This window comes from Gossypium arboreum, chromosome 7 (assembly GCF_025698485.1).
Source record: "Gossypium arboreum isolate Shixiya-1 chromosome 7, ASM2569848v2, whole genome shotgun sequence".
Classification (NCBI taxonomy): domain Eukaryota; kingdom Viridiplantae; phylum Streptophyta; class Magnoliopsida; order Malvales; family Malvaceae; genus Gossypium; species Gossypium arboreum.
Window position 1 is genome coordinate 1,957,836 of NC_069076.1, and position 144,179 is coordinate 2,102,014.

At 30.7% G+C, this 144,179-nt stretch overlaps 11 protein-coding genes and 4 long non-coding RNA genes across 21 annotated transcripts; 5 read left to right on the forward strand and 10 right to left on the reverse strand.

Moving 5' to 3' along the window:
* Positions 1 to 17,313: 17,313 nt before the first annotated feature.
* Positions 17,314 to 19,709, reverse strand: LOC128295499 (uncharacterized). Of its 2 annotated transcripts, none has more exons than XR_008285953.1 (5): positions 19,536 to 19,709; positions 18,523 to 18,589; positions 18,410 to 18,425; positions 17,712 to 17,893; positions 17,314 to 17,548 (listed from the first exon to the last, which is right to left on the reverse strand). It is a non-coding gene; the product is annotated as an uncharacterized LOC128295499 (long non-coding RNA). The 2 variants fall into 2 exon arrangements; XR_008285954.1 differs by lacking the exon at positions 19,536 to 19,709 and adding an exon at positions 19,355 to 19,375.
* Positions 19,710 to 20,195: 486 nt separating this feature from the next.
* On the reverse strand, positions 20,196 to 21,907 carry LOC108470618 (UDP-glycosyltransferase 88F3-like). Its single transcript, XM_017771982.2, has one exon. It carries the CDS (start codon positions 21,729 to 21,731, stop codon positions 20,313 to 20,315), a length of 1,419 nt encoding a protein of 472 aa, XP_017627471.1. The 5' UTR covers positions 21,732 to 21,907; the 3' UTR covers positions 20,196 to 20,312.
* Positions 21,908 to 29,435: 7,528 nt separating this feature from the next.
* LOC128295560 (uncharacterized) lies at positions 29,436 to 30,369 on the reverse strand. Its single transcript, XR_008286061.1, has 2 exons — positions 30,257 to 30,369; positions 29,436 to 29,759 (listed from the first exon to the last, which is right to left on the reverse strand). It is a non-coding gene; the product is annotated as an uncharacterized LOC128295560 (long non-coding RNA).
* A 2,139-nt stretch (positions 30,370 to 32,508) lies between these two features.
* On the reverse strand, positions 32,509 to 35,178 carry LOC108466846 (UDP-glycosyltransferase 88F5-like). Its single transcript, XM_017767209.2, has 2 exons — positions 32,876 to 35,178; positions 32,509 to 32,804 (listed from the first exon to the last, which is right to left on the reverse strand). The coding sequence occupies exon 1, from the start codon at positions 34,839 to 34,841 to the stop codon at positions 33,423 to 33,425; it is 1,419 nt and encodes a 472-aa protein (XP_017622698.1). The 5' UTR covers positions 34,842 to 35,178; the 3' UTR covers positions 32,509 to 32,804; positions 32,876 to 33,422.
* Positions 35,179 to 44,741: 9,563 nt separating this feature from the next.
* On the forward strand, positions 44,742 to 46,792 carry LOC108475250 (2-methylene-furan-3-one reductase-like). 3 transcript variants are annotated; one of them, XM_053031125.1, is made up of 4 exons: positions 44,742 to 44,973; positions 45,057 to 45,380; positions 45,453 to 45,612; positions 46,568 to 46,792. In XM_053031125.1, the coding sequence occupies exons 1-4, from the start codon at positions 44,770 to 44,772 to the stop codon at positions 46,717 to 46,719; spliced, it is 840 nt and encodes a 279-aa protein (XP_052887085.1). In that variant the 5' UTR covers positions 44,742 to 44,769; the 3' UTR covers positions 46,720 to 46,792. The 3 variants fall into 3 exon arrangements, with proteins under 3 accessions (XP_052887085.1, XP_017632717.1, XP_052887084.1); XM_017777228.2 differs by lacking the exon at positions 46,568 to 46,792 and adding an exon at positions 45,836 to 46,244; XM_053031124.1 differs by lacking the exon at positions 46,568 to 46,792 and adding an exon at positions 45,836 to 46,244 and having other exon boundaries at positions 44,742 to 44,895.
* A 637-nt stretch (positions 46,793 to 47,429) lies between these two features.
* LOC108467221 (CASP-like protein 4A1) lies at positions 47,430 to 50,680 on the reverse strand. Of its 3 annotated transcripts, none has more exons than XM_053031169.1 (4): positions 49,989 to 50,563; positions 49,799 to 49,856; positions 49,563 to 49,698; positions 47,430 to 47,840 (listed from the first exon to the last, which is right to left on the reverse strand). In XM_053031169.1, the coding sequence occupies exons 1-4, from the start codon at positions 50,404 to 50,406 to the stop codon at positions 47,646 to 47,648; spliced, it is 807 nt and encodes a 268-aa protein (XP_052887129.1). In that variant the 5' UTR covers positions 50,407 to 50,563; the 3' UTR covers positions 47,430 to 47,645. The 3 variants fall into 3 exon arrangements, with proteins under 3 accessions (XP_052887129.1, XP_017623404.1, XP_017623324.1); XM_017767915.2 differs by having other exon boundaries at positions 49,983 to 50,563; XM_017767835.2 differs by having other exon boundaries at positions 49,799 to 50,680.
* A 7,409-nt stretch (positions 50,681 to 58,089) lies between these two features.
* LOC128295263 (uncharacterized) lies at positions 58,090 to 60,368 on the forward strand. Its single transcript, XR_008285610.1, has 3 exons — positions 58,090 to 58,224; positions 59,819 to 59,876; positions 59,994 to 60,368. It is a non-coding gene; the product is annotated as an uncharacterized LOC128295263 (long non-coding RNA).
* Positions 60,369 to 65,257: 4,889 nt separating this feature from the next.
* On the forward strand, positions 65,258 to 68,160 carry LOC108458079 (formate dehydrogenase, mitochondrial). Its single transcript, XM_017757323.2, has 6 exons — positions 65,258 to 65,528; positions 66,274 to 66,445; positions 66,519 to 67,059; positions 67,151 to 67,275; positions 67,583 to 67,695; positions 67,771 to 68,160. The coding sequence occupies exons 1-6, from the start codon at positions 65,445 to 65,447 to the stop codon at positions 67,882 to 67,884; spliced, it is 1,149 nt and encodes a 382-aa protein (XP_017612812.1). The 5' UTR covers positions 65,258 to 65,444; the 3' UTR covers positions 67,885 to 68,160.
* Positions 68,161 to 84,904: 16,744 nt separating this feature from the next.
* LOC128295251 (uncharacterized) lies at positions 84,905 to 85,702 on the reverse strand. Its single transcript, XR_008285596.1, has 2 exons — positions 85,567 to 85,702; positions 84,905 to 85,139 (listed from the first exon to the last, which is right to left on the reverse strand). It is a non-coding gene; the product is annotated as an uncharacterized LOC128295251 (long non-coding RNA).
* Positions 85,703 to 87,205: 1,503 nt separating this feature from the next.
* Positions 87,206 to 90,872, forward strand: LOC108458165 (serine/threonine-protein kinase STY13-like). Its single transcript, XM_017757838.2, has 6 exons — positions 87,206 to 87,973; positions 89,223 to 89,344; positions 89,500 to 89,696; positions 89,809 to 89,983; positions 90,225 to 90,359; positions 90,445 to 90,872. The coding sequence occupies exons 1-6, from the start codon at positions 87,664 to 87,666 to the stop codon at positions 90,649 to 90,651; spliced, it is 1,146 nt and encodes a 381-aa protein (XP_017613327.1). The 5' UTR covers positions 87,206 to 87,663; the 3' UTR covers positions 90,652 to 90,872.
* A 940-nt stretch (positions 90,873 to 91,812) lies between these two features.
* Positions 91,813 to 95,050, reverse strand: LOC108468120 (peptidyl-prolyl cis-trans isomerase CYP38, chloroplastic-like). Of its 2 annotated transcripts, none has more exons than XM_017768990.2 (7): positions 94,709 to 95,050; positions 94,125 to 94,415; positions 93,851 to 94,050; positions 92,831 to 93,066; positions 92,482 to 92,624; positions 92,294 to 92,365; positions 91,813 to 92,209 (listed from the first exon to the last, which is right to left on the reverse strand). In XM_017768990.2, the coding sequence occupies exons 1-7, from the start codon at positions 94,892 to 94,894 to the stop codon at positions 91,982 to 91,984; spliced, it is 1,356 nt and encodes a 451-aa protein (XP_017624479.1). In that variant the 5' UTR covers positions 94,895 to 95,050; the 3' UTR covers positions 91,813 to 91,981. The 2 variants fall into 2 exon arrangements, with proteins under 2 accessions (XP_017624479.1, XP_017624471.1); XM_017768982.2 differs by having other exon boundaries at positions 94,125 to 94,418.
* Positions 95,051 to 99,130: 4,080 nt separating this feature from the next.
* On the reverse strand, positions 99,131 to 103,187 carry LOC108454985 (benzaldehyde dehydrogenase, mitochondrial-like). Its single transcript, XM_017753621.2, has 11 exons — positions 102,867 to 103,187; positions 102,135 to 102,275; positions 101,915 to 102,057; positions 101,687 to 101,840; positions 101,368 to 101,597; positions 101,156 to 101,245; positions 100,891 to 101,064; positions 100,673 to 100,810; positions 100,364 to 100,501; positions 100,177 to 100,238; positions 99,131 to 99,593 (listed from the first exon to the last, which is right to left on the reverse strand). The coding sequence occupies exons 1-11, from the start codon at positions 102,916 to 102,918 to the stop codon at positions 99,320 to 99,322; spliced, it is 1,596 nt and encodes a 531-aa protein (XP_017609110.1). The 5' UTR covers positions 102,919 to 103,187; the 3' UTR covers positions 99,131 to 99,319.
* A 4,085-nt stretch (positions 103,188 to 107,272) lies between these two features.
* Positions 107,273 to 108,510, reverse strand: LOC108468294 (aquaporin SIP1-1-like). The gene has a single exon (XM_017769187.2). It carries the CDS (start codon positions 108,062 to 108,064, stop codon positions 107,339 to 107,341), a length of 726 nt encoding a protein of 241 aa, XP_017624676.1. The 5' UTR covers positions 108,065 to 108,510; the 3' UTR covers positions 107,273 to 107,338.
* Positions 108,511 to 112,635: 4,125 nt separating this feature from the next.
* LOC108467674 (uncharacterized) lies at positions 112,636 to 116,225 on the forward strand. Its single transcript, XM_017768404.2, has 7 exons — positions 112,636 to 113,013; positions 113,101 to 113,181; positions 113,281 to 113,457; positions 114,409 to 114,579; positions 114,663 to 114,878; positions 114,962 to 115,050; positions 115,203 to 116,225. The coding sequence occupies exons 1-7, from the start codon at positions 112,929 to 112,931 to the stop codon at positions 115,926 to 115,928; spliced, it is 1,545 nt and encodes a 514-aa protein (XP_017623893.1). The 5' UTR covers positions 112,636 to 112,928; the 3' UTR covers positions 115,929 to 116,225.
* A 20,996-nt stretch (positions 116,226 to 137,221) lies between these two features.
* LOC108476626 (RING-H2 finger protein ATL46) lies at positions 137,222 to 139,712 on the reverse strand. Its single transcript, XM_017778927.2, has one exon. The coding sequence runs from the start codon at positions 139,040 to 139,042 to the stop codon at positions 137,873 to 137,875; it is 1,170 nt and encodes a 389-aa protein (XP_017634416.1). The 5' UTR covers positions 139,043 to 139,712; the 3' UTR covers positions 137,222 to 137,872.
* Between the last annotated feature and the right edge of the window lie 4,467 nt (positions 139,713 to 144,179).

The following is a 144,179-nucleotide window of genomic DNA, read 5'->3' on the forward strand; positions in this document are numbered from 1 at the left end:
AGTTCTAGTCACCTCAAAATCACAATTCTAACATGGGTCATCTAAAATTTCAAGGATTCATATGAATTTCTCACCTTATTTATGGCTTAGAAACCAAATGGTTGCTCTCTTTTTTTCTCCCTTAGAATCGGCCAAGAAGAATCAAGAACAAAGACTTGTTTCTTTCACCTATTTCTAATTATTCCTTAAATCATAAAGGCAACAACCATTTCCCCTAAACATCTTCCATGGCCGAACACTTGTATTACTACCACCTTCAAAATTTTTGACATGGGCAAGTAAAGGACTTAGTAACTAGCTTCATATATGCAAAGATTTCAAAGACTAACATGGATTCCATACCTTAGTTCAAGCTCAAGTGACCGAATGCTAAGTCTCCCCTTTTCTTCTTGAAGGATCGGCTAAGCTAGGAGGAAGATGAACCAAACTTCTTTTTTTTTTTTCTTTGCTCAATACACGGCAATGGGGAGGGGGCAACCACACATACCCATTTTTGTTTTTCTTTTCTTCCTACTAACACCAATATAATAACCATTCTAACATCAACCATTAGCAAAACATGTTGGAAACATGTTCCCTTTGCCCATAATTTGTCATGGCCAGCCACTAACCTTAGAAAATGGGATAATTGACATGCAACTCCATTTATTTCACTTCATGCATTATTAGGCCACTTAAAAATTCACCTATCACATTTTCAAGTCCTAACACATGGGTCATTTCTTATAAATTAGCACCTAATTAATAAAAATCAAGACACGAAATATTTACGCATACAAATTCCACATACAATAAGCACAGAATATAACACCTAATTATTCTTGTGACTCGGTTTCGTGGTCCCGAAACCACTCTCCGACTAGGGTCACATTAGGGGTGTCACAGATTTCTAGGCCATTCTTCTCATAATTTCGGCCAGACAGCCATGAGAGAGAGCTTTTAAGCTGGTTTTGCACAATTTCACTGCATGTGAGTTTATTTCTTGCCCTTTTTCTTATATTTTTTGTATTTTTAAGACTTTTTCAATTAGGTCCAATCATCTAATTCATTAGTTTTTGATTTGGTGGGTGAAATTGGAAGTTACCCTGGCTGGGTAAGGGCAGTATTTGATGAATTATTATGAAATTGAAGTTCTAATTTCATATTAAGGTTGTTTTATTAAGTCATTTTGATAGAAAATGGTATTTAGGACCTAATTGTGAAAAAGTTGTGAATTAAATGTTAGTGTTGAAATTCAGAATATAAAAGGTTGTGAAATAATTTATAATGATAAAATAAAATGTTAATTGAGAAAAAAAAATTAGTTCAATTGATGGGTGAAATGAGCAGGGACTAAATTGTAAAAACTGTAAATTTTGGGGTAAAAGTGCAATTTCGAAATTTGAACAGCATAAATTGTGAAGTGAAATAGAAGTCAAATAAATGCTAATGAGTAGAAATACTTTATATTATAGATCAAGAATCCAAAGAAGAACGAGAAAAAGAAAAAGTTGTGGAATAGTCCCTAAATTTCAATATCTTCTACAAATCAGCCAGGTAAGTTCATATGTAAATGTTGGTAACATAGTTATTATTTTAAATATTTTCATGTTATTTAAATGATATGATAATTGTTTGATAATATGTCAAATTATGTGATATACTTGGAAAATGTGAAATACTACCGAGTATCGGTATCAGCATTCCGTAGGAGATGGTTGAGACACATGATTGGGAAAAAGGTTCCGTTGAACCTTAGGAATGGATTAGGATACAAGTGACATGTCACTAGGATATTTGGGCATTCGAACTCGTTGAGTTGAGTCCGAGTTCAAGAGATGTAACTAGGCATCCGAGCTCGTTGAGTTGAGTCCGAGTTCACTTATGGATGCGAACGCCCGAGCTCGTTGAGTTGAGTCCGAGTTCGCTTATGGGCAGGTTACATGGTAGCTTGGCTACATATGTGACACTTATGTGCAAACTTTCTATGTATCTGAATTATATTCCGATGTGTTCAACGGGTAAAATTCTACTCAAATGGAGGAATACTAGAGATGAAAGGGACGTATTGGTAAGTGTCGTGAAATGAATACTTTGAACAGGTTTGTACTTAACCCTCAGGTTGAAAACTCGACATAACAACAATATGGTAAGATTGTAAATGAAAATGTGATATGAATGTCTCGGTGATGATTATGAAAATGATGTTTTATGTTTGCTTATATAGTTGTGTTACTTGCTATTTGCATGTGAACTTACTAAGCATTTATGCTTACTCCCTCCTTTTCATTCCTTATAGTTTTGAAAAGCCATTTCGAAATCGAGAGCGGTCGGAGGCTCGCTCACACTATCCGTGTATCATCTTGGTATAACGGTTTGTATATTTTGAGCATGGCATGTATAGCATTATAATCATTTTGTGTATATAGTCTTATGATATGGTTATTGAGTGGTATGGAAATGCTTGATAATGATTAGCAGTTGGAATGGCTAATCAAGGACATATTTGGTGTTATGTATGCTTAAATGCTAGTTATTCCATGGAAATCATGAAATAGGTAAAATTTACCATAAAATAGATTAAGATAGCAGCAGTGACGTGAGTTTGAAAAATCATTAAAAATAGTAGAGATATAATTAGATGATGAATAAAATATGGAATTAAATAATTATGAGTCGATTTTCATATGAATGGAACAAAACAGGTATATGAGTTATATTTTATGAGATGTTTAAATTTTTGTGAAATAGGGCCAGAGCGATTTCTGGATCCCCTGTTCTTACTTTGGAAATTCACGATAAATTTTAAAAATATAATTAGAAGTCATGTTTTATATGTACAGATTCCTTATTGAGTCTAGTTTTATTAGAAACAAACGGCATAGTCATTGAAACTCTGTAAAGGGAGATATCTGATTCATAATACACAGAGGTCAGAGCAGTCAAACCCTGAAACAGGGGATACTTTAACTAATAAACTGTAACAATTGGCTTGACCAAAAATTCTAGAAAAAAATTAGTAAATAGATATATGAGTCTAGTTTAAGTAAAAATTTACGGAATTGGATTTTGAGTTTCAGAACTCGAGATATGAATTTTTAAGTAACTGTGATGCAGTTGGACAGCTTGTCCGAATTTGTTTAAGTGCTCAAATAAGTTTAATAATGCCTCGTGCTCAACTCCGGCGACGGTCTCGGGTAAGGGGGCGTTACATGGAATCACTCCACAAAAATAGAACATGGGACCTTGTGAAACTTCTTAAAGGTAAAAAGGTTGTTCATTGTAAATGGATGTTTAAAAAGAAAGAAGAGACTCCAGGAGTTGAAGAACCCAGATATAAAGTAAGGCTTGTTGCAAAGGGTTACAGTCAAATTCCAGGAGTGGACTTCACAGATGTGTTCTCTCCAGTTGTTAAGCATAGTTCGATTCGAGCTTTACTTGGTATTGTGGCCATGCATGATTTGGAGCTTGAGCAGTTAGATGTAAAAACTGCATTTCTGTATGGAGAATTTGAGGAGGATATTTACATGCAACAACTAGAGGGTTTTATAGTCTCAGAAAAAGAGGACTATGTTTGCTTGCTGAAAAAGTCCCTTTACGGTTTGAAACAGTTACTAAGACAGTGGTACAAGAGGTTTGATTCCTTTATGACTTCTCATGATTTCAAAAGAAATAGTTTTGACAGTTGTGTTTACTTTAAGAAAAACAGTGACGGTTCTTTTGTGTATCTACTTCTTTATGTTGATGACATGTTGATAGCAGCAAAAGATAAAGGAGAGATAAGAAATGTCAAAACCCAACTAAGTGAAGAATTTGATATGAAAGATTTAGGACCAGCAAAGAAAATACTTGGAATGGAGATTCTCAGAGATAGAAAAACAAATAAATTGTACCTAAGTCAGAAGGGGACATTGAGAAAGTTCTTTGCAGGTTCAATATGCAGAGTGCTAAGCCTGTTAGTACTCCTTTAGCAGCCCATTTCAGACTTTCATCAGTTTTGTCTCCACAATCAGATGATAAGATTGAGTACATGTCACATGTTCCATACTCTAGTGCAGTGGGATCTCTCATGTATGCTATGGTTTGTTCACGTCGAGATTTATCATATCTGATCGATGCAGATTAGCGATACATGGCGAATCCTGGTAAAGAACACTGGAAAGTAGTTCAGTAGATTCTAAGATACTTACGAGGTACTACTAATGTTTGCTTACAGTTTGGAAGAACTAGAGATGGAGTCATAGGGTATGTTGATGCTGATTTTGCTAGAGACCTTGATAAAAGAAGATCTCTCACAGGTTATGTCTTTACAATCGGAGGTTGTGCAATCAGTTGGAAAGCCACTTTGCGATCTCTGATCGCTTTGTCTACCACTGAAGCTGAGTACATGGCGATTACTGAGGCTTGTAAAGAAGCTATTTGGTTGAAGGGACTCTTTAGTGAACTCAATGAAGGCCTTCAAATCAGCACAGTATTTTGTGACAGTTAGAGTGCCATCTTTCTTATAAAAGATGAAATGATTCATGAGAGAACAAAACACATTGATGTTCGGTATCATTTTGTTCGTGATATTATTGCTCGTGGTGATATTGTTGTGAGCAAAATTAGTACTCATGAAAATCCTGCAGATATGATGACTAAGTCATTTCCTATAACCAAGTTTGAGCATTGCTTAGACTTGGTTGGTGTTTATTGTTGAAGTTAAATCCTTAAGGGGTTTTATGGAAGAGGTGGAGAACTTGTTTATTGAAAGTTCGAGATGAAGAACTTGTTCATTGAGAATTTGTGTCAAGGTGGAGATTGTTAGAATTAAGTGACCCAAATTCTTATTTAAATAAAATACGATGGAAAATAAAATAAAAGTAAAATCCATATAGAACTAGACTTCTTTTATTTTATTTTAGAATAAGGTTTTAAACCTTATTAAACTTCATTTATTTTATATTGATTAGGATAAGGTGTTTCAATCCTACTAGAATATGGCTTTACAAGCCTATAAATAGACATAGTCTATTCCTCTTGTATTGAATTCAATTTTTCGACATAGTGAATTTTCTTCTCCTCTGCCCGTGGTTTTTTCCCAAAAGGGTTTCCGCGTAAAATTTGTGTGTTCTTTATTATAATTATTTTTTTATTTTATTTTATTTTATTTTTTCACAGTTTCATATATTACTCGCACACAAAATGTTAATAGATTTAACGATTGTCGTTGATTAAAATTTTGAAATTCAAAAAAGATAATTACTAAGAATGATCCAATTAATGAATGTAGACTAAATCTATAACTTTACGCATAATACAAGAATAAAAACATAATTTAACCAAACAAATTTAACTATTATCATTGGGTTGGGATTAAAATTTGAAAATTCTAAAAGTACAAAAATTAAAATTGATCAAATTAAAATAGAGGTACTAAATCCACAATTCACACAAAGTAAAAGATCTAATAGCATAATTTGACTAAAAATCATCACCCTTAAATAAAATAATTTTGATTATTTAAAATTTATTTTGATTATTTAAAAATAAAGTTGAAGATTATGTATGGCCAATACTTCATTAACAATAATTATATTTATATTTATTTTATATTATTGGTTTGAGACAATGACAAAAAAAATTCATGAATCGGTTGAGTTCAGATCAAGTCTCAATAAAATTTTAGACATTTTTTTTTCAGATCGGGTTCGAATTTATTGACAAATAATAATTCAACAAATAAATTAATAAAATTCAATTTTAACGAAAACATAGAAATCATTTGTTGTTGAATTTCTTAGACGCTAGTAGTTTCATATAATGCGATTTCCCAACCAATCAATGACGAACGCCTCAACTTCTAATTTTATTTGAATGTTGAGTTTAGTCACTACAATTCAAATTTTCATAAATTAGTCCCTAATTTTCGAACCATTAAAATTTCACATTTTATTTTCAGAATCTTAAATTCTCAAATCATATAAATAAGTCCTAAAACTCATGTTTTGAATTTTTATAGTTTAATTCCTATAGTTTCAGACTTTACTATTTTATGCTCAACTTTCCAAAATTTCATATCTCTAATCATATAATTTAGTTGGGATAAATACCAAAACTATACATGAACTATTGTTTAATGTGCAATTGTATACATGAATTTTGATTTTGTGCAATTTTATACAAGAAGTTTTGATTTGATCCAATTCTTTTAAATTATTAACACAATTATTGACATAACATTATTTTATGTTTATATATTGCATACATAAATAATTATATTTATCCAATGTAAAAATAAATTGATGTATTTATTTCTTTAAATGTGCATGATTAAATCAAAATTAAAATTTTAAGTATACATTTAAACCACAATTAGAGTTTCATGTGTATAATTGTACCAAATTAAAGTTCATATATACAATTGCATATTAAATCAAAGTTCATATATAATTTTGAGATTTATCTCAATTTAGTTGTTACATCAATTTTTTAAAATTTTTTCGGTCACTGAGGGTTTAATAAGGTGAAGTTTTTTTAAGGGTTTAATTGATTTTTTTTTTTTTACTAAGAGCCTTTTTGACCCTTCAAGCTAAAAATTATAATGTTTTGTATTGGAATTCTATCATATATATATATATATATATATATGAAATTTTCTAGATTTTATATGAAAAGGTAAAATTGCTCTCAAAATAATATCTATTATTTTCTTAAGGGGCTTTTAGTAATTTTAGAATTGAGTCGAGATTCAGCTGATGGGTGCCATCAACTCAGACAAAATCTTAAATATAGTATAGATACCTAAACTTGGGTTTTTGGGTTAGCACAAAGAAAGGGTGGGCTGGTAATAGGGGTGAGCAAAACTCAACTCAATTTGAAAAATTTTAAAAAAAATTGAATTTCGAGTTAATTGAATTGAGTTATTAGATTTTTTCAAGTTGAGTTAAATTTTACAATTCAAATAACAAATTAGTGTAAATACTCTTTTGGTCCCTGTCAATTTTAAAAATAAGCAAATTGGTTTCTCAACTAAAATTACAAAAAAAATCAATTTGATTTCAAAATTCAAAATAATTTTAAAATTAAAAATATTTCTAAAAATTCCAAAATTTATATTTTTAAAAATTATAAAAATTCTAAAGAATATATAGAGAAAATTAAAAAAATAATTTTAGGAGATTAACAAGTTAATTAATTATTCAAGTTTATCATATTAAAAGTATCTTCTTTTTTATTTTGCTTTGAAAAAGTTTTCAAATATATATGATTTAAATTTATATGTTCCAACATGGAATTAGTTATATTGTACTAGGATTTTGATTTGACAAGTTTAATTTTTTAATTTAACTCGAACAATTTCACTCGATTCGACTATATTCGAATTACATTTCACTCGACTCGATTCGAAAAAATTTCAAATCAGTTTAGGATGATAAAATAAGACTTGTCAACTCGATTAATTCAAACGTTTTTTCATCCGTCAACTTGATTTGATTGAACGCTCAACCCTAACTGATAGGGGCCTCAGCCCCCACCGATTTTTTAAAATTTTATTTAACCTCTTATAATAAATAGAAAAAATAAAAGAGAATTTATGTTTGACCCTTAAGGTATTTTTTAATAATGTACAATTAAAGAGTTAATACTCACACACACGGTAGGATATACTCACACTACACACATCATCTAAAAAGAGCTGTCCAAATAAAACTTACCACTTGTTCTTGCAAAAACTCAAATCTAAGTGGGTTCTATGAATGAACATCCCTTGACCATCAAACTAAACATAGATTAGTTCCTTCTTGGTTTTAAAATTTTTAATTCAATTTGTGATAAATTTGGTAATTTTATTAGTTTAAATCTCATTAACTTTATTAACTAAATACTTTTTAAATCAATTAGATAAAAATATAAATATTTATAAAAATGAAAAAGAAGAATAAATTTGTGAAATAATGAAATTGAGAGAATTAATTTAGAAGATTGGTTGAGAATGATAAGATGAATGGTTTTACAGATTTGTGTGTAAAATATTGAAGGATGGTTTTAAATATACAGGGGTGGGGGCAAGGGTAAGATTTTTAACCCTTTTTTATTTTTATTTATTTATTTATTTTGTTAAGGGCCAATAGTAATATTTGGTGGACTAGATTATTACCATGATAAAAGTGCAGGGAAAATTAGGTAAAAATGTCAAAATAAAAAAATTAAGGAATTAAGTTGAAATTTTTCAAATGGAGAGAAACAAGATAATTTTGAAGACCGCTCCTTACAAAACGCGTTTTCTTTTAACATTTTAACTTATTTAGTTAGATAATTAAATGTTAATGATTTTGTTTTTGAATCTCAAGTTTAATTGCCCTTCTACTCACATTTGTATTTTTTTATATCATATTGTTTAAGTTTTTTAATTTATCTTTATAATTAATAACTCTTTTATTTATATAAATAAAATAATAAATATGTAATTATATAATAAAAATATATTTTTATATTTATGATTATGTAAAATATATTTTATTTTAACTAATTTGTTTGATATTTTTTATATATAATTTTATATATTAAACATTTATTTTCTCCACCTATATTGTGGGTATGATGATTTGTAATATTATAAAATAAAATAATTGTTTCAAATATCATTATTATTTTTATATGTAAATATGTAACACCCAAACAATAGGCCGGACAACCGACATGCCGAGATCACCACTCGAAACCATGCAAAATAATCTTTATTTATTTATTTTTCTTTGTTCGACAAATTTATAGAGAATGTTTGCGGTAAATTTTCAATATTTAAATATATATATCAAACTTCTAGTAATACAAAACTTCAAATTTGTCACTCTAACCTTATATGTATAATTACATTTAGAACTATGTTCAAAAGAGCTATTCTCAATATATATAACAAGAGTTTAACTCCTCAGGTTGCTCAGGTTTATATATATACATGTTACAAACAAAAGGTGATATGCTCACATAAAAGCTTGAAGACTTGGGCTTAGTTCCTACGTTGAACAATTAAGATTACCTGAAAAAAAAAAGAGAGAAAATATAGTAAGTTCGTGAGAAACTTAATGAGTTCATCAATAAAGTTGCCTCCCCATTCTATTTATTAAATTTATGAACTTTATTTACATTTAGTTTGAACAAAACTTGAACATTTATATGTTCCTAGAAACAAAACACGAAAGATTGAGATTCCATAACTTATGTTTGCGCTTGATAATTTAGTAGCGCGGTATATATTTTCCCGCGAATAACAATAACACATATTGTCTCTTCGCATAGACTTGTTACATATAAATTAATAATTGACCCACCGTGTAGAGAGAGACATTTCAAATTGACTGGGCGAACAAACCTGCGGACTCTTATATGCAAATTCTTACATGCGAACTTTTACAAACAAATTCGTAGAAGAAGATGTTGGAAAATTAGGTTTGAAAAATGCAACAGAAAATAAGTTTAAAGGAAAATTCATAGTTTTAATTTTTTTTTCAAAACTAGAACTTGGTTGTGATATCTAAAGTAATAAACACTTAATCAAAAGTATACATTTTTTATTTGTCTAAGGTGAATGGTCCGACCAAGTAGTCTTCTCTACTATCCTCAAACTTACGTCTATCGAGTGTGGGCTTGCTTCGAATTAAAATTTTTTTCCATAAAATTACCAATGGGGTAATTTCTCAATTTCTCTAAACTTTTGGGTCAAGTTGTAAATAAAAATATCTTTAGAAATTTTCTGAAATAATTTATTCAAAGAATTTTCTATTTATAACTGTCTCTTTATATAGGAGAGTTTAGATAGTTCAACTACGATTAAACTTAATCACTTTAATATTAAATTAATATAATACTTATCAAGATAAATATTAACTTAAATTTAATATTAAATCTTATTAAATTGAGAGAATATTTGTAGATAAATAATAATTTAATATTAAGATAATCACTTTAATATTAAATTAATAAAATACTATCAAGATAAGCATTAAATTAAATTTAATATTAAATTTATTAAAATAATATTATTTTGGAATAGTTAATCTAGAATCAAATTATCCGACAAAGTCCCAATAGGAGTGTGGTTCCTCCACCGCTCAACCGCCAAAGGATAACCCGTCAACCACCAGAATGTCGCCGTCGTAAGGACCATTGTGTCCAGTGGTGCCATCGCAAGTGCGACATCCTCATAGTACCTCGAGCCGATTTGGCTATTGCAAATTTGATCCGGGCTAGTGATAGTTGACCAGTTTGGTCCTGAAACTGGTTGGACCGTCGGCCCAATTTCACATACCAGGCCGGGGTCGACCAGTTTTTGGGTCTCAATCTTGGTTTTGGGTTCTTGAGCTCAATTTTCGATCTCAGTTCCAATTTTCAATTTCAATTACCCATTGGGCCAATTGTCTGACTTGAAAATTAATTTAAAAATTATCATATTAATTTAATTAACTTAATTTTACTTGATTAAAACTAATTTTCCCAAAAATCACTTATATTTTCCAAATTAATATTTCCTACAATTTTTTTTTTTCTTTTTGAAATGGTATTAAAGCCTCTCCCTTAACATATCAAATGGTGTTGGTTGTTTTGATAGGTCGGCTGACAAAATGAAAGTGTCTGGCAACTTCCTAGAAGAAGGTATAATTGTAGCTGGTGTTTGTTTGCATATATGCTTACTTAATATTTATTATCTATTTTTTCTTAATAATATGATTATAGATTTTGGTCATATTTTTTTTTAATACAATGCTTAAAATGATTTATAATTCATTTTCAACCCATAAATATGAGGATAATACACTTCAACACACTCAAATCTATTGTGTCAATGCCTATGCCAATCGAATTAAGATTCAATCGGATATTATGTATTTTTTAAATATGTATATTTTTTTATAAAAAATTGATATAAATAAAAATGAATATTTAAAATGGTCACTAAACTATTGCATTCGTTCTATTTTGGTCACTGAACTATTAATTTTTAATTTGTCATTAAACTTTTCAAAATTAAATATTTTAGTCACTTTCCTTTTAGTTGTCATTAGATTAATGACAAAAAGCTAAGGTGAGCTTTTTTATTAGTCTAATAATAAATTTAGCCCTCAATGTTTGCAAAATTTTTCATTTTAGTTCGAATACTAAAAATTGAATAAATTTAGCCCTCAACATTACAAAATTTGTCAACTTAGTTCTAATTCTAAAATTTAAAAAATATGTTAAAATTTGTCAACATAATAAATTAGTTTGAAATTGTAATTAATTTTTATTTTTAAAAATAAAGTTATTTATATTTATTTTAAACCCTTCAATATTTTTGTTTTACATAAGTAACGATGTACTATCTTATTATTAACTAGTGGTGCATGAGACTAATGCACTAACAGTGAATCAAATATTCTTAAATTTCTTGAATAGTACCTAACTTATGTGTCCATTTTATAGGGTAAGAAGTTTGTGGTTTGCATTTTTACAATTATTTTAAAATTACAAATTGTAAATATTTTATTTTAATTCATATTGTATAAATTATCATTATATTATATTTTTATTACTTATTTCAATAAGGCTTAAAGCATCATTTGACCCTTAAAGTATACTATTTTTCTCACTTTAATATCTAATTTTTTCTCAAACTTCTACCTAAAGTTACATTCTATTATGAATTCGCTCCATTATCATTAAAAAAAAAACCGGTTGAAATGTGGCTCAATTAAAATATGCCATGTGGTACTTCAATCCAATTAGAAAGTTCCATGTGGCATCTATATATATATATTAACAATAAAAATAGATTAAAAATTTTAAAATAAAAATATCAAAAACTATTAGGTCAACCACTGTTCAACATTGGTCAATGTAAGTCAATGATTGGTCAACACGGTAAAAGTCAAAGGGTGTTAGAGTCTAAAGGAGGAACTCTATTAGGCTATTAGTCTGTTATACGTATTGTTATGCAGTTACTAAATTGTTAACAATAGTTACTTTTAAACACCTATATAAATACTATTGATTGAATAGATTCAAGAAGTAGAGTAATACCAATTCAATTTTTGAGTATACTTTCATTCTTATTAGAGATCTTAACATGGTATCAGTCGCCTAGCTTCTAGAGACCTGTTGTATTGTGTTTCTATGGCTACCTTTGCTTCCACTGACTCTACAACTGCTACTCATAATTATTCAACGTTCATTAGCTCTTAGCTGGTTCAGTCCTTCCCTCGCCATGATACTGTTAAGCTGGATGACAGTAATTTCGTTCAATGGCAGCAACACATCTGTTTGATTATTGAAGGCTATAATTTGACTGGTTTCTTAGAAGGCATGTTACCTACTCTGCCGAGATTTATGCAATCGCCGAACGATTCTCTGGTTTTAAATCCAAAAGCCTCGTCATATTTTCAACAGGATAAGTTACTTGCTTCTTAGCTTCTTTCTACTATTAGCTCATATCTTTTGTCTTGTTTCATAGATGCTAAGACGGCGTGTGACGTATGGACAACTGCTACTTGTCTCTTTGCCGCCATCACCAGAGCGAAGCTCTCCTGCATTCGTCATGATCTACACTCGATTAAGAAAGGTGTTCTATCGGTCAAGGAATACATAGCGAAGATCCAGAACACATTTGCCTTGATTGATATGGCTGGATCTCAAATTTTAAAGACGAAGAAGGTGGAGATTATGCTTGCGAGCTTGCCGTTATAGTTTGGCACTGTGCTCATCTTTACGTCTTTTACGTCAAAACCTTTGCCATTACAATGAATCATTGATATTTTGTTGGAGTTTGAGAGTTGGTAGACTTGTGCGGCATAGGAGGTACCACTTCATGCTCATCTGGTCGAGGAGACTCCGTCGCAGATGGTAGTGGATTCTGTGCGTAGAGGTCGCCCCCTAATAGTCGTGGGAGGGGTTTTCGATCTGCATTCAATGTTAAATATGTGGCCGGTTTAGGCACTTGGATCAACGATGTTATTACCGCTTCAATTGTGACTATAGTGGTCTGGCGTCGGTTGTAAGAGCTTCGCCATCGCCTAATTTTTTTTATCACAGTTCGAGTGCTGCAGGGTATTGTGTTATTAGTGGTTCTTCCGGTGTGTCGTATACTAGCTTTTCAATTCTGACACCGGTCTCCAGTCAGAGTGCTGGTCTCTCTTCGACGACGTAGCAAAAGTCTCTCCCTAATGACTGGTGGGACAAACCTATGACAAATGCGACTCATCCTCATATCTTGTAGCCTAGGGTTGTTTCTCACCCTTTTATTATGAATAGTGATGGGGCAAGCTATAATTTTAGGCCGTCAGTTAAGCCTGGTGTTGGGCCAAATGCACCTGGTCCTTCATTTGGACCGTCTGTTCATGCTGAGCAATCTACTGCAAGCCATAATTTTGGGGGCACTTTTCATCATAGTGGGCCATCCAACAATTTAACTTTTAATGAGTCAGTTTTAAATTGTGTTCGGTTTGAGGGTTCTCTTAATCGTGGTCCGAGTTTTATGCCTACAAGTGGTAGTGATTCTGGGCCGAATTATGGGTCATGCGCTCCCTGAATGACAAAACCACGTGCTCATATTTTTCTTGCATTGGCACCATTTTACGTTGGGTTGCCCCATATTCCTAACTTTCATACGTCTGATTCTCGAATTCTACTAGGTCCAATATTAATGCAACTAATTTTGGGTCTAATTTTGATGATGATAATTCATATATTCCTATGTTTGTAGGGACGTCATCTTGGTATCCAGATTCAGAGGCTATGCATCTCGTCTGTCAAAAGGCTTCTGCCTTGAATGAGTCCACACCATACTCAAGTATATCTCCTCTCCTCATAAATGATGGGAATCCTACCAAAATTTCGAGTGTTGGTAACTCTATTTTTCCCACAAAGATTAAATTACTTTATTTGTCTAATGTTTTATGTGTACAGACTATACGGAAGAATCTCTTGTCTGTTTCTAGTTTACTACTGAAAATAACGTGTTTTTTTAATTTCATCCGTCTTATTGTGTTATTAAGGACATCAAGACTCAGGAGATTTTACTACGAGGCCACATTTGTGATAGACTCTATCAATTTTCTCTCGGATTGCTTCTGTTCACTCTACCGTGGCTCCTTCTGCTTCTGAAACTGGACCTCCGTCTTTTCTTGACAACTATGATACTTTTACTTTGTAGTATCGAAGACTTGGTCACCCGTCTTCTCCTGTGGTTAAATCTGTCTTAGATAAATGTTAGATTGTATTGAATAAATCTTTTCTTACTAATGTTTGTATTGTTTTCTAGAAAGGGAAGTTCTAAAAATTACCTTTCCCTCACTTTACTACTGAATATAATGAACTTTTTGCTTTGGTTATCTCTGATTTGTATGGACCTGCGTCTGTTGCTTATGGCAATCATTGGTATTATGTTTCATTTATTGACATATGCACTCACTATACTTGGATCTATCTTATTCAGCATAAGTCTCAGGCTGTGGATTGCTTTATTCAGTTTCAGCAGTTGGTCAAAACTCAATTTGAGCGAAACATTAAATGGTTTCAGAGTGATTGGGGTGATGAGTTTCGTACATTCAAATCCATATTGGAAGAACATGGAATCATTTATCAGCTATCCTGTCTGCATACGTCCAAACAGAATGGTATGGCTGAATGTAAACATCGACACATTGTTGACATAGGCCTTACCCTGTTATCTTAGGCAAATCTTTCTATGAGTTTTTGGGCAATGAGATTTGCTGTGACGTTCATCTTATTAATTATTTCCCTACCTCCGTTCTGAAATGGCAGTCTCCTTTTAAAGTTCTTCATGGCCAAGATCCCATGTATGATTATTTACGTGTGTTTGGGTGCTGTTGTTTTCAATATCTGCGTCCTTTTCGTTCCTATAAGTTGGATTTTCACTATCAGATATGCACTTTTTTTGAGGGTGTAGTTCTCAACATAAAGGTTATCAATGTCTTACACCAGATGGAAAGGTTGTTTTATCTCACCATGTCGTGTTTAATGAGAATCGTTTTTTGTCTCTTAAGGCTGTTGTTGAATCCTCTTCATAAAGACCATGTGTTTCTACTTATGTTCCTATTCTTGCTAGTAGATGCACTAAGTCTTTGCCCCTACGACCCGATTTGGCCTCACCTCCTACCGTTGGTCTATCTTCCACTCCGTCTATTTCGGTTCCTTTTCCAGATGACTCAGATTCCTTGCCTACGAGCACCACTCCTATCAGGCCACCCTCTATCTCTTCTGATCCTCCGCCTGCTTCTCCGTACATGGGCAACACACATTCCATGGTTACTCGCTCGAAAGCTGATATTTTTGAACCAAAGGCTCTCTCTGTTGAAGCTATTACATATGAACCCCGTACAATTGATGAGGCGTTTGCTAGTGAGGAATGGTGTCTGACTGCTCAAACTGAGTACGATACTTTTATTAACAACTTTATCTAGGATCTTGTTCCCTTACTACATGGTTGAAAAGTTATTAGGTGTAAGTGGTTATTTAAAGTTAAGAAAAATCCTGATGGGACTATTGCTCGTCATAAGGCACGGTTAGTGGCAAAAGGTTGTTCTCAGGTTTTTAGATGTAACTTCAAGGAAACGTTTAGTCCTGTGGTTAAACCTACTACTATTCAAACAATACTATCCGTTGTTGTCTCCAAAAGCTGGCCACTTCGTCAAGTCGATGTTAATAATGCTATTTTAAATAGAGATCTCACTGACGAGGTGTTTATGTAGCAGCCTCCAAGATATGTTCAGTCTAGTTCAAATGGTGAACCCTTGGTATGTCGTCTGACCAAAGCATTATATGGACTACGTCAGGCTCTACATGCTTAGTTTGATAAGCTAAAACATTTTCTTCTCTCTACTAGTTTTCTTTTGTCAAAGTTTGATGTGTCCTTGTTTGTTCGTGTTACGCCTACCTCTACTTGTATGTTTTAGTTTATGTGGATGATATTATTGTTACTGGGAATCTGCTGGATAGCATTAATAATTTTGTTCAACAATTACATAATGAGTTTTTGCTTAAAGACATGGGCAACCTTCTTTACTTCCTCGGTATTGAAGTTACACGATCCTCCACTAGGTGCCTACATCTTTGTCAACGCAAGTACATTCGAGAACTTCTTGACAGATGTGTATTGACTAATGCAAAAGGTGTTCACACACCGACAATAAGTTCTTCCATTTTATCAAAGGATGAAGGAGATCGTCTCAGTGATCCCATTGAATATAAGAGTCTTGCCGGTGCTTTACAATATGTGGTTCTAACTCGCCTAGATATTGCCTACGCCGTAAATCGTGTTTGTCAATTCATGCATGCGTCAACTAGAGATCTTAACAAAGGGTAAATTCTATTTATTATATTTTTATATTTTTTAATTAATTTTTTTAAAACTTTTATTTATTTTTAGAATTTTTAATCTAATTGTATATTTATTACATATGGATGCCATGTGGCACATTGCAATTGGGCCATATTTTAATGAATTTTTAAAATGGTAATGAATTTTTTTTTTAGCAGTATTGGAGTGAATTGGTAACGAAATGTAACTTTAGGTACCAATCTAAGAAAAAAGAAAAGGTACCAAAGTGAGAAAAATAGTATACTTTAGAGGTAAATAAAGAAAATACCAATTAGGTAAATGTCAAAATAACCCTATTCCAATTTTGTCCTTAATTTAAGTTAATGCACCTATTTTGCCCTTATTTATTTCATAAATCTCCTTTAGGTGTTGATTTTATATAATATTAGGAATACTCTCGCGATGTGGGAGTCGATTTTAAAATAATTATGAATTTATTTTATATTTTAAATTAATATTTTCACTATTATATTTATATTTATATTTTATTATACAATTAATTAAAAGATAAGGTAATTAATTAGACAAAATGAGTTTTTTGACATTAAATAATGAATAATTAAAATTAAATAATAAAATTTAAAATCATAAAAAATTTAATTAACTTTTAAAAACATTTTTGTCAAAATATTTAAATTAGCTTTATTAAATCATAATACTAAATTATACCTATTAATTTTTATAATACCTACTTTACCCCTATTAACTCCAAATGACTCTTTAAGAGTTGGTTTTATATTTAATGTTGTAACACCCCAAACCCAGCCTGGACGTTATTGCCGAGTCTGGAAATGTCACAAGGAATGGGTTTTGAAAACTGAGTTGTTTCGATAAACCATTTAACTTTTATAACTCATATTTATTCATGATTATTACTGAAAATGTTATTTAATTAGTTCATTTGCCAAGACACATATTACAGTGGAGGTTTAATGAAATCGATACATTTTGGAAATTCAGTTTGTATTTTTAGAAAAACCTTTATTTGCGTAAAACCATCATTTTCATAAAACATTTTATCGAAGCATGCAAATTATCAACAAACCAAAAATCAACAGTTAAAAACCATACAGTTTAGAGAGTCCCAAAAATTACAAACTCTCAAATAAATCCAGAATTTTAAATAAACCATAAATTACTAAGTTTAAACAATTTACGGTTGAGTGGTCACCGCTGAGTCTTAGCCGCACCGATCTGCCTAAGTCTATGGATTACCTGAACAGAACAAACAAACAGATGTGGGTTTTCGTAAACTCAGTATGTAACCCAACAGAAATAGACATACAATTTATACAGAAGTCATATATACATTCAGATTTAGATCAGACTTAAGTCCTTTACAAAAACAAATAACAGAATCAGATATGCAGAATCCTACCTCCATCCTCTACATACCATCTCCGACCATCCCAACACATCATACGGGGTTAAAAACACCCACCCAACCCTATACACTGTGTTATGTCATTACGACACATATCAGATAATATGCAGCCAAGCTGCCAGAATATAGGCGAGGGTCGCCTTCCAGAACACTTCCTCCATATATACAGTCCCACCCTAAAAATAGATACAAAATACAGATTCAAACACAAATATAACATGCTTATCATACTTGTGTACAAATATCAGATATACATATATCAGAATAGTCAGACATGCATAAAAGCATCCTACTCACAGCATACTATCAGAATATCAAATCACATAATCTAGGGTTTGGTTAGCCCTTATCGACCTTATGGTAGGTCTACAGTCGATCGAAACGACCCGTGCTACCCTAAGAAAAATTTTAGAAATTTTGGCTCACATCCCCGTGTGGATTGCCCATGTGGCCACACGCCCAAATTGGCCTTACCCGTGTGGCTCAAACGGCCACATTCACACCGCCACACGGCTGTGTCTTGGGCATGGCCATGCCCTCGTCAATCACACGACCGTGTCTCGCAGAAGGCCAACCACATGGGCGACCACACGCCTATGTAGTGTCAACGGAACACTTTTTCGGCTTTTGCTGAAGTTTGATTTTCTGCGTTTTGGGTACACACACGTCTTAGTTTTGATACAAAAACACACCTGAAGTCACCAGAACCTAAAATCAACAAACCAACTCCAAAATCAGTCTTAATTCACAATTAATCGGAAACCACGAAACCAACAAAAGTTTGATTCAAACGCTCATCACTTACCCCAAGACCCCAAATGATTTCGACTACAAATCCACAAGAGGAGAGCCCCGCACTTCACGATTCACCGCTGCCAACACAGAAAAATAAGGCTCCAACCGGCAATTTGGAAAACAAAACTACAGAAGTGTTAGAACCCCACTTACCGAACAATCGAAAGAAAACATAACAGCAAAATACCAAGATTCGTTGACGGATTGAAGCAAAATAGAGGAAGTATCAGAAAAGGTGAGGAATAAAAGAACAGAGGAAAGTAAAAGAAAATTTGGCGTCAGCTTTCCTGGGAAGAGAGAGGAATTTTAAAAAAAGAAAATTTTATGTAAGTCCACTCAACAAGGGTAAGACTCAGATCAAAAATAACAAAAATTGCCAAAAGTTGAAATTGAACTCGAGACCTCTCACACACACCCAAAACAATAACCACAGAAGCAGATACTCACTTGTGTTAGTTTTTTACAGAAATAGAAATAAATTATTCAGGCGTTATAAATGTGATGCATGATTGATTTAAAAATTAATGTAAATTTTATATTATATTATATTATTAATTTAATTTAATTTAATAATTTTAGTGTTATATTTATATTTTTAATTATAATTAAATTAATTATATATATGATTAACAATAAAAATAAAATGTTAATTAATTAAATGAAGTAAAGTGCATTGCAATTATTCAACAATTAGTGATGATATTATATAAAAATTGTAGGCCCAATTTTTATTGAATAATATCAAAGACATATTTTGTTATATATTAAAGATTTTTATTTGTCATCTAACTTTTAGAAGAAATACGTAAAGAGAAAGAAACCAAATAGCGTATGAAATATACCCTTTCTTATTTTTTTAAGTTGCTTTAGACTTGGTCAAAAGAAATCCAAGGCAAAAGAGTGAAAAATGTGAAACACCCATTTCTATATAACCTTCAATGAACTGAAAAATACAAGAAAATTGTGTAAATTGAAGCAAACAATGAGGTAAAAGAAATTGAGAGGAAAAACAAAAGAACTTACATGCAGAGGGGAGAGAGGAGGAGGAATTGAGAGACGCTGGCCCAAGGAGGAGTTTGAGGATAAAGAAAGAGCAGTCTTTGAGCTTTGCCACGCAGCAATGGTTGCCATTGTTTTTGCTTTCTTCAACTGTTCTAATGAACACTTTACCATGTTTTATTTAACTGTCTTGCTCCGACAGACAAAAGCCAGAAAATTCTTGTTAGGTGGGCAAATAAAATTTTAATTTTAATAGTTTATATTTTTATAATTTATAAAGAATTAAATTAATTTTTATAATTTTAAAAGTGAAAGTATAATTTTATTTTTATTAATTTTAAATTTTAAATTTTTTAAAATATCAAAGCAACAATTAGCCCTAGATTTCCTCTTATTATTATTATTTATTTTAGTATTGTTGAATTATAAATTATTATATTACATAATATGGGATGATATTACTGTTTGATTTATGGAATAATTTTTATTTTGAATTTGTTTGATGAAAGATTGTATTTGTGGAGTTTATTAAAGAATACTTTATATAATTGATAAATTTATCTTAAAATTTATATACGGGAGATTTAAATTCATGCTACAATTTTAAAATATTGTTTATCACTTTAACCAAATTTTTATTTCATTATTATTTTATATAAAAATTTAAAAAAAGCTAGATACGGATACCTATACATACTAATACTAATATAGAAACAGTAGATCTGTTAGTGACTGCCTTAGGCCTCACACCATACCTAATGACCTTGTAAGAGACCAATAGAAGAAACACCGGCGGCAACCTTACTTCCATAACTCAACCAGCTTCGTAAGTGCTTTAGTAGAAGACCCTGATGGACCCATGGCAGCCAAGGCCTTCTCTTTCATCTTCCTGCTCTTTTCTCTAAGCTCCTCACCCTTCTCCGATTCCATCAACTCTCTCACTCGTTTCTCCAACTCAGTTCCACTCACAAACCCATCCCCCTCCATTTGCTCCACCCGTATAGCCATCTTCATATCCTCAACCAAAATGTTCCGGTTCAAGTGTTGCTCTGCATATAAAGGCCATGCAATCATAGGCACCCCAGCCACCACCGCTTCCAATACCGAGTTCCACCCACAGTGAGTCACAAAGCCACCAATTGAGTCCTTGTTTAACACTACTACTTGTGGCGCAAATGACTTCACAACCAAACCCCTATCTCTGGTTCTCTCCATAAATCCTTCTGGTAAAAGCCTGTCTAAATCCACATCAGGGTTATCTTCAGCTTGCTTAGTCTTTTCATGATTGGGTGGATCTTTTACAACCCATAAGAACCTTTGCCCACTATTTTCCAACCCTTTGGCTATTTCCTTAACTTGGGGAGGATAGAACGTCCCACGGCTTCCAAAACACAAGAACACTACGCTTTGACTCGGTTGCTTCTCTAGCCATGATAAACAATAGTCATTTTCAGCTTCATGTTTACTTGGTGCAATCAAAGGTCCAATGTAGACCGTTGGTGGAGTACTTGGAGCATCAGGAAGGCATAAACCCTTAGCAATAGCCTTAATGGAAATGGGTTCAAGATTTTCAAAGGTGTTGACTATGATTCCATCTGATTGTTGAAGACTTGACATGAAGTACATACAATCATGATAAGCTGGATCATCTCTATCAAGTAAAGGTTCAGGCATGTGTACAGCTCTCAACGATGGCACACCCTCAAAATGGAAGACCGTGTTGGGCAGATCTTTGAAGCTTCTTCCAAAGGTTTGTTTATCAAGCTTTGGGATTTGAAGGAAAGCAGCAAGGGTAGAAGCACCAGAGGTAAAGAAGTAAAAAGTAGGGATGTTAAGATCTTTTCCCATAGATAAAGCCGAAGTGCAGAAAAGATCAATGATAAAAGCGGAGATTTTGTGAGATTTGGAGATTTGTTGAAGAGAATGGAGGACGTTGGGTGCATGAAGGCGGATGAAGTGGAAGGCAATGGCGGCACCGCTGCAGTTTTGAGATAGGTCAATGGAGATGGAAGGGAAGCGAAAGAAGGAGATAGATGGGAAGGCTTGGGAGACGGAATTGATGTAAGAGATGATGGTTGGGGTGTCCCAAAAGCCAGTGGTAAGGAGGATGGTGATGGAGTATCGGTTGTTGTAGTGGTGAAGGATGAGTTTGCCAAGCTCCACCATTGACACCACATGGCCCAATCCGGGCGATGGGTAGAGGACGATCGTCTCTTTCATTGTTTATTTTCTTTCTTTTTTTCTTTCCTTGAGGAGAAGTGTTTTGGAACAATGATGAAACAATAAATTTCTTGTGTATTTGTTGAAACAGACTTTCGTTGGTCTTTCATTTCCACCGACTCATGTTTTTATCATTATGACATGTTTCTCTTTTTTGATAGGAAAAGGACAACTTAAATTTACGAAATATCTAGTTGAAGACAACCTAGCTTTTCTTCATTCACACAAATTCACGAGTATCATTCATATAAATTTTGTGTTAATTTATGCTATTAGACCCTATATTTTGTGTAAGCTGTAAACCTGTTAAAAAATTTTTTTATACTTCTTTTATTTTTAGAATTTGAAAATTTTAATCCTAACTAAATGATAATTATTAAATCAATTAAGACAATTTTTTAAATTGACGTGTGAAATATATTATCACATGTTTAATATTATGCTATTTGTTATTTTCACATATTACTCGTCAAAAAAGATATAGATTTAACGATTGACTAAAATTTTGAAATTCAAAAATATAATTACTAAGAATGACCCAATTAATGAATGTGGACTAAATCTATAACTTTACACATAATACATGACTAATAACATAATCTAACCAAACAAATTTAACTATTACCATTAAGTCAAGATTAAAATTGAAAATTCCAAAAATACAAAAATTAAAATTAATCAAATTAAAATAAAGATACTAAATCCACAATTTACACAAAGTCCAAGGTCTAATAGCATTATTTCACTAAAAATCCATCACCCTTAAATAAAATAATTTATAATATTTAAAATTTATTTTGATTATTTTAAAAATAACGTTGAAGATTATGTACGGCCAATACTTAATTAACAATAATTAATTTGTATTTATTTTAAATTATTGGTTTGAGACAATTACAAATAAAGATGATCATGGGTCAAGTCGAGTTCAGATCGAGTTTTAATAGAATTTTACACATGTTTTTTTAGACCCCAGGTCGGATTCAGGTTTCATGACAAATAATAATTAAACAGATAAATTAATAAAATTCAATTTTAATGAAAACATAGAAATCATTTGTTGTTGAGGGCTAGTTTAGCACTGTTTTTGAAAAGTACTTTTGAAAAGTACTATAGAAAATTAATTTTTAGAAGTGTTTTTGAAAAGTTTAGTTTAAAATTTGAGTATTTAGCATTGCTATCAAAAATATTTTTAAGAAATAATATGTCCATTCTAGACATGTTATTATCAAGTAACAAATATGGATTTAAATAATATTTAAGTTAGTTAATATTATTATATTTTAGTAAAAATATAAAAATTTTATTATAACTTGTTGTTAGTATTTTAATATATGATATATAAATTTTAAATATTTTTAAGCAATAAATATTAATTATTTATAAAATTTAATTAGAATATATAAACTATATTTTAAATATTTAAATATAACCATTAAATATTTTTAATTAGTATTTTAAAAAATTTATTTTATTTTCAATTAATGATTTTAATATATTTGTAATTAAACACCAAGAAAAAAAATAGAAAATACTATGTTATTAGAGAGGTGAAAAAGTAATTAAGCACTAAAAGTGCTTTTAGAAGAGGAAAAGCTAAAAATTTTAGCTTCTTATTTTCAAAAGAGCTTTTAAAAAGTACTTCTGAAAAGCTAAAAATTTCAGCTAAAAGCAGCTTGTTTAACACAACTTTTTTTCTAAAAATACTTTTGGAGTCAGAAGTGCTTTTTTTAAGCATTGCAGAACAGGCCCTGAATTTCTTAAACGCTAGTGATTTCATATGATATGATTTCCCAACCAATCAATGACAAACGCCTCAACTTCTAATTTTATTTGAATGTTGAGCTTAGTCCTTACAATTTAAATTTTCATAAATTAGTCCTTGATTTTCTAACTATTAAAATTTCACATTCTATTTTCAGAATCTTAAATTCTCAAATCATATAATCAATCCTAAAACTCATGTTTTGAAATTTTTATAATTTAGTCCCTATAGTTTGATTTTACTATTTTATGCTCAACTTTCCAAAATTCCATATCATTAATCATATAGTTTAGTTGGGATAAATACCAAAACTATACATGAACTATTGTTTAATGTGCAATTGTATACATGAATTTTGATTTTGTGCAATTTTATACAAAAATTTTGATTTGATCCAATTCTTGTAAATTATTAACATAATTATTGGTATAACATCATTTTATATTTATATGTTGCATACATAAATAATTATATTTATCCAATATAAAAAAAATGATGTATTTATTTCTTTAAATGTGCATGATTAAAACAAAATTAAAATTTTAAATATACATTTGAACCACAATTAAAGTTTCATGTGTATAAGCTGTACCAAATTAAAGTTCATGTATACAATTGTACATTAAATCAAAGTTCATGTATAATTTTGAGATTTATCCCAATTTAGTTGTTATATCAACTTTCTAGATTTTTTTTGTCATTGAGGGCTTAATAAGGTGAAGTTCTTTTAAGGGTTTAATTGAGTTTTTATTTTTTTTTACTAAGAGCCTTTTTGACCCTTCAAGCTAAAAATTATAATGTTTTGAATTCGAATCTTATCATATACATGAAATTTTTTTAGATTTTTTATGAAAAGATAAAATTGCTCTCAAAATAATATCTATTGTTTTGTTAATGGGCTTTTAGTAACTTTAGGATTAAGTCGAGATTCAGTTGATGGGTGACATCAACTCAAACAAAATTTTAAATATAATATAAATACCTAAACTTGGGTTTTAGGGTTAGGACGAAGAGAGGGTGGGCTGACAGTACGGGTGAGCAAAACTCGACTCAATTTGAAAAACTCGAAAAAAAAATTGAATTTTAAGTTAATCGAATTGAGTTATTTGATTTTTTTGAGTCGGCTCGAATAAGTAATTCGAGTTTCGAGTTTGAGTCAAGTTGCATTTTACAATTCGAATAATTCAAATAGCAAATTAGTGTAAACACCCCTTTCATCCTTGTCAATTTTGAAAATATGTAAATTGGTCTCTCAACTAAAATTGCAAAAAAAAATTGATTTTCAAAATTCAAAATAATTTTAAAATTAAAAATATTTATAAAAATTTCAAAATTTATATTTTCAAAAAATTCTAAAGAATATATTAACAAAATTAAAAATTTTCTAAAATAATAATTTTGGGACCTAAACAAGTTAATTAATTATTCAAGTTTATCATATTAAAAATATCTTCTTTTTTATTTTGCTTTGAAAAGTTTTCAAATATATATGGTTTAAATTTGTATGCTCTAATATGGAATTAGTTATACTATACAAAGATTTTAATTTGATAGGTTTAATTTTTTAATTTAACTCGAAAGATTTCACTCGATTCAACTAAACTCGAATTACATTTCACTCAACTCGATTCGAAAAAATTTCAAATTGATTTAAGATAATAAAATAGGACTTGTTAACTCGATTAATTTTTTTTTTCATCCGTCAACTTGATTTGTTAAACGCTCACCACTAGCTGGTAGGGGCCTCAACCCCCTCCAATTTTTTAAAATTTCATTTAACCTCCTATAATAAATAGAAAAAATATATTAGAATTTATGTTTGACCCCTTAAGGTTCTTTTTAATAATGTACAATTAAAGAGTTAATACTCACACAAACGATAAGATATACCCACACTACACACACATCATCTAAAAGGAGCTGTCCAAACCACTTATTCTCGTAAAAGTTCAAACCTAAATGGGTTCTATGAAAAAACATCCCTTGAACACCAAGTCAAACATGATTTTTTTTTTCTTTAATTCCTTCAATACCAAGTCAAACATGATTTTTTTTTTCTTTAATTCCTTCAATGTTTGGTTTTAAAACTTTTAATTCAATTTATGATAAATTTAGTAATTTTATTAGTTTAAATCTCATTAACTTTATTAACTAAATACTTTTTCAACCAATTAGATAAAAATATGTGTTTATAAAAATGAAAAAGAAAAATAATTTTGTGAAATAATAAAATTGAGAGAATTAATTTAGAAGATTGGTTGAGAATGATCAGATGAATGGTTTCAAAGATTTGTGTGTAAAATATTGAAGGATGGTTTTAAATATACAGGGCTGGGGGCAAGGGTAAGATTTTTAACCTTTTTTTTTATTTTTATTTTTATTTTTATTGTTGAGGCTCAATAATTATATTTGGTGGAGTATATCATTACCGTGATTAAAGTGCGGGAAAATTAGGTAAAATGTCGAAATAAAAAAAATTAAGGATTTTGGCCGAAATTTTTGAAATTGAGGAAAATAAATCGATTTTGAAGACCCTTTTTAACAAAGCGCGTTTTTTAACATTTTAACTCATTTATTTAGATAGTTAAATGTTAGTGGTTTTGTAATTGTTCTTTTACTCACATTTGTATTTTATTATTATTTCATATTGTTTTAATTTTTTAATTTTTAATTAATAAATATATTGCTTTTAAGTTTTAAATTTATCTTTTTAATTAATAACTCTTTTATTTATATAAATAAAATAATAAATATGTAATTATATAATAAAAATATATTTTTATATTTATGATTATGTAAAATATATTTTATTTTTAACTAATTTGTTTGATATTTTTATATATAATTTTTATATATTAAACATTTATTTTCTCCATCTATATTGTGGGTATGGTGATTTACAATATTAAAAATAAAATAGTTATTTCAAATATCATTATTATTTTATGTGTAAATATGTAACACTCAAACAATAGGCAAGACGACCGATACGCCGAGACTACGACTCGAAACCATGCAAAATAATCTATATTTATTTATTTTTCTTTGTTCGACAAATTTATAGAGAATGTTTGCTGTAAATTTTCAATATTTAAATATATATATATATCAAACTTCTAGTAATACAAAACTTCGATTTTGTCACTCTAACCTCATACGTATAATTACAATTAGAACTATGTTTAAAAGAGTTATTCTCGATATACAAAACAAGAGTTTAACTCTACAGGTTGCCCAGGTATATATATACATGTTACAAACAAAAGGTGATATGCTCACGTAAGGCTTGAAGACTCTGGCTTAGTTCCAACGTTGAACAATTAAGATTACTTGAAAATAAAAGAGAGAAAATATAGTAAGTTTGTGAGAAACTTAGTGAGTTCATCAATAAAGTTGCCTCCCCATTTTATTTGTTAAATTTAAGAACTTGATTTACATTAAGTTTGAACAAAACTTGCATATTTATATGTTCCTGGAAATAAAACAAGAAAGATTGAGATTCCACCATTTATGTTTGAGCTTGATAATTTAGTGGCGCGGTATATATCTTCCCCGAATAACCATAACACATATTGTCTCTTCGCACAGACTTGTTGCATGTAAATTAATAGTTGACCCACCATGTAGAAAGACATTTCAAATTGACTTGGCGAACAAACCTACGGACTTACATGTGAACTTATACATACAGATTCATAGAAGAAGATGTTGGAAAATTAGGTTTAGAAAACGCAGCAGAAAATAAGTTTGAAGGAAAAACCATAGTTTTAAATTTTTTTTCAAAACTAGAACTTGATTGTGATATCTAAAGTAATAAACACTTAATCAAAATTGTATATTTTTTATTCATCTAGGGTGAATGCTCCGACTAAATAGTCTTCTCTACTATCCTTAAGCTTACGTCTGCCGAGTGTGGCTTGCCTCGAATTAGAAAATTTTTCGTAAAATTACCAATGGGGTAATTTTGCAATTTCTCTAAATTTTTGGGTTAAGTTGTAAATAAAAAATATCTTTAAAAATTTTCTGAAATAATTTATTCAAAGAATTTTACATCTATAACTTTCTCCTTATATAGAGAGAGTTTAGATAGTTCAACTACGATTAAACTTAATCACTTTAATATTAAATTAATATAATACTTATCAAGATAAATATTAAATTTAATTTAATATTAAATCTTATTAAATTAAGAGAATATTTGTAGATAAATATTAATTTAATATTAATTTAATATTAAGATAATCACTTTAATATTAAATTAATAAAATACTATCAAGATAAGCATTAAATTAAATTTAATATTAATTTTATTAAAATAATATTATTTTAGAATAGTTAATCTAGAATCAAATTATCCGACAAAGTCCCAATAGGAGTGTGATTCCTCCACTGCTCAACCGATGAAGGACAAACCGTCGACCACTAGAATGTCGCCGTCGTTGGCACCATTTCCAGTGGTGCCATCACAGGTGCGACATCCTCACGGCACCTCGAGCCGATTTGGCTATTGCCAATTCGATTCGGGCCTAGTGATAGCTTGACCGATTTGGTCCTGAAACTAGTTGGACTGTCGGCCCAGTTTCACATACCAGGCTCGGGTTGACCAGTTTTTGGGTCTCAATCTTGTTTTTGGGTTCTCGGGTTTAATTTTCTATGTTAGGTCCAATTTCCTATTTCAGGTCCAATTTTCAATTTCAATTACCCATTGGGCTAATTGTTTGACTTGAAAATTAATTTTTAAAAATATCATATTAATTTGATTAATTTAATTTTACTTGATCAAAATTAATTTTCCCAAAAATCACTGATATTTTCCAAATTAATTTTTCAAGAAAATTTTTTAATCCCATTCTCTAATTGGACAATTCTTACAATCACCAATTTAATTTCGCATAGAATAAATAAACTTAATTAAATTATTTTCAAAGTCATAGAATTTTCTTCTAATTCAAATGCAGACCGATTGAGTTTTTGTTAAGCTAGCGGAGGGACTAGTCGAACATATACAATTAGGCTTTAGTAATTGCAATTATGTCTAGAAACATCGTTTCGATAATTCTCAATTACTTAATCATGGAGTCAGTCCACAAGAAGTACCATGATTGAAAACTCCTTATTATATACTCTTTACGAAAGCAATTCATCTAACTGCTTTATCCAATGACCTCTTCATGTATGCGTTACCTCATATGATATCTTTGATTTCTTTAAGTTAAATTCGTTCACGGAATAAAATCCTATTTTATCTCATTGTGACCATTGTGTCCTCCTAATGATTAATATGATCACTGTCAACGAATGACTATGATAAATATGGAACATGGCCACAAGTTAACTTTTTAATTTATCAACCTACATAATATCAATCAGAGGATATCGTTAACTCTTTAATTAAGCTATGAATTCTATTGTTGCTAGTAAAGCTATGTCATACACAAGTCATGTACCGAACATACCGGCTATCGGATCAATCATCTTTAGAGTATAAGCCTCTACTTATATCAAGGCACATGAGTTACATACGTATGATCAGTGACTAACTCAGGATTTAGGTAAATCACACCATGAATGTGACAAGTGAATTAATTTACAAACGGATTCAGAATTAATTCATCTTAGGTCCAGTCCAATATATCATTCTACCAATGAATACATCCATGTCTCTACTCGTGGAGTCAACTGCTTCGATAGCTAAGACTAGTCATCTCCTTAATTGGAATTGTAGATAATATTCCTTCTTAGTGTTTGAATCAAATACTCACTTTGATTCTTTTATGGGATTATGGATTCGTTTAAATTATCTACTGAAGTAAGTTATCTTTTTCGCAATGTAAATGTTCTTACAATACTACTTATCATAAATTTAAACTTAGATAATCAATGAGCTAATATTTGATTGTCACAATTTCGCTATGTATGTAAAATATGAAAGACAGAAATACAACAGACACAACATGAAATGTGAAATTCATTTATTCATTATTTAGATACATAGAAAACAATTACATATTTACTATAATATAGACACATTTCTCAACATCATAATCATACAATTTCCCAGGTAAAAACTATCATTACAACACTCATACACATATTGTAACATCACGGTTTAATTCCATAGCAAAATGACATAACAAGGAAATACAATAAAAGATATCAACTAGTTTAAGTGTAGGAACTCACCAGCAAAATACTTGGAGCTGATACTACTTACACCTGCTTAGCATTCCCTTTATCACTCAGGCCACCTCCTTCTTGGTTAGCTAAACATAACAACCATATAAAGATCGAACAATGAATACATATGTAAGAAAACATTAATTCAATTGCATGCAGATAAATGTTAAAGGTTAACTGCAACTTTAACCGTCATAGAACAAAATAAATTTTACTGAATTCCTCATATTTTCCTTCCTTCTCTTCAATCAAAAGATACGAAAGAGTTGGAAAGATTACTGAATTGCTAAATTATCAACTATTTAAGCCAACACATTAGTTTCTTCCCCTCATGCATATAGCTCATTAATTTTCTTTCTTACGAAACTAACCAAAGAAAATAGAAGAATGGAAAATGGATGCCAGAATAAGAGAAAAATGCTTCAAATGAGAATGTCGTCCACCTAATATAACCTTCCCACAATTGTTCACCAAAACCAATTCATTCAACATCAAATTTAATATTCCTAATCATAATGTTTCCCACTAAAGAGAACTCATAATTCTAGTGTAACAAGATTAAACTTGAATACTAACTATTTACCTATCAGTCTGCAAGATTCTCATATACAGAGTAGAACCTACTTAAACAAAAAATTTTCTAATTAAATATTCAAATTTCCATTATACCAAACCTTTAACATTTTCGACTGTGACAAAATATTTCAAACATCATTATTTTTTCATCTATATTGTGAGTATAGTAAATTATAATATTATAAAATTAAATTAAATTTTTATTATTTATAAATAAATGAGCTATTAATTTAAAATGTTTTAACATAATGATATGTAAAATATATATTTTTATTATATAATTACACATTTATTATTTTATTTATATAAATAAAAGAATTATTAATTAAAATATGAATTAAAATTTTGAAAATAATATATTTATTAATTAAAAATTAAAAAAGTTATTTTTGGTGAATTTGGCCTAATTTCGGTATTTTGCCTAATTTTCTCTAAAAGCGTGTCATGTATACAAAATGTGCTGTTTGCTACGATGATAGTGTAGGTCGGTCAAATCAACCTAATTTTCTAATTGAATCAAACGCAGCTTAATTTTGTTTTTTTTTTCAAAAACAACGTTCTACCTAATTTTGCCCACTTAATATTATAGTTTTTAACAATAAAACTTTAATTCTAATAACACAATTAATATACAATAATTACGAAACCCACACTTGATCTGGTCGCCAAATCTAGATTTATAACATTACATTATATTTTCAAAGCAACTTAAACTATTTTGATTCATTACATCATATAATTTGATAATCAATCATAATAATTCTCATACAATCACAATTATATGCATTAACATGATGTAAAAAGGATTTTAAAAATTTTAAAATTGTTAAAATTTATCAAAAATTTATGAATTTTTAAAAAATCAAAATCTTCAAAATTTTAAAAAAATTAAAAGTATGTTTGGGTGAAGAATTTGTTGGAGAGATTTCATTTGTATTAAGGTTTTAAAATTCTAAAAATATTAGAGAATTTTAAAATTTGCGAGTAATTTCAAGCGGGCATTTTAATAACTCAAGGTAAAAAAATTTTATTTAATTATAATATATATTTTAAATTTTATTTTATTAAAATATTTATAAAATTTTACAAATAGATTGATACTCATATTAAATATTTTTATATTATTTATTTTAATATAATTATTCTTAATTTTTAAATTTGTAAAATTCTAATAACCTATATTTGTCTGAATTAATTGTTTATCCAAACAAAATAATTACAAATCTTAAAATTCTAAATTGACAAATTCTAAAATGTTAGCATTTAAAAAAATAAAATTTTCATCCAAAACCCAATTTCGATGTTTTATATTAGTAGAGAAAAGAGATTTTATATTTTAAATAAATTTTATAATGTTTCTTTTCATATAAAACAACAATAATCTTTTTAATATTGTATCTGTATATTAAACCAAACTTATATATAAGTAGTGGAAAAGAGATTTTATATTTTACTGGAAATTTGAAAAAAATATAATTTTATAATTTTTATGTTTTTTTATTTTGAAGATATTTTTATATTGTTTGGAATTATATTTTTTTATTTTTTATTTTTAAGAAATTAATAATAAAAATAAAATTATAATAATTTTATGGCATAAAATTAACCTCATACACAAATTGAGAGGTGTAGGATTGCAACCCTCATAATGGTAGTCGATATCATTTCGGTACCACTCGTACTAGTTGAAATGTTCCATTCTGGTAGTAAATTAAAATAACAAATTTTAGGTTCTATTTCAGTGCAAACTCTAGTTGGTACTGGTCATATCAGTGCTATTAGTTGATTTTCATTCTTGTAGTTATGAAAATTTTAATTTTAAAATATATTTTAAATCTAATTTTTATTATTAATTTTTATTAAAATAGTTTTAAAATATATTTTAAATTTAATTTTATTATTATGTATTTTGGGTTTGTTGAATTATGAATTATTATACTATATAGTATGGGATGATCTTATTGTTTGATTTATGGATTAACTTTTTTGCTTGTTTATTTTGAGTTTGTTTAATGAAATATTGTATTTGTGAAATTTATTAAAGAATATTTTATATAATTGATATATATTTTTTATCTTAAAATTTATATATGGTGAGATTTGGCCGATTGAATCCTAACTCGGTTGACATCAACATTGTTATTTACATAGGAGGGTAACGAACATAGATTTGAGTGTTCTGCAATGTATTTATACTTCTATTGAAAAATTGGGAAAGACTAATGATGAGATTTGAACCCTTGTTACATTTTAAAGATCTTCTTTACCACTTCAACCAAAGTATTTTTTATAAATATTTTATATTTAAAAATTATTTAATCTCACATATAAAATATTACATACTAATATAGAAACAGTAGATCTGTTAGTGATTGCCTTAGTCCTCACACCACACCTAATGACCTTGTAAGAGACCCATAAAAGAAACAGGGTTTTTTACCCCTATAGTATAAAATAATTAAAAAAAATCAAAATGATACTAATAATAAATTATTGACGAAAATGATAAAGGGAGGGTGGTGTCGTCTATGGTAGAGGCGTGACTACCCTCCCACCTGACATAAACAGCAAAAAACAGTTAAAAAAATTGAAAAAACAAAAAAAAATTAAAATACAACAAAATTACCTCTTTTTTTCTCCTTTTTCTTTTTTTTTTCCTTCCTTCCTTCCCTCCCTTTTCTTCTCCTTCTCCTTGTCTTTTTCTTTTTTCTTTCCCTCACCTGCCGACTCCTTCTCCTTCTTCTTCTGCTCTTCTTTCTTTTCATCTTCTCCTTCCTTCTTCTCCTTCTTCCTTCTTCTCCTTCTTCCTTTTCTTCTTCTCTTTTTTTTTTTCTTCCCGAAATGGAGTTGGGGTCCCAACATAGCAGAAAAAACAAGGTGTGCATGCAGGAGACCGGTGCCGTCTCTGCCGCCTGTGGCAGGCACACCACCAGAACAACTTTTTTTTTCCAGATTCAGCTTCTTCTTTTTTTCAATTTTAGCCTTTTTTTTTTCAGCAACTTTTTACTGTTTTTTACTGTTCATGTCAGGTGTGAGGATAGTCACGTCTCTACCATACGCGGCACCACTCTCCCCAATTTTCGTTAATAATTTGCTATTAGTACCATTTTGATATTTTTTTAATTATTTTATACTATATGGGTAAAAAACCCGAAGAAACACCGGCCTCTACCTTACTTCCATAACTCAACCAGCTTCGTAAGTGCTTTAGTAGAAGACCCTGCTGGACCCATGGCAGCCAAGGCCTTCTCTTTCATCTTCCTGCTCTTTTCTCTAAGCTCCTTACCCTTCTCCAATTCCATCAACTCTCTCACTCGTTTCTCCAACTCAGTTCCACTCACAAACCCATCCCCCTCCATCTGCTCCACCGGAATAGCCATCTTCATATCCTCAACCAAAATGTTCCGGTTCAAGTGTTGCTCTGCATATAAAGGCCATGCAATCATAGGCACCCCAGCCACCACCGCTTCCAATACCGAGTTCCACCCACAGTGAGTCACAAAGCCACCAATTGAGTCCTTGTTCAACACTGCTACTTGTGGCGCAAATGACTTCACAACCAAACCCCTATCTCTGGTTCTCTCCATAAATCCTTCTGGTAAAAGACTGTCTAAATCCACATCAGGGTTATCTTCAGCTTGCTTAGTCTTTTCATGATTGGGTGGATCTTTTACAACCCATAAGAACCTTTGCCCACTATTTTCCAACCCTTTGGCTATTTCCTTAACTTGGGGTGGAGAGAACGTCCCATGGCTTCCAAAACACAAGAACACAACGCTTTGACTCGGTTGCTTCTCTAGCCATGATAAACAATAGTCATTTTCAGCTTCATGTTTACTTGGTGCAATCAAAGGTCCAACGTAGAAAGTTGGTGGAGTACTTGGAGCATCAGGAAGGCATAAACCATTAGCAATAGCCTTAATGGAAATGGGTTCAAGATCTTCAAAAGTGTTGACTATGATTCCATCTGATTGTTGAAGACTTGACATGAAGTACATAAAATCATGATAAGCTGGATCTTCTCTATCAAGTAAAGGTTCAGGCATGTGTACAGCTCTCAACGATGGCACACCCTCAAAATGGAAGACCGTGTTGGGCAGATCTTTGAAGCTTCTTCCAAAGGTTTGTTTATCAAGCTTTGGGATTTGAAGGAAAGCAGCAAGGGTAGAAGCACCAGAGGTAAAGAAGTAAAAAGTAGGGATGTTAAGATCTTTTCCCATAGATAAAGCCGAAGTGCAGAAAAGATCAATGATAAAAGCGGAGATTTTGTGAGATTTGGAGATTTGTTGAAGAGAATGGAGGACGTTGGGTGCATGAAGGCGGATGAAGTGGAAGGCAATGGCGGCACCGCTGCAGTTTTGAGATAGGTCAATGGAGATGGAAGGGAAGCGAAAGAAGGAGATAGATGGGAAGGCTTGGGAGACGGAATTGATGTAAGAGATGATGGTTGGGGTGTCCCAAAAGCCAGTGGTAAGGAGGATGGTGATGGAGTATCGGTTGTTGTAGTGGTGAAGGATGAGTTTGCCAAGCTCCACCATTGAGAACACATGGCCCAATCCGGGCGATGGGTAGAGAACGATCGTCTCTTGCATTGATTATTTTCGTTCTCTCTTTTTCTTGAAGGAGTGTGTTTTGGAACATTGATGGAGCAATAAATTTCTTGTGTATTTGTTGGAACAAACTTTCCTTGGTCCTTCACTTTCAACCACTCGTGTCTTTATCATTATGACATGTTTATCTTTTTTGATAGAAAAGTACAATTTAAATTTAAGAAATATCTTAGTTGAAGACAAACTAGGAGGACTTTTCGTAATCCACACTAATTTATGAGTAACATTCATATAAATTTTGTGTTAGATAAAAGTTAAATTCTGCTATTAGATGGGTAATTTGTTGATTTGGTACATGTATTTTAATTTTATCATTTTTAGTCTTTATATTTTTAAATTTTGAAATTTTAATCTTAACCAAATGATAACTATTAAATTCAATAAGTTAAATTATGTTATTTTTATAATTTGATGTGTCAAATATATTATCACATTTGGAATGCTATGTTGTTTGTTATTTTCACATATTACTAAAAATATAGTTAATAGATTTAATGATTGTTGTCGCATTTAAGATTAAAATTTTGAAATTTAAAAATATAACCACTAAGGTTGATTCAATTGATGAATGTGGATTAAATCTTTAACTTTACGCATAATACAATATAAATAACATAATTTAACTAAACAAATTTAACTGTTACCATTGGATCAAGATTAAAATTTGAAAATTCAAAAAATACAGAAATTAAAATTGATCAATGTAAAATAGAGGTATTAAATCCACAATTTGCACAAAGTACAGGGTCTAATAGCATAATTTGACTAATGTTTCATATAAGGACAAGCAATTGATTTCACAAATGCTTAATGTTAGGATGCTTATAGAACTGAAAAAATATTTGGGGCTGCCGAACATAGTGAGTGGCGAAAAACTATGGGCATTTCATTGATTGAAGGATAGAATGATGATAAAGATAAGCGGGTCGAGTATTTGACATCTTTGACTACGTATTACATGTTATGTTTTCTATTACCAAATTCATTATGTGTGGAACATGAAAATATTATTGGTAATTTCTGGTGGTGTAAAAGTAGTAATAAGCGTGGAATTCATTGGTGCAATTGGATTCATTTATGTCAATTAAAAAATTATGAACGTATGGGATTCCATTGCCTAGCAAAGTTTAATTTGGCTCTACTGGCCACACAAGGTTGGTGATTGATTAATTACCCAAATTCCTTGTTAGTGAGAACTCAAAGGCAAAATATTTTCCAAACATGAACTTTCTAAAGTCAAGTTTAGGGAATCTACCTTTGTATACTTATAGCATAGTGTGTGCGCCCCAAAGGGATTCTTGCGTTTAGGATGCGTTGGAAAATTGGTACAGGGGCAGCAATCTTGGTGAGAGATGATACGTGGATACCTAGGAATCCAAATTACAAAATTCAACAAACTATTACTAATCAATGCTTACAAACATTGGTTGATTTGATTGATCCAAGATTGAGGACATGGAGAGAAGGAATTGTACGATCTACCTTTAATGAGGTGGAGGCCCAACACATTTTAAGCAATCCTTTGACATAGTTTCTACATGAGGATTTCTTGGCTTGGGTGGAAAGGCATTGGGGGAGTATACAGTGCGTAGTGCTTACAAATTCTTGTTACAAGAAAATAATATGGGAACTACATTTTAAATATTGAGAATTAAAAAGAACTATTTGCCTACTTTTTCTAATCTAAATTACAGGAGGCTGATGGGAACGTCAGAATGCCTAGATGTGCAAACGGATTTGAAACAATGGAAATATGTGTTTATGGAGTGTCTGAAATCAAAGGAGATCTAGCAGTAGTTAGGCATTATGTGGCAAAAAAGGTCACCAATTATGAATATAAAAAACTAGGTGAATCATTTTTTTAGAACAATTCTAAGTACCTTTGTCGAATCTTTTGTTGTGCTTTGTGGGCTATATGGGCTAGGAGAAATCAACTACTGCATGAAGGCAAAAATATAATAGCATCAGAGACGACAAATTTTATTAGAAATTATTTGGGGGAAATTGATGGAATCAATGAAAGAACAACAGTAAAGCAAGTTGTACAAGTACGATGGAAGGCACCAAATGAACAATTTGTCAAAATAAATTTTGATGTAGCTTTTTGTAAGCAAAGTAACAAGTCATGCTTAGGAATTATCATCAGAGATGCTAGTGGCAGGGTGTTATTCTCAAAAAGCATTCTGCATGGCAACATACCTTCACCATTTGCGGTTGAGGCACTGGCATGTTTTCAAATGATTAAGATGGGTCTGCATATTGGACTTACGAGGGTGGAGATCAAAGGAGACACCTTATCAGTGTTTCAGAAGCTGCAATCAAAAGGAATCGATAGGTCAGTAATAGGTGCCCATATTTTAAACACTAGAGCAATCTGTGAAAGATACCAAGTGTGTGTCTTTAAGCATGCGCTGAGACAAGCAAATGAAGTTGCACATTTATTGGCTATAGAAGGATTAAAGAGAAATGAAGAGACTTATCCCATCGGTGAGGTTCCTTCTTATGCAAAAAAGGTAGCGGAAGAGGATCTTCAACAAGTGGGTTCAACTTTTCCCATAGATTAAAACCTAGCCGGTTAAAATGAATATGGATGGCAATACTCACTTTGGGTAGGCAAATCGGAAAATAGAAGAGACTCACAAGTCATTTTCTCAATTTCGGTGGCAGTTTCGTGACCGATGTGAAGGTATGACGACAAATATTGGGCAAATCTAAAGATTTTTTCTTCTTTCAAACAAATCAACATGAACAAGAGCAAATACATGGTGGTTTTCTGTAACACCCCTATAATCGGTCCAACTTTATGGACCCGGTATAAGAATATTACATTTGGTGCCAAAACGGTTATGGCTAGATACTGTTTAATTTAAACATTTATACATAGCATTTTAACTTACCAACCATATTTGCAAACATACTTATAGTTTCACTAATTCATTTCATATACACCAAGATAATTTAAGCAAGCCAAAATAGATAGAATTTCAAAAGTTTACATTTTAGTCCCTAACACACGAAAACACATTTGATCTACCTATGTACATGTCATTTTAATTCAAAATAAGGTACCTACTCTTAAAGCTCTTGAGGATGTGATGAGATGAGAGATCTCCTAACCCAACTCTACCTCTTAGAGTCTAACTGTACCTACGCGTTAAAATAAACGTGTTAAGCTGGTCAAGGCTTAGTAAGCACTAAAGGTTAAATAGGTAAATAAATCATAATTAAAATATTTTAAACTTATTCAATTAATACATATTTACACACATTTAAGTTTCTTCAACTATGTCTTATATTAATAAATTTTAACTTATCTTTTTGTAAGTTATCAAACTTACCTTAACACATTAATGATTCACTTCTGTTCACAACTCATATTCTTAGCCCAAAATAGACTTTATAGAACGCATCGGATATAAGGAACAAATACAAAAGTGCATTATTATGCACTAATAAACAGAGAGCACTAACGTGCTAATAATCAGAGAGCACTAATGTGCTAATTATCAGAGAGCGCGCTAAAGTTCCTTAACGGCATGCCACTAATATCCTAGTAGTTCTAAATTCCGTCTACTTGGCCATTAAAACTGAATTTCATACATTTAAATACTTTACATAAATATTGCGAAAAAGATTTCTCATTTCTCCATTATTATGATTTAGTCCCTATTTCACAATTCACAAATTTCTCACATTTTTCACATATATACTTTTATCACAACATTATTACTTAATGTTCAAACAATATACCATCTCATATTCTCCATCTATAATTTTCTTTACAAATTTTATATTTCCAGAATCTAATTATTATTTTATTTACAAATTTAAATATATATTTTATATTTTTATTTCTAAATAATTCTATACTACAATATAAGCATTTAAATAAAAATAATTTAAAAATCTAGTAGTACTTACAACAAAAGGTTGAGATGATGTCTTCCTTCACTCCTTAGCCTTCTTTTTCCTCTTTCTTCAATTAGATCCTCTCTTTTCTTTTCTTTCTCTTCAATTTCATGTAAAAATATAACATTTATATGTTAAAAAAACAATCAAATAACTTTCCAATGCTATTTAATAAAAATAAACATGTATGGTATGATAATTTCATTTTTTTTACCTTAGCTCACATTTCAATTTAATCCATTAATCAAAACTAACTTTATTTTATTTAAAACTAATTTCATATTTTCATTCAAATCCCACTTTAGACTAATTTCAACTTTCAAATTTCACCATAAACCCTAATTTCAAAATTCTCTCAATTTAGTCCCTATTAATTAAAACCTATAATTTTTTACAATTCAATCATTTTCTCAATTCTAACTTGAAATTCTATCAATTCAAACTCTAATACTTCAATTTATTCAACATGAACAACATCTAAAATCCCATTAACTTTCAAAATTTCAACATAAATCAAGTAGTATTTTGTTCTAGAATTCTAAAAACTCAAAAATTATAAGAAAAGAGGCCAAATTGACTTACCAATTAAACTTCAAACCTTGAAACCTTAATTTTTTTCCTTTCTTTTTCTTTCTCCCCTGTTGTTCTCTGTTTCGTTTCAATATTCTCTCTTTTTCTCTCTTTATTTCTTTTATTTGCTTTTAATTATATAATATAATATAGTATAATTTAATAACATTTACTTATATTATAATTAAATATATAATAATTACTAATATATGTTTATTATTATTCCACATATATTTCACTATTACCACACACTTGGCACTTATGGTTTAATTACTAATTTAATTCTTTCATTTTTTTCTATTCTATAATTCAACTTTTACCTTATATTCAATCTATCTTTATATCTAACTACTTTTAATTTAAACAAATTCACCTAACCAAAACTTAATTAACCACACAACTAATTTTGTAAATATTTATTAACAAATATTTACGATTCCGTTTTATGAAAACAAAAATCCAAAAATACACTTTCTAATTACCTAACTATCGGGTCATTACATTTTGCAAGAAACAAAAAAGGCAAGGGACTTTGTTTTTTCATATACTTAAGGATAAGGAAAGTCTGCTTGGTGGTTAGGTTACATTTTTTTTTCTTTAGTTTTTCTTATTGGGTTGTTTGAAATTGCTTTAACTTTATTTTGTGCATGGGCTTTAAAAACCGGGCTTTGTTTTATGTTAATTTTAATCCAACCATTCATTTTCAAAAAAAAAAAAAGTTAGAAGATTATGTATGGCTAATAATTAATTAAAAATAATTTAATTTGTATTTATTTCAAATCATATAATTTCTTTTTCACAATCTTAAATTCTCAAATCATAAAAATCAATCATTGATATCCACGAAACTAACTAAAATTTTTACTAAGGTAAGTGTACCTATCAATTAATAGTATAGCTCCAGTGAACACAGATATCGTTCCCATTAAGACTAAAACGTACTAGTAATTACTGTCTTTATATTATTTAACTAAATAATTCGAGTGGTTGATTAAAAACTAAAATTAACTAAATTAATTAATTAACGAATACGACAAAGAACAAATCAAGAAAATAATCAACTAATAACTAAGAAGCGAAATAATACCCAGGAAAGAACATGTTTTCTATTTTTTCTAGGACATGTTTTCTATTTCTCTCTCCAAAATCGATCTATTACCTTAAATTTAGGAAATTCAGACCTAATTTCTTTTTTTTTTTTTAATTTCAACATTTTTGCTTTATTTTCCCCAAAAGTGTGTCTTGTAAGACATGTTGGTTGCTGAAAACATGCCTAACAAAATGTGCTTTAGCTACTATGACAATCTAGTCGGTTAAATCAACCTATTTTTCTAATTGAACCAAAATGTAGCCTAACATCTTTTTTTTGTTTTCAAAAACAACATTCTAATTTTGTCCAGTTTTTAACAGTAAAACTTTAATTCTAAAACAATTAATATACAACTTTATTTATGATAATTATTAATTATAATTGTGATACCCCTCACCCGATCCAATCGTCAAATCTAGGTGTATGATATCACATTATGTTTCTAAAGTAACTCGGACTATTTCAATTCATTATATCAAATAATTTGGCAATCAATCATAATAATTCTCATACAATCACAATTATATGCATAAACATAATGAGTTAAGCTAAATATCTCATATAAAATGTTTCAAAGTTTATCGGAATCAAACATGAAGTTAGGATTCAAATCCAAACTTGATGAGCCAATTTAACTCTGCATCTTGAGACATTGAAGTTTGTATCTCAAGACTTGGTCACTTATATCTCAAGACATAATTCTCTTATTTCAAACTTTTTACTTCGATATTTGAATGCCTCAAGAGAAGGTTCTTTTCTTAATACCTAAAACAGGATAAAATTTATTTTAAGTTCAATGTTTAATAGTCTCAAGACAAATTGCCAATTATCTTACATCATAAAATGTGCTAAATATGTACATACATATATTTATGTGTGCATCATCTTAACATCTACCAAGATAACATCATAACTATTTCATGGCATAGAATTCATTGTTGGAAAATTTGTATTTTTATAAGAACTTTGAGGCATATTCTCAATAGGTAAAGGTGGAAAGTTGAATCATAAAATTATGGTTTCATATTCTACTTCATGAGACCTTTGCAACGATATATCATATGCTCAAAATGGTTGAGTGATAAATGAGAAATTGATACTCAAAGTAAGCTACTTGGAAATATTGTTGAGAAAAAATAAAGGCTTAGATCCTACATTGGTTAAATACCAAAGTGTGATATATGTTTATATATGTGAACCCTCTTAAAATTGCAATTGAATAATTAAGCTTGTAACATTACCTCATGTGCAATGGGGGTGTAGTTCCAAACCTAATAAGGTTGGGGATGGGTGATGTAAAATGTTTGGATTGATTAGGCCCAAGCCCAACATGAATTTATTAAATCAAATTAGTTTTTGGCTCCTTAATGGCAGATTGGTTGTGTATTCTGGAGGATTAAACCTACATTCTAATAATTTCTTATACGGAAATTATGTTGATTTCAAAATTCTTCTTTTTGCCTCTCGGTATTTCTAAAACATTCTAGTGATAGAAAAAGGCAAAGTCCGTTCGTTGATCGTTGTAGAGGTGCTACTACTTTGATCATTATTGTGGTTGTATTCTAGGAGACATTCGACCAATGTTTCTCCAAGTACCGTAAGAGTGACCGAATCTATCTTAAAGAAATTGTGTTTCATAGGTCTCGATGTTCGTAAAATCCTGATTCTTCTTTATTTCAACTGTTTATTATGGTTTTATTTGATTTTCGTATTTGATAAATTAATTATAAATCATTCTATTTATATTTTATTTAATATGTATTTTTTATATTTAATTTATTTTGTTCACTAACGTGTTTTGTCTAACATTCATTCGTGTCAATAACTATCATGATAGCATTACAACTTATATCAACATCAAATATTCTCACTATTATTCTATAATTCAAAGTTCAACTTATTATCAAGGTATAAGACATAGTTTACTTACCTAGTCATAAGCAACTTAAAGCTTTCATTCTTTCTCCATGGTTCGGTTGAATGTTGAAAAAAAGGAAAAATAATGGTTTCTCTCCCCCACTCACAACCATATTATACATGACCTAACTTAATAATTAGCTTAGTTAATTTATTAATGAATGGCTAGGATTTAGTTAGGTTAAAATTAATGGAGATGGACGGTTGGAATAAAGTAAAGCCACTAACATTTATCAAATATGCTTTATTTGCTAATTAATCCTTGGCTTAGTTGCTACTTAAAAGGCTTTAAAACATTCCAAATCAAATTCCAATCACTATACAATTTAATTTAATCTATGTACTATTTCTTTTAATAATTCAAACCAATCATTTTATATTTCTGATTATTAATTCCATGCTCAAATCATAATAATCATCGGGATGTCTCAATTTAATAAAACTTCAAATTTTAAAATTCAAACTTTTCGACATGCTGAAAATCGGGTCATTACTTTATGAGAAATTTATACATTATTTGTAAATTAAAATATTAATAAAAGATATAATCCGATTTCGACAACTTGGTCAACTATGTGAGATTGGCGGGCAAGAGATATGATTTGTGGTGTTTTTTCTTCATTGTTCATGTTTGGAGGTGATGGTCTATTGTTGTGATTGTTTTGAACTCTATTTACTTTACTCGTCGGTACTCGTCGGTTTTGTTGAATTTCTATGTTTGTTGTTGTGTTGTTTTATAAGGTTAACTTAATTTTTGGTTATTGAAAAGGAATTTTATTTTTACTTCCTCACTTTTACACTTAAACTTTATACTTAGATTTATTTTGTTTTTAAATTTAAATATGCAAGTATATAGGCATTCTTTTTACAGTCTATGTTCAGGGTTCGTGGCTGCCACTCCCAACAATGTCATATCCAAAATTCTAACCTGAGCCTTCCCCTTGAGAGTGCAATGTATCTCCAAAGTTAATAATTATTAATTATTAATATTTTTTATAATTTTTAAAGTTTTTTTATGTACATTTTTGTTATTTTTTTAAAATAATTTTTTATTGACGTGACAGTTTCTAATAACTTTCATTAGTCATATCAGTGCGATTAATAATTAAATCTGTTAAATAACAGTTTCTATAAACTATATGTACTAATTTATTATTTTTGGGTCACTAACAGCTGAATTAGATGCACTTGTTTTCCATAAACTCAATTGGTTTTTTAATTGTTCACAAAAAAAAATTAGCCAATAAAGTATAAAGATGAAATTATAGAGATATCAAAGAGGATAAGAATGTAAGCATAGTAAGAGAATCAAAACCCAAATCTGATCATTATCATATAATAACTAAAAAGAAAGAAAGTTATGGATCACATTAAGTAGTGTTTGGTATGATAGAAAATAGTTAGTTTTTTGAAATTTAATCGGTTGAAAAGTGATTCCAATGTTTGATATATTAAATTTTATTTACTTTCTTTGTGGCAATTATTTTCCTATGAATATGGCAGTATAATTCTTATGATAAAAAGTGAGAAAGTTATTTTCTCATGTAGATTGAAAAGTTAAAAAAATTAACCCTATTTTATATTGGTTTAGGTATTAGTCTATTAATAAATTTTTTTAAAAAAAAGTTATTGTATTCTTCCTTAATTTGCTACTCGGTTTTTCTATTACATATTTTTTAATTTATTCCAAAACATTATTATATTTAGAAAATATATGTAGAATAAATTTAAAACAATTTTTCTTTCAATTAATATTATAAATTAAAAGATTTAAAATATCAATTAAATATTATTATTAAATATTTGATCTAAAGATTTGTTAAGAATAAAGTTTATTATAAAAAAATTAAATACATGAATATTATCTTTTATTTAATAAGGTTAAATTAAGTAAATTATTATTACATTCCTAAGAAAGCACTTTCTGAATCAAACGTATGATAATATATTTTTCTAAAATTTTAATTAATACCTTATGATGTATACCAAACGTTACAAAGTAATTATCATGGTAATCACATTTCAAAAATCACATTCCATTGAAATTATAAAATAATATAAAATTACTCATAAATTCAATAATTATATTATAAATATTAATAAAAAATTATTTATATAAAACTAGTTGAATTTTATACTGGTAAAATTGAATTGCTAAAATGTTCAAATTTAACATCAATAAAATATGAAATTTGACTATTTGAATAAGTAGGTCCTTCCAATATGAATATATGACGTCAACCATTGCATTAGCCATAATGAACTATTTCGTTTGTATAATCTTCCAATGGATGGTCAAATTCATTCTCCCTTACGTGATTATTTTGAATTTGTTTAATATGATTAAACCGCATTCATCCTCCTATAAATACTTACCAGAAGAATAAAACAACAAATTATCTATTTCTCAATAACATAAAAGAGATGGAGAATGTTCCATGTACAATGAAAGCTTGGATTTATGGACAACATGGGAAACCTGAAGATGTTCTGAAACTCAAGTCCGATGTTGTTGTTCCTGAATTGAAGGAAGATCAAGTTCTTGTTAAGGTCATGGCTTCGGGGCTTAATCCAGTTGATAATAAAAGGATGATTGGCATTTTTGTTCACGCTGAATGTCCTTTTCCCGTAAGGTTTTTTACATTACTGCTGTAACCTAAACTCAGTTAAGTGTCTGATATGGATATATTGTTTTATTTTTGTTTTTCCAGACAGTTCCAGGGTACGATGTAGCTGGTGTGGTGGTGAAAGTAGGAAGCCAAGTAAAGAACTTAAAGGTAGGTGATGAAGTATATGGTAACATCCATGAGAAAGCCTTGGATCATCCCAAACAATACGGCACTTTGGCCGAATACACGGCAGTTGAAGAGTTGCTATTGGCTCCCAAACCCAAGAATCTCAGCTTTGCCGAGGCTGCTTCACTGCCGGTCGCCATCGGAACGGCTTACGAAGGCCTTCAACGATGCGAGTTCACCGCTGGTCAATCCATTCTTGTGTTGGGAGGCGCTGGTGGAGTTGGCAGCATGGTCATTCAGGTACGTTTATGTCAACATTACTAAATGATTGTATTGCCTTTGTGGTATGATAAATTTGTATTATTGAATCAGCTGGCCAAGCATGTATTCGGAGCATCAAGAGTTGTGGCTACTGCTAGCACAGGAAAACTAGAGTTGTTGAGGAATTTGGGTGCTGATTTAGTAGTTGATTACACCAAGGAAAACTTTGAAGATCTCCCTGAGAAATTTGATGTTGTATATGACTGTGTCGGTAAGATCCTAGGTTCTTTTACTTTTAAATTTAGTTTGAGAATCGAAAAATGTTGTATATGTTGGAATTTAAATTTTAAATTAAGCCTCGAGTCTATAATAAGACTATTGTTGCTCCTTGAACAAAATTTTATTTACTTAATAAGTTGTACAACATAATCCAACTAGATTAAGCTCAAATTTATCATATATTTAACAAGTATAATTTGTGTACGAAAAAATAGAGCAATGTGAAAGGGCAGTGAAGGCAATGAAGGAAGGTGGGAAAGTTGTGACAGTGAGTGGTGCAGTGACTGTGCCAGCATTTAAGTTTATAGTCACTTCAAATGGGGCTGATTTTGAGAAATTGAATCCTTACTTGGAAAGTGGACAGGTGAAGGCTATTATTGATCCCAAAGGCATCTATCCTTTCTCTCAAACACTTGAAGGACTTGCATATGTTGACACTGGCAGGGTTGCTGGAAAAGTTGTCATACATCCAATCCAACAAGATAATTAATTTAAATGCAATTCCTAAATATATACACAGATAAAAGTATCATAGAGGTTTTTGTATTAAAAATTAAATTACATTTTGTTTTTCTATTCAAAAAATAAATAAATTAGTTCATATACATTAAACTAAAGAGCAAACTGATCATTCTATTAAATTTTTTTATTCATTTCTACTATTAAAAGAAATGACCAATTTACTTTTGATCTAACATATATAAATTAATTTACTCATTTCCTAAGTAAATGGGATAAAATACAATCTGACTTTTAATATAAAATCGCCATGGTACTTGTATATATATAAGCACTATATATTAGAGGGGAAAGAATTGTATGAAACAGTGACGCACGTCATCTGTATCCATTTCTAATAGTTTTATGCCACATCAGTACTCTTATCCTGAATTTCAGCATTTTACCCTGAATTTCAGTATTTTAATTTGAATTTGATTTTTTTTCAGGCGTCACTATTTCACACAATTATTTCTCTATATTAGAGATTCACAACTGTGACGAAAGAGTTACCGTATATTACCAATTGGTTTCATGTAATAAAATGAAGAATGTTTTCCTCATCTTTGTCTGTGGATTCACTTCTATTTTGATATTTTAACAATTTGATTGTTGAATTTATTATGTATGCAAAATTTTAATTAATTTGATATTTTTATCATATTAATCTAAAATATTGTCTTTATTAATAGATAATTATAAGTTGAAAGTTTTTCTTTGTAAAAAAATAATTAGACATTTTAAATTTACTCAAAATTTAACATATATAATTTAAATGAATGAAAAATAAAATATAATTACTAAATTATTAAAATATTAATAATTGAGTTTTATATTAGTATAAATTCAAATTTTAATATTTTACTATGTGCCTGTATAGTTTTACATGATTTGGACAAATGATGGAACCAATAAATATGTTACAAAAATAATTATAATTAATTTATTTAATAATATTTCAATCGTTAGTTTTCATAAAATATATGAATATATAATAATTATATTAATTTTATTATTAATATTTTATTAAATTACACTTATTATTTTAAATTAATTATATATAATTTTAACACTATAACTAGATGCATTAACAACGAATTTTTAATCAATAAACATAAGAATTATCGAAAAATATTAGTTTTAGTATTATTTTATAGGTTTTGTTTTTATCAAATAAATTTTTATATCAAATAAAAATAAAAAAATTATAGTTATAATTATTTTACTAATAATATTTATCAAAATATGAAGGCTTATAACATACTAATTATTTAAATATTATCACTTAATGGATTTAATTTAAACAATAACTTGAGAAAGATCTGATAACCAAATTGATTGAAATCATTCAACATCTTTGTTTCATTTCATACATAAATCAATTGAAAACAAAGCTTAACTTTCTGTACAAAATTCAATGTATGGCATGCACTATTCTATAAACCCACAATCCCAGCCATCAGGTTCAAATTCTTCTTCAAAGCTATATTTATATGTATATATATACCCCAGAAGGTATATTATTGGCTAGATAGATTTGGAAGTACAAAGATTATAACCAGAGACAAGTGAGCTTAAAGCCAAGGCAATGAATGCTACCAGAGACAATGCCATGGACGCCCTTGCCATCTCCGGGAACTTGTCGTTTCCCCAGTTGGATTCCCAATCATCAACTCGAACGGCAGCCGAAGACGATGCCGAAATGAGAAGATAAGCCAAGATCTGCAAAATTGAATGAATAGGTTCGGTGCTTCATTTGTTTAAAAGCTTCGGCAAACAGATAATTAATCATGTTAATACCAAGAAAAACCAAGTTCAATCCCATGTAGTTAAAAGAACCATGGAGGCCCTTGTATTAGAAGTCGGATTATATTTTTTTCTTACTGAAAAAATAGACAAATTAACCCCTGTACATTAGATTAAAGAGTAAACTTGCCATTCTATTAAAATTTTCATCCATTTCCCCCTCTATTCTGTCAACTAAGCTAATTTTTAACTGTAAAAATAGATGTAATTTTTAACAAAAAAGATCAATTTGCACTTTGATCTAACATACACCGACTAATTTACCCATTTCTTGAGTAAAAAAAGGCAAAATGCAATCAAACTCGTAGTACAAGGGCCTCCATAGTACTTTGACCATTCATGTGTTGTCTGAACTTTCTATCTAGACAAGTTCAGGCCAAGCATCTTTAATGGACAAAGAATCTAGTCGTTTAGCCACTATAGATAAAGATTTGTTTGACAAAATATGCTATAAAAAAGAAACAGAAAGGAGAAAAGAACATAACAAAGCACCTTGTCTGTTTTGTGGGTGGTATCTTAACATCTATGCTACACTAACTTTTCGTTTTTTAGTGTCCGTATTCAATGCAACTGTGTCAGACACATACTCATATCAAACACTCACTTTTGAGTTAGAGTAACATATTACGTCCAATACCCATGTCCAACATATATTCAAAGAGTACAATCCTCTAAAGGGCATGTGATATTTACAGACCATTCCTTGCAAATCAAGCGTTTTGACAGTACAAAAGTTAACTCCCCAAATTCTCCACTTTGGAAAAAGGTACCAACTTTTATTCAAGCCCAATATCATGTAGGAAACAAAATAGAGAGAAAGTAAAAGGCAGCATTATCACAGAGAAAAGGCATTAAAAAGGTGATCCCAGAAAAGGTTTTCCAACTAACCTAACTTGCTCCAAATATGCACCAATTGTGTGTCTAACAAGAAACTGGTGATTGCTAATTGGAGTCATCCGCCACCCACCTATTTAGGTTGTGAATGGTCCCCTAAATTACCATCAAACACTGATTTTTCATTTTCTCTAAAGTATTCCTATCCCAACTCGTACAAACGTTGATAAGGGATACAATCTAGAACACGAATATAAGGTAAAAGTGTTATGATAATCTGTATATTAAGAGTCAGATCGCATTTTGCCCTCTCTACTAAAAAAAGGACAAATTTATCATTTTTGTTAAAATTTCATCCATTTGTACTGTTTAAAACTGGTGTGACTGACAGAATATCCAAAAAAAAAAAATGTCAAGTGTATCTTACATTGATGTATAAGAACTATTTTTTAAGAGTAGAAGTGGATGAAATTTTTAACTGGGACTAATTTGACTATTTTTTTTAGCAGATGCTGCAAATGTAATCTGACTCCTAATACAAATACCTCCACGATACTTTTACCCATATATAACCAATATTTTTTAAACTGAACCGATAGCCGAACTAATCAGGCCACCAGTTCAACCGCTGGTTCATGATTTTTAGCCGCTCTAACAGGTTCAAAGCTACTTTTCGGATCCATATCTTAGCCGTTTCCGGTTTAATCGGTCGACCAGTCAATCTGGTCCGGTTCAAACAATGTTGTATATAACACTATATCTTACACTAGTACCCCAGTCCAAAAAATTCGAAAGAAGAATTACCTGATCCAAAATGAAATCTAAATAAAACCGGAGATCACTCCGAGGTTTTTGTTTGCCGGAGGTCAATTGAAAGGCGACATCATATGCTTGAAACCCAGAGTATACAAATCCAATCACGTTCACTGCCATACAAAACCTACAATTCAATTAAACACCAAATTGAACAATGGATTTGATAAGAACATCACTAAAACCAATGGCTGAATCAATGATCGAATAAAAGAAAAAAAGCAAACCTGAATTCCTTGTAGCGGTAGAAAGAATCAAGAGCCCAACCTTGATTTTTATCAGCAGCTAAAACAGAGAAAGAAACCAAACAAAAAACAAACCCAGAAATTCTAAATCCCAATAAAGTCTTTTTAATCATCTTATCTCTTTTGGTTCTTCTTAATATAGATAAATCAGGCCTCAATTTTTTACCACTACCAGAACCCAGTTTTTCTGTCTGTTCTTCAAGTTCAACGGTAGTAGTTGTTGCGGTTGATTGATCTCTAGATGTGAGCTCCGCCCTGGAAACCACTGCAGATGGTGGCTTGGAGTTGGGTTCAGAAGGATGAGATACTGCTGCCGTTGTCGTTGTTGGTGATGGAGAAAAGCCGTGACTGAGAGGAGAATTACAAGATGAGAGGGGAGAATCAATAGGGGAATGATAAGATGGTGGTGACTGAGTGGTTTTTTGGGTTAATGGAGATTGTGAAACTGTGGGGCTTTTCTGCTCAGGTCCTTCTACTCGTTCTTCATGTTTCTGTGGTTGTTGGTCTTTTTCTTCATGATTCTGATCTTGATGTTGTCTATGCTGTGCTTCTTCTTCTTGTTTTTGGTGATGATTTTGGTCCTCCTCCATTATTGAAGAAGGTAGATTGATTGATTGAGTTTTCAGGGTTTAGACTTTGAAAGAAAAACTGGGTTTGGGGGATCTATTGGGAGAGGGAGGGGATAGGCTATGAGGAAAAATGTTAAATTCTGCTATTACTCATTGTACTTTGTGTAAATTATGGATTTAGTCATATTTTTATTTGATTAATTTTAGTTCCTATACTTTAATATGTTTGGTTAAATTTAATTAATATTACTATGCGAAGAATTATAAATTATGTTCATAGTTTTCAAAATTCAAATTTTAATGTTGACACAAATGGTGATTGTTTATCCATTAACTAGATTTTTAGTCACTAATATGTAGAAAAATAAAGTAGAATACATATTTGATAATATGTTTGGTGCATCAAATCTTGAAAATAACATAACTCAATGAATGCAACAATTATTGTTTGATGATGACTGAAATTTTAAATTTTAAAAAATATAAAGATCACAATTAATTAAATATAAATTTAAAGATTAAATTCATAACTTTTATAAAATATAAGGACTAATGGTAAAATTTAAAAAGATACCAAGAAAACATCAGCGTTATTTCCTAGTACTTTCTTGCACTTCACCTGGCCATCTTTTAACAGTACCTTTTATTTTTGAGAATCATCTTATGTTGTACAATATATGTAAATGTACATTGGCTATTTAAGTATGGTATTAAAGAGTTTTAACATTTTTAACAAATACTTTGTGTTATTTTTTGTTAATTTGGTATATGTATTTGATAAATATATATATTTTGGTATTTAAAAGTAACGATATCAATTTTTAATATTTAAATGGAATCATTTGAAAATAAATGTGGTTTTCTTAAAAATAAAAATGGAAATGAAAATGAGAAATGATTCATTTGCAAATGAACATGAATTACTCAAAAATGATTGGAAGAATGAGTTTATGTTTTTGAGCTATTTTAAGGCCCGAAAATGAAAATATATCATTCGGTCATAGTGAATAAGTTGAATGGTGAAATATTAAATATATTTTTTTAGAAATTTTACCAAGGTAAAATCATTATAAATTTACCGGGGATAAAATTGGGATGAGAAAATTATTTAATTGAATATAAATATTAAAGTTTATTTTGGGAAATAGAAAAATAAAATTGAGTTGGATCAGGTTACAAAGTATTGGGTCAAAAAATTCAGGAAGTACTCGTAATTGGACTCAATGTGAGAGAGACCTAAAATCCCTCATGGAATATGGAGGGGCGACAACCCTAGTAGGAATACTAGGAGATGTCGTCCACCCTAATCCTACTCTAAGTAGAAAGTTTTTTTTCTAGTTGAAATAAATTTCTACAATTCAATAAGGGTTTTACCTTCTCTTCCGATAAATAGATGACATCAGTAAGGCTATTAATAGAACTTTAAGATATCATTATTCTATCCGAAAATAGAGAGACTTTTGTTCTCTTAAAATTAAACATATTTTCTGGAATAACTGTTCTACCGGTTTTGCATTTGAGAAGAAAATTTTTCTTTCCACATAAAAGAAAAGAATTTCTAGTTCTGTGTTTTAATTCAATTAATTTAAGCCTACAGGCAAAACATTTCGTGGTATAAGAATAGAACGACAAGGATCCATCTATCTGAAAACACATGTACGATTTTGGTCTAAGATTTATTTCTATAAATATCACAAATCGGGTCGGTTTTCAAATTTTTTATTTTTCGCTGTGCAAGAAAACTATTTTCAAACTGGATTTTTTCCAATAGGTATTTGATATTTTGCCTTCACTTTCTGATAAGTTAAACATTTAGTTACAATCTCAACTATTTCCCTTTTCATGTTAGACCACTAATAATAAGGCTTCAAATAATTGTACATCTTAGTGCTTCCAAGGTGCATCACATACAAACTATTATGTAATTCATGAAGGATGTCTCACTTCAACTCATCGTCATTGAGTACACAAAGTCTCCCTTGGCAGTAGACACTATCATCATCAAACAAAGTAAGTTGAAGCTAAAGACAATTCCAAGAAAAAATGAAGGTCCTAAAATGTAACACCCCATGCCCAACCCAATCACCGGGTCCGAGCTACTGGATACCATATTTGTTGCGGAGAAACTATTATTAACTATATTTAAATCCAATTATTAAACACTTAGATACGAGTATTACATGCTTAAAACACAATATATGATCATTTTCGGCCCATATATAAGCTTATGAAAGTTCAGTACTATCCCAGAGTCGAATAAGGACTAAAATGCAACATTTTCAAAACTTCCCAGACTGGTGTCACAACATTGAAAACAGTAAGCAAGCTTCCCAATCTGATACCAAATTGTAAAAATTTTCAAAATAAAATAGAGTCAATGTCGTGACCTCAAATATGGACTTGATTCTAAGAAGATTAAGGCTCCATATTGAAATCTGAATAGTAAGAATCGAAATCAGGGTGAAGAGAAACAATGGCTAGATTTTTTGGTGTATTTGATAGTCAACGAAACAGATTGGATCTAAGATAGTTTTGATTTCATGGCATTTGAGGCTGTTTTTCTTTTTCTTTTTCTTTTTCTTTTTGAAAAATCTAATGTGATAGATTGGTTGAAGGAAGAAAATGGAACATTTTGGTGTGCTCCATTGTCGGAGGAGATGTCGATGGTGGCATGATGGTGGTGTTGAGAAGAAAAGAGAAAGGTTTTTCTTAAGAAAAAGGGGAAAATGAACTGTAAAAGATCATAAATTTTAATATAAAATTATTTATATATTTGTGATTTTTATATGCTTTTATAAAACGATACCAAAAATCTAATAAAACGATACCAAAAAATCTAACATGATAAATTTTTTTATCTTAAAATGTCTGGGCATTTTATTTGAAATAATAAAAGATTATGGGCCCGTTAACCAACTGGGTTTAGTCCAACTACATCAAAAACTCAAAAATATATCCGGTCTCAATTATGTCTTTTAGTAGTAAAGCCTTCAAAGTACTTAAAAAAATAAAAAAACCGACTTGATAAAAGAAAACAATAAATGAAATTGAAATTAGAAAACAAAAAACCTACCCCAGTCATATCTAAAACGGCTGGCACCCATCATTAATTCGACTTTTCCTATCACCATCCCATCTGTTCTACCGGTAGCACTCCCCAAGAAAGATAACTCATTCTCCATAAAGTTTCCTTCAGTCCAACCATTGTCACCATCGTCCCTCCGAAGCAGTATCTTGGCTTTTCCATCATTTTCCCATCAGGTACGAGGTCTCTCCTCTTTCTAGCGTAGTCTTTACAAATCTGTGAGCTATTGAGTTTTCCGATTTGTGAATATGCTAGAAATGAATATCTCAAAAACTCCTTTTCATATTCTAGATATCTTTGATGATTGCTCCGACAGTTTATTTATCTATTGTTGTTGTTTGGCATTTTTTTATTGTTGTTTTGGAATCCCACATGATATTGACTGATTGCATGCCCAACGACATGCCTAATTTTAAAGCTCGAGACATGCGAATGCCTCTGCTGTAAATGAGGTCGGAACATTATTGTAAAGAGTCGATTTTGATACCAGTAATTCTCCCCTCAAACTCCAAACCACCAGGTCAGACGCTGATTGAAAGTTTGTATTATCAAATGCTGCGTCAAACTAGATCTTTATTCTCGGTATGTCTTCTTGATTCCTCTAGTTTCTGTTAATATTTGATGGGGCTTTTACTATTTTCGCACCTTCATATTCTTCCATGTGTTTCTGCACTTTTCTTGCAAGATCTATTCCCGTCGAGGTTTACCGTTCGTAAAAAAGTTGGTTCCTGGAAGACCATATCACCCACAACGCATAACAAAAGAGACGACAATGTTCATTAGAACCTTTCGTGAACACCCAGGTTAGCCATTCTTATGTGTTTTGATTCATATCATTAATGACCAGGATAGCTGTAAATTTGACCAAACTTCAGTTGATATAGGGCATTGACGAAATATGTGGCAACTGTCCTCGACTCTAGAGTAACAGAGGGGGCATCTGTCGTTGGAGAGAAGTCTTTTGTAACTGAGATTAGCAAGATGGGAAATGAAATCCCATGAAATTCTTCAAATAGTAATCGTGATTTTTGTGGGTAGCAATAGGTTCCAAAGCTTTCTGTAAAAAAATTTTTATTTCAGCATGTATTAAATAATTCTTAGGATCCCTAGTAGCTTATTGTAATAGTTTATAGGCACTACATATTGAGTATTCACTTGATTGTTCCCCTTTCCACACTTGAAAATCCTCATGGTCAGTCTCTGCAATCGAAATCTACAGTATTCCTTGAGCAACACCCGCTTGAAAGGTATTCATGATTATCTCTGTTCTCCATTTCCTATTTGAGGAATCAATAAGATCTGACACCACTATTAACTTATTGTTTGAATTGTTTTGCCCTTCAGGTTTCTCAATTCCCAGAATCCAACTATCATTCCAAATTGATATATTATCCCCTCTACCCACTCTCCAACATAGTTCGTTCTGAAGAAGGCCCTTAGCTGCACAAATGCTCATCCAGGTGAGCGAAGGTAAATTTCCCAACTCAGCATTTAAAAAGCTTGTCTGCGGATAATATTTTACTTTTAAAACTCTGGCCAATAATGAATTTGGGAAATTAATGAGACGCCAACCCTGTTTAGCTAACAATACAATATTAAATTGACCAAGATTTCGGAAACCTAAGCCCCTATTTTCTTTTAAAAGACAAAGGTCTTTTCACGTACACCAATGAATTCCCCTTTTTCCATCACATTTTTGCCACCAATATTTCGCTATAATATTTTCTAATTCATCACATAGAATTTTTGGTAATAGAAAGCATGCCATCGTATAAGTAGGTATGGCTTGTAAGATGGCCTTTATAAATACTTCTTTTCCCCCCTGCGATGAAACCTGTTGCTCCAGTTGTCAATCCGCCTTTGAATTCTATCCTTCAAATTTTGGAAAGACTCCTTCTTTTTTCGACCAACCATATTCAGTAACCCTAAATAATGCCCTGGCTCATTAGAACTACGGACTCCCAATAAATTAATAATCATCCTTCTGTCCTCCTCCACTATGTTCCTACTAAAAAATACCATTGACATTTCAAAATTTATACTTTGGCCCAAACAAGATCTATATTCGAGTAAAATTTATCTGAATAAATTACCTCCTGCATGTTGCCTCCTCAAATAATATGCAGTCATCAGCAGATAAAAGATGAGTTACCTGTGGCCCACTCCTACTAATCTTAACACCTTTGAAAAAACCTTCATTCAAAGCTAGTCTTATTAGACTTGATAACCTCTCCCCACATATAAGAAACAGAAATGGGCTTAACGGGTCACCTTGTCGAAGTCCTCTAGTGGGTATAATTTTCTCTCCAATATGGACATTAATGACCACAGAATAAGAGACTGTTGATATACATTTTATAATTTTATCTACCCATTTTTGGTCAAAACCCATTCTAATCATCATTTCCTTTAAAAAATTCCACTCCACCCTATCATAAGCTTTACTCATATCGAGTTTAACTGCCATAAACCCCTTTTTTTCCAATCTCTTTTGTTTAAGCACATACAGTATTTCATAAGCTAATAGCACATTATCTGATATTAGTTGTCCGGGCACAAAAGCACTCTGCGCACAATCAATAAATTTTTCAATTACTCCTCAGAATCTGTTTGCTATAGCCTTTGCCAGTACTTTGTAAATCACGTTACATAGACTAATCGGCCTAAACTATGTCATATTTAAAGGGCTTGTAATTTCTGGAATAAGCATTATATTTGTAAAATTTATAGGACTAACCTTCATATCTCCATTCAAGAGTTTTAAACAAAACAAGGTGATGTCTTCGCCAATGAAATGCCAGCATTTCTGGTAGAATATTGCTAGAAATCCATCTTCTCCTGGTGCCTTTGTTGGTCCCACATCAAAAACAGTCTCTAGAATTTCCTCCCTGCTATAAGGCGCTGTAAGTCTATGATTATCATCTTCATTAATGCATCGATCAACCTCCGTTAACAAATGGTCATAATTCCCCCTGGTTCCTTCCGAAAATAATTTTTGAAAATAGGAAAGCATAACCCCCTTAATCTCCTGTAATGCTTCCATTTCTCTTCCATCATCAGTGTGTAATTTGCGAATGAAATTTATCCTCCGTCGTTGCGAAGCTTGGCTGTGAAAAAACTTCGTGTTTTTATCTTCGTATTTCAGCCAATTCAGCCTAGCCCTTTGTTCCTAATAACACTCATCTTTTTCAATATCAAAGTTCAAATCAATTTTCGTATCAATCAGTTTAGCTAAGTTTCTATCATCTCTTTCAGCTTTTGCCAATATAGATAATTTTTCCATTAGAAACTTCTTCCTTTTCTTTCTGTTAATTTTGATTTGCTTTGCCTATTGTTCAATCCTATTTTTAAACTTTCCAGCTTCTGCAGCAATCCTCCAGTTGAATTCTCCCACAAAATTTTAGCTTGATCCATGAAAGAGTCCTCCAGTAACCACCAAGCTTCAAATTTGAAATTATTATTCTGCAACCTCCTTTCCTATATTTTTGTGTTTATTGGAAGAGGGCAGTGATCTGAAAAGGAATGAACTAGATGTTGAACTTTCACCCTTGAGAACTTAGCAATCCAGTCTAAATTTGCAACACCCCTGTCTAATCGCTCTTGTATGTTCGTTTCTGGCAGGTTGCCCTTCTCCCAGGTAAACCAGCTACCAGTATATCCCACGTCGTTCAATTGGCACTCCTCCAAAGTTCTTCAAAAAAGCTCCATCCTTCGTTCCTCTCTTGGTAGACCTCCCTTTTTTTCCCAACTATATAAATTTCATTAAAGTCTCCACAAACAATCCAATAGAGGTTCATATCTGATTTTAAACCTTTCAAAACAGCCCACGAATCACTTCTATCATGTGCATAAAGGGAGCCATAAAAACCCGTATATCTCCAATTGAATCCTGCCACAGCATCTCCAATTACCGCATCAATATGCCTTTTAGAATAGCTTTGAAGTACAATATTAACATCTGTTTTCCATGCTAAACACAGCCTTCCTCTTGTACCTTCAGAATCAACCTCAATACCGTTTATAAAATCGCATCTTCTCCGAACTCATTCCATCTGTCTTCTCTGAAGTTTTGTCTCCATTAAGAAGACTATTTGGGGATTGTTAGCCTTCAGCATATGGCGCAGTCTTCGATGTAGTGACCCGAATTTTACTATTACAGAAAAAGTGTATTTTCGGGTCCCCGTTTCTGAAAAATAGATTTGTAAATATTTATTATAAATATTTACGAAGTTAAGTGAGTGGTTAATTAAAATTTAATTAAGTGAATTTAACTTAATTAAGGATAATTGGATAAAATGATTAAATTGAATAAAGGGTAAAGATTTAATTATAGATTAATAAAAAGAAAGGGGACCAAAATGGCAAATATGCCATTTGATATAGTTGAGGCGGCAATTAGATTGAAAAATCTAAGATTTTTCTTAGATTTTATATATGTATTAATTATTATTGTTATTGTTGTTATTATTTAAATTGATATTATATTATAAAATAAAATAAAGTAAAGACACTTGTATGGTAATAAAATGTACAAGTGTAATAAATACATACATACATTTGTAATATACATATACATTTACTTAGTATTTAAGAATAAACAAATAAAATAATATAATATTATAATAGTTAAGTAAAGAAACAAAAGAAATAAAAGAAACAAACAAACAAACAGAATAAGGAACGAAACAGAGAAGGAAGGAAGAAAGAAAATAAAAAGGAAAAAATTGAGGGTTTGAAGCTTGAAGTTTAAATAGGTAAGTCAATTTAGCATTTTTTACTTAATTTTGATGTTTTGGAAGCCATGGAACAATGTTTTGATGAAATTAAATTGATATATTGAAAGTTATTAGATTTTTAAATATTGTTTATGTCGAATAAAATGATGAATTAGGAATTAAATTGATAGAAATTCAAGTTAGAAATGAGATAAAGATTGAATTGTAAAGTAATTCATAAATTTTGAATAGTAGAGACTAAATTGAAAGAATTTTGAAATTATTGTTTTATGCTGAAATTAGAGAGTTGAAATTAGTTTAAAGTCAAAATTGAATGAAAATATTGAGTTAAATGTGAAGAATAAAAGTTAGTCTCGGTTTGGGACTAAATTAGAATTTAGACAAAAGTTGAATAAAAATTGAAACATTCAATGTGAAAATTTTACTATATTAATGATTATAAATTGTATTAGTTTCGTAACTAACGAGGTGCCGGAAAAAATCCTCGGTTAAGAAAGGAAAAGACAAGGTCAACGAGGGTTAGCTCGGAAATCACGGTTTGTGTTTCTATATTTCGAATTTAATATTTAATTGTTGAATTTATTATTTAATGTGTAGGTTGATGCATTGAAAAGTGAAAATTAATTGTTAATTATTATATTTTGATTGAATGTTATGGTAAGTAATTAAGGTAAGTATTATTGTGTTTTATGATTATTGAAATGAATTAAAATGCATATTGTATTGCAATTAAATTACATGTGGATTGATATGGAAAATGTATTAAATTGAATTGAAATTAAATTACAAATGAAATTAAAAATTTAAAAGCTCACTGAATACCCTATTAACTGTATCGGGCTAGTCGGATATAGTTGGCATACCGTAGGAATGGAAGTGTTTAGGGATATTCCGACTGTGTGTCGATGAGACACTATATGTGTCGACTCATGGTATCGCTCCAGATTCGTTCAAGAGGTACTTTGTATCCGAGTGTTATCATATCGCTACTATTATCATTCTTTATTACGGTGTATTCCGGCTTCGACCGATGAAACACTGTATACTATCCCTTGTGTGTGGGTTGGATCCGTGTATCCATCCAAGTCCCAGTCATGTTAATAGGGGCAAATAAAGGTACTGAAAAATTTACTGCTACCGAATATTTGACTGGTACTGAATAAATAAATGACTGATACTGAATAATAATGATTAAATGATTGTTATTGAAAAATACTGACTGTTATTGAAAAATACTGACTGTTATCGAATAATTGATTGATACTGAGTAAAGGATCGCTACTGAACGAATAATCATTACTGGATAACTAATTGTTATCGAATGACTAAATGTTACTGAAAGAAACTGATAAATTAATCGATATTGAATAGTGAACAGAAACATAAGTAAGACATATGAATAGAGAATATTATTGTTGTGAATTAAATGAAAAAGTTAATCAAGTTATTAGATAATGAAGGTTGAATAAGTTGTAAAGAAATTACTTATGAAATGAATAAATGAATATTTATGATTATTATAGGACAATAAGTGTATGTTATGTTTTAAATGTTCGGATTATAGAAATACCACTAAGTTCATACTCAGCGTACAGTTTGTTTCCATGCGCAGGTTAAGTTAAAGTCAGATCGTTGAATTAACATCCCAGGCCAATCCCAAACTCAATAAGGTAAAGTATGTTAATTGTTGATAATGACATGTACCTAGGATGTCTTAAGTATGTTTAATCATGTTTGGACTGATTGAATGGAGAATTTTTGAAATGCTTGTTGTCTACAATTTGCAGGATTGGTAAATTTTAAAATACAAAGTTCATTTTGAGTTCACATGGTTTGTCACACGGGCGTGTGACCAGGCCGTGTGAGACACACGGCTTGCACATGGGCATGTTGTTAGGCCGTGTGTCCCTTGCACTTAAATTGTTACAACCAAGTTAGTACACGAGTGTGTGTCTTGGTTGCCACGGCTGTGTCTTAAAGTCAATTTAGTACATGGGCAGGTCACACGGACGTGTGCCATGGCCGTGTTTAAAAGTCAGTGTTACACACGGGTTGAGGACACGGACGTGTCCCAAGCCGCACGGGCATGTTAAACTAGCCACACGGGTGTGTGGTATTGTTCAAAAGAAAAATTTTTTAAATTTCACGAAAAATTTCCTAAGCTTCCGATCGAATCCCAGTTTGTTTTAATTACATTTGTAAAGTACTGTGGACCAATTAAAGTTATATTTAGATGAATAATATTGCATTTATACTTGTTTATGTACAAATGTACTATAATAACTGGTAATACTCTGTAGTCATTTTCCGGTAACGGACGGGGTTAAGGGTGTTACATTCGACTCGTCCGTGAGCTCCCTAACCCACGAACATTCCAACTTACGATTTTCATTGCGTTCGGTCGACTTGCCTCTTGACAGCTACAGATAAAAAAGAATTAGAATCCACCAATCTTCTGCTTCTTACCATTGTATTACCACTCTCTTCGTTTCCGTTTAGATTTACCATCTCCCTCCGATGCCCTCTTTTCCCCTCCTCTCCTACTAAGATACCATCTTCTGAATCATGTTCCATAGCAGTTTGCGCCTGATCCTTCCAAAAACCATCCCTCCTTTGAATTAAGGAAGACGTTCCCCCTTCTAAATTCAAGCCCAGCATTGGATTTAAACTTTTTCCATTTCGTTCTATGTTCCCCCCAATGATCTAATCCTTAGGGATTGAGTATCCTTTCCATGGCCTTCCTATTTATATTCCCCTTCTTCTCGCAACCAAATACTATTCAACGATAAAGCTTTTCGAGATTGCACTCGCAAAGACAAATCCCATACCATTTTAGCAACTTCTACTCCAAGCATCATTCTTGCTTCACAAAAAGAGTCGCTATGCCCTAACCGCCCACAATAAAAACAAAAGAGTTATAGACGTTCATATTTAAATTTAACATATGAACACCTACCATAGAACAAAATCTAGTTTTCCTCTTCAATGGGCGCCTAACATCAATCTAAACCCTTAATCTCATGAAATTTCTGTTTTTTTTTCCCAGATTTGAGCCATCATATTTCAGAAAAACCCTTATAAAATTACCCAACTGTATTGCTAAATTTTCAGAAAACATACCAATTGGAACATCATGGATTTGTACCCAAAAAGGAGAAAAAAATTAATAGGACTTCTAATGGGTTTTCCCCATCTTTAAATTATAGAGAAACAACAGGTGATTATTGAAAGTCCATGATGAGCCCTTTAAGACCCTCTCCATATCCATGCTATGAAAAAACTAAAAAAGGTACCTCTTTGCCCCCAGATCTCGAATTTGAACCCCATAAACAAGATGCCACAAATTCATCATAGTGCTTCTCATGACTGGAAAGTGGATAACGCTGGCTGTTAAAAAACATCCCACTAGTTGAAAGTCTTCCCCTCTTCTATCTGTCCTTAGATCTGTCTGTATTTGCAAAATCTCCTCTTCTTCTTCATTAAGTGTCAATTGTGCTAATTCAATGTCCATGACTACAGATTTGAAAAATTAGTGGCAAAGATGGCTATAACCAGCGACCTTGATGTCTCGATTTGGCTTTAGAATGTTGACTACAGAAAACAAAGAATAAACAAGAACACAAAAAAACTCCAAATAATCTAAAAACACATGCCAGAGGCGGCAGACAAAAAATGTGCTAGGTACCACACTTTAATTCCTAACATGATAATTTTAAAGTTTGGTTTTTGGTTAAAAATTTTAGTATGCCAAAATATCTAACTATTTGGATAAATAATTGTTTTAGGAATTGTTTTAGGAAAAAAATAAGTTATTGGAATTTTACAAATAAAAAATAATTATACTAAAAAACAATACATTAAAATAAATAACATAAAAAATTCAATAAATATAGCTATCATTGTAAAAATTATAAATATTTTTAATAAAATAAGATTTAAAATATATATTAAAATTAAATAAAAATAATTTTTAAAGTTAAATTTTTATTTTATAGTCAAACCATACGTATTAAATAAAATAAAATTAAGATGAATTTTAAAAACCATCTCATTAAGTGAAGTTTGTCTAAGGAAATTGAGCTACTCAAATACTTTCTTCAAATTTATCATAGATTTTGAATTTTCAATTATTTTTACTCAAACAAATAAATTCATTTTTTAAATTTTGAAAGTTTTGTCACGAACAAAATTCCTCCTTCAAATTTCTCAACCAAACACATTTTAAAAATTTTGGTACCGTGTTAAAATGTTGGTAACGGTTAGAAATTTCGGTTTCACCTTAAAAATATTGATATCTCATTAAAAATTTTGATTTCACATTAGACATTTACTATAATTTATCCAAAAATACATTTACTTTTCTTTTCACGAAATATTCAATTATAATTTTTTTAAATGAAAATTTATGAAAACATATATTAAAAAATCTACGGTAGACACTTAACATTTTTCTTTATTGTGTTTTACTATGAAACTAATTTACTTAAATTTTTTAGAGAACTAAATTCTAATTTTAAAGATAATATTATTAAGAGAGTTAACCCTAAACATAAATAGCAAAATAAACATAAAAAAAATCCACTTTAGATTTTACATTCCACGAGGCTTCAACACCACCCCCTTTGCCCCCCTAAAAAAAATAAATGTTGGTTCAATTTTTTAGAGTTGCTCATGTAAGGGTTAAAATTTTTGAAATAGTCATATAAGTACTTAACCTTTATAAAAATACTCAAATAAAAACTGAACTTTTTAAAGTACTCAAATAAGGACCAAAGCTTTTTGAAAGTACTCAAATATTGTATATCAGGTATTAAATTATGTTTTTTATTACTTTCAAGTAATATTTTATTTAACCATTATGTATTTTATTCTAAATACGTTAGAATTCACCTAATTTTTACACAAATTAAACATTTTTATAAAGATTAAAATCTTATATAATCATTTTGAAAAATTTAACTTGAGAACCCTAAAATGTTAGGACTAATTTCAACATTTAGCACCAAAAAATGGCCGCCTACAACACATTAGAGTGAACTTACACTGAGCTGGTAACTTGCAGACAAGAAAATAAACGGGATAAAGACTTATACTGTTTGGTAACGGAGATAAGAGCTATTCGGGAGCGAAATAGTTTTACAGACCTCCCCCAGATAGCTACTTCCTCCAATAATGACCATTTTTTCCCCTTGTTTGACACAATAATTACTAGCTTTTTTCTTTATTTGACCAAACATTTTGAAATTAGATATTTGTCAATCTTCGTCATTAAATTTTAAAAATTATAAAATATTATTAAATTTTTCAAAATTTTCATTTAAGTTATTAAGATGTTAAAATCATTATTGTATGACGTTCTTTATTCGCATCACTTACAAATCATTAAAAAATTATAAAAATAATTACACTAATTGAAAGCTCACATTTCTCTTCTCTTTTATAATTTAATTTTTTTCATAAAATAGTTTTGAACATTACAAATCAGTGAATTAAAATTTAAATAGCTTTCTTCTTCGATCGCCCGTATTGATCGTCAAATCGACTTGAATTTATGTTATGTTCGTCTACTTGTTAACGAGTATTGATCTACCGTACTGATCGTCGATTAGTTACTTGGAACTTGCTAGCTGGATTTAAAAAAAAAAAAAACTTAACAACCTAATAAATTAAATGAAAACCTTTAAATAGTTTAATGACTATTTTGTAACTTTTAAAATTAAGTAAATAAAACGTAAAATTATTAATAATTTAGAGACCTTCAATGTAGTTTACCCAAAATATATATATTTATTAAAGGATTTTTTGGTTGAAATAAAAAAATTCAATCCCAGTTAAACTAGAACGTGAAGGCATATAATCAAGTTTAACTCATTTTTAATAAATAGTAAAACTTAATATAATTAGTGGTGTTGAAATTTCGGTTAAAATTGAATTAACTGATCAAACTGATCTAGTTTTGTTAATTGGCTGGTTGATAGCCGAATTTAGTTTGGTCAGAGGTCGATCAATGGTTTTTTAGAATTTTAGTTATCAGTTAATTCGGTTCGAAATCGAATAATTAACCGAATTAACCAAACTTATTAATTAATATTATGTGTTACTTTCAAGACTTATGTAACATTTTGGTTAATTCAGTTAACTTTTAAGAAAAAAACATATATTTTAGCTAATTTCAATGTATTTTTTTGATATGTTTTATACTTGTTTTAACCAAAAGACAAAAATATATAAATTTCGGTTCAGTTAAATTTTTTTGAAAAAAATTTCAGGTCGATTAACGGTTAAAGGATTAAACAGTTCGGTTAATGCTAGTTTGGTTTGATTAATAACCGAACCGACCGTTTGAACACCCCTAAATATAACAAGCTAAAATAATTCAGTATTAACTTAAAACGAATTGAGAGAAAATAAAACTCAATTAAATTTTGGAATCTTAAATGCAAAGTTTTCATAATCAGATCTGTAGTCAAATTAGTCAGACCACAAATTTATTAGTTTTATCGATATGTAAGATTCAATTAAATAAATCATTAAAAATTATAAAAATAAAAAAAATACTTAAAATTCATTCAATCAGTTCAATCAATAAGTATTAATTTTTGAGTCATTCAGTTCAATACCTTTCTTCGAACCGATCCCCTAATCAATTTTTGATAATATTCTTTTTGAATCAATACCTCAACTGACTCACAATTTAACCGATTTAACCGACAGATCCGATTCAATTCAAAACAACTTTCCTTAAATGCAAAGTTGAGCTCAAGTTGATTTAATTTGATTTTACTCAATGCACCCATAATAAAAAAGCATGTAATAAATCTCTATATTTTTAAAATTTTAAAATTTAATTTTATACTTTTATTTTAAAAAATTAAACATTTTAAAATAAAAATAACCATTTAATTAAAAATAAGAATATTGTAATTGAAGTGTTATTTTTGGTACAAACCATCTAATCGAAGTTAATTTCCGGCATTATGATCCCGAGTTCTCTTTAAAATTTTAATGGCTGCTTGCTTGATAAGAACAAACTAAAATTCGCCACGTACTAAAAGTCAACAAATCATAGAAGAGAAAGCAAAAGCCAAACTGCAATGTGCCTTCTTTGGGTTTTCGAAATTGGGCAATTGATTATTTTTTTGCCTATAAAAACCCATCAAAAACAGATCATTTTTTCATCATCTCTTCGTCAACTCAAAGAAAAAAATTGAGTGTCAGTTTGAAAGTGTTCTTCAGATATGGCTATGAAACAAGTTGCTAATTCTGCTATGAAAGCAATTGCCAATTCTGGGTCATCCTCTCTTCTTACCAGACAACTGCATGTAAGCTAATCCATGATTTTTAGTTGAAATTGGGTTTGGGTTTTTTGTTGTGAAGAACCAATTATAGATTTCCCAATTTTTGTTAAATTATCAAATAATTTAAGTGAAGTTGATGGTTTGAATTTGGGGATTGGGAATTGTGATCATCGAAAATAATGAAAGGGCTTAGCTACTTCCTTTGCATGCATTTGTGTTTATCCCCACTGTCACTAGTTTTAAAATAGCTCTCTGTACTTAATACTTTTTTTTCAGTGAATTCAAGAAATTTGTTACACCGATCACACTCTTCTTTAGATGTATGTATGTCTGTACACATGTTCATGACTTGGATTTGGAAGAATCCCTTGTAAAAATGAGAAATTGAGAAATGGACGAAATTTTTACCAAAAAAAAAAAATCAATTTACTCTTTAGTTTAATGTACAGGGACTAATTTGCCTATTTTCTGAGTTAAAAGGGTCAAAATGCAATCTGACTCTTAGTGTAGGGGCCTCTATGGTACTTTTACCTATTTTACTGGCATATATTATGAGATGAGAATCTTTATCAATGTTGTACACATGTTCATGACATGGGTTTGGAAGAATCCCTTGTGGAAATACCCAGTATTCAATGCTCGCATCGAGATAACAAGTGAAAAAAGAAAGAACCCGAAGGAATGATTCAAATTTCATGTTGTTTGGCCTGCAAATTTGTTTTTGAGTCTAGTGGTTCAAGTATTGATGTATGGTAACATTTGTTAACAGGCTTCTCCAGGGAGCAAAAAGATTGTGGGGGTGTTTTACAAGGCCAATGAGTACTTTACGAAGAATCCCAACTTTGTTGGTTGTGTGGAGGGAGCCTTGGGGTTGCGCCAGTGGCTCGAATCACAGGGGCATCAGTATATCGTTACCGACGACAAAGAAGGACCGGACTGCGGTAAGTATAACAACCCCTACTGTCTTTTTTGCCAATGTCGATGCCTCCATGATCACTCGTGTCCATATTGCAGAACTTGAAAAGCATATCCCTGATCTCCATGTGCTCATATCGACCCCATTCCACCCGGCTTACGTTACGGCTGAGAGGATCAAGAAAGCCAAAAACTTGCAACTGCTTCTCACAGCAGGGATTGGCTCCGATCATGTTGATCTTAAGGCAGCTGCAGAAGCTGGTTTGACTGTTGCTGAAGTTACTGGGAGCAATGTTGTCTCGGTTGCTGAGGATGAGCTAATGAGAATTCTTATTCTTGTTCGGAATTTTGTACCTGGTTATCATCAAGTTATTACTGGAGATTGGAATGTCGCAGGCATTGCTTATAGAGCTTATGATCTCGAAGGGAAGACAGTTGGAACTATAGGTGCTGGCCGTATCGGCAAGCTCTTACTCCAACGATTGAAGCCATTCAACTGTAATCTCCTATATCATGATCGAGTCAAGATAGATCCAGAATTGGAGAAACAGACCGGAGCTAAATTCGAGGAGGATCTTGATGCAATGCTTCCAAAATGTGACATTATCGTCATAAATATGCCTCTAACTGAGAAGACAAGGTCTGGTTTCATTACTTGAAAAACAACATTGGTTACTGTCTTTTGATGTTGCTCAAATTTTACATTAAACTTGATCATATCTGTATGATAGAGGGATGTTTGACAAAGATCGGATCGCGAAGATGAAGAAGGGAGTCCTTATTGTTAACAATGCTCGAGGAGCGATTATGGATACTCAAGCAGTTGCTGATGCTTGTTCAAGTGGACACATTGCAGGTATATTAGAATATGTTCCTTGGATGGTAAGTAGCTTAATGAACAAGCTACAATACTTGGCTCTTCATTTTGCAAGAGTACATGTATTCAACACTCGTGTAATATACACATATAGATATGGGTATAATGGTGCAATCCTCCAAATGTATGGAAAAATTTAGAAAATATTGAACATACCTATGTCTGACTTACCGGTATTCGGTATTTATACCCAAATCCAAGTAATCTATACATTCTTGATTGCAACAGTTCCAAACTGCAAAATGGTGAGAACAAGTCGTACTTTATGTTGTCCCTGATTTTACAGGTTACAGTGGAGATGTCTGGTATCCGCAACCAGCTCCGAAGGACCATCCATGGCGTTACATGCCAAATCAAGCTATGACTCCTCATATTTCTGGTACCACCATTGATGCGCAGGTATGTTACGTTTCGTTCACCGACTTAGCATTCTTTCTTTTTGCCAACAACTAAGATGAAATGGAACTTGTGCAGTTACGATACGCTGCCGGAGTCAAGGATATGCTTGATAGGTACTTCAAAGGTGAAGACTTTCCTGAACAGAACTACATTGTCAAAGCAGGTGAGCTCGCTCCTCAATACCGATGATTTCGTGGTTTCTTCGTCCGTGAAAGAGAGTCCGAATGTGTTCGGTTGGTAGTTAAACGTAGCTACTATTGAAATAATGTGATGTTTAGTATGTTGCAAATAATGTGCCATCTATATGGTGCTTTGAACTTGATGTTCTGTTGTAATGAGTTCAGCTTTTGATGGTTCATCTTTTTATGAGTGGTGGTTGTCATCCAATGAAGGAGGGCCTATATGTACCCTTTCGTTTTTCTTCAAGTATCTTCATACTAATAAATTTTTGCGAAAATTTTGAAATACGAATATCCTAAATATATATAAATTAAAACGTGGGTTAAATGGTTTTTATATTGAGGTTTGAATTTTTTTTATTCAAGTTATGCTTTGAATTTGATAATAGTTTTTTTTTTTTTTACAAGTTAATTCTTGAAAACTATTAAATTCAGGTTTTAATATGAAAAAATTATCAAGTTTAAGTCTTAATACGAATATAATTACGAAGTTTAAGGCCTTAAATAGTGATTATGCTTCCCACTACCATTGGTGAGGTATTGTCCCGTGACTCGACATAAAAAAGCAACCACTTTGGGTTTGCATTTAGTCAATAAAATAAAAAAGGCGGAACTTCACGTGCTTCATTACGTCGAACGGCAACAGTAATGAATTGTGTGTTGTAAAGTAGTTTAAATATGTTAGAGTTACGTGTGCTTTTTAAAATTTAATTTTTATATTTTATTTTCTGTACTTAAAATTTTTTTCCAATTTTACTGCTAACTATATTAATGTGGTAATTATAAAAAATATTCTGTTAAACTTTAATATTTATTAATTTTATCAATTTCATCCTTCTGCTTAGTTTTAAATCAAATGAGATGTAGTCCCCACATAGTGTCATCCTAATTGTTGTTTCTAGGAACACTTTGTGTTCCCAACAAATGGCTTCTTAAATATTTATTTAAATAAATAAATAATTTAAAATTTAGGTTAATATTTGATACATTAAAATATATTTTTTATTTTATAAATAATTTTAAAATTAATAAATATTTTTAAAATATTTATATTTTAATATTTATAAGACATTTATCAACTCTATTTATAGTGTATAAAAACTCGATTGAAAATTTACAAAAGTTTTCTCCTAAAATTTTAGTTTAATGAAAGAAACAAAAACAACCCTTTTAATAAACATAGCCATAAATTATTCTCTATCTTCCTATGCAAAATTATTATTATTGATTACTCCTTTAATCAAAGGCATGTTTTGGGTGATGAAAGAAAGAGAAAATCAATATAAAATATGGTATTAATTACTATATATGATAACATCGTTAAACTAAAACTTGAAATCAATAACTTTTATAATGGTACATGTTAAGAAGTTCAGTCATGGTACTTTAGTAGAATAAACTCGATATTAAATAATTTGTGATTAATAAATAAAGAGTTAGAACTTAACTACAAATTATTTAAGCCTTAATTATATATGTCCAATCTGTTCCTCCATTAACTCAACAAACTCTTCAACGAATTGCATTTGACATTAATATTTGCATGAAATAGTAAATAATTGAGCAAGGAGAAATTGTTCAACTAAATTACCCAATAAAGTAATAGATGTTATCTAATTATTTGGAATGAAATAAATTAATTAAATGAAGTTACACATGTATTTTAATGCGATAAAGTCATCATAACTCTAACGAGATTCAAATAGGACTTGTGTAAATTATTTAATTGGATAATTAATTACAATTTCTTAATCAAAATTAACTAATAGTTTGAAATACATATGTAGGCCTTGAAGTGACCCAACAAGAGTCAAAATAGACCAGCACATGTGGGAAAAGATATCTTGCTACCTAAGCAAGCATGTAAGCAATGGTAAGAGTCCTTCTAGGATTAGGTGTGTTGCTTATGTTGGAACATTTTCAATATATACAGTGTTTTAATAGTTGTAAATGAAAATTGTAAGTAATAAAAGTTATATCACTTAGTTATTAACTAAGAGTTATCACATTCATGGTGATGAATTATGTATCTTAAATTCCAAAATTATATCACTTTATTATTAATATTGAATCATGATTATTTAAGGATACATCTATTGAATAATTATATTTATTGTTAAAAGATGTGATTATCTATTTAAATAGTTGTATTCCTATGAAGAGACATGAGAACTACTATAAATAGGAGTAAAATTTCATTTATATGACACACTAAAAACATAAAAACAATGTTTCTTTCTATTCTCTCACCATATTTTATATTTCTAATTATTATATAAAGAATTACTGCAGAATTCTTTATAAAAAATTGATATCCATGCTATGCTCTAAAATTCTTTATAGAAATTAATATCCTTGCTATGCTCAGTACTCAGTGGATTGAAAAATGTAGACAATTATTGGTCTTCATTATATCATCAAGGTTCATTTGCTAGTAACTCTTTTGCACACCGTAATATAGGTGAGGGCGAACAGAACCAAAGTAAGATTGATACATATCTTGAAGTCTTTATCAATTTCTCGTAAGTTCATTTTATCTCCCACATGTAATTTATGAGAAATTAAAGAAGGATTGTCTATTCAGTGCACATTCGCATGCCACTATACACATAGTACTATGAGGATGGATATCAGCAAATGTGGTTGCATCAAGGTTAGTAACCTTGTCAAATTTTGATTTAGAAGAAATTTTTATCACAAGAAAATGTATGTTATGTGTTTATTGAATTGCATTATGCAAAAGATGTGAGCGTATCATGTATCAATTACTTGACAACAAAAATCAAATGTTAGTTCATTGTATGCATGACTTTTTAAGATGCATGATTATGGTTGGTATAAAATTATATAATATATATTGTATATCATGCAAGAAAGAAAGAAAGAAAAAAGATGGATGGAATGCATGGATGGAACGAAAATGCATGGTTGAGAAATGATCTATTGATGGACTGAAACAATATTTTTGTTTTGAATGGTGATGACATGGTTCAAACATTAGTTAAATAACTTTCTACCCAATAGAAGCATTATGACTATTCAGGAAAACCTTCCTAAGCCAAAAATTTGTGTTATTGAATCCAATAGCTACTTTCAAAAGGTTGAATTGAAATGATCTCTTGAAACCAAAAAGTACAAATTGAAAAGGGATGTCATTTTAAAAAGTCACTTATGCCTCTATCACTGCATTATAAGTAAACAATAAATTTGGAGAATGAAAATTTAACTTATCTCATTTAATTTGTGAATGAAATTTTTAGTACAAAATTATTCTTTCTTTTTTTTATGATAAATGTTTATTTAAACCATGACATTAGTAACTAGCATCTGGATGATATTGATGAGACATCATTTACATTACTAAAAATAAAAGTTTGTAGATGATCATATAATATAAATAATTTCATATAATATAAATAATTTTGGTTGTTTTTGTTAAATAACCATAAGCTAAATGAGTTTTGTATATGATTGCATTTTTTTTTATGTTATAAAGTCTGGACTAGAAATATCTCCATGGTTAAATTTTCTAGTCAATGTAGAATAGTAAAAATATTAGCTTATATAATAAGATCGCTATTATGGAATTTTCTAGTGAGAATATATAACTGATGATTATATATTTGAAATTGAGATCATATTGTACATATTTACAATTGTGCATGTGGATTCTTTTATATGGCTTGGATATGATTTATAATCTCGTGATTATATCAAAATTTGAGATGTAATAAATTTTGAAATTTACTTAAAAGCCATGAATCAAAGATCTTGTGCATATGAAAATAGGAATATGAATACTATTTGACCGATTTAAGTGATGGACATGATTTTGATCATAGTCAGAAAATAATTGATAATGTCCATGATGAAGGGTGAATAAATGTGTGATTTTATAGCCACTTGATTAGACAATTGATGGACCTCAAATATGACTATATATGTTACACCCTTGTATATATGTGGTGTGTTAAGGAAAATAATGCAATATATATATAAACATTAAAAAAAGGACTTTGGTGAAAAACCTTGAAGCTCCGGTGTGGGAAACAGAAGGAAGTTTTCGATAACTTTAGGTTCAACCAACCGGAGCCAGAAAACAAAAGGAAATTTTCTTCTCCTTTAGTCCTTGCAAATAGCTAATTTCTTTTTGTAACACCCACATTTCAACGCCTAAGGTTTGGTTTGAGTAAAATGGTGATAACCGATTCTTACTTAACTTATTATAACTCATACATTAAGTTAGAGATCCATAATTTTAATCTGATCAAACTTAAACAATTATGTATAATATTAATATCATTCACAACTCGATCTTAACTTAACTCGAATCTTTCTTTTTAATATTTTTTTTCATAATTTTGGCCATTAAAAAATTATAAATAAAATCAGGATCACTTCTTTAATTATGCCTCAACTAACAAGGAGGCCAGCCTATCTTTGTTGTTTCAACCCTAGAAAGTACCTCCCTCATATAATCCCAATTTCTATTTTTTATTTAAATAAATATTTTTAATATTTAAATATTTATTCAAGTATTTATACTATTATTTAAAAGTTTGATTGAGTTAGTGTTGCTCATTAATTATATTTTAGCTCTATTGTGAAATTAGTAAAAATCATTATTTTTATAAAATAAAAAAATATTATTTTTAGTGTATTTTATCTTTTATTTTTATATAAAATCTAGAATATATATATATTCAATGTGTCGGGAAACGAGTGAATATACGGATTGTGCAAAAAATATACGGATTGTGCAAAAAATTGACATACAAGACAAAAAATTAAATTATTTTATTATTTTATTAAAACTTTTTATATTTTTAAACTTCTCTTTTTTATTTTAACATTTATTAAAATAGAGTTTATTATTATATAAATGGAAAAGGACATTAGCACAACCACCCCATTTAGTTAGGGTTTTATTAATTATATTAAATAGAATTAGCAGAGGGGGAGGTGTACAGTGCGCATTACAGCCACCATTGTTCTTTCGAATTTTTTTTTTAATAAAAGCCCCTTTTTTACTTTTTTTTTTTTTCTTGATCTAACTTTAGGTAGATCAATAATCAGGTAGAGTCGTGAGATTTGAACTTGCACTTAAATATATTCATTTTGATATTTGGTGTTTTTTCGGTTTAGAATATAGACACCGCCGTCTCACAAAATTGTATTGACATCAAGTCAAAATGAGCTCATTGATTCGATGTTGATAGGTTTACAATTGGAAGCCTAGAATCGATCGTCTGTTGTATTTGGTCTGTCGAATAATACATTGGTATGTCCAATTAAGTAGTTGGTTGGATCCATTAAGGAAAATAGTAATCGGATCTAAACTTTTCCCTTCTAGTTCACAAGGTTATTGGGGAGCTAAATTATGGAAACGTGTTTCATGGTTGTTCGTTCAGTAATTGTTAATTGTTGGGCATTCTCGCAAATAATTTACACACTAAAGAGTTGGTAGTTTGAGGCATCCTCAATCATTATAACTGACTTATCAGTTGAAAAAAAAAAAAGAAGACTTGTTATCAAAGATTGGTTCGAACTAGAGTAAATTCAAGACTGAAGTTAGAAATTTCATCATATAGGTTAATTTAATTTAATTTTATTTAATTTCATATAGGTTTGTTGTTATTTTAATTTATCTTTATTATTTTTTTATCAAATTTAAATTCTCCTTTTTTTAATTTTTACATAGATTGTCACACGTTGTTGGCATGATAGCTACGTAAACGTGTAACATGGTTGAACCAAACAACAATTTTAAATATCTTAGCTTCTATAGGGTTGCCCTTAATACATATATTGCTATTTATTTATTGTTTAGGCGTAAGAATATTATTTTTCGTGTACTCAACGCCTATAAAAAAAGCTTATAGGTACAAAAGGCTTTTAAGAAAAAAGCGAAAGAATCAGTTGAGCCATTGCACTAAATTAGCATTCAATTAAACACTCATTAATCGAAAAAATCAATTAAACCCCTCTAGTTGAGCCCTCTTATTAAAATTTTTATAAGCTTTATAATTATTCATGAGCTTTATAATATTTATAAGTTTTATGAATTTTTTATATTTTTATAAATTTATTGAAAGTTTTAATATTTTATTAATTTTATAAGTTTATATAAATTTTTACTTTTTATATTTTTAATATTTAATATTTAATTTTTTTATCATTTTATGATTATTATAATCTTTTATTATTTTTTATGATTTTTATGAGAAAAATATAAAATTAAATTAGAAACTACCATGTGTCGTCATTTAATTGGTGTGTGAATTGATTTTAACAGTAAACTAGATCAAAAGACATTAGTGAAAGAACTCAATTAATTTTTATTTTTATTTTGTTAACGGCAAAGATTCAATTGACTGTAAATTTAACGCGGAGACTCAATTGATTTTTTTTCCGTTGCTTTCTTAATGGCCTTTCTACTTATAAGCCTTTTGGAAATAAAAAAAGAAAATCATTTTTTAAAAAAATAAAATAAAAATAAAAATTGTTTTTAATAATTGAGGCTTGGGCCTAAAAAGATTGTTTAAATTAAAGCCCATTAAATTTGAAACCTGAATCATTTTAAGGCTCAAATTAATTTTAAAATTGTTTTTTCAAAGCCCAAAAGTTAGGCCTATTTTCAAATTCAAGCCCATTTTAAATTGTGACGCCTAACGTTAATTCAGGCTCAATTCGTTTATTCGTTAAAACCCAACCATAGGTTAAAATCCAATTTTAATGCCAATCTAGTTTTGCACACAAGGGGTCTTCGATAGAGGCCATTTTAGGGGGCTGATTGTGCCTCGTCCTCCTAAAATATGTAAAATTTCTTTTAAGTCCCTTTGAATTTTAAAACCTTTTATTTTTATATATTATAATGTAACGAAAATAGAAAGACAAATTTGTGCTTGCCTCTCAAAGTTTTTCCAATTTGATTATTTTATAAAATTTATAGTTTTTAATAATAAACTTTATAACATTTTTTAGTTAAAAATTAATATTTAAATATTAATTGGTAAAAATGAAATTTAATTGGGCATTTAATTTATTTTTGAATTTAAAAATATCTTCTTGAAAATAAACTAGCCTACATCAACCACGCCTACTGTCTACTCTAATATCTCGACCCCTTATCAACCATTTTAGCTTCGATGATCGACCCCGAGGATGCCCATAATCCCTTTTCCTAAAAATATTAAAAAGAAAAAACGCTTTTAAGATTTTTTTTTTCCAATTCTTTCCTAATCTCTTCATTTTCTTCTTTTCGAAAACATAGTTCGATGAATGTCACCATTAGTTGAAAACCTAGCCGTGAGAACCTAGGTTCATGAGATCTAGGTTTCTCAAATCTGAAGAATCAAAATAAAAGAAAAGAAAAGGAATGTTTTTTTAGTTCTTTGTTTTTGAAATAAATAAATATATAAATAAAAAGAAAGGTTTAAAAAAATATGAATTTTCGACCACCGCATGGGGTGCTCTGCAACCAAAAATAGAGAGAAAAAGGAGAAAAAATTTGAAAGAAAGAAAAATGAAAAAAATTGACAAACGGGTGGGGGTTTCGAGGTTAAAAAGAAGAGAAAATGGGAGATTTTCAATTTTGTCCTCCCGTGTTTTTGAATTTGCAGTATTGATCAAATTTCCTAGCTTACCTGGTTACTTGTACAATCATAAAATTCTTACAAAGATAGGAGAACTGGTTGGAAAAGTGGTCAAGTTAGATATGAACACCGATAGTAGGGGGAGGGGATACTTTGTGAGAATGACGGTTTATGTTAATTTGGAAAAGCCATTAGTTTCCCAAATCTTGATCAATGGTCAATCACAAAAGGTGGAATATGAATCTCTATCTACAATATGCTTTCACTGTGGGAGGTATGGTCATGTGGAAAACTTTTATACTTTTAGAAATTATGGTCCCTCTGTTAAAAAGAAAATTGACTTGCTTGAAACGATACCGAAAAATCAAAATATGGTCATGGATGAATTAGTGAAGAAGGACGAGAATTACGGGCCGTGGATGATTGTAGAAAGGAAATCAAGGAAGAAATTCAGAGATAATGTGCAGAAATCCTTGGAAATCAAGAGAGGGAGAAGGAAAGATCCTATTTTAGAACCCTAAACAATAGGGATTTGAACAAAGAAGTTTATGATAAGGATTTGTCAGATTCTCAGCGATCTAAAGGGAAAAAAATTATAAATGGAAATCAGCATAGGAAGGAAATTGTTTCCCAATACAATGGTCAGATAGAATTAAGTCAAAAAAATAAAGGCAAGCTTAAGGAGGTGGGCTCTAAAATTGGTCTAGTCCCGGTTATCAAAGAAAACGTTGGACCAAGTGAGAGGTCCAGTTTGGTCCTTAACAACAGTAATAACAACTTACAACCTTCAAAAGAGCCTACTAACAGTTTGGGCCTTAGGGATATTTTGGCTAATTAGGCCCTGGGTCTGTTGGATTAGCTTGGTTAGGAATTAGTGGCCCAGCAAAGTTCTGTTGTTGTTGGTAGTAGCAGTCAAACCCTAGCGATAGCAGGAATACAAAGCGATACTAGCACTGGGGTGGCCCTCCATGTCGAAAGTGGGTCTTCAGCCTATTACTCAACCCCGACCATAGATAGGTGTGACAAAGACGAAGTGGCGATAGAAGCAGAAAGCCTCGACTTCAGCAAACATTCGGCAGTGGTCTTTCTTGAAAGTAAAAATACCAATAACAAAAATAGTGCTCATTCTTTAAAGAATACTTTGGCTTCGAATAAGGTGGGGTTTTCCAGTTCGGGAAAGGGGATTAGAAACAGAGGCAGAATAATTACAAAAAAAAATTAATCAAATTCATAATGGCATTAATACCCACTTCAAAACCTCTAGAACTCAACATAGGCTGTTGAAGGAATTTATGTAGCAACTAATAGAGAGCATTTCGGCTTCCTCCAAAGCCAAAATTGTTTCTGGAGTCCTTACCAGAACTGATGAATAGTAGGAAGGAGATAACCTCCCAGGACAGTAAGGCTGGAACTCATCTTTTTATTACTCCTTATGAATTTTATTTTTGATATTTGGGGTTTGTTTTACTTTATTTTTCTTAGTTTTAACTTAATTTATTTTAAACTTTTTATGAAGCCAAATATTAAATTGTTTACATGGAATTGTCAAAGGTATGCTAGCAGGAATTTTATTCGAGCTTTTCAGGAATATAATGCAAAACACAAACCAGATATTGTTTGTTTGGTGGAACTAAGAGTAAGCGGTAAAAAGGCTAATTTTATTATTGAGCAATTGGGCTTAATTACTCTCATTGGGTTAAAGCCGTTGGTTTTTAAGGTGGTATTTGGCTGGGGTGGAAGGATTCTGTTTAGATACAAATCATTCGAAATCATCCCCAATTTATTCTTCTTCGTGTTGATAATCTTACTCCAAATAATTATTTTCTTATTTCATTTGTGTATGCCAGCCCAGATAGGTCAAAACGAAAGTTTCTTTGGAAGGGGTTAAAATCTACAACCCCAATTCAACCTATTCCTTGGTTAATTATGGGTGATTTCAATGTCATTTTATCACTTGCGGATAAGAAAAGTCCATTTACTGTAGGTAAGCATTGTGATTTATTTAGTAATTTTGTTGACTATTGTAAGCTGCAAGATTTACGGTATAGCGAACCTTCTTACACTTGGCAACGAGGTAGTACTTATGTTAGATTAGGTCGGGCTTTAGCGAATGACGCATGTATGTTAACTTTTCTGTAGTGTTTAGTCCATCATCTCACTCGTATTAAGTGTGACCATTGACCGCTCTTACTGTCTACAAGTCTGGACATTAGAATGCCTAAATGAAGACCTTTAAGATTTTTAGCAAGATAGACGCAGCATAATAATTTCCTCACCTTTGTCAGAGATAAGTGGAACTTTGCAGGTAATATGGTTGATTCCTTAAATAATTTTACTTATTCTATTAAAGTTTGGAACAGGAAGGTGTATGGCTTTTTGGGTACCAACAAGCGGCATCTCATAAGATCGCTCAATAATATTCAAAAGGCCTTAGATTACTTCACCTCTAGTCATTTAGCTAAAAAAGATATGGAAGTTCAGGATGAGTGGGAAAACGTACTTGACCATAAAGATTTTTTTTGGAGACAAAAAGCTCGATGTGACTGGCTTTAATTGGAGGATCGAACACGAAATTTTTTTACAGTCATACGATCGAGAGAAATGAATTCAACCGAATTACAACCTTATGTATCGACAATGGGGAATGGTGTTCTGATCAAGATATCTTGCAATCTAAGGTAATGGAATTTTTTGAAGGGCTTTATGGTAAGGATCCCCCTGTATTGAGAACATTCCTAATTTTGGTTTTCCTTGTCTTACTCTATTGGAGATTACTTTTTTAGAGGCTACTATCACAAATGAGGAGATCAAGAGGGCGTTATTCAACATGGCACCACTGAAAGCTCTTGGAAGTGATGGTTATCATGTGTATTTCTTCCAAAGTCAGTAGGATACCTTTGGTAATGATGTGTGTTAGTGGGTTATAGATGTTTTTGCTAGAAGGCCGATTGAGTAGGATTTGAATAATACGTTGATTGTTCTTATCCTAAAAAAAGAGAGTCTCGAGGATTTCAGTCAAATTTTTCCCATTAGCGTATGCTCTGTTCTTTATAAGTTGGTGATGAAAGTGATTGCAAATCAGTTTAAGGTGATTTTTCCTAAACTGATCTCTCAAGAACAAGCTGGATTCATAGCTAGTCGAAACATATCTGACAACCTTATCTTAGAGCAAGAAGTCATTCATTCTATGCAGTGCAATCGGAAGGGGAGAAATTGGATGGCTATTAAGTTGGATTTAGAGAAAGCGTATGACAGAGTTAGCTGAGATTTTATAAGTGCTTCTTTGAAGACGGCTAAGATCCCCCCATTTTTTTTACGAGAAGTGATTATGTCAGCTATATCTTTCTCTTCTATGCAAATTCTTTGGAATGGCGTGCCTACTCAGAAGTTTAAACCGGTTAGAGGAATTCGCTAGGGATGTCCTTTATCGCCTTATCTCTTTGTGCTCTGTATGGAATGGTTAGGGTATATTGAATTTACCATTTCAGTCAAGACTCTATTTTTCCTTTCAACTACACCATTTTGTTGTAGTGTGTAAGGGGCCGAAACTTGATGGACAATTTCAGTGGATTCAAAATAACTTGGATTATAGTATTCTCCACCTCTATTCGATCTTAAGCACTTGATAAATGATCCACATTGAAGTTCAACTTCAGATTTACAAACTTTAAATTTACCAAGCGCTTCATCTTTTGAATGCAATAAATATACATAACAGTATCTAGAACAATCATCAATAAAAGTAACAAAATATTTCTTTCCACCTAATGTAGGAGTATTATGCATGTCACATAAATCACTATGTATCAAATCAAACAATTTTGTTTTCCTTTTAACCTTTGGGAAAAGGGTTTTTTTGTAATTTTAGTCAACATACATGTATTGCATTTTCAATATTATTATTAAAAACAGAAATAAATCTAACTTATACATGTCATTCAATTTTCTATAATTCAAATGACCTAATCTATAATGTCATAAACAAAAAGATTCAACCATATAAGAAGAAATAATATTTTTATTCTTATTAATAATATTCAGTTTGAACATACTCTCATACATATACCCTTTTCCTTAGACAAAATAAACTTATCTTCCTCACAAACAAGTTTGAAACTAAACTTATTCAGCGGACTTCCAGACATTAAATTCTTTCTAGCTTCTGGTACATAATATACATCATTTAAGGTTAAAACCTTTCCAAAAGTGAATTGTAGTTCAACAGACCCTTTGCCTTTGATTGCTGCGGTGGAAGAATTTCTCATGTACAAGACATTGTCATTTTCACATTGTGTGAACTTTTTGAACATGCTGCTTTTGTCTTTGCACAAATGTTTGGTTGATCCGGTATCAATCCACCATGTATTATCATATTGTGCCATATTAATTTCAGATATCATTGCAACAAACTTTTCATTATTATCAGCCTTAGAAGATAATTTCTTCTTTAAAAATCGACATTCATTCTTGAAATGTCCCGGCTTACCACAATGATAGCATGAACCCTTTTGTTTCTTTTTGAACTTAGGTGCTCTATCAGTCTGTTTGAACTTTCTCTTGAATGGTTTAGTAGTCTGTACTTCCTCCGTAACATGTGTCGAAACCATTTTTATTTTGAAAAACGGGGATCGACTTTAAAAACGAATTATGGAGTCGCCACCAATCTTTTTTTGGTTTAGGGGTGATCGGATCACCTAATAAATCATTTTATTAAAATATGGATTTTGGCCTACGAAAAATCAAGAAATGGGTTCGGGAGTCGGTTACATACAAGGAAGGATTAGCACCCTCGTAACGCCCAAAATTGGAACCTAATTGATTAATTAATGTCCTAATGTTGACAATTTGAAAAAACATTAAAATACAATCCCCTTTAAAAATGTGAATAATTCGAGTTGGATTTTAAGATTCACTCGTTCCAAGGGAACGAAATACCACATCCAGCATGTTAAGACATGACATTTCAGACCCTCGATACAAGATCATCTCATGATTTCCAGAACTCATGCATTTGAAATTTCAAAAGGATATTTGGCTATCTGGTCGAACGGTAAATCGAAACCCAGCACGATTGGGCACGATTTCTCGAATTTCCAAACACAAAATATTGCCTCATTTTAATTTAAGAAAATATGCATGAAATTTCGAAAGGATATTTAGTTATTCGGTCAAACGGAAAATCGAAACCCAGCACGTTAGGGCACAATTTCTCGAATTTCCAAACACGAAGTATTTCCTTATTTTGAGAGGTTTTTTAAGTGAGGGTAATTATAAAAGCGGTGAAGTACATTTATTCAGTTTATTTGAAATAAAAAAAATGAAAAGAACAATTTAAGGTGCATAAGTAAGCAAACTCAATCATAAATCCATACACGAAAATACAAAAGCAAAGTAATTAATATAAAGCATGAAATAAAAATACGTGACAATAATATGAATAATCAAAAGTAATAAGGAAATACAAAGGAACAATTAGGGTACATGCAATGGCGACATATCATATACTATATAAATACTAATATTAATACTCAAGGTCAATGAACTAAAAGACAATTTTAAAAGAAATATTATGATACAAGCAAGATGTAACAAGTAAATAAATAAATAAATAATGAATCATGTGAAGAAAAGGAATTGGAAATCATCCATATACAACCAACAAAATACATGTAAAAAACAAGTAGTGTATGAAAAATAGGAAAAAAAGAAAAAATAAGGAAAATGAATAATATATCAAAGGGTAATGCATGCATGAATTTTAAAATGAATATTAGATAAAAGTAAAACCGAATACATTCTATATAATACACCAACTTAAATAAATAATTTGCATAAAATGAAGAAAGGCTTATTGTAGAAATATATGTATATGCAGAAATAATAATATAAAAGGTCTAAAATAAACAATAATACATAATGAAATAGGGTCTACAAAAAAAAGGTAAATTATATATATATAGATTTAAAAAAAACGAAACACAAATAGATTTATTTAAGAAAATATATATACACAAAGGAATACAAAACAAAGATATATACCCAAAATGTATAACGATTAATGCATAAAATTATTTAAAATAAATATCATATGAATTTTCAAAATAAAGAGATATGTATAAAAGAAAACTTCAAAACACAAATAAAATTTTATAATAGAACAACTTAAAAGTTTATACCAAAAAATAACAAATTAAAACAACATAAGGTCTATGAAATAATTTTAAATTACTATATCAAGGGGAAAAACGAATAATAATAATATATATAGTAAATTTTAAAAGGAAAAAAGGAATTACAAAGAATAAAGCATAAACTAAAAAACTCAATTGAAACCAAAATAAAATTTAAAGGACAATTTAGGAACTAAGAAAATTATTAAAACGAAGTCAAAGGCTTAAAAGGGATATGCTCATATAAACAGGGATTTAAAACGCAAATATCCCAAGTCTTGAGACGCAGCATTTAAAGGACCTAGATGAAGTAGCACATAAATTCCAGGGATGATTTAAAAATAAATAAGATGCAATCAAGGCTTAATCAAAAGTCAGCGCAAATGGGGAGGGACCTAACGCATAAATTCCCTTTTTGGTTTATGCATAAAAGAAAACTTCCCTCTCCCCAAAGCTATCTGTCGTGAATCAAAAAAAAGGAAAAAAAAAAGTTTTCCCCCCTTTCTACTCTACTACCCTTTCTACTCTGCTAGGGCACAAATGGATCAACCCCTCCTGCTGCTAATCCGCCTCGATCCAGCTGGAGGAGCCATAACCAGGTACCTTCGACCCTTTTTGCTTTCTTTTTCCTTTTCTTTTGTTGTAAAAAAAACTTAAATAGTAAAATCAAAACAGCAAATCACCTTTTGAAAAGAAGAAAAATCGTTTTCACTTGATTGAAAAACTGCTCTGTATATGAAAAAACACGGATTCTGCTCTCTTTTTTCTCTATATCTGTATTGTATTCTCCCCTTTACAATAAAAAATTTAAAGGCTTTAGCCCATTTTCTTGTTCAAGTTGCAGGACATGAAGACATGAGAGTGAAGCGCACGGATGTGGGGCGGGCCATGCGCCCACGTCCGTGCGCGAGTCTGGGGTCGTGTGATGTGCCGACGTGTGTGGTAGAGGGATGCCGAATGTGGGGCTGCAGTGCAAGTAGAGGGAAACCCTAGGGTTTCCAAAAATTCCAACCACTTGGGCTTATCAGGCCTAATTTAATTTGGGTCCATATTTGGGTCTATTTTGGGCCAGATTTGTATTTCGAGCAACAACTTCAAAATTTGTATTTAATTCATATGGCCTGGTTTAAAAATTAGGTCGACAACATGCACTTTGGCATTTTCAAAATTTAGGTTCTGAGCTTGCTTTCAATATTCTTCTTTGATACGAAAATGTTGCCAAAGCCTCAAGAGATATTTCCTCTTTCTTATGTTTTAGACTTCTTTTAAAGTCTTTCCAAGATGGAGGAAGTTTGTCTATTATGGGGGATACAACAATTATTTCATCCACTTTCATATCATATTGTTTGAATTAATTCAACATCTTTTCAATATCACAAAATTGTCCCATAACAGAACGACCATCAATCATTTGATAATTATTGAAACAACTGACAAGAAATTTCTTACTTGTAACATATTCGGTCATGTATCTTATCTCCAATTTGTCCCATAATTCTTTAGCGGTGACCTCGTTTTGGTAAGTGTCGAACAAACCATCAGATAAACTATACAATATGTGGCCCATGCACATGTAGTTAGCGGTGACCTCGTTTTGGTAAGTGTCAAACAAACCATCAGATAAACCATTCAATATGTGGCCCATGCACATGTAATCAGCATTGTCCCATTTTTGTCTTTCTTAGGTTGCAGCAATAGATTCGTTTTCATTCTCTTCAGGTTTGCAGCAATAGATTCGTTTTCATTCTCTTCAGGTCTTGGAGTATCCAAAACATAAGCAATCTTCAAAGTTGATAATAAGAAGTGTATCTTTTTCTGCCATCGTCGAAAATTGCCACCATCAAACCAATCAAGTTTGACAAAGTTGGAAGCCAACTCCCTTAGTATTCCACTTTTATGTGTTGTGGTGGTCATCATGAATTTTAACCTTAAAATTGTTAGTACAAATCTCCGGTGAGGAAAATTTCGAACACACGAATAGAACTTGAACAGAAAAAGAAGAAATAGGATAAGGCTCCAAGGCGTGTATCAAGCCACTATCTACCTATCTTCGGTATGTAAATGAGTTCCAAGCGAATTAGCCTCGAGGATACAATGAAGCCAATGACTATTTTCATTTTGCGCTGACGAGAATAATCCACTACGCACTGAGCAACATATAACAAGAAACTCAATTTCTACAAAGGATTTCTGCAGTAATACTTTATAGAATAATCTAATAATATTAGAAAATAAAGGAAGGAAAGAAATAATGTTAGAATTTGTTGGTGTGTTTTCCAAATGAACTATCATTCATATTTATAGGAATTTTCATGTCTCTTCATAGAGACATCTTTCAATAGCAGATTTTCCGAATAATAATGTCTTTAAAATAAACACCTAGTTATTCATTTAATATTACAACTATTCAAATAATATTATTTAAATAGTTATAAATCTTTTCAAAAATTAAATAATATAACTTTTGATTAATTACACTCATTCATTTTTAGTTATTGGAACACTATAAATATTTAAAATGTTCCAACATTAATAATTGACTTTTATACAATCCACTCATGGTTGGACATGTAAGCATGTATTTGTTTTAAAATTTTTAATTATATATTAATGAACAATATAAGGTAAATTTGGTTTTATGATCTCGAGATATGATCATACTGTCTTGAGATAAAATGGTAAAATTTATCCTAAATACACATTTTTGAGAATGAATGTTTTGACACTTCCAACCTACGGAAAACCTCGTTCGAGACTTACGCATGAAAATATACAAAACTATACCATATTCAGCGGTGCTAATATAATTCAGATCTATTTCATTAAGAATAAAATAAAGTAATTATAAAAAATAAATATTAATTACATTAATATTTACTACTTTAACTCAACAAATAAATTTTTCCAACTTTCTTATTAATTTGTGCTTATTCGTTTTGACCCTTATTATCTGACGATATATATTAGAACAGATACTCAGATCTCTCTCTCTCTATATATATCGAAAAAGTCCACATCCCTATGAAATTAGGACTATTTTATTTTGCCATCTCGAGTTGCCCGACAACGGTGACTTTTAATATATGATTATTCTGCCATTCCGGGTTGCCGGCAAAAATGGCTAGCAAATTACTATATTAGTGATCTTATGACATGCCAACTGTACCCGGACTACGTCTAACATCGTTTAATGGAACATTAACATCATAATCTTCATTGTAATATATATCATTATAACATCAATGTCCAAATATTCATAATCATATCCAAAATAGTCTCAAACAATTTATCATTTATTTCAATATCACCAGTCGAGTCTATCATTCGAAGTTTATAAGGGAAAGATACCATTACCTCGATGCATTGTCATATTGATTATAACGACTAATTAATCTGTGAAAGCAAATTAAAATTGAATTATAGAAGCATACACCACTAAAGCTATACGACGTCCGTCTTTTCCTTTTCCTTCGCCTTTGACGTTCCAGCGTCGCCTTTGGCTACATTTGATAATATAATTATGGACACAACATTAATCACATAATTCAATATAATTCAATGAAATCAAACATAAATGCATTCAATTTAATTTAGTCCTTTACTACTCTAATACTCAAAACATTTATATCAGACAGTCCATCCAATCAAATTTTGATTGGACTTAATAAATATAGTAGAGGAACCTCAAGCTTTCAATTCATGACATAACTTTTTAACAATTTTTAATTTATTTAATTTGATCTCTAATATTAAATTTAACTAAATTCAACGTTCCCACATAATTCTCTAACAATCCATGATATTCAACTTCAGTTTCAACAATGGCATCTTAGAATAAATTACATAATGGTAAAAACGAATTAATGGGTGGAGTAGAGTAGGATTTCCACAGGCAAAATCTACAAAAATTTCAAAGGAAAAACTCACCTGGATTGTTAATTTTGGATCCAAATAACCAAAACCCTTTTCTCCTTTGCTTGTTTCTTTACCGAATTTAGAAAGGAAAAGAGAAAATTCCATTCTCTTTCATCCCACTAGCTTCATATTCTAGTCATGATTTTAAATTATAATTGGTTTAATGATAGTAGTCATACTTATCCACTAAGTCAATAAAACATTGGTTAAATTGTGTTTATCACCATGTTTTATTTGCCACATTAATCCTCCATTATTCATTTATTCAATTTTTATAGTTTGCAATTTAGTCCCAATATTATAATTATCAATCAATTCTTGCTAATTTTACTAAATAATTTAATCTATCACTATCATAGATGACGTAGATTTTCACTTTTAAACTTAATCATCTCATTTAGTAATTCAACTTCAAAAACGAGTTTTTCGACCCACCAAAAATTAGGTTGTTACATATATCATTATTTTAATTATGTTTGTGAAATCTTATAGAAAGTGAATGTTCATAAACATTGATAAGTATTTCAATATTTAATTTGAGTACTTTAAAATTTTAATTAGATTTTTAATTAATACTTAAAAATAAATTTTAATTCAAATTCAAATTTATGTTTGACTATGAATAAGAATTTAAAATTTAACTAAATAGATAAAGTCTTTTAGATTATGTCACAAAAGACGTGATATGCTATTTAACTGTTAAATTAATGATTTTAAGAATAGAAGAATATAATTGATATAACATCAATAATTTAGGAATATACTTAGAATGTTTTGTAGTTTGAGGACCAATTCAGCATGAGAATTATAGTTTGGGGATGTTGAGTGTCATTAACTCTTTTAAATTTATAAATTTAAGTATAATATTTTAAATAGGATAAATCTCAAAACTACACATGAATTTTGGTTCAATGTGCAATTTATATATCAACTTTGATATCATGTAATTTTATATATGAAATATTAATTTTCTTAAATTACTAACACAAATATCAATATAGTACTATTTTTAAAGGAAAATAATTATATGTGTATAATATAACAATAAAAATAAATTGATGTATTTGCTCTTTTAAATGGAGAAATTATTTTATGGACCCTTCCCTTCCCATCACATCATTTATTGTCCATTTTTAATTATTTAATGACATTTCAATAAAATTTTTCATGTCATTGAGACATAATTTTGGTATTTTTTACCTTGAACCCCAAAGATTAAACCCTAAACTCCAAACTAAAACTTGAACCCAAACCTTAAATTTCGAACCCTAAATCTCGAACGAACTTGAACCATGGATCGAAGTTCAAGGTTTAATGTTTAATGTTTAAGGTTTTGGTTTAGAATTTATGTTGGGTTCAATGTTTAGGTTTTAGATTTGGGGTTCGGAATTCAAGGTTTTAGATTCAAGATTCGTGGTAAAAAATATTATCAAAATTATGTAGGAATGACATGAAAAAATTTGATAAAATATCATTAATTAATTAATGAATTAAGAAGGAAGTGAGAATGATTCATAAAATATTTTTTTAAATATATACAATTAAATTAAAATTAAAGTTATATATTGAATTAGATAAAAATCATGAAGTTTTCTTTCAATGGATAAACACTCATTAAAACATCTTAAAATCTCAAATTCTCAACACAACCAAAACTTATTGCTTGATGCATAAAAAAGAAGAAAAAAAATTGGAAATGGGTCACAACAACACACGTCGCCTTCAGGCAAAATCCATGTGCTCACATGCCTCTTCTCTGAGCTTTTGAAACAAACAAATAAACAAAATTATTTAAAAAAAAAAAACCAGTCTTTTCTTTCCTTCCCTTATTTATATATATTGGAAAGAAATTATTTTGATGGAATTTTATAATCTTACACAGAAAAATTAACATGGTGAATTAAAAACAAACTATAATATTTTATTATATTATATATATATTTGTATTTTAGATCAGGATTGAGTTCTCTAGTTTTCAGTTGAGATTTTTGATAGAGACACAGAATCAGAAATAGCTCAAACAAGTAAGTGAAAGTGAAGAAAAACTTGAAGAAAAGATAGATTTTGAAGAATAAATTTGTGTTTTTTTGGTTTGGGTTTTTTGAGAAGATGAAGGAGCAGAAAAGTGAAAGTGGAGGAGGGTATGTAAGAGCAGATCAGATAGATCTGAAGAGCTTAGATGAGCAACTTCAAAGGCATCTTAGTAGAGCATGGACAATGGAGAAGAATAAGAACAGGAAAGAAGAAGGTGAGGACGGCGGCGGCGGCGGCGGCGGAGAACAGCTCAGGTCAAGCAGCAACACTGTGAGAAGACAAGAGTGGGAGATTGATCCTTCTAAGCTTATCATCAAAAGTGTAATAGCTCGTGGTACTTTTGGTACTGTTCACCGTGGTATTTATGATGGCCAAGATGTTGCTGGTATTCAACTTTTTTTCCTCTTTAAGTTTTTTTTTTTTTTTTTTAGTACCCATTTCTCAAATTTATGTTCGCTTGGTTGGTGATTATGAAACTATAGAGATCTCGTTTCACTTGTTCTTCTGTTTCTCTTTTGGTTTCTTTGAAACCCCATCTTGAAATGAATTTTTCCGTGCATGAAATAGTGTTAAGGATATGCATTAAGCATTCAAGGTTGAGATGTTAGGACAATAGTGTTGATTATTGAATTCTACAAGGCTTGATTTAATTAGTGTGTAATTCAATATTTTAAGGGTGTTTAAGGGGATCTAATGTTTTAATGTTTATAAGCTCTTCAGCTACTGTTTTGATGGATCTTATTTCAACTGTAACATTTGTTTGGCTGCTGAGAAAATGCAGGAAAAAGAAACTAGAACTTTGGGTAAAAGTATCATGGAGGCCCCTAGTACAGGAGTCAGACAAACAGGCATTTTAACCGTTAAAAATTGGCATGGTTTGAAGGAATAACGAGAGAAACAACACTAGTTTTTAATAGATGAAATTTTTAATTGGCGTGGTTGACGGAATAACCAGAGAAACAACACTAGTTTTTAATAGATGAAATTTTTAATAGTACTGGTTTGCTTTTTGATGTAATGTATAGAGACTAATTTGTCCACTTTTTTAGTAGAGGGGCCAAAATGCAATTCGCCTATATGTTACTTTTACCCAGAACTTTGAAATCTTTCAAGTTTTAATAAGTTGGTGCTAAGACCAACAACAATGCCAACGCATAGTACACCTAATAGTGAACAAGAAGAAACATCTATCTCTACATGAAAACGATCGATTTGTTAATGTAGCAAACAATTTCCTTTTTTCACAAACTAGTTTGTGATCAAAATTTGCTGATCTAACTTCTGTAAATCTGTGATTCACAAGATTTCTTTTGAAGTGGTTGTTAGTTGCCCTGCCTTAAATGATGTTACACCTTTTTAGAAACTTTCATGTGTTCTAATTTATTGCTGATATGCACTCGTCTTTTATCGTAACTTTTTGGTGATAAAAAGCTAGAAAAATTGAAAGAGCCTCATTGACATTGTGAACTTTCATATTTTGGCTAGCCATAAAGCTGCCAAATGGACCTTATCTATTAGAAAATACGATCCAAAGTATTTTCTGTTTGTGAAAAATGGAAAGTCGATGTTGGACCTTTGCTTGTGTTGTTTGTAAATGTTTACTTATCCCCTGTTTTTTCTTCCATCATGCTTAGTTAAACTTCTCGACTGGGGAGAAGAGGGTCACAGATCAGTGGCTGAAATATCTTCACTTCGAGCAGCTTTTACACAAGAAGTTGCCGTGTGGCATAAGCTTGATCATCCTAATGTAACAAAGGTAATGGTTCTTATCTTGTATTGTTACCTTTTTCGGGTTTCTTCACTCTTTTCCACATCATTGAAATCAAATTAAAGTAGCCTAGTTTAATAGTCTGTTTTATTGGTTGGATGCTTACATTTGTCTATAATCTGTGTTCTACATTTCTTATACAGTTCATAGGGGCAACAATGGGCTCATCGGACTTGAACATACAAACAGAAAATGGTCAAATCGGCATGCCGAGTAACATGTGTTGTGTTGTTGTTGAATATTGTCCTGGGGGTGCATTGAAGTCTTACCTGATAAAGAATAGGAGAAGGAAGCTGGCCTTTAAAGTAGTCGTTCAATTGGCACTAGATCTCGCACGAGGGTCAAATTCCTGTGCCTTATCTGTACTCTATTTTGTTCTCTTAGATTCACAATACACAAATGAAGTTCCCGGATCATTTTCGTTGACACTGCTGCTTTCTAAACTTTTTTAGGTTAAGCTATCTTCATTCCAAGAAGATTGTCCATAGAGATGTCAAAACTGAAAACATGCTTTTGGACAAGACACGAACTGTGAAAATAGCCGATTTCGGGGTTGCTCGTCTTGAGGCTTCAAACCCTAATGACATGACCGGAGAGACCGGAACACTTGGTTACATGGCACCCGAGGTATGCACTATACTGCATTATGTACTTTTAAATTTTGCTCTTTCTCTCTTGCTTGTAAATGGTCGGTTTGCTATTATAGTCAGCAGAACAAAAATTCTAGTTAGAATGAGAGAGGGCCGGTTGTTGCTACTTCCATGTGATCATCGATAATTCCGTTTTGGTTAAGCGAGTTTGCATACCGACTTCTTTTCAGGCATCGTTCTGATATATCATCTAACATTGATGAATTGAAATGAGACAGGTCCTTAACGGCAATCCCTACAATAGAAAGTGCGATGTGTATAGTTTCGGTATCTGTTTATGGGAAATATACTGCTGTGACATGCCATATCCCGATCTCAGCTTCTCGGAAGTGACGTCAGCTGTCGTCCGCCAGGTAAATAAATCTACCTCGGTTTCGGAAGCTACAAGACTCCAATGATTATATATCAATCATACATGAACATTTTAAACTTTCACAGAATCTAAGGCCGGAAATACCTCGTTGCTGTCCAAGTTCACTTGCAAACGTAATGAAGCGATGTTGGGATGCCAACCCGGACAAAAGACCGGAGATGGACGAAGTGGTGTCGATGATTGAGGCGATAGATACATCGAAAGGTGGAGGCATGATCCCATATGATCAAGCTCAAGGTTGTTTATGTTTTCGGAGATATCGAGGACCGTGATAATGGTTGAACCCTAAAGATATGTAGTCAGGGATTAGGGTTCCAATTGATTCATATTGAATTGAAAATGGAAAGATGGGAATGCAATGTAAGATCCAAAATTGTGGAGTTTATTGACTAAGAAAATGTTTCACAATTTCTGCTATTTTAAACTTACCTTTTTGTAAAGCTTTTCTGTTCTTTCTTTTATGCTACACCTGAAAATGGTTCCAATTTGAAAATTGGTTAATTTTCAATTTTTGGTTAACATATTTTACTATTAAAATAAAAATTATTTTGAATTTTTATAAATTAGGCAACTTCTTATTTTACATTTGTATCCTTGTATTTTAAAATTTTAAACAAAATTTTTTCTTAAATAACATTTTATACATAATAAAATTCCGAAATAAATTATATTCTTCATATTATGAATCTAAAATATATATATAAATTTATTCTTCATATTATGAATCTAAAAAATAAATATTGAATCATGAATAATGTGAAATTCGAGTTCAATATCTTAAACAAAGTAATCAATTTAAATGATCATATCGTTGATTTGTTATTTCATCTTCATTGTTCATTATGAAATAAATAGCTCTTATCTATTTATTATTTTCAATATTTTTCTATTAAAAATAACATTCTATTTTAAATTATGAAACGCATTTAAAAACTAAATTACTTTAATGGAATTTTTAAAATTTTAATTTAGAGTTTTAAATAGAATATTTGAGGTTTTAGTGTTTTAGAAATTAATGAAAATATTAAATTAATTTTCTTAATATCTTAAATCTATAATAATAACCGTAATAATCTAATTAGTCTAAAATAAATAAAAATTATTAAGCCAGTTAAACTTTCGGTTCTTGTTCTAGTTTCAATATTTATCAATTTTGAGCCGTTTCCAATTAAATAGGTCTAACCTCTTTGTTTGAACCAGTATACCAGTCAATTCTCGGTTCAATTGGTCTAATTGGCCAATAATCATATTTCAAAAACACTAATCGCATACTCAAATATTGACGTAATCCAAAACTAATTTAATTGCCAAGTTCAGATGCCAAAGTAAACGATTACGGAAAAAAATTATGCAATTATAAGGTATAGAATGCACGAATCAGAAATGAATTGAAGTAAATTCATAAATGCAAATCAGTGTAGCATAAAAACAGCTTTGATTCCAAAAAGACTAAATCATCACATTTTATTTAAAACCAAAAGAGAAAGAGAGTAGTAATGTAATAGTTCAACAGAACAATACATTCTGAGTTTGAAATGAATGAAATTAAGCACATCAAGTAAACTTAAATCATTTTTAACTTCAAAAACTACAAAATGGGTTTTAACCAGCTATCTTATAACTTGGATTAACCAAGTTTTCCAGACCAGAAACCACTTGAATTGACTCTATAACATCACCAACCTTTAGGTCTGCCAAAAAATCTTCATTTTCCGTCACGTATCCGAACACCGCATAGCGACCGTCCAATATATTAGCATTACTCGGTGTTAGTTCGCTTTCTTTCAATAGCCAGAATACCTGGCTAGAAGCGGAATTATTCTCGAACTCCTGTCGGAAAATAAAGGGAAAGTTAAGAGAAAAGATATATGATACCAACAGGTGATGAAGAAATTAAGTTTAATGAATTCTCACATCTCGGGCCATTGCCATTGTTCCGAAAGCATTGAAGGGAAGCTTTGTTTGAGCTTTGTATAGACCAAGCTCCTGTCCGAAACACAAATACAATACTCTTTTAAAGGTTTTGATTAAAGCATGGATTTGATATAACTTTTGTTCTGTCCGGCTCTACGGTTTAATAGGCGAGAAAAAAGAAAGCTTACCTCCAGTGTCGATCCATAAAAAGGTGCCTTTTCCCCATCAACCATGATTTCTAATGGTATTGTTCGAGTTTTCTCAGTACTAGGATCAATAAAGCCCTCCGCTGGACCTTCAGGATCTCCGGTTTGGACAACAAATCCGTCCGCTGCAGCAAATACAAGGAGGTTTAAAATTCTAGGCATCTTTGTTGTCAATAATATGTACAGATATCTACCTCAAATATAGTAAAAACGTGTTTCATTTTGTTCTATTTTGTTAATACTACGACAGATAAAGAAACAATAATACAATGACCTTTGGGAACTTCCATCCGCAAGGCAACGAGCATAATACAGCAGAATCAGACCTTACCTCTCTGAATTTCCATGCTGTCATAGAAATGTCTTTGCACCAAATCAACAAAGTTCCCAGCGGTTACCGGGGCATTATACCCGTCAAGGACTATATGGAATACACACTCCTCCAAATTCGGGTTGTCCTTGACTTTCACCTTCATATCCACAGCTGCTCTTCCCTTCAAAAGAGGCATACTTCGATATTCTTCGGGTACTTCATACGGGAAGCTATCCACCATATCCTCTTCAACACTGCAGAAATCCAATGCCCGAGGAAGATCTCAGCTGCAGTCAATGACAAGGTATCTATGAGAATAATTTAAGAGACTTAACTTTTTAAGTCCTCCTCAACTTCTATGATTAAAATATTATACAGTTTTTAAGGCAATACGAGCAGCCTACTCGCACCTCAGAAAGCCCTTAAATTTTGTTAGTACAGCAATTTTCACCGACTCTGGCCTCACTCAGTGGCAACAGGTCACTACACACATTTGCAGTTGTAGACATCAACCCATTTTGGTACACTTGTTATCTTTGTTACTTGGATTTGGGAGTGTCGGAAATGGATATGTACGTTCCATGTATTTAGAGGGTCTTTGTAAGGTTATATCCCTATACCCATGCTTGAAAATGTGTCTAAAATGAAAGACAAACATGGGATTAAATTTGCCTCGCACGATGAGCAAATCATACAACTTGACCACTATATGGCAGGTCAAAGTCAAACACAGAATTAGGTAAACTATGTTCTTGTTAAATGTTTTCAGTGCGCTTCAATTAAATTTGAAGCATTTTACCAATAAATTCAAAGCATATTAGGCAACACGGAGGGACTGCACATACGAATCAATGCTGACTTCACTCGACCACAACTTTGGAAAACTACCATGTACAAGGTATTTTTCAGTTAACTTTGCAGAGCTACCGGATATTAAAGCATTATAAACCTTTTAATATCCAAGCTTTGTTCGAAGGTGTATAATACTAAGCAGAAAAAAGCTAACCTACAGCACTAAATTTTGATTGAGATACTCACTCTCCAACATATTTAAGCAGCTCCTTCTGTTTAGGTGCCACTGCATCTCTATTCCGATCCTCCACAATCTGTTGTAGTTCTTCCATCCCGATTTCAAGCTTATCAAGCAATTCCACTCCATGGTCCTTCTTTGATTCAGCTAATCCTGAGATAATTAAACTTTTCCCTTGCTTGAGGGATCGAGATGCTTGCTTCACATTCTACATTTTACACAAAAGATGAGCATTGGTTATCATGAATACGGCAAAGTAAGTTTAAAGCTAGGGAGTCTTACTCTCTCAACAGAATCAAGCCCCCTGACACCGGCAACCTTGAGACTCTCTGTTATATCTTCAAGTGGCTTTTGTACTTCTCTTATAGCTTTATTATCAATTGGCAGTGCATATCTCAACAATGCTCCAGGGTCCTTTATAGGAGGCCCCGAGATTAAAACCGATAAATCGGGCAATGAAGGATTAGCTGCATAAGCCATAGGAGATGAATCCAATGATGGCATTCCAATTATCAATCCAGCAGCCAAAGCAACTGAGATTGCACATTCCTTCAGTGAAAATGACCTCATTTTCTGCTGAAAAAAAAAAAAACAAACTTTGTATCACATCAATGCAATAAAAAACCAATCTTTGGGATTGCAAGTGTTTGATCAAATGACTCACCAATGGACTATATATATATCACCTAAAATTCAAAGTAGTATCATCCACTAGGCATATTATTTGATCAAATACATATATAATGTTCGGTTTTCACTTCTGAATCAAAGCTAAACCCTAAAATGTAGCATCATAACTCAAAAAGCAATAAACGCCATATTAAAAAACTATCAAACTAAAGTAGACAAAAGAAAAGAAACCCAACCTGCCCATTTTGAAGCTGACATTGAACATGCTTCTGGGAAGTACATTTGGGCAAGAAGTGCCTATTCCACCATGAAAAACTCTTGTGAGTCCTTAGAAAGCTTGAACCTTTAGTGGGTATTCTTGGATTAATCAATTTGGAGGCAGTCAAAGAAGAGCAACAATTGAAAAAGATGATAGTCGACATATTAAAAGATAATGTAACAGTAGTAATGTATCAAAGGTTTTTGAGGAACAAAAAGGGGCAATGGAACTTTTGGTCAAATAAAAAGTTTTGAGATTGAGAAAAGGATAAGGTTGTTTGTTCAGACAGGAAATTGCAAATAAAATGTTCATCCTCACGCTTTGGATAAGATTTCCCTTTTGGATTTTGGATAGGGGACTTGGGATTATGTTTCGGGGTTTAATTAAAAATATTTAAAATTTCGAGTTTAATGAGAATTTTTAAAAAATCAGGGGGTTTGATTAAAAATTTTAAAATTTTTGGAGGGATTTAAATAAAAGTTTCAAAATTCTGTTTGACCATTTAAAAATGTTTGGCCTGACTCAAAAAGGTTTGCCCTTTTATTAAAAAAAGTTTAATTATCACGAGAATAACTTTTAAAATATAACAATTCGATATTTAGTGATATTAAAAATTCGATTTTTGGTTAGATTCTTTAAACTGGATCATTTTTGGTTAGTAATTAAAACTTATGGACTAAGTTATAAAGTTAGCAAATTAGTGAGGTTAATGTGTGAATATTAAGAAGGGTGATTTAGAGAGATAGATATCCTTAAGTTGCAATTTGATCAAGCCTATTTTAGCAATATTTCCTTTTTGTAAATTAGTTAGAGTGAACGATTGTTCCATTCTCATTTTCAGGAAAACCATTTTCTCTTCCATCCAAATTCTCTCTTCATTGAATTTAGTATTTTTTTTTTCAAGATTTCATATTGATAAGCTGTTTACTTTGATTTTTGAAAAAGGAGAAACTAGTTATTTTCTTGGTTTAAACTTTATTTCTACAACAATTAATTTATGATTTTCGATTTTTAAAACATGAGTTTTGATTATATCTTCATTTTCTTTCATTTTTCGAGATTTTCCATGTATATATAGAGAGAAAGAGCTTGAAACTGAATTTCTCTTCGTGTTTCTTAATTACAATATTGTTTGAAATGAGTGAGATAGCTAAAATTTAAGCTAGAATACAGTTTGATTAAAGATTTCTTGAGTTGTCATTGTAAAAAGGTTAGAAGATTTTAGTGTGAAAAGGGATATAGCTCTTTTCTTTTCTTTATTATTATTATTATTTTTTTGTAAATTTAGGATGTTTAGAAGTTACTAATATTGAATCGAATGTTAGATTTTAGGTTAGTCTGGGCTAGAGTAAAGTTTTCTTGAGTTTTCAATAAAAGCGAGAAAGTGTCTTATTATATAGCATTACATTCCATTGATAGATTTTGGTGTTTTAATGCTTGAATATGATTTTCCTAACCTTGTTTTCTTGTTTTGATTGATTGTTGTAGCTAAAGACATGGTCAAGACATCAAATGTCAAGGCAAAGGAAAAAGTTGTAGAAACTTGATAATTTAGTTTGTACTAACTTAATCCAATTTCTTAGTGTAGCTTATTAAGTAATTTAGCTTAAATTTTTTCAGTTGATGTTAAGGTTGAATGATACGTATCAATACCGCTACAATAATTTGGTAGAATGTAAAATTCAAATAGTACAAGGACCAAGTTCCAATACCCAAGGCCTTGGGTACAGATACCTAGGTCCCTAGGCAAAATATTGCATTGCTTTGATATATATTCCTTATCATTATTTATTGGTTCTTGATATAGTTCTTCACGGTGCAAACATTATGTAGCTTAATTATAAAAATTTATATAAACTTAATTTGGAGAAAACCTTATAGTATGTTATAACTCGTTTTATACATAAATTAGGTTAAAAATAATATAAAATTTATAATATATAACTTCCATATTGTAAAGAATTTTCAAGATTTAGACTATATTTTAGACTCTCATCATCTAGTGACTTTAATTTTTCTAAATTGAATAATAAAAACAAAAAAATTCTTTATGTTTTTAAATTGTTCAAATCTATTTTGGAGTGAAGAAATTATTTGTTATTCTGGGTATAAAAATAATAGATTCTAAAAGATTTTGAGGAAATTTTATTACTTCATTATCAACATTCTTATCAAATCGTTTATTTCTACGAATAATGCAATTTTCATGAAATTTAGGTTCTGTCTCCATCTCGATAGATCTATCTTTAGTACACGTCAAAGTATTTTGGAATTCATCTTTCCTATATTTAAAAAAATATGAAAGAAGACCTTTTAATTGTTCGACTTGACGTCACTTGTAGTAGATATTTTAAGTCATTTTCGTATTTAACGAGTTTATTTTCTAAGCATTTTATAATTAATTATTATATTTTTAGTATTAATTGATTAAACACATTTTTTTGGTGTTGATGACTTATTAAGTTGATATAGGCCTTAGGTACGATTAATTTGGATATTTAAACGTGCAATAGACTTAATTTTAGACTCAATTGACATAATAATCTAGGGTGAGTGACACAAGCTTCCTGAACCATAAAAACATGAGAAGAACATCCAAAGCCACAAAATATCTTACATGGCACAACACGCAATGTTTGTGTATGCAGCCTTGTGTTGAGCCACATCAACTTATGTTGAGTCATAAAGCCTGAACATGAGTTACAACCAAGGATGACATCGGCAACCGTATTTTGACAGATTCTTAGACATTTTATTTCTTACTTTCTCCCAAAATATCAAGGGCATATAGAACATAAAGTGCACATATTTTAACCTATAAATAAGAGGCTTTTGTACACAAATGAGAGCATCAATCCATCAACTCATTCATCAAATACATTTTTTTTAGTTTCCTTTTCTTTTGTGTTTTATTCGGAGCTTTTCTATTCCGATATGAAGACAATAGTGAGTGGAGATTGCTCCAGAATCAAGCTTCAATAATATTCATGAGCATTCTCCTATCTCTTTCTTTATTCTTTTATTTATGCTTTGTTAACTTGATCAATTAACTGTTGTATGAATATCAAAATAATTTCTTATGTTATTTCATATCTTGCATGATTCGTTAATTGAGCTAAGTAATTAATTGAGCCGATTAATTAACAAAAGAATATGGGTTCATAATAGGATTAGTTGGTATAAATTATGCGTTTCTAAATCCTAGACTTGAAAATCCTAGGAAGTTATCATAAGGGAGACGAGATCGGGAGATAAGTTGAACCGAGTAAATCATAGTTTATCTTGGCGGAGAAAGTGAGATTGGGAGATAAGCGAGTATTCATCGATTAATTAATTAGTAAAGGTCGGGAGGTAATATTTGGTAGTTAATCGCTAATTCATATTAAAACCCGAATTTCAAAATTAGTTAATCTTTTGTTTATTAAGTAGGGATTTAATCGATTATAGACTAGAGGTTCATATAGTCAACACTAGGAATAGGAAAGTCCATTAGGATAATTTAGGTTTAATAATTTAATTAGTTTAATAAAACTCTTAATTTGGACTAACACTACTAATATGTGACTCGATTCGATTAGTAATTATTTTCTGTAATTAATTTAATATTAATTTCTCCAATATGCAATCCCTTGGGTATAATCCTCGAAATACTTCTAAATATTTTGTTGTACTAAACTATATTACAATTTGACCCGTATGCTTGCGGACATCGCCGATTTAATTTCTTATATTTTTGGGTGTGATATTTTTACTATAAATGATAACACGTTTATAGGCAGTAAATACATCAATTCATATATCTTTCGATTGTAAAATTTTACTAACAGGATTCACGAGAAATAATATTTCATACCAAATAGTCATGCCCAACAAAAACTCAAAAGTTTCAAACTCATATGTTATTAAACATTTAGCTTCGCTTTTGACTTTAAAATCATCACTAACTTCAACTAATTTCTATAAAGCATATCTTATTTATGGAGCTTGAAATCTTATAGCATTAACACTTTAAATCTGATTTTCCCTACGCGTTTGAGACAATGATTTAAGAGTTAGGCTTGGTATATGATCTTGTGGACCTTTCCATCTTTCATTGAAGAAGAAATAATGAATATATCACTATAGTATTAGTGTTTCATTTATGAATTCTAGTATTAATGGTATAAGTTTGTAAAGTAGCTGAAAAGTTAACTAGTATTGAGTACAGTAATAAGATATATTGTACTTTGAAAGAGTAAATGTATATTTAAACTTTGAATATAATATTGTTAGAAGAGAAAAACACAAATCTCGAATATAGGCCGTAAAAAAAGCATTAAAAATATCAAAAAAAGATAAACTAACTGGGAAAAGTATCCAAACATCAAAATATGTGTTAAATAAAGATACATTTAAAATATTATTTTAAGTTTTTTTTTTCTTATTCATATTTTTAAAACATTATGCCCCATACTCATCCAAATATGAGCAAATTATCAGTTCAGGAATGATCCTACCATAAGCTCATCATTCAAAATTTAAAAAACTGGCAGATTATTAGTTCAAGTTCAGATTCATGGCAATTTGTAAGAAAAAAAACAAACAAACATTACAACCATGCTGGGTTCTTCAAAGGAGTGACAACTGCCTTGACTTGCAAGTAACTTGAAAGGCCATAAATTCCTTTCTCTCTTCCTTGACCACTCATCTTGAACCCGCCAAATGGGACTGCAGCATCAAATATGTCGTAGCAGTTAATCCATACTGTCCCGACTCGCAATGCTCGAGTCAAGGTGTTGGCGGTTTCGATATTCTGAGTGAAAACGCCGGCAGCCAATCCATATGAAGATGCATTTGCCCTTTGTACCACCTCTTCAAGATCCCTATTGTAAATCAAAGCATTGATGAAGATTCAATAAACTAAAGAACCACAAAGAAATTTGTAAATAACATATGTAACTTGAACTCGAGATGAGTATTGGATCTGGGAATTTGTCTGTCACGAGTATGATCAAACTTTTCATTTTTTTTCCAACGCATGTGGAAGATTGCACCTGATACTTATTTGAACATGGGTTCGGGCAGGAGCAAAGCTATAAATTATTTTTGGAGGGTTGAAATTGAGTAGTGTGTTTTTTGAGAACTAAAATACAATTTCATCATTATATTAGCTTATATCTCTATAATTTTGAGGGTCAAAAGGCAATTTGATCATTTACAAGTTTATAATTTTATAAAACATAAAGGACCAATGTGATATTTTTCCATTTTAGGGGGGCCCTAGCCCCTCCCAATCCCCCTTGGTGCCGCCCCTGGATTCGGGGATATGGCTCTTCATTTTACAAGAAATGCTCGTATCTTACACTCATCCGTCACCTATTTGAGCATAGGTGTTGGCATGTGGCCTTCTAAGGAACCTCCAAAAGATATGGAAAAAAATTGAATATACCCATACTTGACACTTACTTGAACTTTGAGATGGATTGTACTGGACCAAATATCTCATCTTTAGCTATCAACATGTCATCCTGATTGATGTTAGAATGGAAATCACATTAGCATGGCACTTTAGGATTTAAATGAACAAAAAGAAAAATTATCAACATCTTAATCAAAATTATTTCATATTTATACATATATGTTGATATGATACCTGAACATTGGAGAAAACAGTGGGTTGAATATAGTAGCCTTTGGAGCCAAATTGTTCACCTCCAGATTCAAGAGTAGCTCCACTTTCAATGCCAGACCTTATGTACTTAAGGATCTTCTTGAATTGCTCATTATCAATCTGATTTATAAGAAAGCCAACAAAAAATAAAGTTTTTTCATGCATTTGATGTGTTTGATTTTGGATCATCAATTCCTCAATGATAAGATATATGTGACTATAAAGTTGGCACATGGCAATGTTCAAGCAATGGAAGAACCATGAATCTCTGAGGACATCTAAGGGTCAAACCTGAGGGCCTTGTTCGATCCCCATCTTGAAAGGATCCCCGACTACTCGTTTCAGTGCTCGAGCCTTTGCTTTCTCTACGAACTCATCATACACGCTTTCGTGTACCAAAGTGCGAGAACCAGCACAACAACACTGACCCTGCAGCAGATGGATGTAATGCTATAACTTCAATTCGACATATCCTATTGGTTTATATTGTAGGATTTGAATGAACAAACCTGGTTAAAGAACAAGGCTGAATGTGCAAGCTCAACAGCCTTGTCAACGTCAGCATCTTTGCACACAATGAACGGAGATTTTCCTCCGAGTTCCAATGTTACTGGTTTAAGGTTGCTTTTTGCAGCGAGTGCGAGTACAATCTTGCCTGTAGCAGTGGAACCTGTAAATGATAACTGCAAAACACAAACTGTTTAGATCCAATCTCATCTTAAACACACAACAAATATAGAGAAAAACGAAATTTGTCCAGAGCATGTATGATACCTTGTTGACATCCATGTGACTTGAAAGTGCTGCACCAGCTGTAGGACCAAATCCAGAGACCACATTTAGGACACCAGGAGGAAGTCCAGCCTGAGCGACAGAGAATGTTATTCAAAATAATTAGATGTCATTGTCGGTTGATGATTTCGAAATGCCAAGAAATCGACAAATCGTGATGTTAGTCAGAATGTAAAGAAGAATATCAGAGATACCTCATGAAAAAGCTTGGAAACATAGATAGCCGACAACGGTGTCTGCTCTGCTGTCTTCAGAACAACCGTGTTACCGCAAGCTAATGCTGGACCAACTTTCCAGGAATACAATAAAAGAGGAAAATTCCATGGAATGATAAGCCCACATACACCATACGGTTCATGCAGTGTTTGAACATGATGTTGTCCATCAGCTGGAACTGTGAATCCATGAATCTTGTCCGCCCACCCTGAAGAATATAGGGAACCAGTTTAAGCTTCGGATCCAAGTATTGACATTATAAAGGCAAGATAACAAAAGGGTGTGAGTTACACTTACCAGCATAATATCGGAACATTCGCACAACCATCGGTATCTCAATCTTAGCAGCTTGCTCATAAGGCTTCCCATTGTCCCAAGTTTCAAGTTTTGCTACCTCTTCAGTGTGTTTCTCGAGTAAATCAGCGAAACGCAACATTATACGCGACCTTTCCTAATGATATTACAGAACAAGAATGAGCTCAAATTCTCATATCTGCATTATGCAAAAGAAAAGCAGTACGTTACATAAGCAGTCATCTTAGGCCATGGTCCTTCATCGAAAGCTTTACGAGCTGCAGCAACCGCACGGTTTACATCTTCGAGATCTCCTTCTGCAACTCGAGCAATTACATCACCTGTCCTAGGATCAACTGTAGGGAAGCTTTTTCCTGAAACCAGAGCAAAAAAACAAATTAAACATACTCATGTCAGATACATGCACTCCACACCCAAATTGAGTTCTAACCTGATGCAGCATCAACAAATTGTCCATTGATGAGAAGCTGAGTATGATCTATTTGAATAGATGGATGTATAGGTTCACCAATCGCAGCAGCAGCAGCAGTACTAAAGCTTTTAATTCTTCTTCCCCAACTTGAAAACCTTCCTGCATTACATCATTGATTTTCTTTTTTCTTTCAAGCCATTAATCAAACAATATAAAGTGTTTTCACACATTAAATCACAAATAGCATCACAATATAACAAGTAATGTCAAGATCCACACCATCCTGCAAAAGTATAAGTTTAAATCTATATATACATATATATATCACAAGGGATCATCACAAATTTCTAATAGAAACCATGAATCATTAGTAAATGGTGGCATGTGAATGATAAATTTTGAAAGTGAAATATGGTATCGGAAAATGAGAAAAAAAAAACAGATTGCCAGAGACTAAACGACAAGTGTCCTTTTTAAACTGTGTAGGAAAAGATACTCTAGGGAAAATGACATTGGAAAAGCAAAGCTAAGGGAAGAAAAACACAGAAAACAAGGACTGTGCTACAAATAATTTTTCCAGTTTTTTTTTTTTAAATTTTCCCATGAAACAAACATGAGGATCAACCCAAGGAACCAAATGAACTTAGTTTCAGTTTCATTAAGTTTTGAGCTTGAGAAAGCTAACCAAAAAAAAAAAAAAGAAAAAAAAAAAAGTAAAGCATTCACTTGAGAGAGAGAAATGAATAGTACCCAAAGAAGTTGCAGAAGAAGATAACAGAGAGGAAATCCTTCTGGCAGCCATTATCAAAGCTTGTGAATGTTTTTGACGTTTGAGTCTCTTAATATAATTATTTTTCAACTGAAATTTAAAGACAACAAGTTGGTTTTGTAGACTTTTTTGCTTTTTTATCTCAAGTAATAATTAAATTTCCACAAATTGATTAATCTTTATCCAATATTACGTCATTACTCATGAATTTTGGTGATCAGTTTTTAGGATAAAAGAAGAAGAAAGTTGGCACCTATAACCTAGAGTATATTTATTTGACGAAAGTGAAATACTCTTAAAAAAGAAGGGCTAAATTTAGATTTTTGGTACTAAATTGACATCAGCAAAATACGTTAAGGACGAGAAGAGTATACGGTCCCAAAGAGAATCAAAGTTTGCTCTCTAATTAAAAAATATAAATGGGTTGAATGTTCTTATCCTCGTTAAAGCGTGAGTTACATATAGTATGCTAAATATAGTTTAACAGTTAAAATAAATAAAATTTTAATAGAAATAATTAATTTATTGTTTAACATACAGTAATTAATTTACTTTTTTTTTTATGTAAATAAGATAAAATGTAATCTAATTCCTAATATAAAGATTTCCATGATACTTCACCCTCGATTTGTTAAGTTTTGTTTGGAGCAATGGTTAGAATTTTCTTTTAGTACCTAACTGGCACTGATTTAAACAAGGGTATCGATATCATATCGGTATCGATTATATCGAGTGATATATATCGTTGAGGTCCTGAACTAGTACCAAGTACTCTAGGTTCTGTTTTGGTGTATTTTAGCTTGTTTCAGTCAATTTCAACTTGCATCGATCCAAATTAGTTGGTTCAAAATTATGATATTTTAAACCAATTTTTTGTAATCTTACCCGTTTTAATTTTTATATAATTACATTTAAAATCAAAATATAGTTATTACATTAATTTATTAGACTTAATTAATAGTTTTAAAACTATTTATGTATAAATATATCTATATGGATGTAAATTTATTAAGAAATAAAAAAATTATATCCTAAATATAAGTGAAAATTATATAAAACATAGATAAATTCTAAATAGTATACCAAATTATATCGACACTAGTACGTACTAATAAAAAAACAAGATTGGCTATCTTAATTTATTTTTGTTAATTCTATGCATATAACTAATTAAACTCATGATAATCCTCAGGTAAAGTCATGATTCGGTTCTTAAAACTGTTGTGGGTTTGAGTTTAACTTAATAATCTACGATATTATTTAAATATTAATAATGATAATATTATAGAGTGAAAATTCAATTCGCAATTCGCAATTTTAATACGGAAAATGGAAAATCTGGGTTGATTGTACCTATATGACAGTTTATCCTCTTTTGATTTACAAGGTCCCGTGTGGACCGCTACATGGTGACATTTCCTATGAATAACTTTTGGATTTATTGTGTATAAGTAGGAGTTTCACACGTAATTGATTGCTCTATATTTGGAAATTCCATGGAAATAATTATATAAAACCATATATATATATATATATATATATATATATCATTTCTTCTTTTGATTAAAATAGTAAAGAAAATATATCTTAGCATCTTTTTAGTTGCATGTTGATAAAATGATGTAATAATTGAGGAGTAATGGTTTTAAATTTAAATTTAATTTAAAATTTTATATTAAAATTTGTTAATACAAGTTTCAATAAAGGAGAAAGTGATGGTGGAAAAGAGGTCGATTCATCTAAGTAAGAGAATAAATGAGGTTATTGTAAAAGTTTGGAAGATTGTAGGTTGAGAGTAAGAGCACAAAGTTAACAATGGAAAAGAAGATTATTTTTCCTTCTATCTCGAAGATATTTATAGCTAAAGTCCTCTTATTTAGTAATGATGACTTGATAATGTAATTATTATTATGAAACGCATGAGAAATATACTTGATAAAATTTATTATACTTTTTTTTTTAAAGGAGTACGAGGTTGATATGTTTAGATGACTTAAGTGTTGATAACAACATCAACCATAATAAAATAAGTTACCTGTGATTTTAGACCATTGGAGTGGATAAAGTGTTTGTAATTTAAGACTTAAGTGTCATGAGTGCTATGCTCAAAACTCTTTCTATTTTATCAGTACAAACAAGTTGAATGTGTATAGAAACACATAGATTAGCCACCTAAATAGTAAATCATTTAGGGATAGAGTCATTATTGGAGTTGTGCTTTTGTTATTTTTTGCTTCCCACTTGCCATATGATTCATATGTAAAGAAATTTGCAAGTGGATGGTATTGCTGGAATTTGATTGATTGACTTTAGCAATTTGGTAGACCCATTCTATCACTTCAAATATCAAACTAGAATATATTTTAAGATTTTTTCCTTGACTTAAAATTGATAAGCAATAATTCTTACCTTATAAAATAATCAGATAAAAACACCAAAAAAAATAAACCAAGGGTCTATTTATAAGTTATTGTCATTCAATGTAATATAAATACATGAAATTTACTTACGTTTCGCCGTTAACACATGCGTTAAGTAACTTGTATATTTACTTTTATGATGAACGAAGGGATTTTATCTCATAAATAAAAGGATTAGAATATGAACATCTACATTTATATATTTGTAACATCTTAATCATTTAAACTTTTTTAATTATATTTTAATATGTCGACTAAAATAAACCCGAACATGAATAATAAAATCGATATGCATAGTATCAAAAAAATAAAACTATTTTTATGAATAATATATTATTTTAGTGAATTCTAATGAGAACAATAGTGCTTACATTGTATTTCTCTCTTTTTAGCATTGATTTGATTAACATTATTGGAATTCTTAATTTAAGATATGATATGGGGTTTTTGTCACTCGAGATATTATTGTATGAAATTGTGATTCCACATCATCCCTTTTCAATAGGTGAATGACAAATCAGATTTTAAATTATTTCAGGAGAAAAAAGTTAAAAATCAGGAAGAAAAAACTGATTTGTCATTCACTTAGTCACCCTTAGTTGTTGTTAAGTGATTAACTGACGGGTTTTTTACACAAATAAATTTAAAAAAATTATATACTGAAATAGGTTGCAGCTGGATTATTTATGAAAATGGTATGTTTTTTTTAGTCGTGCCTATTTGACAAAAGCGACTTCATTTTTTATATTAAAATATTTTTTTTTGTTTTTTAATAAAATTTTATTAGTTTATTTTTTAGATTAATATATTGACCCGTTTATAAATACGAAAGTAGTATAGGGCTAGGTTGTACCTATCTGGTAAGCGCGATTGGTTGTGCCTATCTGACAGGCGCGACTGGTGGGACCCGTCAAATAGGCGCGATTGGTGAGGCCCACAAAACACTAAACTAAACTAAATTAAACATTATATAAACATTACATTAAAAAATCACAAAACACTAAACTAAACACTAACAAATTATATAACCTAATCCTAAGTTACTAACAAAATAACTATAAAAGTATTATTTTTAAATACATTACTAAAAATCACAAAACACATAACTAAACACTAAAATTTATATAACCTAATTATGAATTACTAACAAAATAGCTATAAAATTATATTTTTTAAAAAAATCACATTACTAAAAAATCACAAAATCCTAAACTACTAAACACTCACAATTTGTAACCTAATCCCATAAATTATTAACAAAATAAATAACTATAACAAAACACAAAACACTACCAATTTATAACCTAATCATAAACTACTAACAAAATAACTATATAATTATTTTTTTAAAATTTACATTACTAAAACTCACAAAACACAACAATTTATAATAAATTACTAACAAAATATTTAACAAAATAATTTTTCATTACTAAAACTCACTAAATACTAAACTAAACACAAGAATTTATAACATAATCCTAAATTACAAAATTTATAATATAATCCTATCCGACAGTTCGACCTATTTCGGGTATTTTTTACCCGTATTTTGATCCCTTGATCGTATTTTTACTTGTATATAAATTTAAATATATTTAATAAAAATAAAATAATAATATTTTATTTTAAAAAACAAAAAAATATTTTAATATAAAAATAAGGAGTTGTGTATACATCATATAAGTAGCGACTAAAAATATATACTATTTACGTAAATAATCCCGCTAACAATCTATTTGGATATTTAATTTTTAAAAAATATATTTAGGTAAAAACCGAAAAATGGTTACTAATGACTAGTTTATTATTTTTCTAAAGTTTAAAATTGAGTTTTAACTTTTCAAAGTTTAGTGATTGTTTTATTATTTTACTTAAAATTGAGTGAATATTAATGTAATTTACCTTAAATATTACAAAGTTCCAAATTTTGGTAAAACTTAATAAGATAATCCCAAGATGATGAATAAGGTAAAAGCAGGTAAAATGGAAATGTTTTTATTAGAAATGGAGAAGAAAATTATACATAAAAATCAAGCTTTTTTCTCCTTAGTTGATGATGAAGGAGAAAGCAAGAATCTAAAAACCCAAGCAGCCAAAGTTGCCCCAATCAAAGGACCTATCCAATAAACATAATAATGCTCCCAAGAGTTATGCCAACTATTAACATATGCCCATCCAAAAGCATTTGCCGGATTCATGGAGGGTCCTGTGTAATTAGCCCCTCTCCCAACAAATCCCACTGTTGATATCGCCATCAACAACAGCTTAAGCAAAGGGTTGTTAGGACCCCTTACCAAAATCACCAACAGAGCTAGACATAGCCCAAATGTCAACAACCCTTCAGCTAAAAACCCTGTCTGCATATCTACTTTCAAAGAAGGTCCTTTGATGGTTTCTTTATATTCCCTTGGAAGAACCCCCAAAACTATCTTCACACCCACCACTCCACCGACGGCCTGGAAGGGAAAACGCACTGCCATGGAAAGGGCAGACCAGTCTTTCTTAAGGCCAGCGGCGTAGAAAGCGATGGAGGCCGTGGGATTGAAGGTGGCGCCGCCGAGAGCGTTGCCGATGATGGTGAAGATAAACATCATAAGGCTGATCAAGAGGGTGGTGATGAAGAAAGCAGCCAAAGGGAAGGGTCGAAGGCCGAGGAAAGCTACAATTTCGGGAGTGAGAATCCTAAGAAAGGGCATGCTGAAAACCCACATGGATGTCAAAAGGGCATCCGCCATGGCTGACTTGATAACTCCCATCTTTAAGCAGCTACACTCCTTCTAGGGTTTGGGGGGCTTTCCTTTTTAATGCTAAAAAATGCATAACAAACAAATACCAAGATACCAACTACTAATCTTCGGCTTTATGCGATGTGATAATAATTTCACGTGCTTCTTACCAGTCTTTTTTTTTTTTGAGCAAAGTTACCGGCCAAATTATCAATAAAATAATTAATGGGAATATATTTTAAAATGTTTTATCAACTCCTATTACCATTTTGTCTTCATCGTTTACAGAAGTTATTTTTGGTAATGTCCTGGCAATTCTCACGGTTCGTATTACTTCGCCATCAGTGTTTAATTCTTCCTGTTTCGTATCTCCGTGGCTCATTTCGAAATGGGAAATATGCTTCTCTTGTCATGTTGTTGACGTACGGTGGTAGATTTCATGCTTCAATGTGAAGTAATCGATTTTGAAAAAGAAAAAAAAAGGGGCATAGCACACTAGGTGTTTGTTAAAATGCCTGTTATGTTTGCTTGACTGGAAGATTATTTGGATAGCTCAATGCCTTTGCACACTAGGAGACCATGAGATAGTGTTTTTTGGACATGTTGCTAATGGTAGATTTCATGCTTGTTGAATGAAAAACAGCATCGAAAAATGGCCTAGCGCACCAGGTGTTTGTCAGAATGCCTATAAAGTTTGCATGGCACTAGCACATCATGAGCATTTCAAATAAATGTTTGTAACGTTTCTTTCACTAATTTGATTCAGTTGCGTTAATATGCTATGCAATGAAACGTTTGCCTCCTCGATTTAAACTATCAATTGAGTTTAGATAAAAAAAAATGATAATTATTTTATTAAAGGGAAATATTTGTTTCGCCGTCACTAAAATTTTTAAAAAATTCGACAAGTAGAGTTCGGATTGATGACAAATGTATATAAAATATAGTTAAAAAAATTAGAATAAAAAATATTTATAAAAGAAATGAGACACGTGTCAATTTTATAACTTTACTTGTAAAGTTAAAAAAATGCACTACTAGTGTACAAGATACTCACATTTAATAAAATAAATCGAGCCTTATGAAAGAACAATACTTGTAGGAGAGAGATCGGTCCTTTTACTAAGAGTTGAGTTGAGTTGAGTTGATTCTTTTTTTAGATAATCTTAGTTAATATAAGATTTGCTGAAATTGTATTATATTAAACATTAATTTTGATTTAATTGTACGTTGAGGCAAAATGGAGAAAAGAGACTAAGATGACGGTTTACATGATGGAGTACGGAGAATCTTAAGCTAGAAGTTGAGAGATCTTAAGTTTAGTTGAGGGGAGGAAAGAGATATAGATGAAAAAGGGAGAGAGAGAAAGAGTCCCATTACTCATGGTTACTCATGGTTTAAGGAAGGTATTTTATATGCAAGGGTGGCTTTCTCTCAGCTTACATTATTTGACACATTTCATTATAGGCAATGATGTGACAAAGACATGCTATGTAAGATCTCACGTGTGAACTATATAAGGAAAAGCTCAATACATGTACTTGATGAGATAAGCTAAATAAATTTCATATACTAAATACTCGTATGTTAGTAGAATTTAACTTAATGAAGTGTTGTATTGTCCTTGACGAGGTCTAAGGGCTCAAGACTGCTATGGTACTTATAACAAACCATCATGTCCTATTTATATATTAAAAGCATAGAAAGCATTATTACACAAATTTTACCCAATAAAGAAGTACATAAAATTAATTTATTGTGGGAGGTTTTTGTTGGCATAAGCCCAAGCACACCACTTCCTTGGGAGGTTTTTGTTGGGTTTGGATAAAGAGCTCAACAGCTGACACCCCAAACGTTCTTGCTAGTCGCTTCAATTCAGGGGTTTGTTGGGCCTTAATATATTTACCAAAAGCTTATAAAATAGTTTGCTAATATTAAAAAAATTATAATGTGATATACGAGTTTTTAATTTTATGCAATTGTATATATTATAATTTGATTTTTACAAAACATTAATACCGTTATCGACATAGCATTATTTTATATTTATATATATTTCATATATAAATAATTATATTTATGCTGCATGAAAATAAATTGATGTATTTTATTTTTTAAATATCTATAGTTAAATCAAAAGTAAAGTTTCATTTATGCGATTGTACGAATAAAAGTTCATATTTTGCATTACATATTAAATTGAAGTTAATGTGTAAATTTCAAATTTATCTTTTATTTTTAACATAAAATTAGAAATACCAATACCATAATTAGTGTAAATATATTTATTTAATTGATTTAAAATGTAATATAAATATTAAGTTCATAAAATTAATGAGATTTAAACTAAAATTGTTACCAGATTTATCATTAAAAAACAGAGTCAAATGTAAAAACTGTGGAAATGAAATAGAAAATAAAATCAAATTAAAAATTTAGGGACCAACCGCTAATTATTATATCTCTAAGTATTAATTATAATGATTAAAATAATTTTTTTAAATTTATAGGGTCAAAATATAATTTAACATAATTTAAGGAAAACCGGAGCACTTGCTAGTCTCCTCTAGATTCGATTTTAGAAGTAATGAGATTCAGTATAAGGAAGAGAGAAAACAATTTTTTTTACAATTTTTTTAAAATAATTTTAAAAAATTAAAATAATTTAAAAAAACTTTTTAAAATTTTATCTCACTTTATGCATGGTGCGTCATATAGTTATGAATATCGTTGATGGTTAGTCAATTACCAACCACATTAACTTTTTCCATCCAATTTTGGTCTATGTGATAAAAAAATTGAACGATTAAGAGGGCAAATAGAGTTGTCAATGGACTAGGTCAAGTAAAAAAATTAAGTCCTTTTTTGGCCCGACTCAGAAATTGAGCTTAAAATTTTGTCAAAGTTCTATCTGGATAAAAATGTTAAAATTCTAACTCGACCCAACCTCATCGTATTAAACTTTTTATATTATAAAATATAGAACATTAAATACACTAAAATATTAAAATAAATATTTCCCAACCAATAAAATTTTTCAAAAATATATATACTTAAATAATAATAATATAAATGCAACTTAACAAGTAAATACATCAAAATAGTAACAAAATTAACAATAAAATAATAGTTATATAATATGCAAACAATAATAAAAAATAGCAACAATATAATAATGAAATGATATCAAAACAATAAAATGCAGTGACAAAATAATAAAAAGATAGTAGTAATTTTTTTTTTACAAACTTGGGTCAGGCTTGGCTTGAACAAAAAAAGCTTACCCGAAATCCAGCCCGTTTAAGAAATAGGCCTTATTTTTTGGCTAAACCCAATTTTTAAACCTATATTTTTATTCAAACCCTCTCATTTTATGAATGGATTCCTGATCCGGGCAATGTATAAGTTTAGGTGCAATTCAAAAAAAAAAAGTGAAAAAGAAAAGATAAAATGAAAGGGTGAAATTGGGGTTATAGGCTTATAGAAAAGCATGGATGGATTCAATCAAAACCCATGAAAAAGTAAGCCAAATAAACGTCTTTGCAAAGAAAAGAACTGCAAGATAAAATACTGAAAATGATTCCATAATTGCAGATGCTTGGTTTACATCAAACCCCTAAACACATGCAGCTATGGATACTTCACTTTGGACGCAACTACAATTTTTCATTATTTTTCTTTTTCTCATTTGGGAATGTTGTTACTACCACTATTTATTATTATTATTATTATAGATAAATTTTGAGATTTAGAGTTTTCTTGGATAGAAGATACTTTTACTTACGATTAGTGTAAAAATAATAATAACGGTAAAATTAGATAGCGTGAGACAAAAAAAAAAAAAACTAAACGCACCGCACTAAAAGTAAATGCTTATCCAAAGAGGCCATTAGTCTTTGTACTTTTAAAAATTAAAAATCCAATCCTTTTACGTTTTCAATTTAAAAATCCTAGTCCTATCACTATCTATATTAGTAGTTTTTGTTACAATTTGTTAACTTAACAGGTTTATTTTCCAACACGTCATATGAGGGTAACTGCATTAATGGTTAGATTGAAATTTTTAAATAAAAAAACAAAATGGCTTGTTTTTTTAAATTTTTTTAGTATAAGAAATAAATTTCAACTTTGTCAAAATATAAGGAATTAGAATCTTAATACCGATTAAAATAACTCATTAAGTTTAATAATAAGGTGAATTAAACTTGAAAAATGGAATTAATGGCACTGAGCTTGAACAATTTAATATTTTATCTTATAAATAAAACTTGAATTTTTAAATTTCGAGTTATATTTGAGTTTGATTCAATTGTACTTTTGGCGATGTCAAACACAAAGAAATAAAAGGTTAAAATTTATTATAACCCTCTATATTAATTACAAATTAAAAATTTAGTTTTTATATTTTTATTTTCAGAAATTACATCTTCTAATTATTTAGATTTCAAATTTTAAAATTAATTATCAAAATTGTTAATTTATTTTATTAAATTTGTTGATGCTAAAAAATAATGTTGTAATTAACTTAAATTTAACATAAAATTTAAATTTTCATGGAAAAGGTGGGTATTAAATGAGAGGAAAAAGAAATTAAAGAGAAAGCAGAGCAGAGAATATGATTCTTTTATTTCATTATATATGGTCTAAGGTTCTCTCTCTCTTTGCTTTTACTTCTTTTTCTTGAACAGAGTTCCCTTCTTTTTGTTATTTAAAACACTTCCCATAATCACTACTCTCATCTTTGTCTCTTTCAAAAAAAGGTTTCTACTGACTATTATGTAAACAAAACAATATTTCTGTGGGGTCCTTCTCCTTAATGTTATATATATATAGTAAAGCCATTGTTTTGTTTAAACAAAGCTTATATCTTTGATGCTTGAACTAAAGTTAAGCAATGGTGAAGAAATGGGTTGTTTTTACTCTCATTTTTTTGGTTCTTTTTAATGGGTTTTCTTCAGTTTCTGCTACCCCACCTGCAAGTAAGTCTTTAAGGTTTCACCATTTGTAACTAGTTTTAAATTTTGCTCTGCATTTTGATCTTTTTGTTTTGTTTTTTTCTTTTGCAGAAATTGTAACTTCAGTTGTTTCAAATGTGGTGTCTGTTCTTGTTAAATGGCTATTGTCACTAAAATCAGAGCCTAAAACAGGTAATTTCACTTTAATTTTGCTATCAATTTTCAAGTTTCCTTTGCTTTTTGGGTTTTTTAAGCTAATGGGGTTAATGGGATTTGTTTTTTTTCTTTTAGCTGTTTCAACCCGTTCAATGATGAAATTTGAAAGTGGATACACTGTGGAAACAGTTTTTGATGGAAGTAAGCTTGGGATTGAACCATTCTCTGTTGAAGTTTCCCCTAATGGAGAACTCTTGGTATTGGATGCTGAAAATAGTAACATTTACAAGATTTCAATGCCATTGTCTAGGTGTAAGTCAATTCTTGAAGAAACTTTTTGATTTGGGGTTTTAGATATGTGTCCAATGTCAAACTTAAAATCCAAATTCCTTTTGATTGAAATTGGAAATTTGGCTCTTTTGATTGATTTTGTTCAATGAGGCACTTTTCTTGTAAATTGTTACCTTATTGCTTAATCAAGGTTGTGAATGTGTTTGATCCAGTTTTGTATAGGAGAAGACTCGACTTTTAAAAGGATAGTTGGTAAAAGTACCATGATGGCCCTTGGAGTTAGATTGTGTTTTGCACCCTTTATTTAAAAAATGGAGTAAACTGCTCCTTTCTATTAAGAATTCCATCCATTTCTACTTTTAAAAACTGGCATGGCTACAAGGACCAGATTTTACAGTAGAAATGGATAAATTTTTTAATAGAAGGATCAATTTGCTCTTTGATCTAACATATAGGGACTAAATTGCCCATTTTTTGAGTAGAGGGGGCAAAATGCAATCTAACTTTTAGTACAAGGGCCTCCATGATACTTTTACCAGGGATAGTTAGATCTTATGTTCTTGAAGAATCTGTATCCAATTGAATCGAAGTGACATAGGTTATATCTTTTTGAAGGTTTAATCTTTTTGCTTTTTTTATTCAAAGCTGACATTGTCTATTGAACACTAAAAACTTCCAATTTACACATGTTTCCAGTCTTTTATCTTTCTAATACATGATCTAAGCCTCATGTGCATGTACTTTCACTTTTTGAACAATATTTGACTAATGTTTGGACACCTTTGAGCTTCTTTATGAAGCTTAAATACTGTGTTAATTCGAACGATGAGTCGTTCAAGTTTACTTTGGAGTTCTAATGTATGGATTTGATTTTCTTTGATTTCTTCTTGTTCGTTATCTTGGCGTTCGGTTAATATTCATACAACATATCGGTTTTCTTATTGGTTGCTGATATTTTATGCAAAACTACAGATAGCAGACCTAAGTTGGTTGCTGGATCATCCGAAGGGTACTCGGGGCACGTAGATGGGAAACCACGAGAAGCTAGAATGAATCACCCGAAAGGGCTCACGGTGGATGACAGTGGAAATATATACATCGCAGACACGATGAATATGGCTATCAGAAAGATCAGCGAATCAGGTTATTTTCAGGCATTGTTCAAAGTTTTGTAGGTTTGAGTTCCGTGAAATATAAATGCTATTATAACATAACTTCTTATGCAGGGGTTACAACTATTGCTGGAGGAGGAAAATGGAGCAGAGGAACAGGCCATGTTGATGGTCCGAGTGAGGATGCAAAATTTTCGAATGATTTTGATGTGGTTTACATTGGAAGTAGTTGCTCTCTCTTGGTTGTAGATAGAGGAAACCAGGCCATCCGCGAGATTCAACTAAATGATGATGATTGTTCGTATCAGTACGATGGCAGTTTTCATTTAGGTAGGTCGCCTTCGAACTATTCTTGATTTTGTTTCCTTTCAAGATTGTGAAAATCTTTTTAAGATATATGTTGATCGTTGTAGGTATAGCAGTGCTTGTTGCTGCTGCCTTCTTCGGTTACATGCTCGCCTTGCTACAGCGTAGGGTACAAGCAATGTTCTCTTCCCATGATGTAAGTGGCCCGATGTTTTATGCTTTATGCCAATGGATTGAAGGTTGGAGATTTTCAAATTCTCTCCTTTCTCGGGTTACCGTTCTTTTTATTCTTTTCAGTGTTGATATGAATTCTGTGTGATATGACCGAGCAAGTCCCGATCTTTGTAGGATTCTAGAACTCCAATAAAGAGAGGAGCTACGGTGGCACCTATGGCACCGTATCAGAGGCCTCCTAAATCAGTCAGGCCTCCATTAATTCCTGCTGAAGATGAACCAGAAAAAGTGGAAGAGGGCTTTTTTGGTTCAATTGGTAGGCTTGTCCTTAATACGGGTTCGTCCATGGCTGAAATATTCGGGGGATTATTTTCTGGATTCAGAAGGAAGCCTCAGTATTATCAGTTTCAACATCAGTACCAGCAGCCAACTGTGCATTCAAGAGGATGGCCTATGCAAGAGAGCTTTGTCATTCCCGATGAAGATGAGCCACCATCCTTAGATACTCGAACACCAACACCGAAGAGAAGTTACCCATTTCCGACCAAAGACCTTGAAAGAAAACACCATGTCAAACAAAGCAGGCCTCACTATAATGGATGGGATGCTGATTATCCGCAACAGCAGCAAATGCAGATGCATCAACATCATCGACAGCCACCACCACAGCAGCAGCAGCCGCAGCAACAACAGCATCTGCAGAAGCATTATTCAACAAATTCACAAACATATTATGAGAAGAACTGCGAGACAAACGAGATTGTTTTCGGGGCAGTTCAAGAACAGGATGGAAGGCGTGAAGCCGTGGTGATAAAGGCCGTAGACTACGGGGATCCGACTTATAGTCATCATAACCTTCGACCTCGTTTGAATTATATGGGATACTCCCATGGCTATTGACCATCTGGCTTATAACTTCATTCATAATCAAATGACAGCAGAACGAAAGAAGTTTCAAAGTTCATATCTATGCTATGAACATGGGGAGATGTAGGACTATGGATGATGAAGTTTTTTTTTTTTACTTAGGATATGTTAGTTTCCATGTTTGTTTACATAGAAGGATGTAAAATATGTTTTTCTGTTTGATCCATAAATCAAGAGAACCCTTTAGATTTTCTTTTTTCATTTGAAATTGTTTGATTTTTTGTTAGAATAGTGTTTGGATATTTGAGTTGATCTATTTGGTTGGTTAAATTCTGCTAGTAGTCCCTGCATTTTACGAAAGCTGTGGATTTAATTTTTGTGTTCTGATTTGGTCATTTTTAGTCGTTATATTTTTAAAATTTTAAAAATCCAGTTCTCACCAAATGATAACCGTTAAATTCATTAAGTTAAGTTTTATTATTTTTAAAATTTGATGTGCTAAACATATTATTATATGTAATGTCACGTCGACTTATTATTTTCGCATATTACTCACTAAAAATTTAGTTAATGGATGAACGATTATCATTTACGTCCAAATTGAAAATTTAAATTTTGTGACTTAGACTGACCTAGTTGAAAAATATGGACAAAATTTACAACTATACATATAGTAAATGACTAATAATTGAATTTAAACAAGCATATTTAATAGCTACTATTTGGTTCAAAAATAAAGAGATTAAAATTAATTAAATTAAAGTATAGAAACTAAATTTATAACTTTTACAAAGTATAGGTACTAACAAAATTTAATCTTTTAGCTTCACCTTCAGTGTTGGAAGTAGGTCACCTATCTTATCCACTTGTTTCAAGGGTAAAATATTGTATTCTTTTTATAATAATTTGCTAGCATGATCAGATATCATATATTACATGCAAATGGTATCTGTCAGATACAGCATCTTTTATTAATTTCATCATTATTTTTAAAATTAAATTAAATTTTTAATTTTTAGAAAAGAGTTAAATTATTTTTAATAGAAATAGTAATTAAAATATTAAAATTTTTAATGATATTAGCATGATAACCCGTATGATAGTTCATGTGTATTTTTATATTGACATAACACTATTTATTTTATATGTCATGTCAACAAAAAATTTAAAAATATAAAAAATAAAAATATTTAAAATTCAAAAATATAAAAAGTTCATAAAAATTCAAAAATAGTTAACATTGAAGATATCGCTAACAACCCACTTTACATTGGTCTTTATTATTATTTTGTATCTTGCTAATTTAGTTGTTGTTTAATGGGGGAATTTATTGTAATTGATCTTTAGCATGTTAATTAAGTCTCGAGACTCTTATATATTTGGGAGACTTATATATATATTGTACTAATATTGAGAACACTTATTTGTTCATAGCGAAACGTATTTTGAGTGCATTTGAGAAAGTAAACAAGTTTTGTTTACAGTTTAAGTTTTCAGTGAAATACTTAAAACTGAGTGATCTAAATATTTAAATACATAAGTGATGCTATTATACCGAGATGCGATAGAACTTGAATCGCTCTTAAGTCAAACTCCTAGAACTTGGGTCATAGTCCATTTGATAGCCCTTTTAACACTCTTGGTCGAATATAAAAATCAACCCGATTTCCTCTCTTGTTCTCTTTGGTTTCTTTTCATTTCATTTTAGGCTTAATCTTTCAGGAGTTATTAAATGTCAAAACTTTCGAAATGGTTATATAAGGATAAAATTTTTATAAAAGTGTTCAATATGTGATTTTCACGCACTTCAACTTAGTTTATAGTAAAAATTAGAATATATACATATATTCTCAACTTAAAAATAAAAGTTTACTATGAAATATGAACTCTTTTATTTCTTCTAATAAATGTTTTACAATGAGTTAAATGAACCATTTGAAATGGCCAACTTAAAGGAATTTATTTTCAATCATCATATCTTTGTTACAACACCTTTATTATTATCTTAAACCTCAACAACAATAACCATATTGGTTGACTACATTTCAATGCCCTTCTCCTTTACCACTTGGCCCTGATGAATCTTTCATTTTGAGAAGATCAAGAACTTGAAAAACTTTTTCAAGATCAAATCCGCCACCCTCTCGTTGGCTAGGGTTGGCCTTCACGACAGCATTATCGGCATGACTCAGAGCAAACCGACGAGCTTCCGGTGTGGTAATCAACAACATGAAGCTTAAGAACATGATGAGTAGTAGAAAGAAGTGGAGGGCTTTGTGTTTCATCTCCATCAAAAGTGGGATATTTCAAAGGCTTAAAGTTTTGTTTTGAGATTTAAGTAGTTAGCTACTTTGCATGGCTGTGATTTATATAGGAATATAGAAACGGGTAAAGCTTGTTTGTCTTAGGTTTGACCAAACTGTTTAATAAATCAACATTAAATAATAATAAAAAAAAGCATACTTAAATAGTATTTTAGGTTGAAGTACACCAATTTTCTGTTTGTATGATTATATTTTGACAAGGAATTGTGAGGGAAAAAATGTTGGTGAGTCCAAAGAAACATGCAAGCAAATTCATGTAAGAGTAAAAGAGAAAATTTGGAGGGTCAATTCTTTAGAAAGATGGTTAGTGGAGGAACATTTGGTATTGGGCAACTTCCTTTTCATCTTCCATGTAGAATTTTTAAAAATTTTTCTTGACTTCAAAGTTATGAAATCAGTCTATGTTTTATAGAATAGTCTTAAATCCCTTTCACATTTTCTCCAAATTTTAGTAATGGATCATAATTGTAAAATTTAATTTTACTATGAAATGTAATATTATATATACTTATAAGTTTAAAAAAGTTAGATATAACTGTAAATAAAATACTAAATTATGTATTAATTAATATATAAATAAAACTAATACGTAGCATGAGTGACACTAAAAGTACCCTTGTACTGTGTGCTAGTTTGTATTTTTGTTCATTTTATTTAAATATAAATAAAATAATTCCTATACGTTCGATCAAAAAATAAATTAGTTTATCTGTTAGAAAATTTTAACAGGTGTAGTCTCAGCATTGAGTGTCCAGTTTGGATGGTGTTCTAGGTGATCTCACAATTATATATAACCTTATTTATTACGGGTTTTTCTCATTGTCTTATTTTTATCTTAAATTGTGAAGAAAAGTGTTAACTGAAAGAGAGAGAGCAGCCATTCGTAGTTACTTTCAGGAAAAAAATCGAGATTCCTTATAAAGAATATTTGGATATGGTTATGTTTGATAAACTAAAAAATTAAGTGCTGAAAACCGTAAGTGTTGAAAAAATAAGTACAGAAAAATTAAGAGTTGAATTTAAGTTATAAAATAGTTTGATATTTTATTTAAAATTAAATATTGAATGCAATTAGATTCTTCAATAAATGATAATATAATCTTAAATGAAATAAAATAAAATAAAATAAAAACTATTGATTTTATTCTCTACTAAGTGATAAGCAAATCCTTTATCTACTCATCATTTTCACCTTTTTTAGAAGATCAAACATATTTAAAAAATTAAGTTGCTGAAAATATTAATTTTTAGTTAATTGAATTATTTCAACATTTTATCAAACAAAGCTTTAATCTCTCTTTTTTTTTTAAAAAAATCGTTAGAGAGATAACTAAATAAAAATATTGTTATTGACAATGGTTTAATGGTGTTGACTTTATTTAATTCACCCACTCTAGGTTAAACAATTGGTATGATCGCGGGTGCTTTCAGCAATAAACAAAAATTGTGCCACTTTTGATATCGGACTAGATCCCATATTTCCTCACATAAGGAAGAGGTTGGGTTAAAGCCGCATTCAAAGATGAATGTTTGTCCTTGAAGCATCAAAAATAAATTTTTGGCCTCTTTTGATTTAAATTTGTTTGAAACAAACTTCGATAACGGAAAAGACTTTAGAAAATGAGGTATCGGGATCTCATTTATATAAATCAAACCCATAAATATTTCTATTAAATATTTATAGAAGGTTATTAGGGTGGTACTAAAATTTGGTTAAGAAATTTTAAGGTTTAAATACTTAAGCAAATAAAAAGGATTAAATCAAAAAAGGTACAAAAGTTAAAATCTAATAGTTAAAGGGGTTAAATTGTTAAAATACTAAAGTTGTAAGCTTATATGTAGCTATTATTCCATAATTTGATGTTAGGTCCGGTTGGTGTCTTAATTTGTTTTATTTTATATGTTAAAATAAATAAATAAAAAAGTAAAGTATATATTAAGAAACAAAAAGGTAAAATCTTTTTTATTTTGTTTATGTTCATCTTCTTGGTGCCGAAAAACCACCATTTTTGAGGGTGTGAGGTTCGTCCAAGCTCTCCCTTGTGCATGGTTATATTTTTTAGGTTAGTTTTTAGTAATTTTTATGTTTTTGAGCTTGTATTAGCTTAATCTAGCTAATTCGGGGGTAAAATTGTAAAACGGTTAAACATTATTGTTAGGGATTGATCCGATTAAACAATGAACAAGTAAAAATAGCGGAAAAATTAAAAAATTGAACACGCAAATTTAAGTGAAAAAACTCATCCAAAGAGGATAAAATACCACGGGCAAAGATAATTATACTACAATAGTAAAAGAACAAAGAATACAAAAGAAGGAGATAAAAACTAAACCCCAAACAACCCGAAAATAAAGAACCCTCAAAACGTAAACACAAAATTCTCTAAAAGTGTTATGAGTTCTAATCTTTAATGAGTGTATTTTCTAAGGTTGTAAAAGAGCCTATCTATAGGCTAAATTCATAGGTCAAATAATAAAAAAATAATCTAGACTAATTAGAGTTTGATTGAAACAAATAAATAGAATTTAACTAGAATGTTATTTCTCAAATTTGACTGAAATAGGAGTCATACTCAATAGTTATAAATTGTGTCATGGATGAATTTAATATGTTTTTGAAGTTTTATGATAGATTGTTAAGCTTGGTTATTAAATGCATATATTTTGTTAAGTAATTTTGATGATTTAAAGGTTTAGGGACTTATTTATGAAAATTGTAAAATTCAAGGAAAATATTGTAAATTGTTGATAAATGTGAGCTGTTATAAGATTGGGTAAAAATCGGCTAGCATGATTTATGGTTAAAAATGGTGAAATTGCAAGTTTCGAGTTTAAGGACTAAATGGCATAAAAGGTAAAATTTGAGGGTGATTTTGTAAATTTTCATTATTAAGGGTTATAAGTTAAATTGATTATTTTAAATGCTGGAATGGGTTAATTGAATAATAATATTTATTTAGATCAAGAAACAACTCGAACGGATACAAATCGCGGAAAAGTTAAAGTAGTGGAATAGTGGTCTGATCGTGTTAGAAGTTGTTATGAGTTCAGGGAAGTTCGTATAGAGATTAAATTTGTCATTTGAAGTTTTGGATGAGTTGATATGTATAATTATGTGAATTATAATCTAGATTTGATAATTGATATTATGGATATGGTTGGAAGGTTAGTTGACTTAAAGTTGTAATTTATAAATGTAAAATTCATGATGGTATACAGAAATGTTATAATGCGATTGAAATAAGGGATTTGAGATGTAAAAGTCTCGTTTGAACCTTGTGAATACTTAGGATACGAATGATATGTCATTAGGGTTGTACGATTTTGGGTGCTAGTCTTGAATGTCCTACCGATGGCTGAGGTCCTGCGTTTGTTGCGGATACTCCACAGCTCGTGTGAGCAGCATCGTGTAGCTAACATTCCAACACACAACTCATGTGAGCAAGCCCATTTCACAGCTTGCGTGAGCACTAATGGAAATAAAATGTTACAGTTACATGAAAAGGCACACTATGTGTGAGAATTCCCTAGTATCCAATGCTATTCTATACGATTCAACGGGTAAGTAAAGGTTAATCGAAAGAAATGTATAAAAACTTAATGTACTAATGTTTATATGAAATGGAAAGATAGATATGCACATATGCAATGAAAAGGATGAGAATTTATCATGTGATGGATGAAATAAGTATGAAATTTATTTCTTAATATATGTTATGTTTACTTATTATCTACTAACTATGTAGAATCAAATGTGTAGAATGTGAAATGGATATATATATGTGTGATGGGTGATATATAAAACCTAAATACTTATTAGGTATATGTCATGATTTACTATGCTATATTATGTATGATATATGAAATTTGGGGTGCGAAAGTGTAACAACCTAATTTTCAGTAGTGTCGGAACAGTGTTTCGAGATCACTAAATCCAAAAAATGAGTAGGAAATATTATTAATTTAGTGAGTATAAGTTAAATGTGAAGTTAAGAAAAATTTTGAAATAGTGAAATGTACTAAAAATATATATATATTAAAATAATTAAAATTGAAAACTAGGTATCGAGACCTCGAATTTTAAATCGAGTCATAAATATTTTTATAAATATTTATGGAGTGTTAATAAGATAGTATTAAAGTTTCAGTCAAGAAATTTTAAAATCTTGATAGCTAATTGAACAAAAAGGACTAAATTGTATCAAATGCAAAATTGTGGGAAGTGATTAAATAGCTTAAATGATAAAAGAAAGAGGGTTTAAAAGGAAAATAGACCCAAGGTCTATTGCTGGACGGTAAGAGCATGAAATCACCAAGAAAATAAGGGGAATTAAGGGCAAAATTGGAAAATTGCAAAATTTACTTAATAAAGCTAGGACTAAAGTGGAATTATCTAGATTTCTCTTTATTTTTCTGCATTCTCATCAGAAAAAACACCATGGAAGAGTTCCCTTAAGCTGGTTTTTCATATTTTTACTGCAATTAAGTTCAATTCTTGATTATTTCTTGAATTTTTTTTGATTTTGTGACTTTTACAACTAGGTCCATTTGTTGAATTCATTAGTTCTTGATTCTATGAAAGAAATTGAAAGTTTCTATGAATATGTGCTGGAAGTATATGATGATTTGACATAGAATTAGAGCTTTAAATTGTTTATATGTTGATTTTATTGAAAGAATTGAATAGAAAGTGAATGTTTGGGACCTAAATTGTAAAAGAGTTTGAAGTTAGAGTTTTATGTGGAAATTCTGAATTTCAATAGTTATGAAATAACTTATAATGTCTAGGAAAAGTATTAATTGAGAAAATTAGTTTAATTGAGGGGTTAATTAAGTAAGGACTGAATTGTATGAACTGTGAAATTTGGGGCAGAATGAAAATCAACATTTTGCACTAAAACAGTTTTGGACAGCAGCAATAGTCTCACTTTGAAAAATATCCAAAAATTTTATAAATCTAATTAGAGGATAAATAAAATATGAAATTAAAGCTTATTGAGTCTAGTTTCTTATAGAAGAAACGGTGTAAGCAATGGAATTGTAAATCATGAGATATAATAAGTTTTGTGAGACAATGTCAGAATGATTTCGGGTTCCCCTGTTCTGATTTTGGAAAATCATAAAAAATTGGAGAAAAATAATTAAGGGATTAAATTTATATGTTTAAAATCCTTAAAGAGTCTATTTTCAATAGAAATAAGCAGGAACATCATCCGAATCTCATACGATGAGATAATTAATTCTTAGTGAAGAAGGGTCGGAACTGTCAGACAGCAGAATAGGAAAAACTTTAAAGAATAAACTGTACTTATTGGCTAAACCAAAAATTCTGAAAATTTTATAGTAATAAGATAAGTAAGTATAGTTTCAGGGAAAATTAGCGGATCTTAATTTTGAGTTCTGTAGCTTAAGATATAAATAATTTAGTGACTATGACGCAAATGGACAGTTTTGAATATACATAAGTAAATAGTGAAATTATTGATAATGTTACTTGTTGCATGTTATATAAATTAAGGATGTGGAATGGAGAGGAGTAGGAGGAAAATATGTATGAATATTCAGCTAGCATGGGTAATTTGTATGTTTTAGGCTCATGGACTAAATTGAATAAAAGTAAAATTTTATGGGCAATTTTGTAAAAAAAATGTTAGAAATGACCAATTTGCATGAAATGGATTATTTTATTATTTAAATTACAAAATTTAATGAAATTATTAATTTAGCTCAAGATCAGGGAAAAACATGTTTTAAGGATTAAGTTGAAAAGTGTTGAAATTATGGAAAATTCTGACATTTTATAGAATTCATAGGTTGTTATCAATTTGTGTGAGAATAACGGCTAGAAATAAGGATTAAATTGCAATAATTTTATTTTATTTTAACCTAAGGATGAAACCATCATTAATTAAAAGTTTAGGGGTAAAATGATAATTTTGTTTAGAGCATTAGTTGAATGTATTATAACATGAAATAAATGAAAACGACGATCAAATTTCTTTATAGAGATCCGGATGACTTGAATACGAGACTTGAATGTGGAAAAGAAAAGATATCGGATTAATGAAATATCTGATAAATGAATCGGTAACTCCGGTAATGCTCCGTAACTCTATTCCGGTGATGGATTCGGGTTAGGGGCGTTACAGAAAGGTAATGAAAATGAAAGTATATAGTATATGATGAAAGTGATTGATGATTTGAAAAGCTTGAAATGTTATATGCCTTATTTGGTTAAATTTATATGTGCATTGCTTCACCTACTAATCTTATGAGGTGTTATGTATAGGAAAAGGAAATTTGGACTATGCCTAACATACTTGCGTATATATATGTGTTTTGAAATAAGTTGGTATATGCTTGTGTTAATAGGTGAGTTTGGTCTCTTACGTGTGTGTCTTGTGAAGGAATGTGATTAAGTGGTATACTTTGAGAATGATTTAACTAACTAGTGAGTGTGTGATGTGTGTTTGACATGTATAAGGTTTGAATGCATATGCTAGTTTACTACTTGGTAAGTTGAGATATTTCGGTTGATGCCAAACTTGTGTATACGTTTATTTTGGCCTTGTAAAATGCTTAAGTTAATGTGTATTTGGTCATTTGAAGGTCAAGTAAATAAATGTCATATTTATAGCATTGAAGCATGTCAATTGTGTGTTTGTATGGTATATGTTCAAGGTATGAAAATGGCTTGAAATGTGTGGAATCAATTGTTAGAATTAAGTGATCCAAATTCTTATTTAAATAAAATACGATGGAAAATAAAATAAAAGTAAAATCCATATAGAACTAGACTTCTTTTATTTTATTTTAGAATAAGGTTTTTAAACCTTATTAAACTCCATCTATTTTATATTGATTAGGATAAGGTGTTTCAATCCTACTAGAATATGGCTTTGCAAGCCTATAAATAGACATAGTCTATTCCTCTTGTATTTGAGTAAAAATTTTTCGACATAGTGAATTTTCTTCTCCTCTGCCCGTGGTTTTTTTTCCGAAAGGGTTTCCACGTAAAATTTATGTGTTCTTTATTTTTTATTTATTTTATTCTATTTATTTTTCACAAATTGGTATCAGAGCTTCCGGGTTATTCATCTCGATCACGGTAATGGCGTCTTTGAAGTATGAAATTCATTGTTGGATCGCAACACCGATTTGCGTTGTGGCAAATTAAGATGCAAGCGCTTCTTGCAGATGGATCTAGAGGATGCCCTGCTAGGATAGATAAGATGCCTTCGACATTAACAGATGAAGAGAAGAAGCGTAAGGATCGAAAGGCATTAACACAATTACATCTGCATTTGTCCAACGAAATTTTGCAGGATGTGATGAAAGAAAAACGCCATTGCATTATGGAAGAGGCTAGAACAAATATGTATGTCGAAAACTCTAACAAGCAAGTTGCATATGAAGCGGCGTCTTTATGCTCATCGTTTGGAGGAAGGTGCATCATACGAACACTTAATGTTGTTTAAAGAAATTCTCTCAAACTTGGAGGCCATGGAGGTTCGAGATGATAAGGAAGATCTAGGGTTGATTCTACTTTGTTCGTTGCCCCGTCTTATTCAACCTTTAGAGACACGATTTTATATAGCCGCGAGTCTCTCACGGTTGATGAGGTTTATGATTCTTTAACCTCGTATGATAAGATGAAGCATCTTGTGGTTAAACCCAACTCTCGGGAGAGGGTCTCATTGTTCGTGGGAGACAAGACCGGAATGTTGATGATGATCGTGGTAGAACACGAGAACGGAATCCTCGTGGTAAATCTAAGGGTAGATCGAAATCTTCAAACAGAGGTAAAACTTGCAACTTCGCAAGAAGAAAGGGCACATTAAATCTGAGTGCTATAAGCTACAAAATAAGATTAAAAGGAGGTGCGAATCAAAAGGAAAACAGACGAAAATACCGGTGAAGGCGATGTTGTAGAAGACTACAGCGATGGTGAACTTCTAGTTGCTTCATCAATGATTCTAAAGTGGCGAGGAGTGGATACTTGATTCAGTTGCACCTTCCACATGAGTCCCAATCGGGATTGGTTTACAACTTATGAAACGATGATCTGAAGGTGTTGTTTTGATGGGAAATAATGCTTCATGTAAAATCGCAGTGTTGGAACAATTAAAGTTAAGATGTTTGATGGAGTTGTCGAACACTTAGTGACGTGCGGCATGTTCCGAATTGAAAAGAAATTTAATTTCGTTGAGTACTCTTGATTCAAAAGGGTGCAGATACACAGTGAAAGTGGGGTTTTAAAGATTTCAAAGGGTCCCTTGTTGTGATGAAAGGGCAAAGAAAGATTGCCAAGTTATATGTTTCTGAGGTTCTCTTATTCTTGGTGATGCATTTGTCGCTTCCTCTTCCTTGTCGGATGATGATATTACTAAACTTTGGCATATCGCCTAGGGCATATGAGTGAGAATGGCATGGCGAAATTAAGCAAAGAGGACTTCTTAATGGGCAAGGAATTTGCAAACCGAATTTCGTGAGCCTTGTGTTTTGGGAAGCAAAGAGAGTTCGATTCACTAGAGGAATCCATAACACGAAGGAAGCGTTGGAGTATATCCATTACGATCGTGGGGCCGTCCAGAGTGCCTTCGAGAGGTGGAGCTAATTATATGCTAACCTTTATTGATGATTTTTCCGAAAAGTTTGGGCGTTCTTCACAAGCGAAAAGCGATGTGTTTTCCACATTTAAGTCTTGGAAAATTATGATTGAAAAACAGACGGAAAAGCAGATAAAATACCTCCGCATGCACAATGGCTTAGAGTTACGTTACGATGAGTTTAATAGATTGTGCAAGTCGAAGGATCATGAGACACTTGACGATTCGTCATACTCCACAAAAAAGCGGCGTTGCGAGCGAATGAACGAACGATCATGGAGAAGGTTCGATGTATGTTGTCAAATGCCAACTTACAAAGTCATTTTGGGCGAAGCGACCTCTCTTGCATGTTTTTGATCAACCGATCTCCATCCGTTGCCATTGAGAAAAAGACTCCACAAGAGGTATGGTGCGGTAATCCCGCTAATTATTCGATTTAAAGATTTTTGGGTGTCTGCGTATGCTCATGTTGATAATGGAAAATTGGAACCGAGATCCATTAAATGCGTTTTCTTGGTTATAAAGTGGTGTAAAAGGCTATAAGTTATGGTGTCTGAAAATAGAAAAGTTGTGATTAGCGAGATGTTGTTTTTGATGAAACGCTATGCTACCTAACTTATCTCTTAAAGACTCTTCCAATAAAGAAAACCAAAAGCGGTGGAGCATCGAGTTAATCTGAATCAACTCCTCAAGCCGATACAAAAATTGAGAATAGAGTTGCTTCTTCACCGCAATACTCTATCGCCAAAAACAGGACAAGAAGAGAAATTAAACCTCCAAAGAAGTATGCCGAGGTTGATCTAGTTGCTTATGCTTTAAATGTGGTGAAGATATAGATGCGAATCAAGAGCCATTTAATTATTCGAGGCGATTAGTCATGAAGACTCGAAAAGTGGATGTTTGCTATGCAAGAGGAGATGGAATCACTCCACAAAAAGCGAACATGGGATTTTGTAAAACTTTCTAAAGGTAAAAAGGCATTCGTTGTAAATGGGTGTTTAAAAAGAAAGAAGGGACTCGGGAGTTGAAGAACCCGGATATAAAGCAAGGCTTGTTGCAAAGGGTTACAGTCAAATTCCGAGTGGACTTCACAGATGTGTTCTCTCCGTTGTTAAGCATAGTTCGATTCGAGCTTTGCTTGGTATTGTTGCCATGCATGATTTGGAGCTTGAGCGGTTAGATGTAAAAGCGCATTTTGCATGGAGAACTTGAGGAAGATATTTACATGCAACAACCGAGAGGGTTTTATAGTCTCGAAAAAAGAGGACTATGTTTGCTTCTTGAAAAAGTCCCTTTACGGTTTGAAACAGATCACCAAGACAATGGTACAAGAGGTTTGATTCCTTTATGACTTCTCATGATTTCAAAAGAAGTAGTTTTGACAGTTGTGTCTACTTTAAGAAAAATAGTGATGGTTCTTTTGTGTATCTACTTCTTTATGTTGATGACATGTTGATAGCGACAAAAGATAAAGAGAGATAAGAAAGGTTAAAGCCCAACTAAGTGAAGAATTTGAGATGAAAGATTTAGGACCAGCAAAGAAGATACTTGGTATGGAGATTCTCGAGAGATAGAAAAGCAAGTAAATTGTACCTAAGTCGGAAGGGTACATTGAGAAAGTTCTTTGCGAGTTCAATATGCAGAGTGCTAAGCTGTTAGTACTCCTTTAGCGACCCATTTCAGACTTTCATCGGCCTTATCTCCTCAATCGATAATGAGATTGAGTACATGTCACATGTTCCATACTCTAGTGCATGAGGATCTCTCATGTATGCTATGGTTTGTTCACGTCCCGTTTATCATATCACGATCGGTCAGATTAGCGAGATACATGGCGAATCTCGGTAAAGAACACTGGAAAGCGATTCGATGGATTTTAAGATACTTACGAGGCACTACTAATGTTTGCTTACAGTTTGGAAGAACTAAAGATGGAGTTATAGGGTATGTTGATGCTGATTTTGCTAGAGACCTTGATAGAAGAAGATCTCTCACGAGTTACGTCTTTACAATCGGAGGTTGTGCAATTAGTTGGAAAGCCACTTTGCAAACTACGATCGCTTTGTCTACCACTGAAGCTGAGTACATGGCGATTCTTGAGGCTTGTAAAGAAGCTATTTGGTTGAAGGGACTATTTAGTGAACTCAATGAAGACCTTCAAATCAGCCACAGATTTTGTGACAATCAGTGCCATCTTTCTTACAAAAGATCAAATGTTTCATGAGAGAACAAAACACATTGATATTCGGTATCATTTTGTTCGTGATATTATTGCTCGTGGTGATATTGTTGTGAGCAAAATTAGCACTCATGAAAATCCTGCAGATATGATGACTAAGTCACTTCCTATAACCAAGTTTGAGCATTGCTTAGACTTGGTTGGTGTTCATTGTTGAAGTTAAACCCTTAAGGGTTTTTGGAAGAGGTGAAGAACTTGTTTATTGAAAGTTCGCGATGAAGAACTTGTTCATTGAGAATTTGTGTCAAGGTGGAGATTGTTAGAATTAAGTGACCCAAATTCTTATTTAAATAAAATCGATGGAAAATAAAATAAAAGTAAAATCCATATAGAACTAGACTTCTTTTATTTTATTTTAGAATAAGGTTTTAAACCTTATTAAACTCCATCTATTTTATATTGATTAGGATAAGGTGTTTCAATCCTACTAGAATATGGCTTTGCAAGCCTATAAATAGACATAGTCTATTCCTCTTGTATTTGAGTAAAAATTTTTCGACATAGTGAATTTTCTTCTCCTCTCTTGTGGTTTTTTTTCCGAAAGGGTTTCCACGTAAAATTTATGTGTTCTTTATTTTTATTTATTTTATTCTATTTTATTTTTCACATCAATGTTTGAATTGTGGTGCCTTTGAATGATATATTAGTTAAAACAATTAGGATGATTGAATGACATGTTTTATAGGTATTTAAGGTGTTTTTGGTTACATGTATGTATGGGAAAAAGGGTGACTTGTAATGTAAGCATAGGCCTTGAGTTGTCTTGTTTTAAGGGTTAATTTTGGAGCACACGACCTGGGACATGGGCTATCACATGGCCATGTGCCACACACTGACACCCTACACGGTTGTGTGTTATTTTATTTTTAGGTGCAAGCTTCACATGGCATGTGACACGACCGTGTGAACAAAGTCAATGAGTTACACGGTTTCGCAAACGGGCTGGGACATGGTCGTGTGTCCCATAGTTCAAATGTCTACTTGGCTGTGTGACCCCTATTTCCCAATTTTTCATGTTTTTCCAAAATTTTCTAATTTGTTTCGAATTAGTCCCTAATTGTTCCCAAACTATTTTTAGGGTATCTTAGGCTCGATTTAAGGCTGTAAAATTATTTTTTCTATAAATAAATTATGTTATCTAATGCTAATATATAATTGTATGTTAATTCTGTTTCGATGATAAATGTTCTAATTTGTACAGTAATGCTCCATAACTTTAATCCGGTGACAGAGACGGATTAGTGGTATTACATTGGGGAAGGATCTTTGGGAGATTAGGGCTAAAAATGCAAAGAATTTGGGTTTTTAGGTGAGTTTTAGGGTTAAATGTGGATAAAACACACGGGTGCGATACCCAAAACAGGTTTTCTACAAAACCCAATAGGGGTATTGCGATACCATAATTGGGTAATATCCTTGAGTGTTTTGATCCCTCCCATTTGAAACTGTCCCAGGTATTGCGATACCAGGAGTCTGTATCGCGATATCATAGCGTGTTTTCAAGTCAAAGCTAAAATTTGAAACTATTTGGGATATCGCGATACTAGAGGGTCGGTATCGCAATATCGAAAAGTGTTTTGGCCTCCCTTTAAAATTGTCCATGGTATCCCGATATTGACCAATGGATATCGCGATACCACTATAACATACCCCAAAAGTTCTAATATTTTAGTCTAAACTCCTAACTACACAAAAATAAGTCCTACAAAGTCCTAAATCTAATCATGCATTAACATAAGCACAAATATAGGGTTAAAAAAGTCTTAGTGTTTTATTGATAATTGCTTGAAGAAGATGAATGTGGCAACAATGGTGGAACAAAATAACACTAAAAATAAGATTTTTATCAAAAAAAAAAGAAAATGGAGTTGAACTATATTAATGATTAAGGGTTAAATTAAAAATACAAAGCAAGTTTGAGTACTAAATAACAATTAAGACTAAGCTATAGTGAAACTTAACTAACTAACTACCAACACTACTAAAAACCAGAAAAATTTGATGCTAAACCTTAAAAAGATGAAGAAGACAACTTATTACAAACCAAAATTTTGGACCATAATGCCCCTGATGTTGTATTTTAATTGGTGCTGGTGTTGGACAAAAACTACCTCTACAGTCATTTTTCTCCTCATCAGGGAGCGTATCATGATACCTAAGCTCTAGTATCATGATACCCTAAGTAGTATCTCATTTGGGAGTCTTGAGGGGTCTCGGTATGACGATACCTATCCTTGGTATCGCAATATCGCTGGAGTTGGTCTCAATTTCCTTCACTTCAGCACTGTCAAGAGTATTACAATCTCCATGGTTCAAAATCGCGATACCCCATTCTAAAGGTGATTTCCCCAAGCTCGGGTCATTGTTAACTTCCTACACTATTCAATCATATTATTAGTTCCCCATGATGTGTTTGACCAATTTAGGTTTAAAAAATGGCATAAAATTAGCAAAAACACTTTATTAATAACAAAAACTAAAAATCGATAAAAGTAACAAAAAGACACCTAAATTGCTTAAGAATAAGCTCTTTAAGTGTAATGGAGAACCTAATTTGACGTATAAAATTACGGTAGATCATCTGCTCGTCTACTCCTTTCGTCATCTCTATTGGTGCCTTCAAACCTTAGCTCGGATATCAACTATCATGGGGCTAGAAATTTAGTCTGACGAACCGCGTGACCTTAGGCAAAAACTTAACTTCAAATCCTCCTAAGTTAGCCTAACTCTCGAAAGTGAGAATTCACAAAGGAGAATTCTATAAGGCACTGAAATAAAGTGAAAGAAACTCAAAAAATAGAGGAACTCGACTTGAACAGAAATGCCACAAGAAAGCAATGCACATAAGTTGTTTGAATAAATACTCTTAAATATATTGTATTACTTAAAAATGAAGTGATTACAAAGGAAGAGGAATAACTCTATTTATTGTTGAGTTCCCCAAGAAACAATTATACGATTTAAATTACATCAACATCAACATTAAAGTTTATCTATAAGATGAGAGTCTTAAGGAATTTAAACTTTATACAATCTTATTTCTTAGGATTACAAAATATTCACCCTAATAAAGTATAAATTATTGGAGTGTTTACATTTTAACCAGGCTAAGTAGATGGATTAGTCCTGTTGGGCCAAATGATCCCCAACCAACAAGATAGATTATCAAAGTGTGCCTTAATCACGTCCTCATTTGCAGGACTCATGACACTTGCCTACAGTCTCCAATACTAGTCATCTTTCTCAAAGTTCATTTAAGGTTAGATGAACCTCTTTGGCTTTTAACAAATTACCATTATAATCGGCAATTGTTCTTTTTTTTTTTTATGAGTATCAATGGTGTTGGTACGTTCCTTCCTTCGACCCTAACCCCACCTTCACATCTAAGCTTCTTTACAAGCCACCGTATCTAAGGCACTTTCACCACTTTTGTCCAGTCCAAATTCATCGAATGAGTTACACCACAATTAGCGTCTTGATTTTGCCTCAACCTAATTATGTTAACCGAAATCTCATAATGATCTAAACGATAGTTTGGAAATAACTCCCACCATTGTTGATTAGCAACACCTCTATTAAGCCTCTCTCGGGCACTGGTTTAAGCTGAAAAACCTCTTTCCTAAGTGTACCACCTCCCATGAAAACCAATATGACGTAGCCTCTAATCATCTAATGTCAAACGAAAATTCTCCATTTCTTGATCGTCGTGCAATTTGGTCCCATATTTTTCAAAGCTCCAGACTAGTTCATTAAAATCATCCACATATAGCCAAGGCATGAATGACAACGTAGATAGAGATCTCTAGTATGTAGGTAGCACGATGTTGCGAGAACTATAACCTTTTTTAAAATATTAATGCTAAACTACCATTGCATCGTGGAAAAAAGAATCTGATAGTTATGTAAAGCTCAACATAACACTTTTTCCAACTGAGGTTGGAATATGAAGTTGGGACACAACATAAAAAGTGAAATAAGTAGCATGTATTATTTATTAGCGTAGATCTGATCAACAATTCTATTTTGGTAAGCCGCGTTTAATAAATAATATTATTTAACAATCCTCCATTTTTTTTTTCAAGAAAGCATGTGATGACTTGTAATAAATTTAATTTCTTGGGAATTTAATTGGATGAGTAAACTAAATAATTAAGTTTAAACAGAAAATTAAAATGGAGGTATCATAATTGAATTTCGTTCGAATAATTAAATAAATTTATACTTAAATTATAATATAAGAAAGTTGAATAATTTTAATGAAATTAGATTTGAGTTATATAAATTATTTAATTAGAATTATCTAATTAAATTAATAATTAATTTGGGGATATATTTAATTATTTTGTTAATTAAATATTTGAGCTTACTTTTTTTTACTTAAAATAAAAAAAAATAAGGTTAAAAATTGGATGAGGTATGAGGTACTCAGATGGACCCAAACAGGGCTAGGGGTGGCAACATGGGACTAAAAGTGATTATAATTCTGATCATCTACTAATTATAATACAAATTTAGAGAGTTAAAAATTTTCGGTTTGGTTTTGTCTTAGTGTTCGATTTTTGAATTAGAACTCATTCTTTAAGCAACTATCAATTCGAGAATAATAGAAAAGATCAATTAGGTCAAAAAATCTAGATAATGAATACAAATCTTGCATATTTATTAACTATTTATTCAGCATAAAAATATTTTAATTTTTGTTTTAGTTTATAAAGAAATGAAACTCTTTTTTTTTTAATACCCAGACTAGCCTTGATCTATTAAAAGATTCGCTTTTAACAAGATTTTTCAAATTACTAATTACAATTTAACAATAACATATTATTTTATTTAATTTTGATTTTAAAAATATAAAAATCAATTTAAAATATACAGAATTTTTATATAATAAAATTGATTATCGGGCCATCTAATTTGTGTCAGGTAAATTACACTAGAGGTAATTTAATTATGAATTTTTTTCATTTTTGGTCATCAGTTGACTAATGTAAAATTTAAAACACCCAAAAATGTAATATAATTGGGTGACCAAAAAAGACAAAATCGAATAGTTGAGTGACTATTTTATAACTTTTGATAGCTGGGTGACTAAAGAAAGAAATTTTCTAATAATTAGATGACCATTTTGTAATTTTTTATAATTAAATGACAAAAAAATATACTAATTTGTGTTTTACCACAAGTTGTGAATCGCAGCATGGACAACTCTGGTCTAATCTATGAAAAAAGAAGAAGAAAGAAAACCTTTAAAATTGATTGATATAAAGACTCACAGGTTTCCTGTTAGCTAATTTTTAATATCTTTTTGCTGAATTTCTTTTTAAATACTTTTTTAAGTCATTGGTATTGCAATACAAATCCCAATTCCCAACCCACAGAGATTTCTCTTTTTAATTAAATAGGTCAAATATTAGGGGTGGGATTGAGATAAATGAAAAATGTGAATGCTATATTAGAATTATGTTAAACTTTAACTCTTAGGAAAGCATCTTCTTTTTCAATAGCGATAAAGATTGCAATTAAAGGAGTTCATGAGTCGGCCCCAACTTAAAAATAATATTAACACATCTTATATTCGTCCAAGTCTAGTTTAACACAAAGTATAAGCTTACAATTTTGTCCAAGCATATTTATATTTTAATTAAGTTTAATTTTTTACTCAAGCATATTTTTGAGTCTAATGATAGGTTTGGTTCACTGAAATGGAATAAAATAATAATGTAATAGTTATATGTTAGGAACGAAAAAGATAAATAATAGATATTACGTAGCTTGACTGCTTGAATAGAATAAATTAGTAAAAGTATTGCATTATTTGTTTGTTTGGTTTAAACGGTTAATCGAGTTGATTTAGTATTAACTGAATTAACTGAATTTTTTAATCTTTTAACTGTTAATCAAATTGATTTTTCTTTAAAATTAACCGAACCAAAATATTTCGATTAGTTCCTCGGTTAATCGAAATTTATATGTTTTTATTTTTTGATTAAAACCAAAATAAAATATATAAAAATAAATAAATTTATAATGTTCATTTGATCGAATTATTCAAATTAACTGAATTAAAACTACATATAATTTGTATATTTAATTATTAAGTTCGGTTAATTTGGTTAATTCAATTAATTACTCAATTTTAAACTGAATTAATTAATAACTAAATTTAAAAAAAATATTAACCGACCTCCGATCAAATTAAGTCGATTCGATTTATTAATTTAATTTTAACTAAAATTTCATCATCTCTAATATGAGCCACATTTTGGCTTATGCTGTCCTTGTGGAATCTAGCTATGGCAGTTGTCTAATCACCATGTCTCATCTTTTAAGACAATATTATCAACTTTTCTGAACCACATCATGTTGCATATATACCATTATTTAGCTTAATTATATCTGTGAAAAGAAAATTCAAAAGAATCAGAGCAAGAGTTAAATTATGTTTTATATGTTGGTATTTTTATTAAAAAATTATTATACTTTTTAAAATCACTGTAATTGACGGAATAAATAAATAATAATACGTGATATGTTATATATACTTCATTCTAACATATAAATAATAATTTTAATAACAAAAATAGATGAAATTTTGACAAAAAAATTAATTTACTTATTCTTTTAAATAAAATGGATACTTAATTTGAGTCATGTTGACATTTTGGTGTGGAAATGTTGGAAGTGGGTTGGGCTTAGCCCTTTGTGACACAAGGCTTAAGATAGAAATAGACAAAAGTGTACCAATTTCCTATTAGTCAAATGAAACCAGTCCTGAGGAGATTGATTATTATACTTCACATGATTCTAACAGGCTCCAATGTGGAACCCACCAATAATTTTAGCACATTCTCATTGGCTGCTCTGCCTGTCTTCTGCTTCCTTTGGATCTTAGGAGATGATGACATTATCATCTTTGCTTCTCAATAGCCTTTGTTGGACACTTGCTCTCAAACTCATGTGGGGTGGGAGAGTTTTATATGATATTTAAGGATCTATGCCATATTCTTCTATTGTTTAAACAACAAAAATACCCTAAATATAAATTTTCATCATTGGTTTCATCTTTCTTTCTGCTCACCTTTTGACTCTTGGATTCCTATTTAAAGTGTAAACACTTCCTCAGTCTTGCAGCAATTTCACCATCCATAATGCCCACATTGAGGAACAAATTTACACATTATTGCATTAAATTATTTAATATTAAATAATAACTTCTTTTATTTTCCGTTATCATCAACCAACCACATTTTGACAACAATATCAATCACAATACTTATTAAAAGCGCTTTTCAATAAAGTTTAATTATTAACTATATCCAACTACAAAGATATTTGTGTCAAATTCATATATTTTTACATGTTATAAAATATTTTTATCTTCATATTTTATAATAGATTTTAATGTTGATATGTAGGATCCAAAATCATCATTAAAAAACTGGGAATTGTTTAGTGTTAATGCAACAAGGGGCACATGGAAAGAACAAAAACATGACCCACAATTTAGCTGTGCATTCTACTGCTACAAGGCAAGATTTTGAATTAAAGGGTCTGATTACAAGATTATATATAAAAAAAATTATAAAAAAAAAAACTTTTTGCACAGTTTGCTTTCATGGATCCCACCATCATTACCCTTTAATCAATCTGCATAAACAGATTTGAGTGCACATTCTCCCAAAAGGGTAGATTAAAATATTTATAAAACAGAAAAGGCTAAAAAAAATTACATAAATCAACCCTGTTGGTTATCATTTATGCATTTAAACAATTATTTTGTGTTTATATAGATATATAAATTTGTTTTATGTCTATGTATATATCATTTTGCATCTTGAAGTAGAATTATGATTACCTGAATTTATGAGACATCATCCTAGTTTTGCATTGAAACTACTCAATTTAGTTCATAACATTTGACCAAAAAGAGTGAAATAAGATATTTTATTTCAAAAATCCAAAAGGGAAACAGAGACTCTGCAGCTCACAGTCCCTACAAAATTACCAACTCATGCATCATTTCAGGATATCATATCATCAGGAAAAGAACTATGGATACCCTCTTTCTATTAAAACTCATACTGCATTTTACATCTTGTGGTAAAAAAAATAGATAAATTAATCTTTATATTAGATTAAAAAGAAAACTAACCCTTTCTATTAAAAATTTATTCATTTCCGTTCATACGGAATAACTAAATAATTACACCTGACAAGCACCTCATTCTGACATTCAGAAACTAATTTTTAACAGAAGTATCAATTTACTCTTTGATATAATGTACAGGGACTAATTTACTCATTCTTTTAGTAAAAAAAAGGACAAAATGTATTCTAATACAAGGGACTCCATTATCCTAAAGTAATTGTTTTTAACCATCATAGAATATGAGATAAAAATATGATCCAAGGGGAAATTTTATGGAAAAATTAGAACCATTTCAACCTTAAAACATAGAATTTTACTTACCATAACCTTCTACATGAAGAATTAACCAGTGAGGTAACCACACAAAGCTGTGATGATACTAAAAGAACAAATGATATTAGATCCCTAAGATATGCATAACCATAGAAAAGATTTGTTGAAATATCTTGTTTTACATAAATATGACAACATGAGTTTGAGTAGTACAACGAATGGCCTTTTTTCCTACATGAATTCTAATCCTCTCATTCCATTCATGTTTTTAAAACAAGAGCAAATGGCTATGGTGAGTAGTTCCTTTTTTTTTTTTTTTTTTTGAAGTTTCAGATTTCAGAACAAGAAACATGTGACATAAGAACTAAAAGCATAATAAGCTTTCATTGTTCTTGTGTTTTCTTCAGCCATGGCAAGTCTGAGTTAAGAGAAGATGTCATACCAGTTTGGGATTCTGATGAAGTTGAGAATTTGCCTTTCTTAGACCAAAGCCAGATCTTCGAAACTGAAAAGCTTTCACCTTTACTCATATTACTGATCTTTTTCTCTTCTGCATCTCTTTCAGCTGATGAATGCTTAATATCATGGCTATGGTGTTGTTGACCACCAGAGAGGGTAACCCTTAGATCTGACTTGGCCAGCACATATTGATAAGAACCCATTGAAAAACACCTCCTTGCATCTAAGTTGCTGCTACTGGTTTCACCACCTGCTTCATCTGGTTCACGATTTATCCTTCTGAATTTCCCAAGCCTAACAGGTAAAACCCCTTTGTCAACAACTATTTCTTCCATTTCCACTGTTTTTTGACTAGGGGTAAATCCATTTTCACCATTACCAACACACCCTTCATCTTCCCTTAAGTCATCAAAATCAAAAACTGGATTCTCCATTGAAAACCCAGGAGTGAAAAGGGTACCTCTACAAAGAGGGCATGTTGAGTTTGACAAGAGCCAGGTGTCAATACAGTTTATATGAAAAGCATGGCTACACATAGGAAGCAACCTCAGTTTATCTTTCTCAGAAAATTCACACAAACAAACAGCACAATCAAAGGGCTCTTTTAAACCAACTATTTCTTTGTATTGAAATACAGGTAAAGCATCAATAAAAGCCTGATCTAAACCAGAATCATGGAGATGAAACAGTTGTTGTAGCTGTCTTTGAAGAGCATCAGATGTAGATATTTCAGGGTATCTATTAGATTGTGAAGATGTAGATGAAGATGGATGTTTTATAAGAAATCTAACAAGCAGGTGGAGGAGACCAGAGATGAAAAATAGAACAGCTAAAATTACTATAATGAAAAGAACAGCAGGACTAATTTTAGTACCAGAAGATGATGGTGAAGGGTTTGAAGATGATGATGATGATGATGATGATGATGGAGGAAGAGGTGGTGGATACTGAAAGTAACCATCTTTTTGCTTGATTTGCAGATGATTATGATGACGAACCCAAGACATCTTCAAATGGTTATTATGCTCCAAAAACCAATTCTTTTCTTTGCTTTCTAACATCCCACAGATCATAAAGCTGCACTTCAAAACCATAACTCACCTCATATTTTAGCTTTAAAACAATGCTCAAAACAAAAACCTTTCTTTTCACAAACACAAGAATTCGATATACTCCACAAATTTCCTTGTCTTTCTTTTCACCTATATCCTCCAAAACCAAAACCCTCTTCTTCTTTTTTGTTCTAGTCTTTGAAATTTACCCCCAAGAAAAGCCTTGAAAATGGAAGTATTTATCAAAAACCCAATGTCAAAAAACACTTTGGTTTATGTGTTTTTTTTTTTTCTTCTAATTTTTTTGTTTTGTTCTCTACAAAAAGTGAGTCCCACCCTTCCCTTCTAGTTTTTGGTGCAACAGAGAAAAAAGGGCAGTAGCAAGAGGAGGGGAGAGAGTGGCAGAAGAGCAGCTGTAGTTTCCAAAGTGAAAAGAGGTTAAAGTATAAAGGATACCAAAGGAAAGAGCTGGAATTTCGGCCCCACTTTCCAATGGGAGCGCGTGGGATTCAAAATGGTCAACCACAAGCAGACAATATTGATGCTGTCCTATTTATGTTTGGTTTTTCAATTTTTTCTAAGAGGTTGAGCTATAATGTCTAAAAAGTCTATTAATTTCATTTACTGAATTTGGGATTTTAGTGTAGGATTTGACATTTGTTTTAGATTAACATGTCTGTCACATTAGTAATATAATATACAATACTTTAAATTAATTATATATTTCTTTGTAGTTAGTATAAAAATAATAATAATAATAAAATTAAATATTGTAAAATATATTGTATTGAAAATAAAGACTCATTTAAAAAAGTTATTAATTGAACCAAAATATTTGGTCTCAATTTTCTCAAGCTTAATTGTGATGGATGGGTGCTCTACTAGTCTAAAGAGGGCAGCTGGTGGCGGATTGTTGTGGGTGAATGGATCCTTGGATACCACTAACAGTTTGGTCATTGTGCTGTGCTGCGATCCGAGGCATGGGCGATGTACGATGGCCTAAAGCTGCCTTGGGAGCACAATTTGGTTCCGTTGCATTAGCAGAGACGCTAAAAGGGCAGCTGACAGTTTGGTTAAGTCCTCCTCATCCTCCAAATTAGGCTTAAAAAGTAATGAAAAATCATTATTATAAATGAATAATCATTAAATATAGTGCCTAACATTAAAACTTTTTTAATCACATTAATGGTATGGCCCCTTATTCAAGATTTCTTGTATTATTAGGATGTTGATTTATTTAGACTTTTTCATATACATAAAGTCCAAACATTTGAACAATACAATCACAAGTTCACATGCATCAACTTTACATATTTCCATATTTTTTTAATATTATTATTGTTGGTATTATTAGTGTTGAAAAGTTGAGTTTGGCTCAATCAAAAGATAATTTTTTGGATGAATTTTTTAACAGAAATGATTAATATGCTCTTTGAACTAACGTACAGAAATTAATTTACCTATTGTTTTGAGTAGAGGGGGCAAAATGTAATATAATTCTTAATATAGAGGACTCCATGGTACTTTTATCTAATTTTTTATATAAAGTTTACTTTCACCCATAACCTTCAAGTCACACTCAAACTTACATTCTTTTAATTGTTACAATAACAACGATATCAATTGAGCTAAGATTTAATATATAGTTTTTGAGGGTTAAAATGTTTTGTACTTTTTGTACATTTAGAATTTAATCTTCTACGTTTATTTCAAGGAATATAGTCTAAATACTTTTCAAATTTAAAATGTAATTTCAATTGATAACACCGTTAAAGTTTTTCATTAAATTAATGTTCATTACAACATTGTTTTGTTATATAGTTCTTGAGTGAATATTTTCTAATTTCAAAATATTACATCGATTGAATTTAACAAAAGTGTTTTTAAAGTGCCGTTAATAATTGGACCCAAGTTTTAAAACTCGAAAAGCATAAAGATTTAATTTCTAGAAATAAAAATAGAGGATTAAATTTCAAATTTATGAAGAATATTTTAACCTTTTTCTTTATTATTTTTGTTAAATTTATTCTCATAAATGATTTTTATTGCCTAAATGATAAAATTTTAAATTTTAAAAATTTAATCATGCAATAAAAACAATACCACTAAGTTAAATTTAGAGGTGCTAATGGGTTGGGCCAGACCCAACCAAAGTTTTAGGCCTAGGCCTGACCCGAAAAATAGACTTAAAATTTTACTCAAGTCGACCGAATAAAATGCTAAAACCCGTGCCTAGCTTAACCCATCTAATATTATTTTTTATATAATTTTTTTAAAAAATACATCAAAATACTAAAATATTAAAATAAATATTTTCCAACAAATTGAAAATAAATTTTAAAAATATCGTATACTTAAATAACACTAAAATATGTGCAAATTAACAAGCAAATAACTCTAGAATAGCAACAAAATTAACAATAAAACAAGAGTTATACAATAACAATAAAAGAGTAACAATATAATAGTAAAATGGTAACAAAATAGCGAAAAAAACAATAAGAAAATAGCAAAGAAGAGATAAAAAACAACAAAAAAAAATTGTAGTTTTTTTTTACATATTCAGGCTTGGCCGAAAAAGCCTTACCCAAGGCTCGACCCGTTTTTAAATGGGCATTATTATTTTTTGTCCAAGCTCATTTTTCGGGCCTATATTTTTACTCAAACTTTCCCACTTTTCGAGCGAACCTTCGGGCTGAGCCAGATAATCCAACCCATGAACAGGTCTATGCTAAATATGACTTTTTGTTAATTAATTGCCATGTTAGATATTTTCTTACCATATATGATATTTATTCAATATCAAAATCGCATATTTAATTTACCAAAAGTCAAATATTTAATATTTATTTAATATTTTAATTGAATAATTTAATTCTATGAATCGAACTATCAACTCAAGGCTTACATAGACATAGGTGACAAAATAAAATTTATTAGAGTCGAAATTAGATTATAAATTTTAAGGTGAAAGTGTTATTTTATTGTTTTATTTATTGATAATTTTACAAATTTATGCATTGATTAATTATATATATATTAATAAATTATTACATGTTTTTTAAGTTACAAATATAAGTATAATTCTAATTACAAAGCCGAATACTTATAACTATAATAAACTATTATAATGCATAATTGAACTGAAATTAAAATATATTCAAACAGGGTTTATACATTATATAACTTAAATAAAAATAAAATATAGAGTAAGAATCTACACATTATTTACAAATTCTTATTAACCCACTTTATAAAATTTAAAAACTAAACTTATTTATTAAATAATTTTTATATGGTTGGTGAAAAAATAACTAAAAAAATCATAAAAAAAAAATACAGCAACCTACCCCCTTTCTTGTATAATCAAAATCCAACCAAATTCCTATGATCATGCAATCAATGCTTCATTGGTTTCCATCAAATAACCCATTTAAGCAAAGATTAAGAGACACAAGAAGCTCTACTCTTTTTATTCTTTTGAACATAAGAAACTCTACTTCATTTGTTCATCTTGTCACCATATTATTACTATCCTATTTTAGTAGCTAACTTTTGGGGGTTTTGTTGTGCTCCAAATATAGTTTATTTGTCACATTTCTTGTTTAACTATATGATATACAGATACATATCTTACGTTTATTTTCTAATGGTAAAATACATTATATTTTTAATTAAGGACGAAGTTAAAAACTTGTTTTAAGGGAATTAAAGATGAATCATATATTATTGAGGGTTAAAGTGTAATTTTACTATTATTGAGGGTAAAACCACTCTGTGCTCCCTTGCCTTCAACTCTTTTCCCAATAAAAGAATGTATATTTGAATTTTAAAAATATTATTGTTGAGAAGAACAACCACGTACCTCAAATGTAAACCGTAAAATGGATATGAATACATAAAAAAAATATGCTAACTATAGGATACGTGGAAAACTTCTTTCTAAATCTTTATCTCAATATTAAAAGGCAAATTAGGTGAAGGATTTAGACGAGGATAAGACATTAGTTGGATCCCGTAAGGAAGATAATAGAAGGGTTAATATTTATTTTGATCCTTGAATTATAAATGTTGTTCATATTAGTATTTAAAGGAAATAATTATTTGGGAATGAAAATTCAAATTTGTGTTTGACCGACAAGTTACCCCGATAAATTACTTTCATTAAGTTAAAGACTTGTGTATTTGATTGTTTGGTGTTTATTTTACTGAGTTATTTTGTTCGAAATAAACGTCTTTTATCTCGGTAAAAGTATTATGGAGAACTTTATATTAAGAGATAAATTACATTTTGCCCTATTTAATAAAAAATAGACAAATTAGTTTATGTAGGTTAAATCAAATAGTAAGTTGGGTCTTTCAATTAAAATTTTAATCTATTTCTACTGTTAAAAACTAATGTGGCTGACGAAATAACCAAACAATTATACGTGGTGTATCACGTGTACCTCATACTGACATATATAGACTAATTTTTAATAGCATAAATGGATGAAACTTTTAATAGAATGACCAATTTGCTCTTTCATCTAACGTTCATGGATTAATTTGTCATTTTCTAATAGATAGGACAAAATACAATCTGACTCCTAATATAAACACCTCTATAGTATTTTTACCCTTCTACACCATCTTTGTGCCTCCTTTTATACCCTATCAACCCTATTTTACCATGTGTCACTCTCCTTCACTTTTACATAAAAGAACTTACAACATATGAGCTCAGGTTTGTAATTGTGAACTTAATTTAATTTAATTTAAATACTAATACAATAAAAGTAATATAATACAAGGACTACTTTGCATATTAACCAAAAATGAAACAATATATAATTAAGGAAGGGACATATATAATTGTTTAGTTGGGCAGTCCACATAATTTAGGGTTTCTTTTCTTTAAATTATTTCAATTTGTAGAACATGATGATGAAGATGGAGTTGTTATAGTCACTAAAAGCTAATTGTATTATTTATAGTGGGGACAATTTGTAGGAAAAATGAAATTTAATTACTTAAAGTAATGGAAGAAGTGACAAAATGTTTATTAGTAGTTTGATTTCATGCTTTCAATGATTGTCAAGTCATTTAAATCAAAGTGTAGTTGGAATTGATTTAAGTGGACCTTTTTCTTTTCAATTAAAATTTATACATTTTATTTAAATATAGTTAAATTTATTTA

Excerpts from the sequence above, each read along its gene's own strand:
- LOC108470618 (XM_017771982.2), bottom strand. The coding sequence starts at position 21,731 with ATGAAAGAGACGATCGTCCTCTACCCATCGCCCGGATTGGGCCATGTG.
- LOC108466846 (XM_017767209.2), bottom strand. The coding sequence starts at position 34,841 with ATGCAAGAGACGATCGTTCTCTACCCATCGCCCGGATTGGGCCATGTG.
- LOC108475250 (XM_017777228.2), top strand. The coding sequence starts at position 44,770 with ATGGAGAATGTTCCATGTACAATGAAAGCTTGGATTTATGGACAACAT. Across the intron at positions 44,974-45,056 it reads ACGCTGAATGTCCTTTTCCC|ACAGTTCCAGGGTACGATGT; the intron begins GTAAGGTTTTTT and ends TTGTTTTTCCAG. Across the intron at positions 45,381-45,452 it reads TTGGCAGCATGGTCATTCAG|CTGGCCAAGCATGTATTCGG; the intron begins GTACGTTTATGT and ends TTATTGAATCAG.
- LOC108467221 (XM_017767835.2), bottom strand. The coding sequence starts at position 50,406 with ATGGAGGAGGACCAAAATCATCACCAAAAACAAGAAGAAGAAGCACAG. Across the intron at positions 49,699-49,798 it reads TACCGCTACAAGGAATTCAG|GTTTTGTATGGCAGTGAACG; the intron begins GTTTGCTTTTTT and ends ATTGAATTGTAG. Across the intron at positions 47,841-49,562 it reads TAGATTTCATTTTGGATCAG|ATCTTGGCTTATCTTCTCAT; the intron begins GTAATTCTTCTT and ends TCAATTTTGCAG.
- LOC108458079 (XM_017757323.2), top strand. The coding sequence starts at position 65,445 with ATGGCTATGAAACAAGTTGCTAATTCTGCTATGAAAGCAATTGCCAAT. Across the intron at positions 67,060-67,150 it reads CCTCTAACTGAGAAGACAAG|AGGGATGTTTGACAAAGATC; the intron begins GTCTGGTTTCAT and ends TCTGTATGATAG. Across the intron at positions 67,276-67,582 it reads TTCAAGTGGACACATTGCAG|GTTACAGTGGAGATGTCTGG; the intron begins GTATATTAGAAT and ends CTGATTTTACAG.
- LOC108458165 (XM_017757838.2), top strand. The coding sequence starts at position 87,664 with ATGAAGGAGCAGAAAAGTGAAAGTGGAGGAGGGTATGTAAGAGCAGAT. Across the intron at positions 89,984-90,224 it reads TTGGTTACATGGCACCCGAG|GTCCTTAACGGCAATCCCTA; the intron begins GTATGCACTATA and ends GAAATGAGACAG. Across the intron at positions 90,360-90,444 it reads CGTCAGCTGTCGTCCGCCAG|AATCTAAGGCCGGAAATACC; the intron begins GTAAATAAATCT and ends AAACTTTCACAG.
- LOC108468120 (XM_017768982.2), bottom strand. The coding sequence starts at position 94,894 with ATGTCGACTATCATCTTTTTCAATTGTTGCTCTTCTTTGACTGCCTCC. Across the intron at positions 94,051-94,124 it reads GGCTTGATTCTGTTGAGAGA|AATGTGAAGCAAGCATCTCG; the intron begins GTAAGACTCCCT and ends TGTAAAATGTAG. Across the intron at positions 92,210-92,293 it reads CAATGGCAATGGCCCGAGAT|GAGTTCGAGAATAATTCCGC; the intron begins GTGAGAATTCAT and ends ATTTTCCGACAG.
- LOC108454985 (XM_017753621.2), bottom strand. The coding sequence starts at position 102,918 with ATGGCTGCCAGAAGGATTTCCTCTCTGTTATCTTCTTCTGCAACTTCT. Across the intron at positions 102,058-102,134 it reads ATTTGTTGATGCTGCATCAG|GAAAAAGCTTCCCTACAGTT; the intron begins GTTAGAACTCAA and ends CTCTGGTTTCAG. Across the intron at positions 100,811-100,890 it reads CAGCCTTGTTCTTTAACCAG|GGTCAGTGTTGTTGTGCTGG; the intron begins GTTTGTTCATTC and ends CATCTGCTGCAG.
- LOC108468294 (XM_017769187.2), bottom strand. The coding sequence starts at position 108,064 with ATGGGAGTTATCAAGTCAGCCATGGCGGATGCCCTTTTGACATCCATG.
- LOC108467674 (XM_017768404.2), top strand. The coding sequence starts at position 112,929 with ATGGTGAAGAAATGGGTTGTTTTTACTCTCATTTTTTTGGTTCTTTTT. Across the intron at positions 114,879-114,961 it reads CGATGGCAGTTTTCATTTAG|GTATAGCAGTGCTTGTTGCT; the intron begins GTAGGTCGCCTT and ends TGATCGTTGTAG. Across the intron at positions 115,051-115,202 it reads CAATGTTCTCTTCCCATGAT|GATTCTAGAACTCCAATAAA; the intron begins GTAAGTGGCCCG and ends CGATCTTTGTAG.
- LOC108476626 (XM_017778927.2), bottom strand. The coding sequence starts at position 139,042 with ATGGTTTTGAAGTGCAGCTTTATGATCTGTGGGATGTTAGAAAGCAAA.